Source organism: Uranotaenia lowii, chromosome 3 (assembly GCF_029784155.1).
Source record: "Uranotaenia lowii strain MFRU-FL chromosome 3, ASM2978415v1, whole genome shotgun sequence".
In the NCBI taxonomy this organism is placed as follows: Eukaryota; Metazoa; Arthropoda; class Insecta; order Diptera; family Culicidae; genus Uranotaenia; species Uranotaenia lowii.
This window is the reverse complement of record NC_073693.1, coordinates 193,694,838-193,819,284: the sequence shown is the minus strand read 5'-3', so window position 1 is coordinate 193,819,284 and position 124,447 is coordinate 193,694,838. Positions and strand designations below refer to the sequence as shown.

At 36.7% G+C, this 124,447-nt stretch overlaps 8 protein-coding genes and 1 pseudogene across 11 annotated transcripts; 7 read left to right on the top strand and 2 right to left on the bottom strand.

Annotated features, from left to right (window-relative positions):
- Nucleotides 1–11,480: 11,480 nt before the first annotated feature.
- LOC129754716 (venom serine protease-like) lies at nucleotides 11,481–21,257 on the bottom strand. Its single transcript, XM_055750929.1, has 3 exons — nucleotides 20,764–21,257; nucleotides 14,601–14,709; nucleotides 11,481–12,158 (listed from the first exon to the last, which is right to left on the bottom strand). Exons 1-3 carry the CDS (start codon nucleotides 21,229–21,231, stop codon nucleotides 11,521–11,523), a joined length of 1,215 nt encoding a protein of 404 aa, XP_055606904.1. The 5' UTR covers nucleotides 21,232–21,257; the 3' UTR covers nucleotides 11,481–11,520.
- Nucleotides 21,258–29,564: 8,307 nt separating this feature from the next.
- LOC129754717 (venom serine protease-like) lies at nucleotides 29,565–31,095 on the top strand. Of its 3 annotated transcripts, none has more exons than XM_055750932.1 (4): nucleotides 29,565–29,946; nucleotides 30,010–30,331; nucleotides 30,388–30,515; nucleotides 30,594–31,095. In XM_055750932.1, exons 1-4 carry the CDS (start codon nucleotides 29,698–29,700, stop codon nucleotides 31,026–31,028), a joined length of 1,134 nt encoding a protein of 377 aa, XP_055606907.1. In that variant the 5' UTR covers nucleotides 29,565–29,697; the 3' UTR covers nucleotides 31,029–31,095. The 3 variants fall into 3 exon arrangements, with proteins under 3 accessions (XP_055606907.1, XP_055606906.1, XP_055606905.1); XM_055750931.1 differs by having other exon boundaries at nucleotides 30,591–31,094; XM_055750930.1 differs by having other exon boundaries at nucleotides 30,388–31,091.
- A 4,077-nt stretch (nucleotides 31,096–35,172) lies between these two features.
- Nucleotides 35,173–36,725, top strand: LOC129754719 (venom serine protease-like). Its single transcript, XM_055750933.1, has 3 exons — nucleotides 35,173–35,806; nucleotides 35,870–35,978; nucleotides 36,035–36,725. Exons 1-3 carry the CDS (start codon nucleotides 35,351–35,353, stop codon nucleotides 36,667–36,669), a joined length of 1,200 nt encoding a protein of 399 aa, XP_055606908.1. The 5' UTR covers nucleotides 35,173–35,350; the 3' UTR covers nucleotides 36,670–36,725.
- A 7,554-nt stretch (nucleotides 36,726–44,279) lies between these two features.
- Nucleotides 44,280–45,697, top strand: LOC129754718 (venom serine protease-like; annotated as a pseudogene).
- Nucleotides 45,698–57,673: 11,976 nt separating this feature from the next.
- On the top strand, nucleotides 57,674–67,056 carry LOC129754714 (venom serine protease-like). Of its 2 annotated transcripts, XM_055750926.1 has the most exons (6): nucleotides 57,674–57,918; nucleotides 58,049–58,102; nucleotides 64,786–65,007; nucleotides 65,064–65,166; nucleotides 65,236–65,687; nucleotides 66,655–67,056. In XM_055750926.1, the coding sequence occupies exons 1-6, from the start codon at nucleotides 57,685–57,687 to the stop codon at nucleotides 66,832–66,834; spliced, it is 1,245 nt and encodes a 414-aa protein (XP_055606901.1). In that variant the 5' UTR covers nucleotides 57,674–57,684; the 3' UTR covers nucleotides 66,835–67,056. The 2 variants fall into 2 exon arrangements, with proteins under 2 accessions (XP_055606901.1, XP_055606902.1); XM_055750927.1 differs by lacking the exon at nucleotides 58,049–58,102.
- An 8,441-nt stretch (nucleotides 67,057–75,497) lies between these two features.
- Nucleotides 75,498–93,180, top strand: LOC129754715 (venom serine protease-like). Its single transcript, XM_055750928.1, has 5 exons — nucleotides 75,498–76,077; nucleotides 85,661–85,932; nucleotides 87,141–87,353; nucleotides 87,475–87,580; nucleotides 92,515–93,180. The coding sequence occupies exons 2-5, from the start codon at nucleotides 85,669–85,671 to the stop codon at nucleotides 93,147–93,149; spliced, it is 1,218 nt and encodes a 405-aa protein (XP_055606903.1). The 5' UTR covers nucleotides 75,498–76,077; nucleotides 85,661–85,668; the 3' UTR covers nucleotides 93,150–93,180.
- Nucleotides 93,181–94,798: 1,618 nt separating this feature from the next.
- Nucleotides 94,799–96,243, top strand: LOC129752964 (venom serine protease-like). Its single transcript, XM_055748754.1, has 2 exons — nucleotides 94,799–95,354; nucleotides 95,415–96,243. Exons 1-2 carry the CDS (start codon nucleotides 94,799–94,801, stop codon nucleotides 96,032–96,034), a joined length of 1,176 nt encoding a protein of 391 aa, XP_055604729.1. The 3' UTR covers nucleotides 96,035–96,243.
- Nucleotides 96,244–116,893: 20,650 nt separating this feature from the next.
- On the top strand, nucleotides 116,894–117,304 carry LOC129755341 (splicing factor 3B subunit 5). Its single transcript, XM_055751777.1, has one exon. The coding sequence runs from the start codon at nucleotides 116,992–116,994 to the stop codon at nucleotides 117,247–117,249; it is 258 nt and encodes an 85-aa protein (XP_055607752.1). The 5' UTR covers nucleotides 116,894–116,991; the 3' UTR covers nucleotides 117,250–117,304.
- On the bottom strand, nucleotides 116,905–118,364 carry LOC129755340 (exosome complex component MTR3-like). Its single transcript, XM_055751776.1, has 2 exons — nucleotides 118,127–118,364; nucleotides 116,905–118,062 (listed from the first exon to the last, which is right to left on the bottom strand). The coding sequence occupies exons 1-2, from the start codon at nucleotides 118,287–118,289 to the stop codon at nucleotides 117,302–117,304; spliced, it is 924 nt and encodes a 307-aa protein (XP_055607751.1). The 5' UTR covers nucleotides 118,290–118,364; the 3' UTR covers nucleotides 116,905–117,301.
- Nucleotides 118,365–124,447: the final 6,083 nt, after the last annotated feature.

The following is a 124,447-nucleotide window of genomic DNA, read 5'->3' as shown; positions in this document are numbered from 1 at the left end:
GGAGTTCTGAAGATGAACCATCTACGATCTCGACCTCATTTATCACCACAGAAGATCCGTTAGTCGGGCTTAGCAATGGAGGAAAATCCTCGTCCATTTCTGTAGATGAAATGGACAATCGTCTATTGGTATTCAAATGTAGTTTATTTTGATTCTGTAGGTTCTCGGTCTCCATGCTAGTGGTTGGTGATGTCTTAAAAAGATCTGACATTAATCTTTTTTGAACATCGTTTTCAGCTTGCAAAGATTTAGCATATTCCGAACATTTTTGCGTGTAGTGAACATTGCGGTTGCAATGTTTGCAGGTAGCAGTTTGGCCTTTGTAGGTAACTAATGTCATGGATGACTCAACAGTGATGTAAGACGGAATAGGTTTTGCGAGTTTCATCCGAACTATTCTGATACCGTTTGGTACTCCAGGGAAGAAATCCTTCCAGATTTCAAGCTGAATTGACTGTATTTGGCCATATTCGCACAAACGGAAAGCTAGTTGTTGGTTAGTGATCTGTGGTCAGAGATCGTGAATCCTAATCTCAATTGAGCCATCCTCCATAGACAACACGATATCGTAACTCTTCCCTTCGTACTGTAGTTGATGCTGCATGTTGTGTTCTTGGACAATTCCACGGGCTGTTTGGGCAGAGTCGGTTCCTACAAAGACCTGCCCCTTGCTGATTTGTAGGTGCTTCACCTGGGTGACCTCCTTACCGAGTTTTTCAATAATGAAGTTGGCGATTTCGGGGTACTTGACCTTCACGGGAATATTCCGGAGATTGATGACAAAAGTTCGTTCGACCGTTAAGGTCATTTTGGCGAGTGTTGGATCCTTTAACAGGATTCCGATTTAGAGATAATACGGACAAAGTCCGTTAGACTTTTTAGAAAATCAAAAACTTGTTTTGATGACATCAAAGAAAAATGCGTCCGACTCTAAAGTGAGCAAGATGGCAACTGATATTTAAAGTCTTAGTAAACTAAATAATTTAAATAATATTTCAACATGGATGCCCGGAATGGCTGCAAATTCGCCGTAGTGAATTATATCTATAGTGAAATAGTTCTCCAATGTAGACAGAGATACCTTTTACTATATCCCGGGCACACAAATAATTATTGTTTATGTTCTGGAATGATCTACAGCCTATCTCAACACTAAATTTGCGCCATTTAAGCCACCTAAAAAGTTCGGAAGATGATCCAATATTGTTGAATAAAAGCATATATGCAGTTTTTAGAAGAAAAAAAATACATGCGAAAATATTTCACAAGAATTTTTTAAATCCACTTATCTCTATAACTTGCTTCACAAGCAGGGCCGGATTAAGCCATCGGGGCAATTTTTCACGGGCGGGGGAGGGGAGGTCTATGATTTTTTTTTCATGTGCTGTCTCAGAAAAAACATAATATTTTAAACATACAAAGAAACTGTAAAAACTTCGTTATATTGCTTTCATATAATCATTATTATTATTATTTTTTTTGTAGGGAAATGAATCCAACTTAGATGAAATTTCAGGGACTAGATAAGAGAAAATCGATGTTGATCGAGAAAATCGATGTCTCTTATCTAGTCCCTGAAATTTCATCTAAGTTGGATTCATTTCCCTACAAAAAAAAAAAAAAAAAAAAAAAAAAGAAAAGTTTCGCTGACTGAATGTTTGAGGCAAGATCCATATCTGGGTCGCAATTTAAAAATATAAATAAGGCGGTGCCAAACACCGAAATTGGTTGGATATCCAAATACGGCAAACGCATCATTTTCTCATCATAACTGACAACCCGTGCAGGATATGAGAAGGCAATGCAAATCTTGCCGTGCTTAAAAATGTCCAAACTTGATTCCAACTACCGTAAGATGAAATGATGGGAATACAAATAGACCAAGAAAAATGATTATGATCACATGGGAGAACTATTCCCTTCATTCCGATAGACATCGACACTCAACCAGTATAATATTCATACGCCAGGTTGGTCTCCTGAAGTAGAATGTTAATACATGGGCCCCGGAGAGGCGCAAGATGTGGGTTCAAGTCCTACCGGGAGACAAGGCGATTTTTTTTCGCATGTTTTTCAACATCGATTTTCTCTTATCTAGTCCCTGAAATTTCATCTAAGTTGGATTCATTTCCCTACAAAAAAAAAAAAGTTTCGCTGACTGAATGTTTGAGTCAAGACCCATCTCTGGGTCGCAATTTAAAAATATAATCATTATGTCTGATATCTTCAAACAATAGATATGGGAGAGGCGGGCAATATGCGCATATTAAGGAAAGCACTAATTTTCTACCATATTCCAATAGATAGGAGTCTGAAAACTATAAACACATGAGCGGACATCTGTTTTATATACGTTAAAGCAATTTTTCTGTTTAAATCTCTTACAGTTTTTGTGAAAATAATTTTATAATCAAAGAAGTCAAAATAGCCGATTTCCGAAACTGGCGGGCTAAATGCGCATATTTATGTTTTTAGCTATATTTCATTAACACTTGCAATATTTTGATATTATTTCATTGAAAATGGTAGAAACTAATGTTAAGCATACGTCAAAGCTGAAATTTTGGTGAAATTTTTTACATCACTAGTTCTTTTGCATGAAACATAGTTAGGTATGCCATATGGCCATATTTCATGGTAATATTTTGTTCATATCGTATTTTTATGGGATCAGTATGAAGGTCTTCTTCTTTCGCTGTAAGATCGTGATTTGAGCGTAGATTTAATGTTTAAATGATAAAAAGTAAAAAATTTATAAGACAAATCTAAAATGCCTATATCAAGCATTTAAGCTGCTTTGATGTGACCATTCAGAACCTGTCTCTTATTCCAATATCTTATCATTTACAACTTTGCCACAAGCTTCAATTTGTTGAATTTCCGATTTCCAGATGAATATGAAAGAAAAACCATTACAATTTTTGTTCACAAAATCTGTACGCACGAGTATTAAGTTCAATAAACTTTCACAAAACTGACAAAAATCTTGTTTGAATTTTTAAATTTTTTCGACTTTACATATATAACAATTTATTTTTTTCATGCTATGTGTTAAGAGCGTGTTACCCGCAAACTGCACTGATTATATATGATGAATCTCCAGCCATATCGTCAATCGGCTGTATGCGCATTTAGAAACACTTTCCCCTACAGTTAGCCGTCTGATTCATTCATCTTCATCGGAAAATACAACATTTTTCTGATTATCGGCCCAAGAAGTTATTTTTTTTATTTAGTGATCTTACAAGTACTTATTTCTTGACCAAAATCATCCAGAATTAATCCCGGAGATTCGAAAATGGGCATAAATTTGGTTTAATTGCAAGAATGTACTGCCATCTATATTTTAAAACTAGAGAAATTATGTTTTATTATTTTAAAAAAATAGAAGGTATTTTCGAATTTGAAGCCTGGTTTTGGGATTCAAATTCAGTCTCAAGTCTATGTTTCATCATTTTGCATCATACCAATCAATGTTAATGAAGAAATCAAGCAGTTTTATCAAGTTTTGCTCAAATATCAAATTCCTTAGCCCTAGAAAAGCATCTCTTAAAACCCCCTTTTAAAATCTTTGAAAACCTTTGGAATTCTGGAAAACTCCTTGAAATGCAGTTATATATTCAAATAATTCGTAGAAGCATTGTTATTCACTTTTACACAGTAAATTTCTAAAAATAATCTTGTTTTAGTTGAAAAACACAAGTGGTACTATTCTTATTTCGCTCACTGTAGCAGTTTATTGTTGTTTTTTCCATATTATGTAAAATTGATGAGTTTTGACGAAAATTAGATAATTTTTAAACAAAATTGAATTTTAAATATTTTAAAAGCAAAAGTCTAAATGACTTTGCAGTCTTCAAGAATTTTTTTTTGTCTTTATTATAGAGATTTTCAACTTTTGTTGGTTCGTCTCTTTCAACAAATTTGTTGAATGGAATAAAATCTGTTATGTTTTATTCTCGACGACTTTTTTTTAGTAATATCAAACATACTTGTAATGATATCTTTTCAATTTTTTAGAATTTAATTTAACGCTTTAGATCGTTGAATCTCTGAAATAAGAATATGTAGGCAAAAAACGGTTAATCATTATTTGAATGGCGGATAGTAAAAAGATTCAAAATAAGTTTTTGTTTTTCATATAGTTTTGTTGGTTCATCAGTTATCAATGATTGATTTTACTCTAGTCTAATTCATTTTAAAAATTCTGAACGCCATATCACCAAAGCTAGAGGTGACAGACAAAATTCGACAAAAGATTTCAGTTTGGGACGCCAACATCTTCCAAACCAATCATTTAAACATAGGCTTCAAAAATGATGGTCCTTCGAGTTATCAATAAAAGTTTATGTATAAATAAGTTTTTAAAATTTAATGACCTTTTTATTGGAAAAAAATCGTTCAAAAATGTTTTAAAATTAATTATTTCTTCTTCCAATTTTTTAAGAATTTTCAACTGGCTGAATTTCACAGTCCTACTTTTAATTTTTTTTTGATTTTTTTTAATAAGTTTATCTCTGGTTTTCAATTCTGAATTTTTATATTCTGAGAACATAATCTTCTTGTAAGCCTAGAAATCTAAATCAAACGTTATCAATGCGACCATTGTGACACGGATGAGAACTATTTTTTCCCATCCAGTGAAAAACATGAACAGCAATCAATGGACACTTAGCCGTTGAACAAAAACGAAATAAATAAAATCAACAGACAGCATATTGGGGAAAGGTTTCCTAAATGGGCCTATCGGGTTAAATGACCCTCCGGCTGTTTGGCGAAATGGCTGACCAGACAGCTTATCTGACCAATGCATTTTGAGGGTGATACGCTTAGAACATAAGGCAAGAAAGAATTTTATGAATCTATACACTCAAAAAAAATTAAAAAATCATACAAGGTTTTGATACATTTTCATGTAATATTTCGACTTTTAACAATTATGCGTAAAGAAGTTTATAACAAATACTAGGAAGGTTTTTGTTTCTTACTCAAATGAACTCAAGAAATTTAACATATTTCAGCTTTTGTGGACGTTTAATAATGATTATATAGTTGAATAATAGAGTGTTTTTGTATGCCCCCATCATGTTTGTAAAATGCCTACATTCTAAAATAATAGGTATAATAGAATAAATAAATGATTTTTATCACTGAACCTTCAAATCTAAGCTCTGAATAACATCTTAAGAGAGAATTGAAGATCTAAAGACAGATTTGATAAAGTTTTGCTCATGGATGAACTACCTCCATAGTATGGCAACCCTAACTTTTGTTTTATTCCACAAAATTATAATATAAATAGATTTTTATAAAACTTCAGCTTTGTCGTACGGAATTATTACTTTCTAGCAGTTTCAATGATATTGTACGGAAATATTGCCAAAAAAACAGAAATATTGTTCAAAACATAAATAGGCGCATTTAGCCCGCACGATTTGAGATTCGGCATTTTAGACAACACTTACAATAAAATCGTTTTCTTGGAAACAGAAGAAAATTTTAACATAAAAATTACTCCATTGTATAGAAAACAGATGCTTGCACACGTGTATATAGTTTATGTACACATATTCGATGTGATATTTGATTAAATCAGTGTTCTGCTTAATAGGCGCATATAGCCCGCTCCTCCCCTTCTCTTGGAAAAGACCATAAAAAATGATCGAAACCGCGGATATATGATCGACGGTCAAAGATTGTTGATTTCTCTACATCCAAGATCGAAAAAGTCAAATTTTAATTGATAAACCTAAATTTTTAATTAGAAAAACACTGTTTGTATCTTTTGTCCTTTCCACGACCCAATGTTTTAATTGAAAATTTGGAATTTTAAACTATAAAACCTGCTCTGGAAAATTTATAAGCGTTCCACTTATTTTTTTATATTTTAAACCTTTTTTTTCTCGATCGACCCTGGTTTTAAAAAAATTCAATGAAAAGTTCGAAAAATGATTTATGCTTTCAATATATTCAACAGAACTTGGCATTTCTATCAGTTTCTTATTACTCATTCAAGGAATAAAATTTCCAATTTTATATTTTGTCATTATAAGCTTTCAATGCACAATGGTGCAGAACATCAATCTAGCTGTACGAAATTAATAGCGCCCAGGGATGAAGAGATAGACATTTGATGTCTTCTGAAACATTGCTCAATTTTACATGGAGCATATTCTTGTATAAAATTTTTTGCCAGGTACCGATAGCGAGATAAAAATGCTAACTATTTGTTTTTCAAATTAGGGTGTTGATGTTTTGAAAAGTTGTTTATCTGATCAAAATATTTTTTTTTGTTTCGATTATAGTCGTTTTACCATCTTTATGGCATTCGCGACTTTATCAACGTTACAGTTGGCGGATCGTTATTGTAAAACTTATCCGGTGCAACTGTGTTCGATGTTTACTCTTGGGCTCGAACTCGCGGACATCGGCTCAGGAGACAACAGACTTGCCAACTGAGCTATATCACAAGCCCATCTGATCAAAATACATAAGTTTGTTGAATATGACAAAGTCCTATCACATCACCCTCAGGAGTTACAGTCAAAGTAAAAAAATCTCTTGAAAAACAGTTTTTTTACCCTGACAGTTGTAGATTGGAGTAAATGGTTCGCTGTTTTTGAAACAAAGTTGTAACAAACTACGATCTATAATTGTCTCATACATTATGTTGAGTTTAGAAGTTTCTGAAGCCCTATAAAAAGCATTGAGTGTATTTTATTGGCAATTTTGGAAGGCTCGTCTATCGAAAAGTGCACATTTTCGCAACACCTCCTTTTTTGTGATTATTTTTAATGATAAGCAGAAACATTTCCATTTGAAATTAGCGGAGAAATCAGTGGAACTAGTAGAGATTTGGATGATTCAATTGTGAATGCCAAAAAAAAACTTTTTTGGCTTTTTAATTTGATAACTGGAATAATTTGAATATAAAACATGATTTTATTTCAGGCTTCGATCACCAGCACTCTTGAATTATAAATAAACAAATTCTTCATTTTATCAAATTAAATTCAATAATCAACTATGTGTTTAGACCAAATTCTCTTTAGTTCTAACTGATACAAATTTATGTTTGTAATTTTTATGTTCAAAGCTTTAAAATCTTGTTTTACTTGAAATTTGAATTCGTATTCATTTTTTGCAGAATATCGATTTCAGATATGTACTACACTGCTTCAAATTTCGTATTCAAAATATTCAAAGAACATCTTTTTTTCGAGTTTGTGTGATGGTCATTAGTTGTAAAATGGGTTAAGAAAAAAATTTCCTTTTTTATTAAAAGTTTGGAAGATGGCCAAATATAGTTGAATGTTTTCTTGATTGGAATTAAAGCATAAAGCTTAGTTCATTAAGAAAGTGGACAGTTACAAACGTGTGTTTCTATAAATCTAAAAGGTAATCTCATGATTATAATTGAAAAAACAACCACACTTTCAGCTTATCGGAGAAAAATTTGCGGGACATTTCAGCGATCTACTCCTAGTTTTTCGTTTATTAAAAATTAAAAATTTTGGTATGAGCCTTAACTTCCCTGATGATCCTTAACCGTAGTTGCCGATCTTGTGCTTCACTCCAACGCATGATTGGAACTTTGTGGACCTTTTTGACAGAGGTCCTCTCACGCACAGTAATTCTTTGAATAATGAACGGTTTTATCAGTGATCAATTTGATAATGATTTGGATTTTGAAGGAAACTGTGTAAAACCATTTTTTTATCTTGCATCGTAAATATCTCAAAAACGTGTCAATTTAAAATTTTGAAAAAATAGGTCGGTTAGTAATTTTTATAGGCAACAAAATGCTGTCTAAATGTGAATGTCCGATTTCTAGTAAATGAGCTATCAGCAAAAGAATGTGTCCCATTTTCAAAAGAACTAAGCTTTAGCTGAAATTTCAATCGCGTTTTTCTCGATTGCATGTTTTTGACATGGGACCATTTTGCTTGGAACGGCAGCATAGCTCCATCAGAAGTTTAGCAGAAGGATAAGGAATCAAACAATAGAAATATTTGGATTCTCGCTAGGAGAAATTTTTGATCTTGCTGTCCACCCAAGTTCTGTGCAAGTTATATGAGTCATCTCCATACGTACTTTGTGCAATTGGAGTAAACTTTGGTTAAATAATTCGTTGTGTCCGGCCATAGACAACATTTTTGGAATTCAGTGAAAACAAACACAAAGTGTTTTCTTTTCCCACATGAACAAGTTGCACACTAATTTTTTCCGATATGGTTTTGTAATCATAATATTGATATTCTTCAATTCAGTAGAGGAACCAATATTTAAAAAAGTATATTTTTGTTTAGAAGTTTTTGCTGACAAACCTTAAGTGTCCTGTAGTCGGCAAGCTTTCCCCGTAAGTGGGAATTTCAGAAACCTTTTTTTGTTTTTATTGTAAACTAGCTGACCCGGCAAACTTCGTTAAGCCTTTGAATTTCGCAAAAATAATGAACACGTAAATAAGCAGAAAATAGGAAAATAATTGTTTACGCTCATGAAACTGGATTGTTACCTTCAAAAGGAGTGAATCGACACAGTTTTTTGACTATTTTCGTAATACTTCTGTCATAATATGATAGTGCCTACCTCCAGGGGCAAACATTTTCGAAGAAGATTGACTTCCAACAAAACTGGAAAGCGAATATCTTCTGGGATAAAGTTAAAAATCTATTTTCTTCTGTTTTTCATTTTTCTTCATTTACAGAGGATCCTTGAAACCGATATGTTCAATTTCTATTAACCCTAAGAAGTGGGTGTTTTGTTGAAATGTGTCGTCATTTTAAGCAGTTTTGAACAGTTTTGTCTTTCCTTTTTCGCCAAAACCATGTTTGAAATTTTCTTTATCGTATAGGTACCAAATTTGTAGGAATGGCATAACACATTCCACGGTATGAAATTTCGCGATTTTTTTTATGCTGCAAATATACATAAAAATCAACAAATTTTCATGTACCATTCTGTTTTTCGTTATCTATCATGCATTTGATATGTTCTCTGTATCAGATAATCTCCTCTTAATTTTTAAAATCATCTTTTTTTATATCGACTTTAACTTTATCATATTTATCGTGAAATGGATGCTTAAGAACTGAACAAAGAAAATTAGAACATTCAATATATGTGTATGCACATGAAATTTTTATTCACAGCAATTTCAAATCAAACGGTTATGAAACCTTTTTTTTTACTTTGAGATCTTGAATTCAAAATCAGAAATGAAATTCAAAAAAGTCTTTGCAAATCTAATTCAGTTTTCATTATCTCTGTTTTGGATCATGAATCATATTTTCGTCGAGACTAAAATTTTTATTTTCCAAGCTTCTTGTATTTGAAGATGTTATTGAACGAATGATCTGTTCTTGATTTCTGATACTGAGTGTTGGATCAAATTATGATTTTTTTTTTTAAATTTATATCCTTAATTTTGTTTAGTTTTTTAGCACCTTAGTATGAAAGGAAGAAGTGGATAGTATCTAACATTTCCTTGGTTTTCTGATGAAATTCACATAGAATTACAAAGATAATATCATTCTATTCTCGAACTAACTCATTACATTCTTAACGTTTACAAAAACCAAGTAAATCAATTTATGGTCGTCTTATTCTATTAATTAAAAATAAGACGTTCTCTTGGTGTTATACCATAAATATGAACAGAAGATTCTGTAATGGAATATTTCATTGTTATCTGTTCAGTTTTTTTGGATATGTCAAAACTTCCACAGTCGTACAAAGAATATTATTTTTCTTGAATAATATGACATTTAACCGGAAAATAAACAAAACAAAATAACGGAGTAAATAAAAGAGATAAGAATTTTTCCCGCACGTATCCTAGTCAGGCACATTTATTCTATCTGAAAACCTAACAATATCCGGGCATTTGATTTCAAAATTGTCAATCCAAAATCCGGGCAATACCAAGCAAATTTTGGCTAAATTCAGAAACTACTCAAAAAAAAAATTAAAACGAAAAGCACTTAAATAATTTTTTTTCTTCGAAACACATCAGAAATTTTGAATCTTTAAGCATCCAGAAACCGTGCATGATTATTATGTTAAAAGTTGCTCAAAAAATTTCGTTTCAGTACGCAAAATTTAAAAAAAACCTCATAAGAGATTTTTTTTTATTTTGCAAATGAAATGACTAAATCCGGAAAATTCGGGTTTTTTTCATCAAAATCCGGACAACCGGGCTGGACGACTTGACCGGGTCCTTTTAATTTTGTTTTAACAATTACCTGGTCAACTCCGGGTAAAACCGGGCAATTCGGCTAGCTTTGGGTAAATTAGCTTAAAAAATCTTAAAGTTGCCTGGATGCTGAAGCAAAAATGACAATTTTCGAAAATAGGTATACTCTATGCCGGCTTATTGCGTTCTTTTTTTCACCCCATACGGAAGGTGAACAATTACATCCAAGTATCCATTTTACTGGTGCCACGTGAAAAGTACACTTGCAACGAAAATGGGCGCCAAAACTTCCTATAGAGAGATGGATGAACATCAGTAAGCCTTGATTGCTTTTGGCGCCTTCCTACTCTGGGTAATTCGAATGAAAAAAAAATGGAAATTTGGGGCCATGACTTTTATTTGATACGAATAAAAACTAAAAATTAGTTTTCAAATTCCACAAAAACATTTTCGAAATTATCTCTCCGTTGTGTTATTCTTCGCGTGAAGACGAACACAACAAAAAAAAATCGCATGCAAATCGGATGATCCAGTGAAGAGTTTTGCGTATTCGCACATTTCTGTATGGGCTGTCTCTCTCCCTGTTTTATATATATAGATAAGATTGTTGGACAAAAAAAATTGAATATTCTAAGAGCAAGTTCACTGGCGTTGGGAAAAAATGATAGATATTTTGTCACTTTTACCACATTTTGAAAATTTTGCCATGCAAAAATATTTTCAAGATCTGTGGCCTTCAAGTTTCTTAACAACACGTGTTGTAGTTTCGCATGCTGTGATGCAAAAATAGCAATATTTCTATCACATACGGCAGAAATAGAAACAGTGTTGTAAAAAAAACGCCCAAAGATCTTAAAAACATTTTTGCATGGTAAAATTATTAAAATGTCAAAACTCCTACCACTTTTTCCCAACACCAGTGAACTTGCTCTAAACGGTGATTCTATAACCATTTCCAGCCTACGCGATGTTAGACAATCTGCTGTTGATTTGGTACTATATTTTGGGACTCAAAATATTTTGAAGTTGCATAGGTATATCATCAGGTATCAGAATAGGGATAGGTATGTCATCATTTCCTTATCCTAGTTTTTGCTGATCATTCCTTCCCCTCATACCAAATAGTTTAGAAGTTGGATAAAGCCAATTTTTTAATCTGCAACGATGAAGTTCGTGACTGCTATTAGAATTCGTCGTTGAAAACTCAAGATTTGTGCGTAAAACTTATTCTTCTTATCCATGACTGTTTACTAAGTACTAAACAAAAAGAAAAGTTCACAGAAGAGGCTGTATTCAAATCATTCACTACTTAAATTCGACTCCTTTCAAGGTTTCTCGCAGTAATTGAATCCAACAGTATTCGCCTCAATCCAACCGATGAAAGACGTAACTCTGGAGCTAACACTCGGAAAGTCAGTTGCACAAGCAGTTCCATAATTAATAACTCCTATACTGTACACCTTTCCCGTAGTAGAGCTAGTATACAACATTGGTCCACCGGAATCGTACTGACAGCTGTCTTTCTTGGGTGTGTAAGTACAAATTTGACTCCCCAGTATAGTATTCTTTGTCAATTTTGACCTACAGGTGTACGGGTTCATCACTTGTAGGGATACTTTCTGCAGAACCGTAGCCATTGGACCCCCGTAATCCAGCGTTCCCCAACCCAAGGTTTCCAGATTTAGTCCATCGAAGGTCCGCCCGGTGTACGGGTATGGCAAACAAGCACGACCCACCGCCGAATTGAAGACTATTGCGTTTGTAGTTCGTACCAGCGCTATGTCATTGATCTGTCGCGTGGCATCGTAATCTGGATACCGAGTGAAGGTAGAGACATTCATCAGAACGGAAGTTGCCGTCAGTGAAAGATTAGCGATGTTGTGACCGCCAACAAGCAGGGCAGTCGAGCTAACCTGTCTTCCCGCTAAACAATGTGCGGCAGTCAGAGCGTGACGATCGGTTACTAGAAGGGAAAATATTAAAAATTACTTTCAATATTAGAATGGCTCCCAATGTCGAATTTCAGAAAACGAACATAAACATATATTTTAAAGATTGACACAAAGAACTGACCCAATCAAAACTCCAGCTCAATTAGACTTGTTTCAAGCGCTAAAAGCGTTGAAAGTTTCAGTTTTTTACATTATAAAAAATAAGGACAAAAATGAAAAAATGATAAAAATGACCAAAAAGATAAAAATTGCAAAAATGCCAAAATTATAAAAATAACAAAAATTATAAAAATTACAAAAATGACGACAGTGATAAAAAGTTACAAAAATGAAAAAATTACAAAATTTACAAAATAAACAAAAGTGATAAAAATGACAAAAATGACAAAAATGACAGAAATGACAAAAATGACAAAAATGACAAAAATGACAAAAATGACAAAAATGACAAAAATGACAAAAATGACAAAAATGACAAAAATGACAAAAATGACAAAAATGACAAAAATGACAAAAATGACAAAAATGACAAAAATGACAAAAATGACAAAAATGACAAAAATGACAAAAATGACAAAAATGACAAAAATGACAAAAATGACAAAAATGACAAAAATGACAAAAATGACAAAAATGACAAAAATGACAAAAATGACAAAAATGACAAAAATGACAAAAATGACAAAAATGACAAAAATGACAAAAATGACAAAAATGACAAAAATGACAAAAATGACAAAAATGACAAAAATGACAAAAATGACAAAAATGACAAAAATGACAAAAATGACAAAAATGACAAAAATGACAAAAATGACAAAAATGACAAAAATGACAAAAATGACAAAAATGACAAAAATGACAAAAATGACAAAAATGACAAAAATGACAAAAATGACAAAAATGACAAAAATGGCAAAAATGACAAAAATGACAAAAATGACAAAAATGACAAAAATGACAAAAATGACAAAAAGACAAAAATGACAAAAATGACAAAAATGACAAAAATGACAAAAATGACAAAAATGACAAAAATGACAAAAATGACAAAAATGACAAAAATGACAAAAATGACAAAAATGACAAAAATGACAAAAATGACAAAAATGACAAAAATGACAAAAATGACAAAAATGACAAAAATGACAAAAATGACAAAAATGACAAAAATGACAAAAATGACAAAAATGACAAAAATGACAAAAATGACAAAAATGACAAAAATGACAAAAATGACAAAAATGACAAAAATGACAAAAATGACAAAAATGACAAAAATGACAAAAATGACAAAAATGACAAAAATGACAAAAATGACAAAAATGACAAAAATGACAAAAATGACAAAAATGACAAAAATGACAAAAATGACAAAAATGACAAAAATGACAAAAATGACAAAAATGACAAAAATGACAAAAATGACAAAAATGACAAAAATGACAAAAATGACAAAAATGACAAAAATGACAAAAATGACAAAAATGACAAAAATGACAAAAATGACAAAAATGACAAAAATGACAAAAATGACAAAAATGACAAAAATGACAAAAATGACAAAAATGACAAAAATGACAAAAATGACAAAAATGACAAAAATGACAAAAATGACAAAAATGACAAAAATGACAAAAATGACAAAAATGACAAAAATGACTAAAATGACAAAAATGACAAAAATGACAAAAATGACAAAAATGACAAAAATGACAAAAATGACAAAAATGACAAAAATGACAAAAATTAAAAAAATAAAAAAACTTTTTTTCAAAAACGACAAAAAATACAGAATAATCAAAAATGACAAAAAATTACAAAAACTTACAAAAATTACAGTAACAGGGAGATGAGAATACTGGTATAAATGATTGAAATTACATTATAAAAAATGGGCTTGTGATATAGCTCAGTTGGCAAGTCTGTTGTCTCCTGAGCCGATGTCCGCGAGTTCGAGCCCAAGAGTAAACATCGAACACAGTTGTACCGGATAGTTTTTCAATAACGATCCGCCAACTGCAACGTTGATAAAGTCGCGAATGCCATAAAGATGGTAAAACGACTATAATCGAAACAAAAAAAAAAAAAAAAAAAAACATTATAAAAAATGAGAAAAAGATCTTAAAAATGACAAAAGTAAAATAAATTACATGTCAATTTCAACATAAACATTAACGAAAGAATAACGTCCGTGACAAAAATAACATTTCTAATGCCAGATTTCAACGTTGAATGCATTTTGGAATTATCTGGCTCAAAAAAAAAGGTCAGTTGGTAATTTTTCAAGACTAAAAATATAAACTATTTCGCATAGGGATATCCCCAAATCAAGTCTGACTAAGCTGATATTTGCACATCAACTTTTTGTACCAATCCACAAACTAAACACATATGGTCGCTTTTTAAAGTTTGATGATGAAATTAAGGGATTTATGCATTGGTAAACTTACTAATAGTGGCTCCACAAACAAGGTTTGGTTTTGAAGTCGCTACATTCATTATTGCTGCTGCCATTGGGAACTCATTTTGCTGTGTAGATACTCCTCCAACGATCAGAGGCTAGAAATAAAAAATAAGATTGAAGAAAATATTACCTTTGTTTGAGCGATCACAGTTTTGCAATCTATAAATCCATTATATGTGTATATTGATAATCAAAATTATAATTTTTCACTGTGCAAAATAAAAACTTGAATTTGAGTACTGAACTCGAAAAAATGCAACATTTTCTTTACACATGTTTGCGCAAAATTTTAGACGATCTTTCTAGTGGTTTTTGAGCTTTCAATGAAGAATACCATGTTGCATTGAAATTTACAGTTAAGTTATTAGTCCAAAAATAGTTTGATACGAGCGATTGGCAAAATGAACACATTAAAACCCATCCCCATACTGAGTAAAATTAGCGTGTTTTTAATATTAAACCAAAATCGATTAAAATGTGCCAAGCGTGAATTTTTATGTTAAGAGCACCCAAGAATGAGGAAAGCAAATAAAGCGTGCAGCCGAACATGTCAAAATTCGACGTGAAAAAAGAAACGCCATTTCGGACATTCGGAGAGCCGTTGGAGCATCCAGCAACACGAAAACCGCGTGCTCCAGGATTTGCCGTGGAAAAGCAGGTAAAAACTTTCCGGTAGTGCTCCGAGCCCCAAGGATGGTGATTGGCGAATAAATCGACGAACATAAAATGATTCTCTCACTCTTTGAGGTAACCCATTCCCCGAACGCATTCGAAAAAATTACACACGATGGCACTCAGTGAGCGAACCAATCGGACTTTCCAGCCAACCTCTTTAGTTCATTCAGGAGGCGATTGGGTTGCCTGTCTGCGATGCTATAATCCAATCACCAAGCGATTGCTTTGGAAGATGATTCTGCACAGAAGAATCGCAGACGAATATCACCAGCGAGCGATTGATGATTGCAATTCTTTCGACCCCATCCGATCATTCGTTCTGCTCGCAAATTTGGTTTTGCTACAGTTTGGTTGCCTGCGTTCGGGCGCTTCTGAAAGTAGCTCGAGCGTCAGCATTAGGTGGATCCTTTTTTATGATGAGGAGTCTCATTAATACATTTGATTTGTTGTTTGAATTATGAAATTGATAATTCAGAAACTACTTTTATCAAAAACCGTTTTTAAAGCAAAATATTACCCATTTTCGATTTTAAGAAATGTGTATACATCAACTTAAGGGGGGGGTAGGGTCTAACGGGTATAAAAAAACACCATTTTCACGATTTTTTTGTAGAGCTATTGAACAAATGTATTCAAATTTTTTGCAACATACAAAGCATTGTTAAAAGAACATTTAGTAATTTTTTCGTAGAAAAATATTGAAAAATGAATCGGTGACGGAGCACTTTCGAGGATGCCTTTTAGAAAACAGGATTTGCGGTGGACATTGTATCTCCGCACAGAATCATATGAAGTAAAAAAATCAGAGCAAAATATTTTTAATAGATGTTTTTCTGAACCCCAACGTTTTTATTTAACTTAAAAAAAATTTTATGAAATTTTTGTGGCTGTTTGAAGTAAAAACTACGATTTTTCACGAAAAAATCTGCCATTTTTCACCTGTAAAATCTCCCCAAAGTAAAAAAAAACAAAAAAGAAAAACGTTGGGGTCTGGTATTTTATATGTAGAAAATATGTTCCAAATTTGAAAAGAATCGGATAAGTAGTTTTCAAATGACGATGTCCACGGACTTTAAAAATGTGCTTTCGAGAAAAACGCGTTTGAAGTTTCTGCTCTTGCTTTCTTGCAGTATTAGATAGGAGGAGATAAAGGCCTATAATTTCTACAGTTTTGCTTCAATTGACTTGAAAATTTGACACAGCATTCTTGAAATGTTTTACAATAAGAAAATACAAAAATAAAAAAATCGATTTTTTTAAAGAGTAAGACCCTACCCCCTCCTTAAGAGATGATGGGTATAAATGTAATGAAAAAAGAAATGTATCCATTTTCATTATCGGTGAAAAGAGATTATAAAACTTGTTCATCTTATTATTAAAATAATATCTTCAATTATTAACTTTAAATACTTCATAACTTTTTTGTGTATTCTTCCGTTTTTCGACTGTTTTTGTTAACATGTATTGAAAAATCCATGAAAAATTATAAAAAATGTTTCAATTCTTCAAGCAAGTTCAAAGCTTCATCTAGAATGATTTAAGACAAGAAACTATTGATTATTCAAGCCCAAGGTTTCCAAAAAATAACTATGTTTTTGATAAAAAAATTTCTCGAATTCTGTGATTTGAACCAAAACTTCTGTGATGGTTTTCTGTGGCGCAGTTTTAATAGAATTTTCAATATTTTTGTTTTTTTTTGTAAATTTTTTGTCTAAACTTTGCGATGGTTTAATCATAAGTTTATAATGTTTTCATCATACATTTATTATTCATATATTTACCACATTTGTCAATTTTTGTTCATAGTGTTGTTATTTTTTCATAAAAATTTAGCCTTTTGTGATGAAATAAAACTCATGATTAGTTTCAAATTTGAACAAATTTTAATCCAAACTAATCTTCATTTTTATATTAATAAATAACACAGGGAAACAGCATTTTTGGTACCTTTGTTTCAAAAACGGATTTTGGAAAAATTTGCGTCTTAAAATTCAAAACATTTGTCAAATTTAGTCTCTCACCTCTAGTTTTGGTGAAATGGCGTGTGTAAATTTTAAAATTGGTCAGTTTTGGGTAAAATTGATTTTTGATAACTGATAAACAAACAAGCGTACATGGAAACACATGGATTTTTTTGAATCAATTAATAATATCTCATTGAATGTTCTTGTTTCAGAGATACATCACTTGAAATAAAAATTGAATTATGCAAAAGACCCAAAAGATTTGATTACAACTATTCCTCACATCACTCATGGAAGTCATTAAATATTTGACGATGAATATTTGAGCTCATCCAACAACTTTCAATACCCGTTTTTGCAAATTTGGACAAAATTTTCTAAAAGAAAAGTTCAATAACTTTTCTCTCAAAAGTCAAAATTTCTAGCGGTCTTTGGGAAAGTTGATTATTGACTTAAAACCTTAATTTTCAAAAAAAAATTTTGATAGTGTTCTCTATTACTGCCAAAAAAGTTCCCAAATTTGATTAATGTATTTTAACATGCTTTCAAATTTTATCTCGATACAAATATACTCAAAAGATGGACAATGTTGCTGCATACATTTAGGTGCAAAAATATAAACAATTCTCAATATTTTTTTATCTTAAAAACAAACGAAATTTTATCTTCATGCAATTCCCTAAATCCTCGCTCTGTTCCCATGTTCATTTTTTTCTTCAAACTTAACCATTTGATAGGATTTAAGCCATTTTTTTCTTCTCCGGCTTTTTCATGGAAAATGACCGATTTTTTTAATATTCAAAAACTATCATCAAATGACCATAAAAATAACACTTATACTAAACTTACAACAAGAAAAAAGTCGAACTTTTGCATTAACCAACCCATCTGCTCCTAAATGCTAAAATTTGATCAGAAGAGATGTTTGTTTGTGAGCCTTCAAATAACGAGATATTTTGAGATTTTGAAATTATAGTTTATGTAATATAAAAAATCTTCTAATAAAAACCAAATTTAGCTTATTTGTAGCTCAATTCATAGGCTTTCAAACGTAGTAAACAGTTTGCAGATATTTTATCTTTTTACTAAGTTAATGATGATTATCTGCAAAAATTTCATGTTAATCTAAGTTACCCCGCTGATCAAAGTTCCCCCAGTTTACGGTACATCAAAGTTTTAACTTATTTTTCATATCCCTTGGCAATAAAATCAGTTTTTTTCTTTGAAAATAAGAAAGATCATAAAAAAATATGAACATGTTGCGAAGAATTCAAATGTCTACCGTGTACCGTTTGGCCGCAATGATTTTTTTTGTTAAATACTGTGTGCGGCGATTGAAAGATATCTGAACGAACGGAGGGCCAATCATTTGCCGATTCGATTCCTTCTTTCAGTTGAACCAGTTGAATCGGATCAGCGAACGAATATCTGGAGCCAGGAAAGTCGATGATTGCATCATTGCATGATTCAAACCTGCCCGTATGCAAGCGCCCAACGTTCAAAACCAGCAGCACTCACAATCAGACTCGATCAACGTTATTCTTTTTCCCCCAGCGTTCGGTTCAGACAAAGATTCGCGAGATCCGAAAGAGCGCTTGAGTGAATCGTTGAAGAGTGCATCGCGATTGAGTGAACGAGTGGATTCAGACCATCCTTGCCGAGCCCCTTGCACTAAAGTTTCTTTTCCCCATCGGTCAGGAAACCGTTCCAAAACGTGGTCCGGCGAAGGCCAAAGGAAGGAGGCTCGCAACCGGTATCTCGGCTGGTAAAGACGGCCAGAAAGGTGAAGGCTCGAGGAGCCAATAACATTAATATTTCACGCCACAAAATCCTTCTACAAAACAAGCTGGTAAAAAGACGGTGCGAACCCGGACACTTGCAAGGTAAGCGACCAAGTTCTAAAGCGAACGTTCCGAAAAAAAAATAGCAGCGCTCTTCTCTACGAATACAATTCGACGGTAGGCAAAGGCATCACTCGGAAAACGAGACAGAGCCACACATCCACGTGTGTAAGTATCACGTGAAAGAATCCGCTGACAAACTATTGACACGTTTTGCTTCCTCAAGGCTCTTTATCCTCTCCTCATCTCCAATCATCAACCGGCGCGGCATTTTCGGGCAGTGGCACACGAGCCGAACAGCCGAAGAAAATTAGCAGCTCCCTGGTAGTACCCAGGAGGCGCCACAGGCGTAGGCATTGGCATGCGAGCCGAACAGCCGAAGAAAGATCAGCAGCCACCTGGTAGTCCCCTGGAGGCGCCACAGGCTTAAGGCGGAGGCACCAATACAACAGCCAATCAGCGCCTCTAGCGAGGGAACGGCTGAAGGCCGAAGAGCGGCGGTGGCAGCAGTGGTGCCTTCCTTCGGCCCGAGCAAAGAGCAGGCAATAGCTCACGCAGTGCTGCCAAATAGTAACTGGGAACCACCGGGACTCGAGAATTGCCGTGAAGAAAAGTGGAGGTCTTCCGGCATAGATTGTCCATAAGCAGAAGTGGAGCTCGCAGTAGTGCCATCCGATCGGCACAAACAAAAGCGGGCAACATCACACGCAGTGCGGCCAATCGGCTCTCCAGTTTGCCGAGCGGCCGAAATAGCAGCAGAGGTTCCGAGGTACCACCTTATCGGACCCAGGCGTAGGGCGGCCGACTAACAGAAACGGTGCCAATGTGCCACCCAATCGGCCCCAGGCATAGGACGGCCGAAAGAGTAGCAGCGGCGCCAAGTGCCATCCAATCGGCCCCGGTCGTAGGGCGGCCGAACAGCAAAAGAGGCATGAGGTGCCATCCAATCGGCCCCAGTCGTAGCGCGGCCAAAGGCCGAAGAGCAGCAGAGGCGCCAGTAGTGCCATCCAATCGGCGCCCCTGTCGAAGGGCAGCTGACGCATGCAGGGCAGGCGAAGTGCCGCACTAAGAGGATCCGTTCAACGAGAATGCGGTGAGTACACGCTAATAGAAGAAAAGTGGGAGTGTTTTTGCCAAAAAATTTTGAGAACATAAACAAAAATCAAATGAAATTTCTCTTGTCACTATTTGTGGCACCGACCACGATCAGCCTGCATTACAACCATCAACAACAAATTTCTGAGAAGGATCGTGAAAAATCCAAGAAAGTACCAGTGGAAAACTATTGGACCAATGTTTATATGGAAAATTTGTTCGAGGAGACCAGAAAGGTCTAACGCTTAGATAAAATTTGAATTTAATTTTTGATGATTGATGAATGTTAGGCATGTGAGGAGTTCAATCAAGCGCAATCCAAGTAATTCGACTGAAAACATGATAAAGAAGATCATTTTTTTAATCTGATTCGTTCTGATGACAAAGAAACATTCTGCTGATGATATCTTTCACACAAACTCAATTAAAAATTAACAATTTGTTTTAGATTTACAAAATCACTTAATGGGATTTCAAACTTGTTCGATAATTAATTGATTTTTCATCAAAGTGCAACCCGTTTTGGTTTAAAAATAACCCTACGACACAGAAACTTTCCAACGACGACACCTACCTTTTTCCTGGTTCCACAGTTGCACGGCAAGGGAAGCACCGAAATCTGACAGCGGAAGCGCCCTCCCCCGGTTAGGGTGAATGGCCACGAGTGCAGCGCCACAACCATCTTGTTCCCCGTGGAGGCAACGTTGAACGGAGTATTTCTACATTGCCACAATGCACCGGACAGGCTCGGATCGCCATTCAGCGACAGTATCAACTTGTCATAGATGCATCCGGTGCGATTGAGCAGCTCCACATTGTAACACTGGGCATACAGATAGTAGTTGACCGGAGCCTGCAGCGTGTACCGACAGTTGATTCCCGGTTTGAAATAGTTGGGCCAATTCGGGGAAGCTATGTAGTTTACACTTCCGGGAAAGTAAATCATCGAAAAGTCACAGCCGGTATACGATTGGCCATTACTAATTTCGGTTAGCCAAAACAAAGCTAGCCAAAACGATGCCTGAGCCAATACTTTGAACATCGCGAATCTTTCGAACGTGTTCGATCGAAATTCGAACACTAATGATTGGTATTTTTTGACTCGGTTACAAAACAGTTCAATTTAAAGGCTGACAAAATCAAACCCAAACAGCTGCTCAAATATTATCACACATGAAAAAAATTATTTTCCCCATAAGTTTATTTTTTGTTATGTGTTTCAATACACTCTAACCACTTTCTATAGCCGCACTTCCTTGAGGGAATAATTTTTCAGAAGGAGGCATACTGACGAGTATATCTTACAAAATTCACAAACCAATTCGAAGTTGAGGTATGGGAGAGTGGGGAATCATGGGCCACTTTTTTTCGTTGTTCCATAACTTCTTTATCATAAAAGATAAAATGAAAATAAAAAATGGTATGGTTTTCTACATTTTCAAGGTAGCATGAGGTATTTTTTTAAATTTTTTAATAAGTTATTTTCTCCAAATTCTGACTGTTTGAAAAAAAAGCAATATTTTTTAGATTTTGAAAAATGTTGGGGAATCGTGGGCCACCAAATCCAAATTGACCAAATAACATGCAAAGTTTATGAGTTGACCAAAAACTGTAATTTCCTAATTCATTTCGTTATTTTAAAGCAATTTCAGATGATAAAATAGAAAAGAGAGCTGTATATGATCGCATAGATTCCAAAACCTGACTCGCGAACGTTTTAGAAAAATTTCTTATATTGGATGCATAAAATATTTTTCATAACTCTTCATTTGGCATAAGAAAACTTTACAGATAGGTAAAACGTATTTTAAGTTCTGAATGTGTTTTAAAACATAAAAATATAAGTGATTCAAGATGTGTGGCCCACGATTCCCCACAAGCTATGATTTGCCAATTGGTTGCGTTTGTGTGACTTATTGATGTTTCATCAAAAATTCCTTTTCCACGTGAAAGATCATGACAAAACTAAGATCATAAGCGTATGAGCATATTTTTGTTATGCACTTTTGGTCCCCATCGATGCAAATAGCGGGTGTTTTTTTTAATTATGTAAGTAAATTTTTCTAACTTTTTTAGCTTGATAAATAAAAGAAGCATATGGTGCGTATTTCAGTCAAAAACATATAGGAATATATGCTCACGCGAAGCGACGACGATAACAGTTGGTTTGAGATTTTTATCTCAACACACCTCTGAGATATTAAAAGTGGCCCACGTTTCCCCATGGCCCACGATACCCCACTCTCCCCTACTTAAATTGAAATCATTTTTATATCAACTTTCCAAGGAATTCTAATCTTTTCATTGTTTTGGTGTCTGTACCCAAAAAAGAGAATCTCGAATCCATTTGGTGCTAATTTAGTTTTATATCATTATATCAACACTTCCCCGGTACAACTGTGTTCAATGTTTACTTTTGGGTTCGAACTCATGGAAATCGTCTCAGGAGGCAACAGACTTGCCAACTGAGCTATATCACAAGCCCCTCTCGGGAAGGATACCACTGCATACAAATACCACTGCATACAAATACTGATGAGAAACGTGAAAAAACACATAAGGATAACAAAATCAAACCTAAACAGCTGCTCAAATATTGTCACATTTGTCACACTTGAATTTTGGAACGTATTCTGTTGGGGAGAGTGGGGTATCGTGGGCCATTTTTAATATCTCAGATGTGTGTTGAGATAAAAATTTCAAACCAACTGTCATCGTCGTCGCTTAGCGTGAGCATGTATTCCTATATATTGTAGACTGAAATACGCATCATATGCTTCTTTTATTTATCAAGCTAAAAAAAAGTTAGAAAAATTTACTTACATAATTAAAAAACACCCGCTAGTTTCATCGATGGGGGACCTAAAGTGCATAATAAAAATCTGCTCATACGCTTATGATCTTAGTTTTGTCATGATCTTTCACGTGTATAAGGAATTTTTTATGAAACATCAATAAGTCACACAAACGCAACCAATTTGCAAATCTTAGCTTGTGGGGAATCGTGGGCCACACATCTTGAATCACTTATATTTTTATGTTTTTATACACATTCAGAACTTAAAATACGTTTTTCCTATCTGTAAAGTTTTCTTATGCCAAATTAAGAGTTAGGTATGAAAAATATTTTGTCCATCCTATATAAGAAATTTTGCCAAAACGTTCGCGAGCCAGGTTTTGGAATCTATGCGATCATTTTTATTTCATCTTCTGAAATTGCTTTTAAATAACGAAGTGAATTAGGAAATCTCAGTTTTGGGTCAACTTATAAACTTTGCATGTTATTTGGTCAATTTGGATTTAGTGGCCCACGATTCCCCACCATTTTTCAAAATCCAAAAAATATTGCTTCTTTTCAAACAGTCAGAATTTGAGGAAATAAACTTATTAAAAATTTAAAAAAATAACTTATGATACCTTGAAAATGTAGAAAACCATACCATTTTTTATTTTCAATTTATCTTTTATAATAAAGAAGTTATGGAACAACGAAAAAAAGTGGCCCATGATTCCCCACTCTCCCATACATCAGAAACAAAAATAACAATCTTTCCTTTGAGTTTATGTCTTGCGTTAATTTAATACACTCTAAACACTTTCTTTAGCCGCACTTCCATATGGAAGTAATTTTTCAGGATGATGTCAACTGACGAGTTTATTTTACGAAATAAAGGGACTCGAAGTGTAAGTATTCTTATGTAAAATTTTTTTTTTTTGAGATAACACCAAATCTTGACGTTTCATGCATCTCTAAGCAATCTGGCATCAATTTCTGGATTTCCTTTAGCCCCCCTTCTTTACGTGATTTTTGAAATTCTTAAATCGATTTATGACAAAAACAATGTTCCGAGATAACACCAGATTTCGACGATTTAAGTCATTTGTCATCAAAATTCAAATTTCGATTTTCCAAACCAAAAAATCCGAAATAGTTAGAAATTTTAAAACATTTTCGTTAACATAATAATTATGATTTTGGAAATATGTTTAAAGTTTTAAAAAAATCTATGAAATCTGTGAAGATTTTTAAAATTCTATGTTCTGCAACACAGATTCTGTGATAAAGTATTGCTCAAAATTCTCTGAAATTATAGATTTTTCGGTGATTTCGGCAACCTTGCCAAAATCACCGTAGAAAGAACCGCTTCATAAAGGAGGTTTTGGTGACTGATTTTCCGCATGATGTTTTGCTCAAACATTATGATAATTCATTTGAAAGTTGTTTTACATTAAAAGTTTTTCGTTTTAAATAGTAACTTTTGAATATACTTCCTTAAATTTCTAAAGCGGTTAGCATGATTTCTATAATAAGTCAAGAGCCAAGTCAGTTCATGAGCCGAATTTCAAGCTAAAATCTTACATTTGAATTAACTTTATTTGGTTGGAAGTTGGAGCAAAGAAAAAACTAAAAAAACAGCCGTCCATATCTTAAAAAAACTTATTATACGTTCAAAACAAATAAGATTAAAACTTTGCGGTTCGAATATGATTCTTGGAAAATCGTGCAAAATTTGAAATTTTAGTGTGAATTTTGGCCCTAAAAATATTGCATTATTAATAATATTAAACAAAACACCAAGAAAATATGGAATTCCAAGTAGATTTTTTTTAGTAAAAATTTACAAGTTTCACCATCAGCAAACAATTGTTTTAATAAATTTTATTATGAAAACCCAATGAATATCTAATTATTTTTATCACAATCGGGATTTTTTCATTAAACAAAACTTGAAGAGAAAACTCAAATTCTACTTAACATTTGTGACTTTTCAAGTTGAATTCCGAACCTGAGTTTAAAATATATTTTCGGAATGGTTGTTGGTGTGGTAGATAATTTTCACAGAGGTTTGTGACTTAAATGTCAAATTTTTTGCTTATCGAAAAGCAAAATATGATTTCATTGAATCAGCGAATGAAACAACATTTTTTTTAACTATCATGAAGAATTGAGGCACCATCCAGTTGCAAACATTAGAAGATAACGAAATGCGGGATTAACTGACACGTTTCGAACGTATGGTAGAGTGTAAAAAAAGTCAAGCCGATAAAAATTCATAGCGGCATTTCTTATTTAAAAGAAATATTATTGACAAGCGCAAAAGGAGATGGAAATTGTACTCAAAAAAATGGTTTGATGAAGTTCGAATCAAACATGCCTATGTTTGCATATTCTTTCTAAAATATTTCTTCAAAACATGTTGTGTCTGTTTTTACATTGTTGGGGGAGATGTGTAGCCAATTATTGCGAGGGCGATACTTTCTCACCTGATTGGCCTTTTTGAGTCGATGGGAGTTATTAAGCAAACACTAGCGACACCATGTCCTCCTTTTGGGGAGCTTTTGAAAACGGCCATACCTTTGTCCTAACTACAAAACGTCAAACATTTACCTGGCATTACGAATAATCTCTCTCGGCTGAGCGGTGAGCGGTCGTCAGTCAGTCAACGATATTCGGTGAGATAGGTTGTGCGTGTCTCCCGTTCAGCCAACGGACCGTAGCAAACTTACACAGAAAGAATATCGAGATTTTATATTGATTCAAAAACAACCTGCAGGCAGAAACCAAAAATACCAAAATTTAAAAAAAAATAACGTAAACAATGTTGAACACGTCTACTGAACTGAATAAAAAACCTGCGCAGGCAGGAATCTCTCTAGTAAAAAGGTTCGCCAGCAGACGGTGTATTGTCAATGCATTTGAAATCTAAAGTTTTCACGCTGGCTAGAGGCAACCTTGCACCCAAGAAATATTCAAAGAAGGTAGTACCAAGGCAGCCCTGCTCTAGTATTGGTACAGACTGTGACGTCACAATCACGAGAAATCTGTTAATTTACTAGAAAACTTACCTTTTCCGTTCATAATTCATAATATGTTATTCTAGAAGAATTCTTGCACTTCTAGATCGGTACAAAAAAGAAATATTTAAAGAAAGTAGTAGCAAGGCAGCTCTGCTCCAGTATTGGTACAGACTGTGACGTCACAATAACGAGAAATATGGTAATTTACTAGGAAATTTACAATACTGATGTTATGAAATCTCTTGGTACATCTTTGTATCTGAAAATAATCACATTTTCGTAGGTGATGGAAAGAATTAGAGAAACATGAATTATCACAGAACGAAAGAACATAAGCCGTAAATATCATGAAATTTTCGAAAAAGATACAACGGCTCACCGGCAGGACTTGAAGCGGAGATTGCAGGTTCAAGTCCTGCCGGTGAGCCGTTGTATCTAATGGTCAAGTCAGTGCAGTTTAAGCTACTCATTACAATAAAGTAATCAAACACAATTTTTCGTTCAAAACCGCAATATTTTATTGAAATTTTAGTAAAATGAGTCCACAATCATTAATTGATGTTTATTGTTCTACATAAGAATTGTATTTGGTAAACTGGTTCAAAAAAATCATGACAATGAGTTGAACACTTAATAACTACCAGCTAGACCATTTCAAAGCTTAATTTTCCTTCATTTTTGCACGTTTTGGCTTCATGATGACATTGCATTCATAAATTCATCGTTATAGAACGTGTTTTTCTTTAAAATTAGCCACTGCCTTATTGAAATAGTTTTTGTCCAACACCTCGGCAATCGGCAACCCTTTCTTCTGTTTGGTTCCGACTCATGGAAGACGTTTAATAGATGTCTGGTCAACATGAATGTCGTCTGTAACAAGGTGGGTATATATTCAGGAGGTGTTCCCGAATAACGAATTCCCGATTCAGCCATTTTGGCTATGTAGGCTATGCAACTATATGGAACTCATGAAGTTTGTTTACCAACAAACCACAGAAAAGTTGAGCAAAAAATAAACAAACTCATTGAGAGACCCGCTCACTCCTCGTCTACTTACTGTGAAAGTCGGAGAACCTAGTGTATCTAAGAACCTTGGTCTGTAATGTCACCGTCGCTGATGTAGACGAAATCTCCGGTTTGGGGATTCAGCTAGATATATCAAATATTTCCTTAAGCCTAGTCCACACTTGAACTGCGATTTTGGTTGCTGAGACTTGTTTATGTTTACATTTACAACAAGACGGTGCGATGCATACCTCAAGTCTCCTGAGAAGTATGAGAGACTTTCAGCAACCAAAATGTAAACATAAACAAGTTTCATCAACCGAAATCGCAGCTCAAGTTGCCAAGTGTGAACGAGGCTTTAAGCCTCTTGTCGGGAGACTTGTTTACAAACTAACAGTGTACTAAAATGAAAAGGCAAGCTTAGGTCTCAACTGTTCTATAGACTAAAAGTAAACAAACGCAACGAAGCAATCAACATGGCTGATCCTAAAATTTGAGAGATCGTATCACCTTCTAATTACCCCCCTTGCTTTTCGTCTAGTTCAAAATGTAAACATAAACAAGTCTCAGCAACCGAAATCACAATCCAAGATGCCTAGTGTGGACTAGGCTTTAGACAGACGTTAGTCCGCTTTGTTGATGTTTTTTGTTTTGAAAAATCATACAATGAACTGTGAAGATTATATTTGTTCACTAATTTTTTGAATTTTTTTTTACATTTTTATCTGTTTCAAACGCGATGAATCTAAAAAAAATCATATCTACCTGAACAAATGTTGTTGTGGCACATATTGTTTAATATGAATTTTATAGTGGCTTCAAAAACATTTATTTACTGTGCGGTCATTAACATGCTTAATGTTATTGTTATTCAGCAGACCAGAGGTTGCCAAAAAACTTGTAAACAATGAGAAATCAGCTGTTCGTTTGACAAGCTGGGAAATAGCTGATTCCCGATAATGACATTTGTCTGGGGGTGCGTGGTGTACACTAGACCGCTGCAAACTTTGTGTGGAAATTTCAAATTCTTAAACTTTTACCCTCCCGTAACTTTTCTTGGTTGTTTTTTGGTGAAATAGCAATAAAAGTTTTGGAAGCAATAAATCCAGTCCTGAATTAGCACAACAAGTTTTAATTTTATATGGAAATTAGTATGGAAAAAACATAATTTTTCATTAAAAAATCGCCGGGGATGTACTGAAAGTTCCAGAAAATATAACTTTGGATGAAAAATATTCCATGATTGTTGCAGTACAATTAATGTGAATAAAGCATAAACCTAACTTGTGTCCCAAAAAAGATATTAGATGCTATTTTCCAATTTTGTTTTTTATTTTAGCGTTTTTGACAGCTTATTTGAAAGCTGTGTAACCGTAGGATGAGAATAAAAAAATCTCAAAAAACAACTTTGCATTGGAATGAATTTTTTTTTTTTGAAAACCAAAGAATCAAAACCAAAAATCAAAGACCAACTTCATTTCAAGCTTATTTGAATTTTCTGTTGTGTTGTATGATTATTTTTGATTATTTTGAAAAATTTTAACAAGAGATGACTATCATATTATAACATAAATAAAAAATTTATCGAATCACCAAAAAATCCATTAAATAAAACTTTTGATTTATTCAAAGAGCCAAATATTGTTTAAGATTTAAAAAGGCCTAATATTGTTGCATAATTTAATTGCCTACCAATTCTTTGAAGAAAAAAAAATGTTTTGATCAATTCCACATATTTGCTTTGCATATTGCACTTTTTTTATGCTTTCACCAACACAGATGAAAAGGGCGGACAAGCCTACTTTGCCTATTGAAATATACTACGGTGGTAATGTTATCCGGCCCACTACTATTTTTATTTTTTAACGACTGGATAGTAAGTGAAACTTCGTTTGACGATGTCGGGCGTAAGAACAATGGATTAGGAGTTCGATTCATGTTTGTTAATAGATTGTAGGTTGGATCGACAGTTATCTTCCCAGCCAATGATTTACCAATGTCTGTGAAAAAATCATTAAAGGACTGGCAAACTTGATGCTTGTTTTCTATAAGTTGAAAAATTCAATTGAGTCCAAACAAAAAATTACTCTTATTGCTATGTTTTAAGCCTTTTGCACACAATGGCATCAAAACAATAATTTTGAAGATGTTGAGATACGTAAAAGCCATAGTGATCAAAGTTACCCCGAAACATGGAATCTGGTATTGTAACAAACATTTTGTTATAGCCACTAATGTCGTTTGTATATTTTGCTATCAATGATCATGCTTTATACTCCTTACCTCAGTAAGTAATTTAAATTTTTTAAATGTTACAAAATAGAAATCATTTCCAAAATATCCGAAAATGAATTAAAAAAGTGATCCTGTTAACCCAGTTTACGGTACCTATGATAACTGAATATAATTTAAATTCACTGGATGATCTCATTAAAAGCGCCACTTTTTTATCTATGATAACTTTAAAATTCTAGACAGCGTTTCTATATTCGTTTGATCATCATTATTATTCGTCACCAACGAAACGCCAAAATGCAGTAACCTTATCTTATAGCGCGTATTCCCTTGGCCTTTCAAGTTCAGTATCTCGAAACACACCGAGCAGAAGCACATGAACTACCGTGTGCGATACAGTATGCTGTTGACTTATCATTCCTCTAGTTGACACAGCCCCGGAGCTGTTATCAAATGTTGTTGTTGAGAGATGACTTTAAGATATCTTCCATATCTGGCATTGCTGGTGACTTTTTTCGTTGGTCTATGGGTGGAAGAAGTTAACGGTCAATTTACAGGCTGCGATTTCAGTAGATCGGTGACAGCTGGCGAAGTTTTATATGTCGAAACTCCAAGATTTCCGTACTACTATAATGCTAACACCAACTGTCGATGGCGGTTTTCGACAGTTTTGGGACGTAAACTAAATGTGAACTGTTACGATGTGGTGCTGCCCTATGTAAGTTTTTTGTCTTCTTAATATGTTTTTTAGTTTTATGAAACGAATAAAATATCACTTTAGAGTTCGCAATGTTCGGCAGATCGAATCGAAGTTTCTCCGAGCGGCAATAGTGCTCTGGTCGGAGCCCGTCGTTTCTGTGGACAGTCAACATTTGTGGTACAATCGACGGCAAATAGTTTAGTTCTTGCTTTACGATCCCAGCGAACATCTTCCGGGGGTAGATTTCGATGTCAGATATCGTCAGTACTGCCACCTTGCGACTGTGGTCGTCGGAAAACGGTTAAGATTGTGAATGGAGTCCCCACCCTTGTGAATGAATTTCCGATGATGGCCGGATTAGTCGGGTTGACAGCGAAAATGGTTTTCTGTGGAGCTACCATTAGTGAGATGATAATTCTTCAGAAACTCGTAAAAGTTTATCATTTTTTTTCATTCCAGTTTCCAATCGCCACGCAGTTACGGCTGCCCATTGCCTTCAAGGAAAGCGAATTTCAGATACTGGGTTACTAGTTGGCGACCATGACCTTCGTTCTGGAACGGAAACAAGATTCAGCACCCTGATGACCGTAAGCACTTTTACCGTACATTCTGGGTATAGAGCATCCAATAAAATTAATGACATCGCACTGGTCCGAACTCAGCAGGAGATAGTTTTCAATGCAGGAGTTGGCCCAGCTTGTCTTCCTTGGAAGTGGCCATCGGCTACTTTTAACAATTATCTTGTGGAAGCCGCCGGTTGGGGAACTGTCGATTTCGGAGCACCCGTTTCTTCCGTCCTGATGAAAGTAACGCTCGGAGTTATAAGCTACGAACAGTGTCGAACGATGATGGCCACAGGGAATGCCGTCCTTAGCCAAAGTCAGATCTGTACCTTTGCAGCTTCTCGAGATACTTGCCAGTTTGATTCCGGTGGCCCTATACTTTATACGAATCCCACCAACGGTGTGGTTTATCATGTTGGAATCATAAGTTATGGGGTGGCTTGTGCCAGTGGGAGCCCCAGTGTCAACACCAGAACGACCGCATATTTGAACTGGATCAAACAAAATACGGCCGGGATAAGTTACTGTGAAAAATAATAAATACCCACCTGAATAGCAATTACAGATGATTTTTGATTGCGATTTGTTTCTAAATATTTTGTTTGTCCTCTCGAGAGCCCGTTTCAAAATATACCTAAACTACAAATCAAATAACAAAATTTATTGGAATCTTTTTTCGTTCTTTACAACATCAATTTAAAGTTACCGTTTGGCAGTCATAGACAGAGAAAAAAGTAAAGTATTTCCAAAAATATTCCACCTCTATTCAACTATATTTCTGATTGCTTATCGACCAACTATAAATCTGAACATTTCAACTAAATATATAGGTGAAATTTTCAGGTTATCTGATTGATATTTTGCGTTATACACATATAATAGATTCAACTCTAGTTGTATGATTGAATATCAACAATAGATATTGTAGATTGCCACCATGTATTTAGTTCTACTTTGCAGTTTTTCTCGGATTAAGCATATCATTTTATTACATTTTAACAATTTAAGCATTTATTATGTCACATTTTTGGCCGGCGACTCCATCGAGCAATCCGATTATCTCCGAAAGCTTAAAGAAGGCCATCGGTTTTGGTTCTGCTTGAGTGAAATTTTGTAGTAGCCTTTTTTCCCGAAACCCGGAAGTAGCAAATATTATCCACACCAATAATGTCGCCACATTTTGCTTACCTTTATTCCTCAGTGCAAGCTGTTCCTTAGGCCTACGGCAGACTGCTACCGTGCCGGGATGTTGAAAATATTTTGAATTTCTGCACCCGGCGATGTTCTACCAAATCCATTGTGGTGAATGACTCAACTCTCCTCGACGAGCAGCAATCCGGAGGTTGATTTGGTGGTTTCAGAAGGATCGCTTACTCGAATCTAAAAGATGGATATTGATGAATAAATTTCCGGTTCTCATGTTTACGTTTCCATCCGTTATTAAGATTAAATTCCTGATGGTACCTGAAACAAAGAAATAAAAAGGAAGCAAAATTGATACAGCATTTATAAAAATAATACCACAATTACATTTTCCGCTAAGGATGGCTTTTCCGAATGGTTCCGCAAATGAATAGAATCGGTCCTTCACCGAAACCCATTTCGATTCAACAACAAAACCAAATTCCAAAAAAAATTTTTTGTTTTTTTTTGCGCTGCAAATTAGAAGAATACCCAAATCTTAGTTAAAATCCCAACCAGGAATGTATAGTTCAATGTATTATATTTATAGATGAGTACCAAAAATCAATCGTGCAATTGCATTTGAGTCATATTAACAGTTGAATTAATCATACCATTACAATTGAATCTATTGAATTATAATCAGCAGTTTGTAGTTGAATCTATTATATTTTTAGTTGAATGCCAAAAATTAATCATACAATTGTAGTTGAATCTGTCATATTTACAGTTGAATCAATCATACCATTACAGTTGAATTCATTATATTCATAGTAGTTTGGGTAAGGTCAATTAGCAGTTTGAAGTATAGTTTAATAGTCTATAATATTTATAGTTGAATGCGAAAAAATCAACTACACATTGATAATTAGTAGAAGAATCTGAAATGATTGAAACAACAGTCGTCTTTTTTCTCCGTGTATTGCTTATCATATAATTCCACTATTTTATTTTGGAAAATGAGTTCAGTTGACACACCTAAAATTTCTACGTCTCTTTTACTTTTTCGTAAGCCCAAGATCTGTTATAGTCAAGGCCGTATTTAGTAAGGGAGAGGGGGGCAATGGGGGGCATTTGGGGACAAAAACCAAAAACAATGACAGTAAGTAAAAGTAACGACAACAATGAAAATGGACAAAAAACTATAAAGAGGACAAAAATAAATGACAAAAAAAACCTCAATAATGTAAAAAGTAACGAAACTGACATAAATGACAACACTAACAAGAAAAATTACGAAATATACAAGAATAAATGATAAAAAAACAACACATATTAACATGAATGAAATAACAAAATTACAAAATTGACAAAACTGAAAAAATTGTCATTACATTTGTCAACGGGCAAAACTACCAAAATGACAAAACTGGCAAATGAAAATGATTTAAAATCATCGCTTTGATAAATTGACATAAAAATATAAAAAAAAATGTTGAAAAATTACAGAAATTCTTAAATGACAAATAAGACAGAAATAAAAAAAAACAAAAATAAATTTAAAAAAATACAAAAATTTCCAAAGAAATAAAAAACGAAAAAAATAAGAGAAATTGAAAATCAAAAAAATAACGACAAAAAAGACATGAAAAGACAATATGATAAAAACGACAACATTCAAAAATAATACAAGAAACGGTAAAAATGGGAAAAATTACAAATTTGACCAAAATGACTCATTCCAGAGTGACTTGAAATCGTTTTCCGGACTTTTATCATTCTAGAATTAACTTGAAAATTTAAAAAATAGTAGCAAACGGTCGAAAATTTAATTTCCTGCAAAAAAAATTACAATTTGGTCATTAGAATTTAAGTTTATTTGTGATGTAATCGATTAACCATTTTTTACTTAAGCACAAACCACTTTAATTATCTGTTCTCTCTGTGGAAACAGGATATCGGTGTTTTCGACTAAGTTGTAGAGAAAACAATTACCCACAATTTGATGTGCATTGCTTTTCGAATGAACAACAACGAACAAATTTATGCCTCTTTAAAGTTGTGACGTGATTTCACTAAGTTTAAACAAAACAGGGTAGTAGACTGAATTCACATCACAAAATTTACAGTTATTTTTATCCATGCTTAAGGGCCATCCAATTTTCTGTACACTTTTTAAAATGATATTTTGTTATTCCTAATTGTACAATCATAAATTTTCAGTATCTAGTCCTATCTTTTCCCTTATTTTGACTGGCATTTGAATAGTAACATATTGAAAAATCATACGTTAAAATGATAACTGTATCTCATAGTCTTTATTCAAAGATTGATCAAAATAGATTTTTTTAATTTTCATTTAATGTTTTTGTTTTTTTTTTCGAAAATAACGAACTAATTGAAAAATCAACTAAACCATTTGTAAAAACCCGACCCTCTGGAGGGACAAAATAGCTTTGAGAGCATATTTCCCTTATCAAATTTTACAAACAAACCGATTCCAATCGATTTCTATAAATTTAGTGTTTGAATCGTCTCAACATTTTCTAAGAAGAATCCTTTTTTTGCTGTAAAATGTCAAGTTTTCTTTTGTTGTGAAATGTCAAGTTTTCTCGTAAAATTAAAATGTTTCCTTTCTTCGTGACGTGAATTCACTCATTTAAGACTGTTTTTGTTCGCTTTTTCAAACAACCCTACTGGAAACAAACTCTTATTCTGCAAAAAAAAAATAGTATTCGATGGCTTCAAAGTGTATTCAAAACTTTTCCAAAACAAATCAATTTAAGTATTTTAATGATTTATTTTGTTAAAGTTGTCAACATTTACACTATTTCCAACAAAAATTAGATTTTAAAAATTATATAAAACATGCTCAATTTGTTTTTCACTTTTTTCGTCGGTTTTATGCGATTTTAATTATCAAAATTATAGACAAGTTTGAGATATTCCAGAAATTTAAAAGAAATGACAAAAATGTCAAAGTGATAATACTTGAGAAAATGACAAAAGTAACAAAAATGACAAGAATTACAAAAATACAGTAATATCTTACACGATTCTGACAAAATTTACAAACAAATGACAAAAATAACAGAAAACTATATTTCAAAAGTTTAATCATTATGTTGATCAACTAAAAATAAGGTTAAAACGTCTCTAATAAAATAAAAAAATAAAACTACAAATAAAGGTTTTGCTCGAATATAATACTGCTAGCTTATTTTCAACTAGGCGCTTTTTCTAACAACAATGAAATTTGGTTGCAGAATGACTTAAAAAACACGCTTTTTTTGCTATTAAAAAGCAATTTTCGCTGAACTACATGGAGAGGGAAATGAGATTATCGTAGTTTTAAAAAATAAATCGCTTGTCATTCAACCCAACATGCCAACAACGTAATCTCGTAACATCAGATAACATCCCACCGTTGAAATAAGCACAACATCTTAACGCGGATTTCCTTGAAAAGATCTCATAAAAGTACGTAAACAGCAATGACCAAACGAAATAAACGACGACGGGTGAACTCAATTCCAAAATTTTTCCTCGCGTGGATACATCGCAAACCACACTTAAAGAGCACAAGTGTTTTAGAAAAATCGAACGATTGTTTTTTTTTTTGTTTTCCAAATAATATTTGACCAGCTGCTGTTTACGAGTTTGAGTCTAAGCTTTGAACATTTTTGAATTATTTATTTGGGTTTGGACAATTTATTCGTCCAGAACTATTATTGAACATGGGGTGGAGACGAATTTGTTTCTTTCTAATCGCTCTGGTCCCATTAGTGGCCGGTCAAAGCTATGTCGGTTGTGATTACGTCTACAATTACGTTGAGAATGGGTTAGGTTACATCCAATCACCTAATTATCCCAACTATTACAGCCCGGGCGTTAACTGTCGGTTCACGATCAATGCTCCGAACAATTACTTCCTGTACGCCCAGTTCTACGATGTGGTGCTGCCTTCCAGTAGCAACTGCGCCTACGATAAGCTGATAATTGCCCAAAATGGGGTCCCGAGCCTAACAGGGGCCCTCTGGAAATGTGGAGCTGCCACATTCGACGTGGCATCAACGGGCAACAAACTGGTGGTAACATTGCACACGTGGCCATTTGCCAACAACCCTGGTGGTCGCTTCCGGGCTCAGATATCGGCCGTACCATTCCCATGCAACTGTGGATTGAAGAAAAAGGTAGATTTGAATGCTGTTTTCATGTTATTAAATTCAAATACGATTATTTGCATCTGTTTTCAGCCGCTAATTGTTGGTGGAGTAACGACTCAGGTCAACGAATTTCCAATGGCTGCAGCCATCATGAGTGTGTCGTCTTCAACGACAAGTCTTGTCTGTGGCGCTACTATTAGTGAGTTTCCAAATAATATTATGTGATCTATCAACTTTCAATTGTCGTTTTTTAAGTTACGGATCAACACGCGATAACCGCAGCTCATTGCCTGAAAGGGAGATCGATCGCTGCAACATCCCTGCTGGTAGGAGGCCACGACATAAAAAAATACAACTCAACACCTTCGGCGGTTCTCATGCCCATCTCAACCTTCACTCTTCATCCCAGCTTTAACCCGACCCTGCAAACCAACGACATTGCCCTGGTTCGAACGATGAATAAGATAGTGTTCAACGCTGCCGTTGGTCGCGCCTGTCTGCCGTTTATGTATGCCTCGGATACACTCGTTGGCAAAGAGCTGGACACCCTAGGTTGGGGAACGCTGGACTATGGCGGCCCAATGCCCACATACCTCCAGAAAGTCAAGCTCCCGGTTATCAGTCAGGCTACGTGCAAGGCAAAGATGACCAACCTAATCGACGCACAATTCTGCACCTACATACCGGCAAAGGATAGCTGTCAGTACGATTCCGGTGGTCCGATGCTGTATTCGAACCCAACAACTTCCAAGGCTTATGCCGTTGGTGTCATCAATTATGGAGCTGCCTGTGCTGCTGGATATCCAAGTGTTAGCTCTCGTATCAGCTCGTTCCTGCCTTGGATCGAAGCTAACACCAATTTCAACTTTTGCGAGAAAAACGTCAACTGAATTGAGTACTTAAAAAGTATGAAATAAAATATGCTTGCATAGTTTCGTACTAATTTTGTATCAAGGTTTTATTGAAATCAAAATGTCGTGAAATATGCTATCCCAGGTTTTTCTGGGACAAGTAATACTTTCAAGAACCTCAAATTTCATGAAAGGTGACTTCCATAGAAATTCAACTTAAAATTAACTCGAACGATATTCAAGTGATTTTCATAAAAACGGGTTCAGAAGCATATTTAGACAAAAACTAAAGTTTACTAATTTTGTAGAATGACCTCCATCGCTTTTGAAACGGATTGCTCTTATACGAATTTCTATGAAAAAAAAGAAAAAATCAAACCATTTTCATGTGATTTTATTGAAGTTTGGTAGGGAGATACTTCATTTTGCTAAAGAACATATTTTACTTTAAAAATTGGGGGTTCCCATACAAAATCAGTTTGCAATACGACAAACATATAACGTAAGCTTGCCAGATTGCCCGGATAAAGTCTGCTTCATTTAATATTGGAACAAATTGTTTTGCTCATTGTGGCGCTCCTAGTGGACGGATTTGGAAAATTTTTTCACCCACGTGTCGGGAAATTCATTAACTTTCACCATGTATTTATGTCATAACACCAAACGATAGCATTTTGTAAACAACCGCCATGGAAGCCGAACGGAGAGATCAAATAGTGCACAGTTTTCTTGAAAATCCATTGTTGTCGGCATCGAAGCTAGCTAAACAGCTTAAAATGCCCAGAAATACCGTATGGCGTGTTATCAAGCAGTACAAGGAAACATTGACGACGGCTCGGAAGCCGCATTCGAAGCGTCGGAGTGGAACTGTCGACCGGAAACTGCGTGGGAAAGTCATCAAGGCCGTCAAGAGGAATCCCAATCTTTCAGACCGCGATTTGGCCAATAAGTTCCAGGCCGCTCACAGTACGGTGCGACGAATTCGTCTCCGGGAAGGAATAAGGTCATTCCGAGCCAGCAAACAGCCAAATCGGACGCTGAAGCAGAATAATGTGGCCAGAATCCGTGCTCGAAAGCTGTACGACCAAGTGCTGACCAAGTTCGACGGATGTATTCTGATGGACGATGAGACCTACGTGAAGGCGGACTTTGGGCAAATCCCAGGTCAAAAATTTTATTTGGCGACGGCTCAGGGGGATGTACCTGCAAAATTTAAGTTCGTGTTTGCGGATAAATTCGCCCGCAAGTACATGATTTGGCAGGGGATATGCAGTTGTGGACAGAAAACCAAAATCTTTCTCACTGACAAGACAATGACATCAGAAGTCTACAAAAAAGAGTGCCTACAGAAACGGATTCTGCCGTTTATTCGTGCCCACGACCGTCCAGTAATGTTTTGGCCGGACCTCGCAAGCTGCCATTACAGCAAAACGGTTATGGAATGGTACGCAACGAACGGGGTCAGCGTAATACCAAAGGACCTCAACCCCCCAAACTGCCCCCAGTTCCGGCCGATAGAGAAATACTGGGCAATCACGAAGCGGAGGCTTAAGGCAAAGGGAAAACTTGTTAGGAACATGACTCAAATGAAGAACTGGTGGAATCAAATCGCCAAAACGGTGGACGAAAAGGGTGTGCGCCGCCTAATGTGCCGTATTACGGAAAAAGTACGAGAATTTCTTCGAAACAGCAATGAATAATTTTTTTAATTTTTTTTTTATGAAAGAGTAAAGAAAATGCTACATTTGTATGAAAAACAAATTATGAATTCGTTAATAAATGACTGAACTACACGCAATTGTTTGTGTTCCAATATTAAATGAAGCAGACTTTATTTAAAACAAAATTAGGGAAAGTCCGGTCTGGCCCGATTGCCGGATTTCATAGCAAAATGCTCGGATTTGCCCGGATTTATTAACTGTATTTGCCAAATCAAACAAAATAAACAATGTGTTGTAATTTTTTTTATTTTTGCGTTTAAAACGCAGTTTTTTAACGAATTTTATAAAAATTATCATGCTGGTTGTTTGGAAGCAAAAAATACTATTTAAATATGCTGATAAGTTTTGATAAAATAAAAGTTTCAAGTTTTTTTATTTGATTTTTGTTGAGTAATTCCGGGGTTTTAAACAAATTTGCCCGGATATTGGTCAGGTTTTTGGTCAAAAAACGTTATCACGTAAATTGTTGTGAACTGCTGGTGTCTTTACTTACCCCGCTTTATGGGGAAGTGAGGACGGCAGATTTTCCCTATGATTTCTCAGGAAATTTTCAACAAATTTGTGTTTTTTTGGTTGAATACGTTACTTTATTGCTCGAACCGTCCAAAATTTTGAAAAAAGTTCATGATACTATTAGTAAGGCATCTTTCAATTATTATTGTATGTAATATATGTTGCAACTCACGAGATCCAATTTTATCAAAAGCACAGAACAAACAAGTACTTTACCCAACTTTTCATGATCCGAATGCTAAATAGAGCTAAATTGTATTGGATGAAGGACAGAAAATTGAAAAAAAAGTTTAAACATCAAGTCTTTATAAAGCCGTCCCCACTTACCCCAGGTAGGGTTTGAAGACAAAATTTTAGATTTTTGCAAATGAACTCTTTTATCTTAATTTTTAACCGTCGTTTCTTCTCGTATTGTTCTAAGTATTGTTTCAATGTAGAATTTTTCGTCAAGAGCCAGCTAGTTTACGAGAAATTTGCGATTGAAAAAGATGCACATCCACTCCACATCGTAGTTAAAAATAGAAAATTAACAAAAAGTCACCGTAAACATCCACTTTTGTCGGAACCTTAGCTCATTTACAGTTATTGGATCGATTACAAGTAAATTTAATATTCTGCATAAAAAATTTGAAAAAATAGATCACAGTATTTTTTTTAATAGCCGTCGAATGAATGTTTTTAATAAGCCAGTCGAATATAACAAATCTCCACTTACACCGGTGTACCTTACACAATTAATATAAAATTTTGTATATGCACACAGGTTTTGGTTATGGGAGAGTGGGGAATCATGGGCCACTTTTTTTCGTTGTTTCATAATTTCATTATTATAAAAGATAAAATGAAAATAAAATATGGTATGGTTTTCTACATTTTCAAGGTATCATGAGGTATTTTTTTAAATTTTATATTAGTTATTTTCCCCAAATTCTGACTGTTTGAAAAAAGCTATATTTTTTTGATTTTTAAAAATGGTGGGGAATCGTGGGCCACCAAATCCAAATTGACCAAATAACATGCAAAGTTTATGAGTTGACCAAAAACTGTAATTTCCTAATTCATTTCGTTATTTTAAAGCAATTTCAGATGATAAAATAGAAAAGAGAGCTGTATATGATCGCATAGATTCCAAAACCTGACTCGCGAACGTTTTAGAAAAATTTCTTATATTGGATGCATAAAATATTTTTCATAACTCTTCATTTGGCATAAGAAAACTTTACAGATAGGTAAAACGTATTTTAAGTTCTGAATGTGTACAAAAACATAAAAAATACAGGTGATTTAAGATGTGTGGCCCACGATTCCCCACAAGCTATGATTTGCAAATTGGTTGCGTTTGTGTGACTTATTGATGTTTCATCAAAAATTCCTTTTGCACGTGAAAGATCATGACGGAACTAAGATCATAAGCGTATGAGCATATTTTTGAATGCTCATCGATGAAATTAGCGGGTGTTTTTTTAATTATGTAAGTAATTTTTTCTAACTTTAAATAAAAGAAGCATATGATGCGATTTCAGTCAACAACATATAGGAATATATGCTCACGCAAAGCGACGACGATGACAGTTGGTTTGAGATTTTTATCTCAACACACATCTGAGATATTAAAAGTGGTCCACGTTTCCCCATGGCCCACGATACCCCACTCTCCCCTACATATATGTACAACACAAAATAAAAAAATATATAGATATATCAGTTAAATTACGCGACTACTAGAACATAAATATGATTGTTTTGTTTTGACCCGAAAATTCGATCAAGCCAATCATTAGATGATGCGTTGTAACGAAAAGACAAATGACTGATTTAGCGATCGCATCGATGCTAAGAATCCAACAGGAATTATTGGTGATCCATTAGTATGGCTGTTTTTACTGTAAATGCTTCTTCCCGTGAACTTGGAACATCGTTGGGTCAAAATATTTATGAAATTAATTTGAACAGTTGCATTGTTGTTTTTTAATTTTGTATTTAATGGAACATATTTCTATTTTTTATATTTAAATTACGTATAAGATCAGTGGCATTATTATTCATTTCAACCACTGCACTGTTTTTTTTTATGTTGCTGGGGATTTTTTTTCTGATAAAAGTAGAACAGCCGGCGCCCTGAATTAAAGTTTAAGCTCTTGTTAAAATATGATTGCGATAAAAATTTCAATAATTTAAGAATACTTGTAACGTGATATGAACTTGTCAATAATCTGTTTTTTATTCCACCTTTCGGTTGGCCCTGGGGGATCAAAGAACGCCTTCTCTCTACGTATATGAAAACATTAAATATTGTTTTGAAATTATTTTTTTCTGCCTTATCGGTGAATGTTATGTTCTCATAGTGAGAACATTTCAAGCATTGAAAATTATAGATGGATAGAAGAAGATTAGAAGAAAATTACCGGTGCTCATCGACTTCTTCCATGAGAAATAACTAGGGAAGAATGAGGATACTTGATCTCTGGGGATACTTGATTCCTTCGCTATATCTCGAAACCAAAAAGTCTTACCAATATCAAATGTTGAAGAAAAATGTGCTGAATATAACAAAAAAAGCAATGCTGCTATCTCAACCAATTTTTAAAAAAACATTTTTGAGTTATAGATCTTTGAACAATTTAGCAAAAAGTCACTTGAAGATCGTTTTTTATCACTTTGAAATGTTTCTCACATGAAAAAATTATAATTTAAATATTTATTCGAATATTTCAATAGTTAGAGTATAATATGAACTTCTTAATGCCATATTTTCAAAGCAATAGTAAACTCTCAATTTTTTTTAAGAAAGAGTTTTTCAAAATGTATTATATGGGTTTAATAGATCCCTACAGTCCAAAAAGATACATTTTTCTTCTAAATTTTTCTTCTGAATGGATCGTGATCATTGGTTATCACGAAATAACTAGTAGATATTTGTCCAATAGCTAATGTTTATCCAGTAAGAAAGGAATCAAAATACTATATTTATATACAAACTAGAAAATTGCGCCTTAAAGTTTGCAATGGCTCTAGGGTAGTACACAAACTTTTAGCTCTGTCTGATACTTACAAACTGTAAAATGATTACGATTATGGCAAAAAATAGTCAATGGACCTTTCAACTTTGAATTTGCTACATTTTTGCCTAGGATCAGGACCAGGCTTCCGAAAAGTACTGGCGAACGACAGTATTCTTGCGAATGTCGCACATGCACCTCGATGAAAGCTTCCCGAATATTTCTTCCCCGACAGTTTTAAAAGGAGCGGTCGGGCGATGTACAGCGATGGTTTGTTTTACCTCAAGCGAGAGTTTGTTCGTGGGCATGAAAGTTTTTTAAGCTTCGTGACAGTTTTGGGAAAATCTTCGTGACAGTTTTCAATGCGTTGAATTTCGCATGACAGTACTACTCACTCCGTCCGACTGTAGCCGAGATTCGCTCGGGCTGAGTTGATTTCGAACGAACGTATTTTCCTTTTGCTTGAAGCTACTGCGGGTGGTGATCATCCCAATCACCCTCCTCACCCCTTTCCGCCTAACCTGCACCGGTACCACACATCGCGTTACGCCTCGGTCGTATGCTGCTGCTCGGTGTGAATATATGGCTCGTTCGATCTATTCGATCCGAGCAGCAGCGCATACGATCGGGCATGGGTACGGTATGGGCACTTCAGTCACCAGTGACAATCCTGCAAAAACTGTCACGCCTTGCAGCCGACAGTTAGGATGAAATTATTTTCGAAACAGGAGGATGGGGGGATGAAAACCGAACTGTCGGTTGGGTTCGCTACAGCTTAAAGAACAACACTTTCGGCAACGCATGCTTTGAGCAGATTGTTCAGATACAGCCTGGGTTCTCGCACGTGTGCGATGTAGCCGAAGCATTACGATTCGTTATCGACGGTACAGCAGCGAACCGAGTGGTAAGGAAAACCGAGACAGTTTGTTTGGCAAGAAAAAAGCTGTCATAGCAAAGCTGTACTTTTCGGAAGCCTGATCAGGACCCCCCGAATAAAGGATGAAATCTCCTTTAACTTAAAAAATATTTTTTTTCGTATAAATTTGAAATTACACGCTGTCAGAAACTGCAAAAGACCACAAGTTGCTAAATTTTCCCAAAAAGATATGATGAAAAGAAGAAAAGGGGATCAAGTATCCCCATTCTCCCTGATTTTTTCAGTCAAGCATCAGTGATATGATGAGAACTAACTATCAGGCTATTTTGTACGTAGTTATCGATGTTGATTATGCGAAATTTGGATTCAACCAAAAATCTGTGATATGGGAAAGCCCACCATACGAATTTTGTTAACAACTTGTTCAGTTTTTTATACGTGAATGCACATAGATATTTTCGTATATAACAAAATGATTTTTTAAATAAGAAGTTTCCCATAGAAATTCATATTTCTTTCATTTCAAATAGAAAAAAAAATTTAGTTTTGTAGCATTGCTTATAATTTCTTCTTCAATTTTTGTAAAGGGGGTCCAAATCAATCTAACGGAAGAATCTCAAAAATTTGAGAAGACATTAATAGAAATTAAGCACATTGTACAAGTTTTAAGCGGTTTCTTCGAATAGATTAAAGATACCTCCTGCTTTCATAAATGCTGGAGTAAAAGTTCATACTAAAGTATACATGGACATTTTGAATAATCAGATGCTTCCGTGGATTCCGGCAAACTTCGTGAACTCGAGAATGTGGTTTTCTAACGACATGGAGCCCATGCCACACCTGAAAATGAATCCAGACATGGCTGGAGAAGAATATGAAATTTTGGCCTAGGGATCTTTGGGCTCCAAGCGGTCCGGGTTTGAATCCTTTCGACTATTTTATATGGACGTATATTCAGAGGAGCTTATAACGCGAAGGCATGCTTCCGATTATGAGTTTGCCTGGAGGGAGCAGTTGAGAACGAAAATGGTGACATCGAGTGATTATTCCTCAATATGTTTTTCTACATGGCTGGATGCATAAAATGGTTTCTGAATCATGTTGTCATCGAGAAAAGTGTTTTTGAACCTCGATGACAGCTGATATAGTTTCAGAAATATAGCTTTGTATAAAAAATTTTTACAAAGTCGAATAGACGCCTCATAATAGCACATCTAGAGAAAATTTTCAATGTTCAATAACTTAACGTATTCAGCTGCTTTGTTGAACACTCGACTTACTTTGAGCATCGGACGTCAAACAAGCTGATTAATATCACCTTATTGTTTTGAGCTAGAAATAGCTTATCTCTCAGGTAAAAAATAAACTGGTAAACGTTCTATGTAGTTAATTGGAGACAGACAGTTTTCGAGCCTATTCCTTAGTGTCTTTTGCTAATGAATAGCAGGCTTTCAATATTCTTAAACATCGAAAAAATATTTGATCATTTGAACAATATTTAATCAGCTGTAAGCTTTAAAAATGCATAGGTAATCATGTTTGACCGATTGAGCCAAGTCGTCAATTATCTGGCAAACCTTCGCTATGGCAGTGAAGATGTGGAGTCATATTTGGATAACTTTGGTTATCTTTTGCAAGCTTGTTCTCAGTCAAAACTACAACGGATGTGATTACGTGTATCAGTACGGGGAAATCGTCACATCTTACATCCAATCGCCCAATTATCCTTATTACTATGGAGCCGGAACCAACTGCCGGTACACAATCCAGGCCCCTTCCGGTTACTATCTGTTTGCACAGTGCTACGATGTCATCATGGCCGATAGTGCTGGCTGTAGCTACGATCGACTGGTGATTTCACAAACGGGAGATTCCAACCTTTCAGATGGAATTGCAACGTGTGGAACCAGAACTTTCAACGTGTCTTCGGTGGGATACCGGATGGTGTTTGCTCTTCAGGTTTCCTCTTATTCGAACGGCGGACGTTTCCGGTGCCAGATAACTTCCCTTCCGAAACCGTGCGATTGTGGCCGAAGAAAGTTGGTACGCTGATTTGGTCTTCAAATTTATGTAAATGATTGAATTTGTAATCTGTGTTGTTACTTTAGCCATTGATCGTTGGTGGTAACACAACTCAAGTCAACGAATTCCCCATGGTTGCAGGGATCATGAGTGTTTCTTCGACAACTACGAATCTCGTATGCGGTGCCACCATCAGTGAGTAGTAAACTGATGAAAGATTTTGTAAGGAATTCTAAAGTTATGTTGTATATTTTTCAGTTACCAACCAATACGCTCTGACAGCAGCACATTGCCTAGCAGGGCGATCAATTTCGGCAACCGCGCTTCTGGTGGGAGCCCACAACATCAAAAACTATCAAGAAACTAGTTCAGCGGTTTTAATGGCGTTATCAAACTTTACACCCCATCCCTCCTTCAACGCAAATCTTCAAACCAACGACATTGCACTGGTTCGAACGAGGGATCAGATTGTCTTCAACGCAGCCGTAGGACGTGCTTGTTTACCTTACCTCCACAGAATCGTTCACCGGAAAAACGCTGGACACAATCGGATGGGGAACGCTAGACTTCGGGGGACTTATGCCAACCTATCTACAGAAGGTCGGTCTTCAAGCGATCGATCAAGGCACCTGTAGAAGCCAACTTTCAACGAACATGATTGTCGATACACAATTTTGTACTAGTTCGGATAATAACAAGGATAGCTGCCAGTTCGATTCCGGTGGTCCTTTGCTGTACTCGAATCCCTTGACAGCTAAGGCTTACGTTGCCGGTGTCATCAACTATGGTACTGCCTGCGCTTCAGGGTATCCCAGTGTTAATTCTCGGGTTTCGGCGTTCCTCCCATGGATCGAATCCATCACCAATTACGCCTTTTGTGAGAAAACCAATAACTAAACTCTTCGTAAACCAATAAACGAATGATACAAACACGATTTTTCGGTTTGCCGATTTTCCATTCACCGATTTACATCTATCCTTATTTTCCAAGTGTTCGTTTGTTTTTTTAATTGTCATTTTCTATTAGATATCGTGTTCCCTTTTATCTAGTTTTTTTCCATTACTGATCGTCATTCTATAGGTTTTTATTATTCTCGCTAGAAGTTTTATGTTTTTAAGTAATATTTACCTATATTTTTCTTAATTGACATTTTCTTTCGAATGAAAGTCAAGACAGAGAATTTGGTATGGGAGAGTGGAGAATCATGTGCCACTTTTTTCCTTTGTTGCATAACTCTTTCATTATAAAAAATAAAATGAAAATAAAAAATGGTATAGTTTTCAACATTCGTAAGGTATTATTAGGCCTTTTTTCAATTTTTGATAAATTATTTTCCAAAAAGCAATATTTTTTTGGATTTTGAAAAATGGTGGGGAATCGTCGGCCTCTAAATCCAAATTGATCAAATATCATGCAAAGATTATGAGTTGATCCAAAACTATAATTTCATATCTCATTTCGTTATTTTATAGCAATTTCAGATGATGAGTTAAAAATGAAAGTTGTGTATGATCGAATAGATTCAAAAACCTGGCTCGCGAACGTTTTGGCGAAATTCCTTATAATGGATGGACAAAATATTTTTCATAGCTCATTATTTGTCATAAGAGAACTTGAAAGAAAGGGAAAACGTTTTTTAAGTTCTGAATGTGTTTAAAAACATAAAAATATAGGTGGTCCAAGATACCATACAAAGACCAAGACAAAACTAAGATCATTGGCGTATGAACAAATTTCTGTTATGAACTTTAGGTTCCCCATCGGTGAAATTATCCGATGCTTATTTAACCTAGATAGATTTTGTTTTGTATTTGTTTCCTTCTGACCTAAATACGAATTAAAACACAAAGAGTTAGACGTTTTTTTTTTAATTTTTGATTTCATGTATCAAAATTTGAATTTCGGCAAAAATAATATATTCCAAGATACCTAGCTCTTAAAATATTTCATATAAACGCCAACGGACAATCTTTTAACAAACCTTATCACCATCTACTGACAGAAAAGGTCAACATTTCTCGATAAATGAATTTTTCACTTGTAACCCTCGTTCCGGGGGGTTCAAATGCACTCTAATATGCTTTTGTTCAAATTTGGAACACATTTGCAAAATGTACTCTGACATACTTTCGCCAATTTTTGGAGAAATGCTATAGAGTTGTTTTTGACATTTCTTACGCACACTTGCTGAGCATGTACAGATGAGACGGGACAATTAACCTCAAAAACTCTCGGTACAAAAAACGTGCAGCCGGTCGACACACATGGTCGTTTTTGAGGTTAATTGTCCCAAAGTTGAAAAGTGTTGGTGAAACAACGTGCATAATATCACGAACACTATCAGCGGCAAATAGGACTATGCCACTGACTCAATTTAATTGAGAACCTGACTCGTTTTTGCGCATTCAACAATTTAGTTTTCAAATTTTTAAACACATAACCAAACAAACTTATTTTTATACAAGGTTTTTAATTCGATATCGCCGTTTACATGTACGACTTGAAACATTTTCTCTCTAAAATAACGTGTTAATTTGCGACGACGACTAATATCACGTGTAAGAAAAACTGAGCAAAATCAAGCCGCGTTAAGAAAAAACTTTGTGTACTCTCTATGAACAACTTTGGTTTGGGGTAAACGTTTTAAAAGTTTGGTTGCACAATTAAGCTTTTTTAACACGTTCGTCGCCATGCTCATTTTGGTAGTTTTACTATCCGCGCCCAAAGAAATTTTCAGAGAGAGAAAGCAAAGATGGAGAACTCCCATATTTGAATCGTGTGGCGAAGCTGAGCGGTACAATCAAGTAAGAGAGCATCACACGCTTTTTGATGTGACGGACCCCCCCCGCCCCGCATTTTTCTATCCACGAAGTATCTGAACGGCCCCCACGGTGCTAATTTTGGAGAGCCAAGACCACGTAGAGAAAGATCTCAGTGTGTTTGTTGTGCAAATGAACCTTCAAAATGCTAGTTATTTCCGACCGTGTAATATAAATTGTTTTTTTTTTTCTTAGCGTGTTTTACTGAATAGTTGCATTTCTGCCGCAGCATTTGATGGAGGCGCTTTTGGATTTTGTCCGTCGATTTCTGCAAGAGTTCCGAATCTTGTAATGGATAATTTTTTATTTCGTATTTCGAGTAATCCAATTTTGCAGTAACAGTCTCAAGTTTCTTGTATTTTACCTTCTTTTGTTGATTTTCCAATCCCCCATCTTTCAGATTATTCATGATTACTTTAACTTGTTTCATTTCCAATCATTTAACATTATCTGTTTGATTATATATTTTTCTTTTCTTTTCTAATTGTTTCATTTCTTTGTATTTGAACAGTTCAATTTTTCTTTTCAATCATTGATTTTCTTCTAACCATTTAACAATTTTTTATTTGTTAAATATTTTCCTATTTTGTATTATGAATATTTTTTTGCATTTTTGGCAACCTAAATTTTCAAATTTCCCCTTTATTCACTTATTTTTCAATTGTTGAAATACTTCATTCTGATTTTTATTCAGTTTGTCAATTTACAAATATCCAATTTTTCATTTTTCTATTTTTCATTGTCTTTTTCTAATCTAGTAATTCAATATTATATGTTTGTGTGTATGTTATTTCTATTACCGTATTTGTTTATGTCGAGTGTTGCACTGGTGCACCACTAGGTGCTGTCAAATTGTTTGTTCATTCGGACAGTGTTGCACTGGTTTTGACCTGGTGTTGTACTGCCATCGGGCGGTGTTGCCCCGAATATTTTATCAGTGTTGCGAGAGAGCGTGTGCGTGAGTGAGGTAGCACTACACTGGCGACGATTTGTGTTTGTTTTTATCGGGTACGGTGGAACACTGAACGAAGGGAGAAAGCAAATACGGTATATATTTCTTCACCATTTTGGGCTTGTTATATATGTAGCTCAGTTGGCAAGTCAGTTGTCTCCTGAGTCGATGTCCGTGAGTTCTTGCCCAAGAGTGAAAATCGAACACAGTTGCACCGAATAAGTTTTTCAATAACGGTTCGCCAACTGCAACGTTGATAAAGTCGCGAATGCCATAAGAATAGTAAAACGACTAAAATCGAAACACAAAAAAATAACCATTATTTTTCTATAGTTTTCAGTTGTTTTCAGATCCCCTTTTTTCCATTTCAAAAGTTTTCTCGCTTTTCAATTTTTGATTTTTATTTCCAACTTTTTTTTTCATTTTTAATTTTGTATATAGAGTAAACAAAATACAATAAGCTTGAAATGAAAAGTTTAGTTATTATGGGCAAGTAAATAAGATTACATATACTCATTCATGTACTAATTCTTTAATTCCAAATCAATGAGTTAATAAGATAAACACTAAAGACTGTTTTTACTCTACATCACCTCACAATAAAACGGCATAGGAGAACTAAGGGCATAATGGCCAGCTTGAGGAAAACGCTTATTTAACCATAGAGAAAAGCTATAATATGTGAATTACATAATTGTTTCGGGTTCAGACACTCAAATAGTCTATTGCCTAATTGGATGAAACTTGAAAAAGTAGATAAAAACGTTTGAAAATGCATTTTAAAATTTTTGCCGAAGGCTGAAAACCAGTCACTGTAGGGGCATAATGAGAACCCCCCTGGGGCTGTATAAGCACCATTAATCAAGGCAAGATGAGCGTTTTCTGCCGGGGAATCTAGCAGCGAATTCGACTCGATAAAGTCAACTGAATAATAGAGCTGCAGCTTGACTTGTTTCATTTGACGATTTGGCCTATTGGTAAGGTGTTGGAGAGGTAATCAGTAGACTGGAGTTCAATTCCTGATCTAGGTGATTTTTTTTTTCATTTATCATTCATGATCGATGCATTTTGCACTTAACCGTGAGGCGTAGATTCACCAAACAAAGCAATAACAAAATAATCTTGGTCTGTTTGTAGAATTCAAACAATTAACACATGCTCATACATTATGTTTCTGGTTTTTTTGTTTGACGGATGATGCTACTAGCCGTATAATTTAACAATCAAAAAAATCCATCAAGGAATGGTATGTGAAAAAAAATCAGATGAAACAAATCAAGCTGTAGCTCTATTATTCAGTTTGTAACGTGGTTACAATTCTGTATATATAAATTACTATTAGAATCGAAAATAAGACAATTCTGTACATATTATTAGATAAGTTCACGTTAATTATTTATTGTTATTGTTTATCAATATTGTGCCGTTCTAATGAAACGATCAGTCGACATGCTTTCCGTCATTTTGCTAATGCCATACCACCTGTTATACAAGATTCCATACAAGCTTTTATTCTACTTTCGCATACAACATCCGCTTTCATGACTCAAGTGATCGAGTGTCACCTCTCGAGATTCTTCTCAGAGATCCGAATAGGTTCGGTAATGAAAGGGGGAGATGGCTTGTTGTGGAAGACACAAGGAGATAGCTGGAGTACACGAACTCAGGTTCGAAAGTTCGTTGACCGGATTCGTAGGTCATCAGGTTTCCTCTCCAAAGGTCAAAGGATTTTCCTACTTGCGACCTAACTGAGGATTCACGGAACGAAGCTCGATCACTTTGATCCAGACCGTGGTTTAGGCAGTAGCGAGGATTAATTCCATATTTGTTTTGTTTCGCGAATTGTCTAGTTAAAGTAAAAGTCCACGTGAAGTATCTTGAGAGTTAGGTGTTAATTGTTCTGTTCCTTTTTCCATTGTAGCTAGGCCAAAAAGCTAGGAAATAGTGTGCGTGTTAATTCCGTTGTGCGTAAACAACTGTTAAAAAGGTAAAAATTCTAATGAATTCTGTGTGTGAACTGTGTGTGTTAATTATTGTCGAAGACCATCCGACATTTCATTATGTAGGGAGCCTGCACCACAACCGTTCTAGCGATTGTTAACCCCACCGGAACTTCGCTACACCAGCCACGGGAGGCTTCAAAGTTTGCTCGACGAGGCCACGTCGGAAGCGAAACCGTCCGTCACCACACGGTTTTCGTCCGCCGGTACGCCAAACACCCGGCCAATTGATATTCGCCCCCTGATTCGTCGAAGAATCATCTCCTGATCACCATCACCATGTAAGGTCCTGCAGCTTACAACAACAACAACAACAACAACAACAACAACAACAACAACCGTAAGCTACTTCGACAACGAGCCAGACCGCTCTGCTTCATCGGCATTGAGCCAAAACGGTACCGTAAGTAGAGCAAATCCGAAATTAAATGCGCATTTAAATAAATATTCTGGCCCCTTGAATCATTAAATAATAGTACACACAGTTTTGGAAACTTAGCCAATAAAAGTTTCCCGTTCACCAATCAAAAGCTAATTCTCAACCTCAAAACCGCACAACAGATAGGGAAAGCAAATAGAAAAGAACAAATAGAAACAAACATGTAAACAGTAACCAACAACAAGATCTAAAAATACATTTATAAAAACAGAAACACAAATGTAGTCAATTAATGAAATTTTCCAACATGTACATAGTTCTTCAAAATGAATGTATTTAATTATTCTGTCTCTCAAATTTATGTTGTTGTAATTAGACTCCGCTTTCCCCTGAACAATTGCGTCTGGTTCGAAAAGGTATTTCACGTGTTTTGTCCGCTTAGTTTATAGTTTTCTTTCTTGATGTTTTGTTATTTATTTTACTCCGGGTTGAACTGCTCGGGAAAACAGTTCCCTCGCTTACGCCTCTATTATGGAAAGGAAAAAGGTAGGAAAGTAAGTTCCACCCATGACGAGATGCGCAAGCGAGTGCTTTTCGAGCGGACAGGACAACGGTTTGCGTCCCAGCTATCCTTTTAGCACGACGGTGCAACTGCTGGTCTATTTTCCTGGCATCCCCATTCCCCTGATCATTCCGTGTCCTTTTTCGGATCCATTTGGACAACCCGCCCTGAGGTCGGGAGTCTAGCCGGGCAATCAACCTCGACGAGTGGTCCTCATATGAGGTGGCGCGTAAATCACTCGTTTGATGAAAGCGTTGTTGTATGGGAGTTGTATGGGAGAGGCTGAATCCTCACGCGCGAAATCGCACGTGTTACAAGTTGACTTCATCGAATCGAATTCGCTGCTATATTATACGGCAGAAAACGCTAATCTTGCCCTGATTGATAGTGCTCTGTTCGCCCCAAGTCAACAAATTCAAGAAAAAACGCGTTTTAAAATTGATTAAAGTGAAAAATTAAAAATTTTATGATGGTGAAAACTGAGAAACGATGTGTAAATCATGTTGCAGTGCGTACATTTCTGATCAAGATGATTTAAAGGTCATAATACTTATTTCGCGGTGTTCAAAAATTATAATATTTTTGTCACTTGAGAACCTTGCTGGTTATTAATTAATATTTCTGTAAAGATGAAAGGGATATTTCTTTTTTGGTGAAAAATTAATACTATAGGTAGTCCTCATGAAAATTTGTTTAAGAAAATACGTACTTTTGTAAAAAAAAAAAGAGTGCTTATTATGCCCTGAGTGCTCATTATGCCCTTAGCACGTCTATCATAAGTTTTTCAAGTAAGGAGGAACAAAAGAAGTACCCCTATGTTTTTGCAAAACCGATGAGAAACGACCGATCAGTTGAGGGAAACTTCCAGATATAACTGGAATAGAAAACAAGATAGGGCAAAACTTGCAAATATCAAATAGTTACTAAAAAATGCACTGTTTTTGATAATAAAAGAACAATAATTAAATATTGAGCATTAGTTTTAAAAAAATGATGTTTGATTTTTTAATATTTAGGTTTTGCTAAATAGTTCCCAAATCTCAAACACGTTTTTCTCTATTGGAGCCAACTGCTGGTTTCGCCCTTATGAAATGTCACGCAAGTCGTTTTCTTTGACATGAGGTTTGACAGCTCTGTGTGCTAGTGGCGACTCCTCTCAGAAAATTGGCTCCTTCCAGTGATCCATTTCCGATATTATATTTCTTTGTTTTCGTATGTACCATTTTTTTTATTTTATCATATTTCTGTGTTTTTCCTATTTGCTGATTCCAACGATGGCGATTATGCTTTTTTTAAAATATTTTCCATACTTAAGTTTCTTGAAATTTCATTTTCCAAATTGCAATTTTTATCCATCTATTCTAGGAATAGTTTTCCCGTTCATAAAAAATCTTTAACTTAATCCCTTTTCTTAATTTTCTTTTTCGCTTTTTTCACGAGTTCCCATTCTTCATTTGTTTTTTTTTTTTTTTTTGTTTTTTTTTCAATCAAAGCTCTTCTCTTCTAGCATTGCAGGTGTGTTTTTTTTTAAATTGACTTGGAGATTTTTCTCTACATCCATTTATCTTTTAAATTCCATTTTTTTCTTTATTGTTTCCATCTTTGTTATTTTCCTCTAACCAAGTTTTTTTTTTCGTTCTACCTTTTTAACTTTTTTTGTTCATTTTTAATTCATGTTTCTTATTGATCCTTAACTGTTTTTTCTTAATTTTTATTCTCTTTTCATTCAAAAACGCAATCTAACTTTTTCTTGTTTCCTCATTTTTTCTGAAATCTTCCTTTTAACTTTTTTTCTGTTGTTCTCTTTTGCACGTTGTTAATTTATTTTCTTTCAATAAATATACAATTTTATCATTGTTTCTTAACTTCATACCGATTTTGTTCTATGTATTCCTTTTTACCGTTTTCATTCTATTAATTTTACGTTTGTTTCCCTTTTTGTTCATTTTTCCTTTGCTTTATCTTTTTACTATTTCTTTCTTTTTTAATTTATTGTTTTCTGTTTCTATTTTCGTTATCGTTTAGTTTTCATTGTTGTTGTGTTTTTTTTAATTTCCCTTTTGTCATATCCATTTCATCCTTTTGTCATTATCCTTTTTACCTGTTTTCCTTTTACCTAATCCTTCCTCATCTTTGGTATCTGATAAAAGTTTTCAATTTTAATTTTTATTTTTTACCTTCTTATACTTTCTTCTTGTTGTTCTCAACCTTATATTTTTCTAAATTAAATCTTATCGCCAGTTTTCCCCTATTTTCTTCTTTTTTCTGTTTAAACTTTTTCTGTGTTTTACTTTTTTCAATTTTCACTGAGCCATTGTTGGTCGGCTCCTTCCAAATAACTAAGAGCCAGAAGAAAACAACACTGTTTTCAGTTCGGCTTCCGAGTGTAATCCTCTTTCGCTGATCGTGCTTCACTCGTTATTCGAGCAGCGTTGCCAACATTTTTTTTTATTTCGAAAATCAGGTAACTGGTGAAATGAAAATCAGGCAAAATCAGGCTACGTTAAAGTAACTGAATCAAAGCAATCCCTAGAGGAAGAATGACCATGTCGGTTAAAATCCTCTCTAAATAAACAAATTAGAATTAGAATTAGAAAGGGAATCTTTCGATTGCTTTGATTCAGCCACATTTTCACATCAGCAATGGTACCTAATCCAGTTCCTTACTACCCATTTTTCATACATTCGCAAAAACTCTGGCAAAATACCTAATCCAGTTCCTTACTACCCATTTTTGATCACATTCGCGAAAAATTAGACAAAATCAGGCATATTTTAAAAAATCAGGAAAAACTATGGCTTATCAGGTTGTCAGGCTGAGCCGAGAAAAATCAGGCAAATCCTGAAAAATCAGGCACATTGACATTTCTTTATCCGAGTTTATACGAGCTGTAAGCGACTCTCGGACGGCAAGTGTGAGAGCTTTCGCATCTGAGAGGGAGAAAAAGAGTTCTAGCCAAGAGCGCCCTAGTGTTTCAGTCATACACTTCTGAGTAAATGAAGAAACAATTTATTCAGACTCCTACCACTCAACGTACCAAAAATAACAACAATGTCTCCCCCGCCGTCAGCGTTGCCACATTTAAATCGTTAAACTTATTGAAAAAATTAGACCAACAAAAAATGTGCACCGAAAGGTTCACCAACAACCAGTAGTTTTTTTTAATTTTTTTACTGTTGATGCCATTTCTGTTCTCTCAATTTTTCAATTATCAAAATTAATTATTTACCTAAAAGGTGTGTTAAAATTCGGAAGCTACTTTAAACTGTGTTATAATTTCTCATAATTGACGAATTTCACATGAAATGTTCAATGGATATTGTTTCGTTTCTATATTTCAAAATGCTTTTTATGGTTTATTATTTTGAAAGATTCTAATTTAATGATTAATGGCATTTCGGTGAAGCATGCCGTACATTTCCTTTTGTCCGATCGGGGTACGAAAAACACGTGCTTCGACCCATCCATCATTGTATAGATCAATGCAAAGTCAGCCTATCGACTTTGCTTCTTGTAGACAATAATACGGTGTGGGACAAATGGTCTTGTGCGGCAAGAAGTTTTCTCAAATCACGCTCTTGGCTCATTTTCAACACCTTTCATGCTTCCCAATCTAATCAATCCGTCTATAATTTTCATTACTTTCATTTGAAATTCTTCCTGTTAGAATGTATACTTCACCGAAATGCCATTAATCATTAAATAAGAATCATAAACCAGCGGTGATAATCTGTTAACACATTAATCTGTGCTTGTGGCCTGGGTTTCCAGCTGCCCTGATTTGTCTGTAGAACACAGACCTTTGACCATTCGTCCAGACATTGCGCCCAAGCAACCAAAAGTTACATATTTACTTGAATGAAGGCATTGAAAGTTACATATTGGCTGACAAAGAGAATCAACTGTCCAATTCCCTTTTGTGAACTTTCTGTACTCATTAATGAACTTGAAAGTTGCAAAAGTGATTAATATGTACGTTGTATGTGACTTGTTTTGTCCAATTCCCATTAGTGAACTATATGTACTCATTAACGAAATTGAAAGTTGCAAATGTGATCTATACGTACGTTATACGGGACTTAAGTCACAGAAAGGGCACAAAAGTGCTCAATAAGAACTTAAATTTTGAGCTGCATAGAACGTATTTCATATCAATGATGGGGCTGAGTAAGTGTTTTTGTACCTGTTTTATGGGACTTTTGGTGGCTTGGGCGGAGACACGGATTCTGCCCTGATGTTTGCTCAGGGAACACAGATTTTACAGATTTTCAAAAAAATACTGTAGAATACAATTTTAAAATATCAAATTAGAGCCATTAGAGCCAGATTATACTAAAAATCTCGATTATATGCATCACCAGCTCCCAATGTTGCATATAGCCACTAATCGTTTGTTTCTGACACTATCAGTTACGTGTTCTGTTTGACCCTCAATTTAACATACATCTTCGAAGCATTTGCTATTATTGGTAGCTTTCAACTACTTCTGCATTCATAATTCATAAATTCTAATCATTTTCTACCTGACCATTTTGAATTTTCATAGTTTCTTAGAACAATTTATGTCCTAAAAAGCCAAAAGTCTGGAATTGTGTGGAAGAAATGTCAAAATTCTGGAAGTCTGGAAACCTGAAAAAACGCCAGGCAAAAGTCCAAAATGTCTGGAAGATCCAGACAAAATCTGAAAGTTTGACATCACCGTTACCAATAAAAAACTGTGTTGCTCTCAAATTTCTCCTCAAAATAATGCGCAATAGATTTTTCCACAGAAGGGAATACACTTCATCAGCAGATGTGAATTTTCTCGCTCACTCTTATGTATTGACAATATCACTCTTGATTGCTCTCTCCCCGCACAGCTTGGGGGGAGCAGAATAAATCTTAGGAGTTTTGCCATCCATGCACTTTGCTCATTTTCCCTCCCTGGTTTTCCTTTTTTCCTCATTGAAACAAGAAACTTTCTGTTTTCTTCACCGGCACTTTTCATATTCATGACATATCACATTATCTAAGATGGACATTCTCCATAACCTGGGGGAGGTAGACTGATATTCGCTGTATCGTTTTCTGTATCGTTTTTTTACTGTTCGGCAAAAAGCCGACAATTGTTGAAAAGATTTGTTATCGTAAACTTTAAACTATATAAAAATTTTGTTCGATCAATGGGAACTACCCTAAATCTAAATCTGTTATTTAAGCTATTTATAGAACAACCATTAATCAAACAATTTTTATCTATCAGCTTCAAAATCTTCAACCAAATTTGAGCAACTCAATACGCCTGATCTGCTGAATTCGCCAGAGCAAAACAAAACCTAATTAAATTATTGTTTCATGCAAAACAAGTGCTTTTCAGCATCAAAAAAGTTTTATTGAAATTCACTAAATATGAAAGTGAGATTTTGAACCTTCGCACTGGTCTGTTGATTGATGAGAGAAATTTGACGTTTGAAAGATTTTTTTTTAATTCAGTCTTTCCTTCAATTGGTTTAACTCAACTTCAACGTATGACTCTTCTAGACAACAAAAATGTTAAGTTTAAATTTTCCCCGGCACACACTGCCGTTCCTAGAGCTCATTTTTGCACTTTCAAACGCAATTCTAATCAAAACTTTGAAGCCAAACTCATTCCCAGTTCAACAATTTTCAATTTGCATTTGGGCCTAGGTGCGTAGAGTCGTGTCGACGATGTTTTGGTGGGTGCTTGTCAAATTTTCCAAAAGCCTGTTTCCGATACCCCGTGCGAGGCGGTTGTAATTTGAATTCCAATCTACACCCCCATCGGTGATGGATGGACATGGCTTTCATTTGTGCTGAATTGTGGGGACAAGAACGGTTGGGATTCGGGGTTAGATTTTCGGAAGTTTTGACCAAACGTGCAGTTTACGTTCAAATATCGGCTTGGGTGTGGTGTAGGGACTCGTGTGATGTTTTCACCATTAGATACTGAACCAATGACGATAGTAGAAACCTAGGCTAGTTGGCAGAAGGGCTTATTCGAACAGTCGTTTGTAATTTTGGCCCATTATATGGCGCTCTGGAAATCCGAAACATTCTACTGCTGTGGATTTATGTGCTGCTTCCTTGACGTGTTTATCGAGTGTGACGAGACGGGTCTGGCAGCTTAGACTCAAACACGCTACGGAATATTTAAACTAGCCGGCTGCCGGTGGGACGTCTCAGTAGCTAGTTAAAATTGTTAGTCAAAATGTGGATTAATATCGTTCGGTTGACTTTGGCCCTGTTGAGCTGTTTCGATTGCTTTCGAATCGTGCTGGGCCAATGCTACTACTCGTTGGATATGAAGTTCGGATCGTCGTACTATCTGCCATCGCCGGGCTATCCATTGAAGTATCCTCCCAATACTAAATGCTCGTACCGTATCACTGCACCCTACGGTTACCGGATAGATTTCAATTGTAATGAGTTTCAGATTCCCAGTGTAAGTGAGAAAAGTAGTTACTTGGTAGCAAGGAGCGAAGTGCAAGGTGTTATAAGAAGAAAAATCATTTTCAAATTTGCTGATATTTTATGTTTATTTTCATAATTCATTATTCAAAACTATATATTAGAAACATCCTTTTGCGCCTCCAAAACCACTTTTACCAAACAAACCAGCAGTAAATGTAAGTAAACACAAACTGATTTTTGTCTATGGTACTGAATTATGCTGCTCAACTTTACAACTTTATTGCACTTCTTTTCACTTATCGTGCTACAAAAATGATGAAACTTGTATTCCCACTTTTTATATATTCTTATCATAATTCTATCATAAACCTTCTTTCATTTTTTTTGTTTACTTTCAAAAATGGGCTTACTGCTACAGCTTTACTATGGAAATAATGTTAAACCACACCACATAAACCACAATCTGACGTAATTTCCGAGAATGTAAATAAAGAATTGATAAAATATTTCAACACAACATTGATTTCAATGTACATTTAAGCTACAAAAAATACTAATAAGAGTAATTTTTATACAGAATTTCAAATAACCGTTTACAAAAGAAAATTCCAAGTTTTGTATGGAAAAATGTATCATTTTGTTCTAATAGCCGAACTTGATGTTTCTTTTAACTATGGAATTGAGCAATCTTATCACTATTGTTCCAACTAAAGCATTTTTTTAAGAAAATTTCCTGCTGAACAGTTTTGCCCAAGATCGTAACTTAGTATCTCTTCATATAATCGAGTTATAACCTGTTAAATGGGGATTTGTCTTTGGGTATTGAATGCAGTTCAATTAATCCAGCAAATTTCCTTTAAAGAGCTTATAAATTGACATAAAAAATAGATCTGCCGGTTCCAGAATTAAAACAACAATGATGTTTGTATTTCAGAACAGTAAATTTTTCCTAAACAAATCCTCAAACCAAAATTTACTCAGGCGACGTTACTTTAAAATTCTGCAAAAATCATGGCAAGTTTTGAACCAAAACGAAGTATTTGAGACTTCCGGGTTTGATAAATTCAAAAATAACCCCAAATCGTTTAGTTTTTTTCTTTAGTCACACACAAAAATATGGCGTAAATGCAAGAAAGCCTATGGCTCTAGAGAAGAGTCTCTGGAGCCACTTCTACCTGAAAATTCTAAGACGCTCAAAAAAATTAGATGGAGTACCACTTCCAATCAAAAAAGCACCTAAAACTCTAGAAATCACGTTCAATAGGACTGTGAAGCAGTGCTGCAAATAATCAGAGTCAGTTTTAAATTATCAGTTGAGTTTATTGTAGTATATTGGTCAGTTCAATTCCAACAAGATTTATTCGAGAATGAACAGAAATCTCAATCCCGAAAGCACTCTGCACACTTATTCGAAAATCGGCAACTTCCGTGGTCAGTATACATTCAGGCACTATGCAGGTTCATGAGATTATCCAATCTTCATTTTCAGTATCAAGCAAACAATGCTGAAAGTGAAAAAAAACTCCATTCTATTATAATTAAGTTTAGTTGAATGGTGACAAAGCTTGTTCAACGCGCTAGACTTGCGATAATTGAATAATTAGTATAGAAGTATACTGCCGTTCTAAGCAAGATTGTCCCATGTGAAAAAACGTGCAAACGAGAAAAACGCGATTGAAACATCAGCTATATTTCCAATTTTTCTCTCAAACTAAAAATTCACCGACAGTTTTTTCGTAGTGAACAGTTCAAGTTAATCATTTTACAATGTTTTCTGCCAAAAAAATTACATTTGCTACAAAAACAGCAAATTAGAGCCAAAAATGCTCCGTGTGACACTTTTGCGTAGAATCAGAACGCATGCCGATACTTATAGTTCTACGAAAAACTGTCACACGGCTACAATTTTTCTATCATTTTAAAAGCTTGCGTAGTTTATTTTTTTCCCAAAAACTCATGCTAAACCGTAATTTGAGAAATACGTTCCTTTTTGTTTATAAAAATGTATAGTTGAGTATGGATCCTGTAAGTAGTGCCTACCGAAAAGTGTTTAGTGAAAATTTCTCTGAATAAAACACTCAAGGCTTCTCGCTCCTCCTCTGCCCTCTATTTTACTGTTCTTTTCAGTGAATAACATTAAATTCAACAATTTGAACTCATCTTAAGACAATTTTCTGATAAAATTTGCATTTTTCATAGAATTTTCTCTAGTGTGACATTCTTGCGTAGAACTATCAACATAGAGACAACCACCTTGATGAAAATTTCGTATAAGTTCAGAACAAAGTGTACTTGTTTGTGTTTTTATTCGAAAGTTAACACTAAAAGAGACCGTTTCCAGCAAAAATGTGAAAATGACCCAAAAGTCACATGGGACATTCTTGCTTAGAACGGCAGTATAATGATAAAAAAAACGTCATTTTCAAATAGTGTGCAGGGGTGCGAAGGTTATGAAATGAGTGTTCGGGTTGGTTAAGAGAACGCTGGCGAGGGAGGTTTTGGAACGAATGTGGGGGACAAAACTATGACAAAAATTAAGAAAAAAAAATATGACAAAATTATGACACAAATATGACAAAAAAGTTGTTAATAAAATGAAGAAACATGACAAATGTGGAAAGGGGTCTAACAAAATTATGACAAAAAAAAATCAAAAATCTGACAAATATGATTAAAATTATATGTCAGACAATATGACAAAATTTTGACCAAATTATGACAAAAATGATCAAATTTTGGCAAAAATGTAACGAATGCGGCAAACAATTGACAAAAAAAATATGACAAATATATAAACAATATGACAAATATAATAACAATATATTGGCAAAAAAACATGACAACTATAAATGACAATAAAGTGACGATATCATGATATAAAGTTGTGATAAAAATCAGACATAATATGACAAAATTATGATAAAAATATGACAAAATTTTAAATTAAAGCGGAAAATGTCGTCAAACTATGTAAAATTATAACAAAGTGATAAAAATATGACAAATTTCATAACTTTCAGATTGTTGTCATTTTTTGTCATTGTCATAAGTTTGCCATGTTTTGTCATTCTATTGTAATTTTTTTGTAAAACTTTGTCATATTTATCAGATTTATGACATAATTTTGTTTCATTTTTATCACATTTGTCATATTTTTGACTAAGGTTCGTCGATTTTTTGTCATTTTATTTGTTGAATTAATGTCATATTTTTGTCCTAATTTTGACACATTTTTGTCATATTTGTCAGATTTTGGTCATAATTTACTAATTTTTTTTGTCATGTTTTGTCTTTATATTGCCAAGTTTTGCTTTATTTTTGTGATATTTTACATATTTTTGTCATATTTTGTCAAATTTATGTCTCATCTGTAAGATTTTTGTTATGTTTTGTCATTTTAAAGTCAACTAACTGTCATATTTACGCATAATTATGTCATATTTGTTAGATTGCTGTAAATTTATTGTCAAATTTTTGTCATACTTGTCAGATTTTGAACATACTATTGTCATATTTTTGTCATGTTTTCACCATATTTATCACATTTTGTCATAGTTTTGTTATTTTTTGACCACATTTGTCATTATATTCATCCCTCTTCCCGTCTCCCCTCTGAATAATCGTATAGTCTCAGCGGTTTTCAAGTCATGTTTTCTTTTCGAATCTCAATTCACAATTTTCGAAGATGGCTACAACAAATGCCGAAAGAAATTTTCAGTAGCTTTAGCTGACACTGATCGAATGCTAAAGCTGCATTCATGATCGAATGCAGTGACTGATAGAAACGCCTAAGCGAAAGACGCACGAGGATGACCGAGCCGATCAAAAGCTTTTATACCTATTCAAATTTCTATTCCATTCATTTCAAATCAAGGTTTTAACACTGATAGAAAATCACAGCCATTACAATATAATACGTGCTTTCAGAAAATTTTCAGCACTGCTGTGAAAAACTGTAGGAAAATATAAAATATGTTGCACATGTTTTATTGGAATAATGAGCTTAAAAAATACTCTAACTCTTATCTATATACTCTATTTACTCTTACCTATGTGCGTAAGTCCGGATGCTCGATTCCACATTTGCCAAATCTGGCCAAAACTTGATGAAGATCGCTGAAATGTCCAGCAAATTCATCTCCGAGAAGCTAGACTTGTTGCTTATCTATGAGTCATTTGAACCAACCAAACAACAAATTTCTGCTAGTTCCAGAGCTCGTCAGCTGTATGGTCGATAGGCGCATTCACAACTGTCCCATTTCCAAATGAACTAAGCTTTAACGGCAAACTCAAAATCATCAAACAGTAACGTTGCTGCACGTAACAATCTCTAGTTATACTTTCCCTGGTTGTCAAAAAGGGGACTTAACTACATTAAACCAAAAAAAAGAACGGTCGATCACAACATTCCACAACATTCTCTTTAAAGCTGTGCATTCATAAACATTTAAAAAAAATCATTAAAAGGAAACTAAGGTATTGATGATCAAAATTTAATAAAATAATGTCCTGCGTAAAGGAGTGTATTCGTAAAAAAATGCAACACTTTGTTTTGTGAATAACTGTTGAATGCATGGATGAAAACTGATAAAATTTTCAAAGAAGCCAGTCCTGTAATGTAGTGTTTAGGTGTACACAATTTGGTGACAATCTGTAAAGTGATTTTTGAGATAGCGTCCAATACAAAAGCTTATAGAAAAAATTTTTTGGGCATGATCGAGAAAAATCCAGGAAAGTCCCAGTGAGAGACTGAAAACAACTGTAAATTAACTCTTTGATTAAAGGTCATATGGTGCATTGTTTATGGAGTCCTAGAGTGAACTAAAATTATAATAAAAGTGAGACTTATAAACATGCCTGACTTTTCTTCTTCAAGGAAAAATAGCTGCCCACCAGGTCAATAAACAAAATACGGTGGTCAAATCGTGCGCAAAATATTAGGACAGCTAGCGGAAAGCCTTTTCGAAAAATTTCGTCATGAACAGCAAAGTGAACTCTCTGGTGAGCACCTGGCAGGATTCCAGCCAAAAACTATTTGTTGACAAGTCTTGCATGGATGGAGATAAAAAAAAAAAGGAGAAAAAGTTGAAAAAATTTATAACTAATAGTTGACGAGGCTGATTTGGTGCACAGTTTAATATATAAAGAAGACTGCATACAAATCCTACCGTTTTCTCCGCATATCACTTGAATAGATCCTCACAAAATTTGTACTCTGTTTTGGCTGAATCTGAAATCGTGCCATTACGCAAAAACTATGGTGGATTGAGAAAAAGTCAAATATGTTGTTTATGTGTCGAAGCAGGACAAATGGCTAAATTTGTCAGAACTTCTTTTAGTATTTGTGAGAAGCTAAATAGCTACAATTTCCTCGAAAGATGTGCGCTAAGAGTTCAGAAAAAGGGATTTCTTCGAGGAAACATCAAGTGGCATTGAGATCCTGTATGTGTTTGTGTTCGTTTTAGCTTCCATCCATGGATTCAAAATTTATTCACAAAATAAGGTGCTTTTTTTTTAATACACTCCTTATTCCATCGATCCAAAACCGATGGATTTGTGACTCATGATAGCAAAAATTTTCAACATGTATGTGTGGTCGGTAAAAATAACTGGTTTCTCGGTAACTATTATCAGTTGCTCGGCTTTTGTAACCGGTTGATCGGTGAAAATTACCGAAGATTCGGTAAAAAATTACCGAACGCTCGGTAATATAAATAACGAATTGGTAGTCATTTTACGGTTGTTTGTGTAAATGTTGCGGTAATAACTATTGAACACCAGTTATTTTTGTAGATTGTCCAGTAAATCTTTTTCTTTGCATATGCAATTGCCACTTTGCATAATTACATTCATTCGGTCGTAAATGAAATAACCGAACTGATTAACCTACTCCGCGAAAATCGGTAGAAAACTACCGGTTTCAGCGATTCCCGTTTACTTTATAGTAAGATTGCCAAAACTTTTTCTGCACGTATCCCAGCCGGACAAATCCGGGCAATTTTATAAAAACCTGGCAAAATCCGGGCATTTGGTATCAAAATTGATGACGGACAAATTTAAAAAAAAAACCCGAAAATTAGAAAAAATTACATGAAAACTTATCAACAGATTTTAAATCGTATTTTAGGCTTCCAAAAATGCTTTCATGATTATTTTTATAAAACTTGCTCAAAAAGTTGTTTTGGAGGAAAAAATAAAAAAAAAATCCAACACAATTTGTTTTTTTTTTAATTTGCCAAATTAAGTGAAAAATCCGGGCATAATCGGGCATTTTTCAATGAAATACGGGCAATCGGGCCTGGCCTAACTGTTCCCAAAGCTGTAGTTTTAAAAAGCTAAGTTTTCAGGTCGCTAAAGTCAGTATGTATTACCTTTTAAAAATCTTCTAAGTACAAAAACTGTTGTAGTTCAGCAGGACTTCACATTTTCAATTTTTAAACTACAACTTTATGACATAATGAAATAGTCTGCACAAATTTTCTCTCGGATTATTTATTCCTAATGTCGTGGTTTTACAATTTTTACTAGTCTCAATTCAGAAATTCACTCAGACACGTCTGTCGCTCACCAGAATAGATCGATTGCTAACTATGTTTTAATAAAATATAAAACGTTGCCTAGGAAGTTCATTTTATTTTATTTTTATTCACTGTTGCCGAGTACAACTACCATTTATTTTATTTTGTTTTAATAATATTTTATCTATTTTCTGAATATCCTTCATCTTATCTCTACACCTAAGTTGCTGCTAATAAAGATTCTTGTTGAGAACTGTAGGATTCCTTTCAATTTTCCTCAACTTCATTTCATTATTTTCAAATGTAAAATATATGTTATGACTCAAAACCCCAAACCTATCATATGTAAAATTATTCAAACTAGATATCTTCCATTTCAGACCACAACCGGCTGTCGGCTGGACACCTTCCGGGTATCGCTGACCGGCCGGGAAGACCTCTCGGATGCGTACACATTCTGCGGAGCCGGCGTTATCCGGGAGAAATCCGTTGCCAACAGTATGTTCCTGCAGCTGCAAGCCGCTCCTAAGAGCCAAGGGGGGAAATTCCTTTGCACCATGTCCATCATACCGCAGAGCTGTTCCTGCGGCAAGAAAAAATTGGTGAGTTTTATGGTGTTTTTTTTAACAGAATTTGAATTTTTTTTTTTTTGGTTAAGACGAAAATCGTAAACGGAATCGAAACAAAGGTCAACGAATTTCCAATGATGGCGGCAATGATTGATGTGAAAACCCGGATTGTAGTTTGTGGAGCATCTATCAGTAAGCGGCTTAACAGTGTCCAAGAGTACGATATTCAAACTAATTGGAATTTTTTATTTTGATTTCTAGTTTCGGATTTTTACGCCTTGACGGCGGCACATTGTTTGCTCCAAAGGACTGTTGATGATACGGCTTTGCTAGTGGGGGATCATAATCTGACTACAGGGCTGGATACCGGCTTTGCTCAGGCTTACATTATAGCTCAGTTTTTGTCCCACACGGCATTCCTAGTTAATCCAGTATCGAATGATATTGCCCTGCTGAGAACCTTGCAGCAAATTCAATTCAATAACGGCGTGAGTCCGGTCTGTCTTCCGTGGAAATTCCGGGGTGACAGCTTTGAAGGAGCCGTCGTCGAGGCCGTCGGATGGGGTGATCTGGATTTCGGTGGGCCCAAATCTAAGGTTCTGATGAAGGTGGCACTCAACGTAATCAACAACCAGCAATGCTCGACCCAACTCAACACCACCATAACCTATCAAAAACTGTGCACTTATACGCCAACGAAGGACACGTGTCAGGTATGATTCCGGTAAAGGATACAAAACTGGTCTTTATGTGGGATTTTTTTACTATCTGACGGTTTGCGCCGGAGGTCTTCTGATTTTACCCCAAATTCCAGATAAGCTTCATTATTGTAACTTAAGAACACATACATTGACATGACATGAGAAGAAACATAAGATGAGATTTTTATGGTTAAAAAATTTATCTTAATTTCAAATGAACATAATTTTCTCATTTCACAACGGAAATTATAAATTAGACCATTGAAATTTAAAATTTTATATACATAAATATGAAGTTGTCTTCTGTAAAATTCGGTACTCGAAATTTTTTTTGGGCCAAGGATGGATTGTATAATAGTTTCAAGACCATCCTTCTTTGGGAAAGGGTGGCTTCCATGCAAAATCAACTTAAAATATAGCACAGCTCGACTCGACAATATTGGTTCAGAAGCAGGATTTGACATAAAAAGTTGATTTATTATGCACCTAGAACAACAATTTAAGGAAGTTTTTTTCATTATTTGAATAGAATTAACCTTTCATCTTGGTTTAAATACTGATTTTTGGTGATTGAACTCTTTGTCTTACTCGGTTCCAACTTCCATCGTACAAGGTCGATTCGATGTAATTCGATTTTTTAATTTTTTTTTCTGAGGAACCAATTCTTAAAAAACCAGAATTGATTTTGCATTGTAAAGTGAAATGACAGTGTAAAATACGATACAACTTGAACATTTTACAACTGTGATTTATAAAATTTAATAAAAAAGAAGCAAGTTTAACATACATTTGTAGAAATTAACAAAATTTTAAATTTTGGGGAAAATCTCAAGACCTCCGTCGTAAATTGTCAGAATGTAAAGAAATTCGCATATGCTACAGTATTATAATCTTTTCATTTCCGTTTTTTTTTCTGGCTATTACGGTTTGAAACCCAAACACAAAATAAACAAACGAAAAACCCCACTTGCCAACACAGTCGGATTCTGGGGGCCCGCTGTTCTATACTGCCCCCTCGAACGGACTGCTCTACGAGGTCGGAATTGTGAGCTACGGAATAGCCTGTGCCACTTCAAATCCCAGCGTTAATACCAGGGTCACCGAGTTTCTGGACTGGATTATGGCCAACACCCCGAATGCTTTCTACTGCTTCCAGTGAGCGCTTCCATAGATCCTATAGGCAAGCAAGAACTCAGTCTGGATGGCGGCGGAAAAATAGAAAGATTTTACTCTTTTCCTATACAATAAAATAGACCATGGACCATATACCTACCTCCATAAGTGTGCAGGAGAAGGAGTAAAAAATCTGCTTTCCCGGAAATGTTCTGCTTTCTTCTGTTTGTTCCGGAAAAAGTTTGCTCATCCCGGGTATTATCGGGCTTTTGCATGGAAGTGGTAATCGATAGTTAAATGATAATAAAGATTGTTTGTTAACTATGTTTTTCGTTCTGAGTGTGTTTTCCCCCTTAAGCCGTAATGCACTCCTGGCCCTGATGAGGGCTAGGATTTTTGTGATATGACATGAAGCCAAAGAGGTATCAGTGCAAAAATGGTCGGTTTTAAGTTAATAATGCCAACATAACAACTTAAAAGAATGCCTTCTCTGAATAAGCTTTCATGCATTTATATCCCTTTGGCCCCAAGCTTATCCAAGCTCATCTATAAGTTTCATTTATCTTACCGATAATATTTTTCCTTAACCCTTCATTTCATGATTTTTTATTTTTTCTCAAAAATCATTTTAAACAGTTGATGAGTACCTCAAGAAAAAAATTAAAATAAAATACGTTTTTCACTTTTTCCAAACATTAATTGTTGCAAATTTGTTACTTTCTGAAACGAAGGGTTAGGAATCATTGCTCTGCGTTACGGTAGCTGAAAAAACGATACGTTTTAGAATCAAAACCTTTGAGTCAAGAATCCCAGCTAACATGAAATCGCATTAAAATGATAACTCGAGTCATTAAAAACGTTACTGCGAATCGTAATTCCATCTAACGCAAGTAAATGGTCGTAAAAATCGTTACTCGAAGTCGATTTAAATGGTTTAAATCGGATATGATAAAAAGTCCGCCATGTTTGCAGATTTTGAAGACGATTTCGTTCCTTTGCTTTCTCCCGCGTGGGTCAAGTGAGAGAACAGCTTTGTTGTTCTCTCTGCGACCAGCAGTGCAACCAGATTGTTAAAAATCAGATGGTGTCAGAGAAAACTGGTGCTCTCTTGTATTCTTTCAGTATGTATAAATATGGTGTTCTATATCGTCCAAATCGTATAATCTTTTCGCTTTAGCCAGAAGTTGAAAATATGTATGTATATTGCCTCCACTTTGGTAGGTAAATGCCGTTTTTTCGAGTTTCATACGATCATTCCATAATGTATATGAGACGTATAACAAAGTTGTTGAGAAATATACCTACAAAAATGTTTACTGGGATTGCCCTTGTTCTGCCAGCAGGGACTATGCCATATATCATCTCTTAAGGCTTGTACCACTTAGTATCCGGTCGTTTTATTTTATTTGCTGCAGCGCCTCTAGTTGTCGTACCTAGAAACTGATGACAGCGATTTGATCCGGAAGTTTTGTTTACCTAGTGGTAAAACAACTCTGCAAAACCACGTTGAAAACCAAACATGGTCAGGGGGAATGATCGCCAAGGCTCTCAAACTCTCGAAATCGACTGTGAATAAGATGCTCAAACGTAATCAGGTTACATCGATGGTAAATGAATTTGCCCGCAAGTTGATGTTTTGGCAAGCTAACTGTAGTTGTTGGAATGAAACAAAAACTTTCATCACTGGAGCAAAAAGTAATGTAAAAGTTTACAAGAAGAAGTGTATTCAGGACACAGTTTTGATTGATGTTTTACTCCTTATCCATGAAGGCCACTTGAAGTTCTGGCCCGATCTAGCTAGCTGCTACTACATCTGAGATGAACTGGAACGCTTCCAGCAGAATAATATTGATGTTTTTGACAAAAATTTATTCCACCTAACTGCCCACAGTATCTCCCCATCGAAAGATATCGGGCAATAGCCAAGAGTAAATTGAAAAATGGGGGCAAATCATTCAAAATATCACCAGATATAATGCTATTTGCCGCCGAAAGTGTTCGTGATATAATGCTCGTTGTTTCACCAACACTTTTCAATTTTGAGAAAACCAACTCAAAAACAACTATGTTCGTCAACCGGCTGCCCTTTTTTGTACCCGGAGTTTTCGAGGTTAATTGTCCCGTCTCATCTGTAGACGCTCAGCAAGTGTGAGTAAGAAATGTTAAAAACAACTCTATACTGAAGTGGTGTAAAAAAATTTCCGTTATGGTTGATTTTGAAACTGTGCAGATATTGATGAAAGGTTTTCGACGAGAACTTTAAAAATTCATCAAAAAATTAGAAAAAAAAATTTTATTTTCCCTAACATCTTTATAAAAAATCTACTCAAAATTTTTTTTACCAATATATTACGTTATTACCTCATGGAGAAATTGGAAATTGTATACGACCCGATACTAAATGGAACAAGCTTTACACGGATAAAAAACTCTACAGGTTGTTATCAAAATTCGTATGGTTGGCTCTTCCATATCACTGATTTTTGGTTGAACCCATAATATTGCTACATCTACATCGATGACTACGAATAAACTAGCGTTGCTGTAAAGTTGTTTTGGCTATCGAGGATTTCTCATCTGCTCTTCGCTAATATAAACTAACATATGGCGGATTTGGCTATTTTATTCAGTACAACTTAAAGATTCTAAATGTTAGTTTTTGAATGTCTCAAAAACAGAAGATGATGGAAGTTATTTTTTGGAGGACACACATCAGAAAGCGAAAATGTAAGTTCAATTTGTTGTGTAAGTTGATTTGTTCTACTAACAGTTGTTTTCAGTTTCAGACTCATCCGCTGGGATATGTTGAAGCGCGCATACTTTGATCCCGGTAGGTCGAAGCAATGGAAAAAATAAAATCCCTCAAAATGTTTCCATATCAATTTTACCACGTAAGTAATTAGATTTTTTTTAATATTTATAATGACCTCTCGGTTGAAAAAAAGACGGTTTAGATTTTGACGATTTTTTTTTTAATTTTGTTTCAGAGCCAGCGTTTCGCGCAAGTCTCAAAAAGTATCCTTCTGGAAACGGCGGAGTAGCAGCATAAATTACATTTAAAAATTTGCCACTAATGTGATATATGATTAAATTTAAAAAAAACATTTATGTCTTATTAAAAATAAAAAGGAAAAACAATGCATTTTACTGCTCAAATTAATTTTTATTTATATTTGAATCTACAATTTCTGACGTTCATGGGGATCAGCATTACTGTAAAAACAGCCATACGGATGATTGACTAAACATTCCTATTGGATTCTTGAAGCTGATGCGATCGCTAAATCAGCCATTTATCCATTTGTGGTTACGTATAATCAGATTGTTGGCTTGATTGTTTTTTCGGGTCAGAACCAATCAATCATATTTATGGTCCTGTAGACGCGTAATATAACTGATAAATCTATATACAGCGAGCGAAATAAGAATAGCACCACTATGTGTTTTGCTTGTTAAAATATGAATGATTGAAAATCACCAAAACTTTGTTCTATGAATTGTTTGGAATTGTTTAACGGATAAATCAAGCATAAGTTTACTTTTTTTGGACGTTGCAATTGGCGTTGAGGACCAAAACTATGGAAAAAGGGTGCGAAATAAGAATAGGACCACTTGTGCTTTTTCAACAAAAACAAGATTATTTCTAAAAATTTACTGTGTAAAAGTGAATAATAATGCATCTACGAATTATCTGAATAGATAACTGTATTTCAAGGAATTTTATAGAATTTCAAAGATTTTCAAAAGTTTTAAAAAGGGGTTTTAAGAGATGCTCCTCTAGCATTTAGGAATTTGATACTTGAGCTATAATACTTTATCAAACTGCTTTATTTCTTCATTATCATTCATAAGTATGATGCAAATTGACGAAACATAGATTTGATGCTGAATTTGAATAAAAAAACAGACTTCAAATTCAAAAATACTAATGTTTTTAAATAGTCAAACGCTATTTCTCTAATTTCAAGTCATAGATGGCAGCACTTTATTGCAATTTAACCGAATTGATGCCCATTTTCGAATATCTGGGATTAATTCAGGTGTGCTGGATGATTTTGGTAAAGAAATAAGTACTTAGTACCGTGTGACCGCCTTGGAAATTCTAAGATCACAATATCAAAAAATAAAAATTTCATCAAGGACCCATAAAAGTGAATTTCTTGGACCGATAAACAGAATAATTTTTTACTTTCCGATGGAGCTTGATGAACCAGATATGTAGCAGTATTATTGGTATGATTTGAAATTGAATCGGAAATTTAGATGCGCAGGAATTTTGGCGGTGTTATATTCTTGTGCTGGTGTTTTTTTTTTTGCAAATCCGGAAAAGATTTCTGCAGCGTGAACTCCAACAAAACTGTGTTGGAAAACTACCTCAAAATGATGAATATGGTCCTAAATAAACCTGAAAAATCAATATTGAAACTTAATTTGGTTTTAACGGCAAGATAGTGCTGCCATCTATGACTTGAAACTGGAAAAAGTGATGTTTATTGAAAAAAATCTAAGTTTAGGAATTCCAACCTGTTTTTTTTCTGATTTAAAATAAACCGAAAATATTTGATTCATCATTTCACGTCATTTTAATGAAGAAAGTAAGAAGTTTGGTAAAGAATAACAGCTCAAATATCAAATTCCTTAGTTCTAGAAGAGCATCTATTAAAACACCATTTTAAAACCTTTGAAAATCATTGGAATTCTAGAAAACTCCTTAAAATGCAGTAAACTATTCAAATAATTCGTAGAAGCATTATTATTCACTTTAACACAGTAAATTTTTAGAAATAATCTTGTTTTTGTTGATAAACACAAGTGGTGCTATTCTTATTTCGCACCCTTTTTTCATAGTTTTGGTCCTCAACGCCAATTGCAACGTCCAAAAAAAGTAAACTTATGCTTGATTTATCCGTTAAACAATTCAAAACAATTTGTAGAAGAAAATTTTGGTGATTTTCAAACATTCATATTTTAACAAGCAAAACAAAACACATTCTTATTTCGCTCACTGTATTTTTCTCCGTGTATAATCAACTCAAATAGGTTGCTAAAAATGATTATTTTCTGTAACTAGAAGTTTTTTCAAACAAGCTCTTCCAGAACGTATGATTATACGCCTTATTACAGAAAAATATAAAAATAATTATGAATGTATTTATCCTCCATCTTAAAGATAAGTAATTGTTTGTGTCACAATTCAGGGCGTTCCACTAACACTTTTTCATATTGGGAACATTAACCTCAAAAACGACCGTGTTCGTCGGCCGGCTGCTTGATTTTTGCACTGCAATTTTTAGAGGTTAATTGTCCCGTTCTTGTCCGTACACGCCAGTTAATGTGCGTGAGAAATGTCAAAAACAGCCCTCTGTGGAAGAGAATTAAAAACACCCACTTTATAAAAAAAAACCTATCGAATATTCCACATTACAGTTTTTCTATTTACTATTTTTAAGGGATCACAGGCATTTCTAAGTCCGTTAGTGAGATCATACTGTTTTTGGTTTTAAGCTAAGATAAAGTTTTATGATGAATATGCTCCGGAGTAAAATTGAATTATTTCAATTTATTCGGAAAAAATGGCTTCTCCTGTTAGCACTCCAATACCAGCAAAATAAAAATAAAACCATGTAAGGGGTGTATTCGGAAAAAAGCAACACTTTGTTTTGTCAATAACTTCTGCATGCATGAATGAAAATTGATGAAATTTTCAGTGAAGCTACCCACCAGTGAAATGTTTACATGTGCAAATTTTTGTGACGTTTTGTCAAGTGGTTTTTGAGATATCGTTTAATTCAGAGGGTCATTGAAAAATTTTTTTTTGGGTAGGATCACTAAAAATTCAGAAAAGTCCCAATGGAAGACTCAAAAACAGATGGAAGTCACATATTTGACCAAAGTTTATATCGTAAATCGTTGAAGGAGTCCAAGAGCATCTGAAAGTGTGCTAATCCATTCTGATTTTCACTATCATAAAGTGAAGATAATTGATTCCATGAAGGTAGGGAAAATTAGAGGTTTTATCAAGCGTAAATTAAAAACTTCGATTGGGAAAGTGACAAAAAAATATTTTTTTACTTGTTCATCTAGCTGACTAATAAACACGCCTGGTTCATTTCTGCAAGGAAAAAAGCTGCCCACCGTTAAAAAAAATTAAATACGGTGGCCAAATCGTGCGCAAAATATTGGAACCGCTAGCGGGGAGATATTTTTTTTAAATTACGTGAAAGACAGCAAATCGAACTCTTTCGCGGGCATCTGGCAGGTTCCCAGCCAGAAACTTTTCGGTGACAAGTCTTGTCTGAATGTTCCGGATATAATCAATGAGAAAAAAAATCAAATTTTTTTATCTGATGAGAATCATATTCATAAACATCTTATGAAAACGTGTTTTTTGTGTTTCAAAGATATAAAGTTGAAATACACATTTGGTGCAATTTCGGCTTTGGCTCTTATTGTAACTTTGAATCTCTTTTTTTTTAATTCATATTTTGTTTCTCAAAACTTAATTTGAAATTATGATTTAGATTTGAGACACTGAATTATGGTTCTGAATATAACCTGATTTTATGATTTAAATTCTTAAATGTTAAACACTTTTATCTGTTTCTCAATGGAATTTGAATTTTATTATTTTGATGTTTTTTATTTTGTATTCTATGTTTCAAGTCTTCATGATACTTTCCAGTTGTCATAAGGTAAATATTTCTCGATGAAACACAAACCAGACGATCAATGATGAAATGAAAAATAATTATGATATCTATGCGGTCATTTTACTAGTTCAGAGAATTTTAGTTGGTAATAAGGGTATTGAAAAAAATTGAGAATTAGATTTTGCATTTTGCAGCTCAAATCAGAGCTTTCATTTTAGATATATTTCTAAACTCTTTCGCAATGTTTGCACGTGATTCATTAAATAAATTTATTTGAATATACTAGAAACCATCTTCTACGCAGACAACATGGCTATTTGAAGACAATATACTGAACTCATCTCAATGATTGTATTCCATTTTCCCAAAAACGTATGCCCAGAATAATTTTTCCCAGGGAATTAATCCGAACAAACTGTAGAATCTGTACCATGCAATACAATTCAGTTTTTATTTTGGGACACGAGAATACAAGGAATGGGAGTTAGTCAAACACTTAGTTTGTTACTAATCAGACAAGATTCAATCCAGCGACGGCGGTATTTGTTTAGCCTAGAAAAGATTTCGTTAAAAGCCCTAATGAAGATAACACTAACAGATCATAAAAAGAACATTATCTTTGTTAATGATGAAGCTTGCCAAAATTGTCTCAGCACGTGTCCGGGCTGGACAAATCCGGGTTAGTATTTTGATGATTTATAATTTTCGCAGGTAGCCTAATCATTTGTAGTCTTTCAAAGACAAATTTGTAATTCGAATGATTTCCTCAAAGGGAAAGAGAAATTTGAATAATTTTTATGAAACCAGAAATCGAATTATCGGTTTATATTTCATTTTTTTTCCCTTTTCACTCTCTAGATTGCATTCGGTGGACAATGTGCAATGTGTTTTTCAAAATTCACTAAAATCAGTAGAATGAAGGGGGAATTTTCGAAAAACATTATCCAATGTTCGATCGAAAAGTCTTAGTACAAGTTATTAAGCAAGTTTTAAAAACAAATAAATTTTAGATTAAGAACGAATTTTTCGATGAAAAAAAATCTGTATACCTCCCCAGCGCGAAATTTAAAAAAAAACAGGAAGACAAAATTACTCGGATATTTCAACTTGACTAGACACTAGACAGTTTATAAAGCGAATCTTTTCTAGGAATGTGGTCAATATTTCAAGAAAACCATAGCTAACGTTTTTCTTCCACTTTACATAAGAAAAATTGAAAGTTCATTTACAGTTTCAGAAAAGATGACAGGAAATTTATTAAGTAAGAATTTCTTTATGATTTGTTTTTTTTTCCTGAATAGGTGAGTTGCAACGCACACAGGGGTTAAGCTAAAAAAACCTGCATCTGATATCAACATTTTCGACCCAAACTGCGGGCAATATCAGGGAAAATTTGGTAAAAAAAACCAGGAATTACTCAACAAAAATCCAGAAAAAAAAACTTGAGAATTTGTTTCATCAAACTCATTTAAAAAGAAAAAAAAATTTAATCGTATTTTCGGCTTCCAAAAAAGCTTTCATAATTATTGTTATAACACTTGTCCGAAAAGTTTCGTTTTGGACGCATACATAAGAAAAAATTATAAAAAATTTTATGTATTGTTGTTGTTTGATTTGGCAAATAAAGTGGATAAATCCGAGCAAAACCCGGGATTTTTTCAATAAAATCCGAGCAAACGGGTCGGAATGGACTTTTCCCAAATTTTGTATTAAACAGAAAAAATAACTCAAAATTTCAGATCAGATCAATACACACATATCGATCTGATCTAATATGATCATATCGATCCCAGTAATGATGTTCTAATTTCCTGGAATCCATTAAAGGTTTTCGTCATAACTCCGACTTAGTTTTAATTTCACAAATAAATTCAATTTCCAAATGATCTCCCCCAGTCTCGCTAAGAAACCGTAGCGTGTTATCTTTTTCCAGAAAAACAAATAAACTGTGATTTCGAGTCATCCTCGCGCCAGCAAAAAACATCTCTTATCTTTCAAACCGCTATCAACCGACCTTTTTGGACAATAATAAACAAACCCGGAGCCATCCGATTCTTCCTCGCAGCTAAATAGAATAAAAATATCCAACCCAACATTCCCGGACAGCCATCATCCTGAAGGGGACGAAAAAACAATTAACGCCGGCCGATCTTTTTTTTGCTTTTTCCCGTTTAAGATGCGAAAATATTTTACTTCTCACAGCTTATTCAGGTCGCGGTAGCTAAACATCAAATCCTGTCCCAGGGAACAGGGAACTAAGTAGATAGGAGGTGGCAACACGAGAAGCGTCAAATCCCAGAAAATTAAATCCGGAAGCTGACATAAAGTTGACACACTGAAATCGCGAGTGGGTGCGTGCGAAAAATTACCAACAAACGCGAATAATTTTCCGCCGCTAACGGAAGTTGTGCTGCTGCGGCCGCCATCATTGAAGAATCCTCATCGTTTGAACCTTTTTGTTCGGTTCGTCCTATTTATGTTTGGTCCGGAAAATATTATTTAGTGAACAGTTCGGGAAATTACCCCAGAAAACAAAAAGAAAAACGAAACCAAGTTTCCCGGAACGGTTTTTTTTTTTCTCGGTTGTGTCTTTACTTTGTCGTGAATCGTAGCACGGAAGTTGCCAGTTAGTAGAAAAGGTAAGAGGAAGAATCTACAGGAAGCACCGGATAACGGAAGGAGGCGGAAATGAAAATAAAATTAAGATTTTATTTCGGTAATGATGGTGAACAGCGGGGAGATAATTGATTTCGGTGTTAATTAGAATGAACTGTTTGCACAAAATTTCTGGCGACACGCACTTCAAACGGCAGACTGACTTCAAATTTATTAAATTTTCGAAAGATTATAACCTTGAAAACTAAATTTGAAACCTATTCAACCTCATACATTTTTTTAAAATAAAATATCTACATTTTCAACATTTTCATTTTTTTTTTCTTAAGGGGTTTTTGTTTACAATGTGAAAATTTACGCCGGGCGTCTTTAGATTTCAAAGTTGATTCAGGTTTGCTAATTAAAAATACGTGATGTTTTACAGATTTTAAAAAAAATTTTTTAGAGATACTTGGGGTCAGATTTGAGAAAAATAAAACATATTTCAAATGCACATTACTGTCATTTTCAACGGAATCATAAAATAGCATTTAGATGCGTTTAGATAACGCATTGAAATTTTCTCAGCTTTTTAAATAAAATTGTCAAAAAAAAATCATAAGTAGTAAAATTTTACATTACGAGCAAATCAGTCGACCTTTGAAAATCATAAAGTTTAGATGATTTTTCTTCTTCGGGGCAAAAAGAGTATCTTTGGATTTTTATCACCGTATCACAGTTTTCGTAGAAAAGCACAATGCCAAAGCTAACATAGGTAATCAGAAAATCGATTTCGTAGAACCTGTGAAAGGTAAACGAGTATTTTCCAGGACAATTTTCATCTTCCATGAATGAATAAAATAAAATAAAATATTTTTTTCTTGGTTAATTTTTCTGTCAACTGGGGAATTGTTACTTACAAAAATTACCTCACTCATAGATCGTCAGCCTTACTCAGTTATACACAGAGAACAGACGTACAAGCTAGCTCACGAAACTTATTTAAAATTTCCAACGATCGTTTTGTATTAATTTTGGTTTTTTTTTGCTGAGCCACCAGATGTTTTCAAACACATCAAAGAGAACTGTTGAAACCAAACTGAGAAAAAACCAAATTTCGTTCAGTTTTGAACAGGTCGTATGCTCTGTTTAGCATGTATCAAGAAAATTGCTGTTAAAGTTTCGTAACCCTTTCGTCCGGTTGAATAATGGAAAAATATCTTTAAAGTTAATCGCTATTTCCTTCAGGTGCTAAATTTTGGGATGCAAAAGTGATACTTGAAAGTACCCGCTTTGAGATGTCTCGAATCAGTTCTGATGAGTAAGACTGATCGTTAAGAATGTTCTTAATTGACTGGATATAGCCCTCCGTTCTCTGACGATAACAGTTCAAGCAGTGCAAAAAATTTATTTTAAAACTGTGAGTTATTTCGACTGTCTCAGTCTCACTCACTAGTGGAAAAATAAAGGAATAAATAAAAGTTTATCACCGATACTTTTTATACGGTTTTTAATTGTCGACTTTTTTGGGTAAGTGAAACATTTTTTTTCTTTTTTTTTACGTTACGTAAACGTTACTTTGGGGGACATCTGATGATGATGGGTGAAAAAAAGTAAACCGAAACGCTACGAAAACAGAAAAAAGTTGTTTCACTCACCTAAAAAGTCAATAAGTATAAACCGCATCCTGTCCAGTCAAAAGTAACTCTTATTGAATTTATCTAGCACTAAATTGAACCCGTCTATTTGAGAGCGGTATTAGTTTAACTATTAATGAGTTCATGTACGATTACGCCTTTTAAAACATAAGGCACTTGAAAATTTTATTTGTAACTTTTTGGATAACAGCATTTGAAATTATACACACTTTTTTGAAAATTTTTTATTCGATTTTCTGGGAAGTTCATAAAGAAAACATGTGAAAATTATAAGTATCAAATTTTCACATGTTTTCTTAATGAACTTCCCAGAAAGGATCTGCTAAGCGCCGCGATCTAGTTGTCCATTACGGAGCATTGAATCAAAAACACACATATAGGATCTCATTGAAACTTTATGTTACTTTGAAGAGATCTAATTGACTTAACTCTAAGACGTATGTGTATTCTTCAAGAATATGATGGCTAGCTTCTTATAAATGCTTAAATGCACCAGCACACACACAGAAAAAATACTACAGAACTACAGTAGACTGAGTCGATTTGGTATCATTTTTTATTTTTTCAACCCCTGGGATCTTAAAAGCTTCGTTTTGGTTCAAAACTCATCCATGATTATTTGCAGAACTTTTAAGTAACGTTTACATGAGTAAATTTTTAAAAAAATTGTTTTTTATGGGAAAACTAGCTGACCCGGTGTGCTTTGCTACACCTTTCAAAACAAAAAACAAATGTTAAATTGAGGACTTTTGCTAACAAAATTGAATTGGGCTCACCTCCCTCCTCCTATGTACCTACTCACTGAAAGGAGGATGGTGTGTCAGATAATCATAGAATCATACCAAAATGAATTTTTATGTTAAGTTTTGTCCATTTCTCGGATGTTGTAAAAACAAACGTTAAATGCATTCCTCTTCCCTTCCTATATTCCCAATTCTATCCTCCTACTGCAAGAAAGGAATCGTTTCACATAGGAATATTTCTAGTATTAAAATACCATCCCATGCCAAATTTGGTTTTATTTGCGTTGTAATTTATTGGGTTATGCATAAACTTGAAAGGAAGTACCATCCCCCCTTCCGTTCTCCTCATTGAATGGAGGGGTGAAAACTTAATATTCGTAAAAATATTTTTCGTATTCAAATACTTTATGATGCCAAATTTGGTATCATTTGCACGATTTATTCTCAAGTTATGCAAAAAATTTGTATGGAAGCCCCTTTTTCCCCCTTTATATCTGTCCGCTGAGAAAAGGTGGGCCTTCAATTTATTATAAAAACATTTCTCGTCTCCAAATACCCTCACATGCCAAATATGGTTCAATTTTCTCGATCAGCTCTCCAATTATACTGAAAATTGAAAGGAAGACCTCTCCCCTCCTTTTCATCCACTTCTTTGAAGGAGTGAGGGATACCAAATATTCATAGAAGCATTTCTCGAACCCAAATATCGTTCCAAGCCAAATTTGGTTCCATTTGCGGTTGTAGTTCTCGAGTTATGCAGTAAAAGTTGTATGAAACTCCCCTTCCTCTTTCCTTACTCCCCGCTGGAAGAAGGAAGGGGTATCAAACAATCATTAGAACATGTCACGTTCCCAAATATCCGCCCATGCCAAATTTGGTTCCATTAGCCTAATTAGTTTTTGAGTTATGTAAAAAATTATAAAAGAGGCCCCCCCCCCTTAATATCTCCCTACTGGAAAGAGGGAGGGGTCTCAAATAATCATAGAAATATTTTTCGTATCCAAATACCTTTCCATGCTAAATTTGGTTCCATTTGCTTTATTAGTTTTTGAGTTATGTAAAAAATTATGAAAGAGCCCCCCCATCCCTTTCTACTGGAAAGAGGGAGGGGTCTCGAATAACCATTGAATTATTTTTCCTATCCAAATACCTTCCCATGCCAAATTTGGTTCCAATATCTTGATTAGTTTTCGAGTTGTATGATAAATTATAAAGTAGACCCCCTCCCCCCTTCCTATCACCCCATTGAGAGGAGGGAGGGGTATCTAATATTCATACAAATTTTTTTCGTTCCCAAATACCATCCCATGCCAAATATAATACCATTTGCTTGATTGGTTCTCGAGTTATGCAAAAAATTGTCTTTTGTTTGGGAGGCCCCTCCCCCCCTTTATGAGAGAGGGAGGGGTCTCAAACCACAATGGGAACCTTCCCCTGCCTCCAATACCCCCACATGCCAAGTTTCACGCAAATCGGTTCAGTAGTTTCCGAGTCTATAGGGAACAGACAGACAGACAGACAGACAGACAGACAGACAGACAGACAGACAGAAATTCATTTATATATATATAGATTAAATATTTTGTACTGAAAAATCAACATCGTTTATGTTTCTTCTGTGGAACCGAGACTGTAAATGGTTTTTGAACAGCTTTGACGAAGACCGTAACTTAGCATGACAAAAGACATGCCCCTGTTAAACAGCTAATAACTTTTTTTGCCTAATTATATACGAAGTTACGATCTTCAGCAAAGTTGTTCAGCGGAAATTTTCCTTTAGATAATTTAAAAATTGGCACAAAAACTATTAACAGTTTCGGTTCCACAGAAGAAACAAAATTGATGTTGATTTTTGAGTACAAACTAATCAATTTTCTACAAACAATATGTTTCTAGAAAATTGAGTTCAAATAAAGTTCAAATTTACTCATGTAAACGTTACTTAAAAATTCTGCAACAAATCATGGATGAGTTTTGAATCAAAACGGAGCTTTTAAGAAGCCAGAGTTTGAGAAATTCCAAAATGATTCCAAATCGACTCAGTCTAGGATGATAATCTGTGGAAATTATTTTTAAAGAAACCATTGAAGTTGAAAATTATTGCATGTGACCCGTTGACGGTAATTTAGTAATTGTAGGATTTGAAAATATCACAAACTACATCAAAAAGTCCATGCAAGAATAAATTAATTTTATTGACTTTTAATAGCATTATAAGAAGATTATAACGCGATCAGATAGGATGTTGATCATCAAGGAATGCAAAAATATAAGTCTAGCATACAAAATTCATGTAATGTTTGATTTGTAATGATTTGCTTGTATGCAATGTTGAACTGACTCCTGCCCTGTCCTCAAACTCTTATGCATTGTTTTAAACTTGTTCAATTTTTTAAAAGCTTGGGCACAGCCAAGAGATTCGAACCTTCAGGTTGAGAGGCAGAACCATGCCTGATACAGAGGAATGAGAGCTTATAGACTCTAATACAAGCGTTTAAAGCATGCAAATTGAGGCAGAAAAAACAACTCGGTAGCGAATTTTGATTGTACAAAGGTATCTGAAGGATATCTGGTTTTCGAACGGGAAAAAATTATATTTTTGCTTGAAGATTATGGAACTGTCAAACTTTGAACGCGTTTTTCTCGAAACAGTGATGGTGGCGCATTCGGCGTATTCAAAATTTTATTCCGAAATATTTGTATTAATGGAGATATAATCTTTTTTTTTTGCGAAACGACAATAACGAAGGTTTGGATAGAGCTTAAAGAATGAAAAAACTTAACTCTATAATCCGCTCTTGAGTGTCAGTATGACACTATTGGAAGTTTGTCAGCTTGTAATTTTATTCGGGTACATCCAAATGAAAAAAAATCTCGGAGAACCCTCAATAAATTCTTGAAATCTTTAATTTTGCAACATTGTTTTTTTATGGACACACCCTAAAAGCCCAGGAGAAAAAAAAACTCCCTAATCAAACCTTGAGTGTCAATTTGAAACTCCTCGCTTAAAACCGCTATTACTCTCTACTCTCTGGTTCCTAAACCGAATTTTACTAAATTTATAGTTTTGGAAACTTCGCAATGTAGCTCAAATATGTTACTCAGTCAATATTCAGCACTATAATTTTCCGTTATTCAAAGTCTAAGAAAAAAAAACTCTGAAATGCTGCGGAGTGTAGACTGTAGAGCAGATACGGAATGCTCAAAAAAAGTTGAACTAAGTTTCCAAAAAAACTGAAGTTTAAAAATATACGTACACATAAGGATATATTTTTTTGAAATTTATTAAGATAATGACCACAAAAATGCAAAAAAGTGGTGTAAAACCCGTACTTTTCAATCAATGAACCGTCAAAACTGTTTAAGTCACACCAGATAAATTTATAAAAAATTTGGAAAGTTGACGTAATTTTTTTTAATTCATTTTTTCAATGCTCAACTACAATGTTCTCTAAAACAATTTTTTCATTACTCTTAAACTATGTGGGTAATTAAAATATGTTTTCTGCTACTTTTATAAATTATCATACTGAAGGTTTATTAACTATGTTTGGCATTAAAAAAAAATATCATGGCAAATACTTCGATGAACAACTGAATTCCTGAACTTTCAAATGTAGTACATGCTATACCATTTGCAAATTAGGTACATTTTTGCAATTTTAGATTGTCAAATACGAAATACAGAATTTTTGACGAACTGCACTAGACTTTAAATATATTTACTCAAGATTTCTGTGATAAATTATAACCTTTATACACCAGAGAGCCAATTTCATACCGATTCTAGTGGCGTTATTACGTAAGCGCTGCAATACTTCACAAAAATATGATAAATATAAACTTAGAACTTAATCCACAAAATTTACGCGGACGCTTGCGTTTTTGTCTGTTTTTGCCCAACCGTCGGTATCTTAATTAAATTGCCAGAAAATCTGAAAAATTGCAGATTGTGTTACATAACATTAACTTTTCAATCCTTTTCTTCAAAATTTATCTGAGAAATATGGTTTTTACACCACTTGGTAACATGTTTTGTGGTCATGATCTTAAAAAAACTATAAACACGTAGAACGTATAGCTTGTAACTTTGGATTTTTTTTAGCATTCAGTAGCTGATCTACAATCTTTTTTCCAAAGCATGCTTTTTCGGAATTTTGTTCTTAGACTTTAAATTACGGAAAACTGAAGTCTTGTAGCTGAATATTGTTTTAAAAACGTATAACGAGGTTTTCAAAGATTGTATCCCATTTACCCGAAAACCATTGCCCAGAATGATTTTTTCCCAGAATGACAAATACCCGAAATCAAACCCCAGAATGAACCATTTCCCAGAAAAAAAATCTCCAGAATGAACCATTTACCAGAAATGTTTTTCCCAGAATGGAACATTTCCCAGAATTTTTTTCCCCAGAATGGAACATTTTCCAGAATGGCACAAATCCCAGTTTTTTTCCTCTAGTATTTTTATTTGTTTTTTATTTCTAATGAATTCTTGTAAATTTCATATGGTATCCGACTCCTCACGCTGCGCGTTCGAACTTGAAAGACGATTTGTCCTTCACGCTGTCGCGTGGCGGACGGGGCTAAGGGATCACCCCTAGCTTTCGCGCAGACCTAGGAAGCCCCGGCAGACCTAGAACAATGTCTTAGGGCCGCCGCTTCCGACGGCGGGTCGGCGGCCACCTCGGATTTGGGAGCTTCGGCGGTTTTGTGCCGCCTCGGCCCCTTCATCCTCGTTGGTTGCGGCTTTGCCGCAAAAGAATAGTGCTATGAGAATCCAATTATTGTGGAAAAAATCTATATTAATTTTTTGAATTTCAGGTTGTATAAATATATTAAATTATCTGGGAAATGGCAATTCTGGCGAAAATTTTTCTGGGAAATGGTTTTTCTGGTAAATTTTTTTCTGGGAAATGGTTCATTCTGGGAAAAAAATTCTGGTAAATGATGCATTCTGGGAAAAAAAAATCTGGGGAAGTGGATTCTGGTGATTTTTCATTCTGGGCAATGGTTTTCGGGGAAATGGAGTACAACCGTTTCCAAAACTATAATTTTTGTTAAAGTCGGTTAGAAGCGAGAGAGTTATATTGGTTTCAGTCAGTAAAGACTGTAACGGGTAAAAATTTAAAGGACGGATGAGGGTCAGAGCTAAAGGAAGTAAAAAATGTCTTAATTTACATGTCGCGTAAACGTCTTAAATGATGATTTGCTCATCGTTGCGTAGCTAAGCACATGATCTTAGTTTGAACGATGTTTTTAAGTTTTTTCAGCCGAATTCATTGGAATTTTTTTTTCAATTCTACTCATGTAGATTTGTTAACACATTAAGGACCCCGAAGAAGTCTACGCCGGAAAACACCGTAGTTGGGCACATCATATTTCAGAAACCACGAGACAAAATTGTACAGACTGAGTATCATTAAGTTACCAAACGTTTTGTGTTTAGTTGTGTCTATTCTATAATAGTTTCTTCATTTTTTCAATCATCACATTTGAGTTATGCGTTGAAGTTTAGCATACTCACGGAGAGCGAAGAAACGAGATATCTCGTATCTGGTTCGCGATGTGTTAAGAAAAATCCAAAAGTACATGAAAATTCAAGCAGGAAGAAGGACCTTAATGGGTTCAATTCCTATAAAAAAAATTGAAACTTGAAAAGCCGTTGAAGATAAATTGACTGTGTCCAATGGTTGTGCACGGAAATTTGAAGTCGTTCCTTAAGTTGTTCGAATTTTTTTCAATGGTTGCACATTCCATAATTCTTCGAAAAGCTCAGCCACTATGCAGCGGAATTTAAGTCGGCAAACAAATTTGTTAATTAGGTATAACCACAGAGTTAAAACTGCATTTTTTTAGCTTTTGTCGTTTAAAGGCGATAGACCGTAATAACACATTTAAGATACTCCTTATTGCTCGACATTCTAAATATTTTTTCAATTTGAAATAATCTCAAAATTTCAATTTAAAAGTATGGAAGTAGAAAAATTAGATCAGAAAGTTTCACTTATCAAAGGTAATGAGAGGTGTTGCCAAAATAAGCTTAACATGAATAAGTTTCCATATATGGGCAGGTTTGGAGGACCTGAAATAAAAAAAATATAATCGAAGAAATAATTCTTCTATCTATAATGTAATATTAAGGAATGATTTCTCTATATTATGGATATCGACACATACACAGCAAAAAATTTCTCAAAGTATACGGAATCTAAAACACGGTTGATCTATTTTTTCTTGAGTGTAATTACAAAAAGATGTAATTTTAAACTTCTTTCGATGTAATATTAGTCTGTTTCCCAAAATTGAATAAAAATAAACTGTTGCGATTTAATTTTACATTGCGTCATGCAAAAATCATCCGGTCAATGAAATTTATATCACAAACAGTGTAAAATTATGTCTGTTGGTTTAAAATTGAATGCAAATATTTAACTTGTGCCTTTTTATATTTCAAGTTGGTTTGCGCATCGGGCACAAAGTAAACAAGTCGGAAAATTATTCGGAAACGAGTCGTTCAAAGGCGGTAGCTACAGGAGCACTTTAAGAGTCTTTTAAAGTAGTAAGTTTATGAGACATGGAATGAATAATGCGGTTGAAACTGATAAGTTTTCTCTCCGTTACAGCAAAGGTCAGATTTTTCGCAGTGGCTGATATCCGGACTGTGATTATCCAGAGAAAGTGTTGTCAGAACAATTCAGTGTACAGAAAAAATATGATGTCCCGGAACCATTCGAGGATGCTGATCCGAAAAATATCCCCGTGCTGGGAATCATCGGATCCAACAACAATTCCAGCCTGACACTTTCCGTGATGGTTTTTTTAATGTTCAGTTTTGGAAATAAATGTGATTTAAAAATGATACATGCGGCGTATTCATTCAAAGACAATACAAAAACCTGAATATTTAACAAAAATATCAATATTTACGATAATAAATTTTAAAATTTACATCCCTGTGTATTTTTACACGACGACTTTTGTGATCCGATCTCGTGCATTGATTTCGATCTAAATTTACACGCCTCAAAAATTACATCCATGAAAAAAATACACCGTGATAGAATTTTACATCAAAATCGATGTTCCGTTTTCGTGCATCGTTTTCGATCTAAATTTACACGAATTTTTCTTGCTGTGTACCTCAAACAGGAAATCTATGAGTCGAAAACTGAAACTAAAATTTCCACCTAATAAAATACTGTCAATCGTTCTCGTTCTGACAGCACCTGAAATGCAGCTCCCAGATGTGACAGTCGTGAAGCTGCTCAGCACCTGCCTTCTGTTCTGTCATTATTGTCTCTCGTTGGTGGCCGCCCAACAGCAGCAGTTTCCGGGATGTGATTACTATCAGGACATTGCCGCCGGCAAATCATATGCCATCTTTTCACCCAATTATGGTAATCTGTATCCCGCCGGAGTGAACTGTCGCTGGATGCTGGGAACCACGCCGGGATCTCGCATCGCGCTGTCCTGTCCGGATGTTTACATTCCACAGGTATGAAGAGAAAACCTTCACTACTAATGGTGATTTGAAATTTAATCCTTTTCTGAGCTCTGAAATTTCACATATTTAACTAATTACTGTCACAAAAGTTGATGACAGCAAGGGTTAAAATTTCTATCGTTAAAAACACTGTTACCACTGACCATACTGACTGGACACTCGATTTCGTTTTCTGGATAATTTTTCCAACAGTACGCAATGTCGATTCCAGAGTGCGCAACGATCGATCTGATGAAATGCTATCCCAGATGGGAAATGCCACCCAACTTTAAAAATAAAACACGCAATTTCTACGATAAAATCGGGCTAAACAGGACCATTTTTCCTACAGGGCATTTTTTGTCAAATTTTTCAGGTTCGAAAAATTAGACAGAAAATGGTTGAAGTTTTGTTCTAAGTGTCATGTCAGTGTGGTCAGTGCTGTTACCTAGGTATAACAATCATCAACTTTATATTTTTAATTTTAGTAACTATAAGTCACTTTACGAATTTCACAATCACCCTCTTAAATTTCATGGAAGATGAAAATTCCTGAAAAATGGCTTTAAATCACATGTTAATTTAAATATTTATGATACACTTAGAAACTTCGGTTTCCATAAGATAGGTAACATTATTTTTCTATAAAGTGACCCCAAAAACAGCTGGAATAAAATTTGTTTTTAATAAAAAACCGAAATCAGTTTTTGGCATTTTTGTCATCTTTGTTATCTTATATTTGTCAATTTTGTAATTTTTACCATTTTTGTAATTTTTACCATTTTTGTAATTCTTGTTCGAATTTTTTTTTTCATTTTTGGAAAAATTTGCAAAATTAAATTAAATTGCCATAACAGATAAAATTTTAAAAAAATATATAATGAAGAACGACATTTTTGTTTTTTTTTTTTTCAGTTTTTGGTCAAGTTTGTGATTTTTTTTAAAATACCTATTTTTTTTCTTTTTTGTCATTTTTTTGCAATTTTTGTAGATTTTAATTTTTTTTTTTTTTTGACATTTTTGCCAATTTTATCATTTCTGGCATTTGGCAAAAAATATCAGTTATCCCATTTGAGACGCTGAATTTTTACGGCATTCGTACTAACTAGAAAAAAACCAAATAAACTAAAATATTTCGACTCTATTTTAAGAACGTTTGCCTGCAAACTAAGTCAGCATTTATCTTTGTTGATTTTCTACAATCCATAATCCCCGAACAGAGCACCTACTGCTACTACGATAAGCTGCTCGTGTCCACCGGTGGCAAATCGGACCTGTCGGATGCCCGCGCCTACTGTGGCACCGGAACACTGACCTCGAATTCTACCGGAAGCGCCATGGTGATATCGCTACAAGCCGCGGCCAACAGCTACGGGGGGCGCTTTTATTGCACAGCTACCAAAATCGACTGCCAGTGCGGCATGAAGCGGAAGGTCAGTTTCTATACATAGGCATTCACTAGCTAGAGTTTTGCAGGAGCAATTTTTCGGCGGATGAGCTTAATCTTTTTTGTTATTGTTGTATTTTTTTGGTTGCCTATTTTTCGTTTTATAGAAAAAGATTGTCGGAGGAATGGAAACTATGGCCAACGAATATCCGATGATGGCGGCTCTCGTCGATGTTTCAAACAAACTTGGAATTTTCTGCGGAGCAACTATAAGTGAGCATATTTTTGTTATTTTTGCTTTTAATGATTGTAAAGATTAAAGTGTTTCAAGAAATTTCTTTTCAAAATAAATCAGTGATGCTAACTTTTCATGAGCTTATGGGTATAGATACTAGCTTTTTGTAGCTTACATGTTCATTTGATTACACAGTGCAACACTAAAATTGGAAACAACTTCCCTCTTCGCTGCACCCACAAATCAGACTCTAGTCCAATAAACAACTACCTTGGGGGTGGAATTATCGGTTTTAGATTCTATGCCGGACCAGCATTAACAAGCTTTCTAATAATTGCTATTGTCCTCCCAGCACAACCGCCTTGCATAAGTCTGAAAGAAACCAAATAAAACATAGATAGCTTACTGAATGATCCCGCGCTGATCCTCCGGTGCATAGGGCCGTGGTAAAAGACCTCCACTGTTGACGATCCGGAGCCAGCGTCTTCACTTGGTCCCAGTCAAGATTCTCGTCGACAGTTCGGATTTCAGCGGTTTAGGCTTGGCCGCCACGAGTTTCTGGGTCTGCCTCTTCTCCGATGTCCTTTTGGATTCCATTCAAGCGCCTCTCTGCAAATCTCGTTCTCATCTTTTCGCAACGTGTGCCCAATCCATCTCCACTTACGTTCCCGAATCTCGATTTCTATTGCCCTTTGATGACACCGGCGATGTAGTTCCTCATTCGAGATCCAGTTGCCAGGCCACCAAGCGCGGATGATATTCTGCAGGCAGCGGTTTACAAATACTTGCAGTTTTCGAGTCGTTACCGCATATGTGCACGATGTTTCGCACCCGTACAGCAATACGGATTTGACGTTTGAGTTGAAGATTCGGATTTTCGTTCGTAGAGAGATCTGACGTGACCGCCAGATGCTTCGGAAACTCGCAAAAGCAAATCGGGCCTTTCTGATCCGGGTTTCGATGTCTTTCCTGGTACCACCATCAGGCGTAATCTGGCAAACAAGATACTGGAAGCACTCCATTTTCTCAACTTTTTGCCCAGCTACCATGAAACTGGAGGGATTTCCTGTGTTGATCTCCATAGACTTGGTCTTTCCGAAATTGACTTTGAGACCTTCTGCCTCGGAACTTTTGGTGAGGTCGTCGACCTTGCTCTGCATATCCGGTTGTGTTTGGGCATGCAAAACAATATCGTCAGCCAGGTCAAGATCGTTCAGTTGCTCCATTGTTGAAGGATTCAACGGCAATCCTCGGTTCGGTGCACAGTCGAGCGATCTAGTCAGAATCTCATCCATTACGATGAGAAGAAGTAGCGGTGATAAGATACATCCTTGTCGCACTCCAGCAATAACCAGGATTGGTTCGGACAAGACACCGTCGTGCAAGATCTTGCTCGAAAATGCCTCGTATTGTGCTTCAATGAGATGGGCTAGTTTCTCTGGGACTCCTCTTTGCCTTAGAGCTGCCCAGATGTTTTCATGGTTAAGTCGGTCGAATGCTTTTTCGAAATCAACGAACACCAGCAGAAGAGAGTCCTGAAATTCGTTGATTTGTTCCAGTATGATTTGAAGCGTTGTTATGTGGTCCACACATGATCGTCCGGATCGGAATCCAGCTTGTTGCGGTCGGAGTGTAGCGTCGATTTCTCCTGGATCCTGTTCAGGATCACTTTGCAGAGTACTTTGATTGTTGTATAGATCAACGTTATACCTCGCCAGTTACCGCACTCTGTCAGGTCTCCTTTCTTCGGGACCTTCCCGAGGATACCTTGCATTCAGTCGGCCGGGAATGTCGCAGTATCCCAGATGTCAGCGAAAAGACGGTGCAACATTTGTGCTGACAGGGCAGGATCGGCTTTCAGCATTTCAGCAGGGATTCAATATATCCCAGGTGCTTTGTTAGATTTCATGTTTTTAATTGCCGCTTCTATTTCAGCCAGCGAGGGCGCTTCCAAGTTGACGCCATTTATGCGTCTTACTGTTGGCGCTTCGAGCTGCGGGATCTGTTGGCCATCGCTATTCGACTCGAAAGAGTTGTTTGAAGTGCTCAGTCCATCGTTTGAGCTGATCTGTTCGATCGGTCAATAACTGACCTGCTCGGTCTTACAGCGGCGTTCTTCAGCGAGAAATATCATATAATAATCGGATATCTCCAATGGCGGCGGCTCTTTCTCCCTGTTCGGCTAGGGAGTTTGTCCAGGCTCTCTTGTCTCGTCTACAAGCTCGTTTAACTGCCTTTTCTAGCTTCGCATATCGCAAGCGGGCTGCTGCTTTGGCTGACCCGGTACATGCCTGCTCAATTCCGACTTTCGCCTTTCTCCGATCTTCGATCATCCTCCAAGTTTCATCCGACATCCGTTCACTTCTTCTTTCACAAACTTTACCGAGAGTACCTAGGCTCGTCGTGATAAAGGCATTCTTGATTCCACACCACTGTTCTTCGACTGTTCCGTCTGTCGGCACTTCCGAGGCTCGGGATTGTAGCTGTTCAACGTATACCCTTTTCACCTCTGGATCCTCCAACCGGCGCGGCGGATGCGTATCGACACCCGACTTTCTCCTCGCGTCGTTGGACACGCGCAACTCTCAGTCGTATCTCGCCAAACACGAGGTGATGGTCAGATGCAATGTCTGCGCTTCGTTTGTTGCTGATATCAAGAAGGCTCCTTCTCCATTTTCGGCCGATGCAGATGAGGTCAATTTGATTTTCTGTTTGGCCATCTCGGAATACCCAAGTGACCTTATGTGCTAGTCGATGGGAGAAGAGCGATTCTACAAACATCTCTCCGTTTTCACTCATCCGTCCTAGGCCATGGCGCCCCATGATGCGCTCAAGCCAAGTCGGAGCCACTCTTTGCGTTGAAGTCGCCCAAACGGATTTGAATGTCACCCTTCGGAATTTTCTCTACCTCGCTGACTGTAAATTTGCTCTTTCTCCTGCAAATCGGCAATATCAGTTGGTGCATAACACTGGACCATTGTAAGGTTTCTAACCCGTGTTCTAAATCTGGCTACGATTATTCTTTCGTTTATCGGTTCCCATCTAATGAGGGCCGCGTAGGCCTGCGGGCTTAACAGGAAACTAACTCCTCGTTCCCGAGTAGCATGTTTTCCTCGTATGCCAGAGTAAAGCAGGACTTGCCCGGACTGTGTCTTGTGTTCTCCAGCGTTAGGCCAACGGACTTCGCTCGGTCCCAGAATTTCAAACTTGAGGCGGCTAGCTTCTCTAGCAATTTGAGCCAGCTTGCCTTGTTGTTAAAACGTTCCAAGTTCCAATTCGTGTCCGTGTTTTCATGCTAAAAGTCGTCGCCAAAGTTCCAGGTCGGTAATTTCTTTCGGATTCCGTAACAACTTTAAGTCTGGAGCAGTAGGTTATTAGCCTAAAGTCCCTATCCCGTAATGGAGCTGCCATCTTGGACTTAGCTGGCGGGAGCCGCATTCAGCCACTCGCTGCGAGACAGACGCTGTTTTAGCCGCCCCTGACCTGGGAAGCAGACGCTCGGTTGTTCTTGCATGCCGCCCCTGACCTGGGGAAAAGACAAGTGCGGCCACCTTCTCAGTCAGCATGCGAGATAAGAGTTGTGAATTAGAGGTGATATGACCACTATGGGGTCTCGTGTTGCACATTATCCACCATTTACCAGCCAAACATATATCAGATCCTATCATATCACATTATATCCTATTATATCCATCCTATCGGTGACAGAAGGACTATGACAATGAACTTTCGTTTGCTAACCGACTCAGATGGTGCACTTAGTAAGATATCGGATTGGAAAGCCAAGATAAGATGTTGCAGTGAGTTCGATTCTCAAATATTACTTCTTTCATACAAATTTCCATGCAGAATTGAAACTCGATGCGCTTAGTCTGGAGTCATCTAAATCATCTCATATTTATTCTGATGCTTGGTGACCTTAAAGGTATCGACAAAATATATGGGAGCCAGTTTTTGCAGCTCATTAGATAATGAATCATAGAAAAATGTCTTTTCGTTTAGAAACATCCAATATCGGAATAAATTTCCGAAGCAACAACAAGTACCTAATGATAAAAGCTGGAAAAAAAACTTCGGAAGGTATTATTAGTTTTCACGTGGATTTCGAAACTAACGAAGAGGGAATTTATTTCCAGAAAATGACTACCAAAATGTTGCACAGTGTTATTAAGCTTCAAATGTTTAACCACTGACCACACTGACATGACACTTAGAACAAAAATTCAACAATTTTCTGTCTAATTTTTTGTTGTCAGATTTTGCAGGTTCACAATACCGACGGCAGGTGGCGAACCTGAAAAGTTTGACGAAAAATGCCCTGTAAGAAAAATGGTCCTGTTTAGCCCGATTTTATCGTAGAAATTGCGTGTTTTATTTTGAAAGTTGGGTGGCATTTCCTAACTGGGATAGCATTTCTTCAAATCGATCGATGCGCACTCTGGAATCGACATTGCGTACTGTTGGAAAAATTATCCAGAAAACGAAATCGAGTGTCCAGTCAGTATGGTCAGTGGTTTAACCCTCATCTGTCACCGAGATTTTTACCCGATACAGTCCCTGGAGCTCTAGCTTCAGCTCACATGAACACCAATTGATTTTTTTAGCATTCCGTAGCTGAGCAACAGTTTTTTCCCGAAGCATGTTTTTTTCGAATTTTGATTAACGGAAAATTGAAGTTTTGTACCAGAATATTGTCTGTGGAACTTATTTGAGTTACAATACGAGAGAGACATAGTGATTTTAAGTGAAGAGTGTCAAATTGACACTCAAGGTCTCATTAGGGAGTTTTTTTCCTGGGCTTTCAGGCTTCGAACATAACAAAGTAATGGAGCTAAATTAAAGATTTTAAGAATTCATCGAGGGTCCCCGAAGATTTTTTTTATTTGGATGCATCCGAAAAAAGTTACAAATTCCATTAGTTAAAAATCAAATTCTAAGATGACTGAATTCTTCTATTGGTTCTTTTTTTCAGTTACCAATTACCATGCAATGACAGCTGCCCATTGCCTGCTCGGGCACAGGATAACTGATTTAACCCTTTTGGTCGGTGAACACGATGTGTCCTCAGGACTGGACTCGAACTACACAACCCTGCTCTGGATTTCCTCAATCAAATACCACGAGGCGTACGATCAGATTACCGGCCTCAATGACATTGCCATCGTGCGGACCCAAAATGTGATCCCTTTCTCGGCCGGAGTCGGCCCGGTTTGTCTTCCGTTCAAATATGGACCCACCCAAGGATTCACCGGCATTAACATCGAGGCCGTCGGTTGGGGTTCAACCGATTTCGCGGACCCCAAATCGAACGTTTTGCTCAAAGTTGAGCTTCCGGTCGTGGATCCCAGCTTGTGCTCGGCGACCTACAACAATTTTAACTCCACTAGTCAAATTTGTACCCTGGCTTCCGGCAAAGACACCTGCCAGTATGATTCCGGTGGACCGCTACTCTATACCGATTACTATAACGGACTGGTTTATTCGGTGGGAATCGTCAACTATGGAATGGCCTGTGCTACCGAAGATCCGAGCGTCAGTATCAAGGTTGCGAACTACATGGATTGGATTGTGAAGAACACTCCTGAGTGGACCTATTGTTATCAATGATGTACATCAATAACTGAATAAATGTTATTTCTTACCAGTAGATAAATTTTATTGTTGCAAAAAACCCCTTGTTACTAAAACTATTAAATGTCTTGAATCAATTAGTCGTGCTCTATAACCTTTTATATTCTCATAAAGTTGGATATACTTAATAGATAACTGTTAAATTGAATTAGGGCCCCTTAATAATAATCTTAGAGTCATATATCATTAGAGGCCGTTCAAATATTACGTAACGCAAGTTTCGGTCATTTTCGACCCTCCACCCCCCACCCCACACCCCTACGTAACACATTTTTGTCAGATTTTCTATCAAAAATTCACAAACCGTAACAAACTTTTAAATTTTTCTTCGAAGCTTTGATTTTTGGCCGGTAGTTTCAAGCAAAACCCTAACCTCTCCGAGATGCCGCAAATAAGCTGGGTGTATTGTCTACAACCGGGCATCGAGCCAAAAAACGAGCCGGACTATCGACTTACAAGAAGGTAGTGACTCCAAATCGCGATGATAAACAAAATACGACGGCCAAAGCGCGATCCCGGAGGCTGTACACGACGATGCTGACGATGTTTGACTGCGTGGTAATGGACGACGAAACCTACGTCAAAGCCGACTACAAGCAGCTTCCAGGACAGGAGTTTTATACGGCAAAAGGAAGGGGAAAGGTAGCAGATATTTTCAAGCACATGAAACTGTCAAAGTTCGCGAAGAAATATCTGGTTTGGCAAGCCATCTGTACCTGTGGCTTGAAAAGCAGCATTTTCATAGCTTCCGGGACTGTTTTGGCAGGATTTGGCATCTTGCCATTACGGTAAAAAGGCCATGGAGTGGTACGCCGCCAACAACGTGCAGGTGGTTCCCAAGGACACAACACGCCAGAGCTCCGCCCAATTAAGAAATACTGGGCTATTGTCAAGCGGAACCTAAAGAAAACCAAAAAAAACTGCTAAGGACGAGCATCAGTTCAAGGCAAACTGGCTTTCTGCGGCGAAGAAGGTGGACAAGGTGGCTGTACAAAATCTGATGGCAGGGGTTAAGCGTAAGGCCCGGCAATTCGGATTTGGAAAAGCAGAAGCCTAACTGAATATTTTTCCTGAATTTCATACTAATTAAACTTGAAAAAGAAATTTAATTTGATTCTTTAAATAAACGATTTCACCGATTTACACGCGTTTTCCCTTGACCAAATTTTGACCGTATCACCCTTTATATACTGAAACTGAAATTTAATGAGGAAAAACTTATTCAGTTGATTCTTTATGTAGCCTGTATCCACATCATAATATAGTTTCACTGGTTACCACATTATACTTCACCTCCATTCTTGAAAAATTTCAGAAATTATCTCAACCAAACTAGTTTTATAGGTGAATGGTTTCTTTATAATCGGCTAATTTACTCTCTAATATAAATTTTTCTGTGTAATTCTTGAGTTATACGTTCATATCATTCTCTAGACCGATTGCGAAACCTGATACTAATGACGTTCTTCAGTCCCGAGAAATTCGTAGCAACAATGTTTATCAAAATATTCTCATTGTGTTCCATTGATCAAAGGTTTGTGCATCTGTTTGTTCAGCTGCAGCTTGTTTTTCGTGATCAGTGAGTTGAATATTTCAGTATTCCACAAATATGATTAGTATCGGAAATGATTGCTGCCTATGCGTTTGTTTTCGGGTTTTTAACGAACCTTCCGGCAATTTTTTCCCTTTTTGAAGGATGTGATAACGAGTATCAGCTGGCCGCTAATGCCAGTGTGCAGCTGCAATCGCCCTACTATCCCGGACGGTATCCATCGGGAAGTTCTTGCCGTTACACATTTACAGCGCCAGTTGGCTATGCCATGGATGTTTCTTGTACGATCAACATCAACACGGCTCAGAATGGGGCATGTTCGACGGAGTTATTATACATGTCATCAGAAGGGTTGAGCTCCCTAACTGGTGCCGAGTACTTCTGTGGTTCGGGAACTTTGAAGCGGAAATCCTACTTCAACAAACTGATGATGGCATATACTTCGAGTAGTAGCACGAACAGCGGCTCGTTTTTGTGCCAAATCTTGGTGAGTCCTGCACCTTGCGATTGTGGATGGTCCGTTTGGCAGAAAATTGTCGGAGGAAGCGTCGCACAGCCGAACGAATACACTTCCTTAGTAGGTTTAATTGACTTGCAAGCTGAAACGGTTTTCTGTTCTGCAGTGATCAGTATGTTCATAGTTAAAGATTCTTTTCAGGATAATTTCGTAATTGACTTATTCTTTCTAGTTAACACCAGATATGTTTTAACGGCTGCCCATTGCGTGTATGATATTCCTAATTTCAGTCGCATCAGTTTGGTCGTTGGCACTCAGGATTATAAAGCTATCAGTGATACACGATACTCAACCAGATATTCGATCGAAAAATCCACCACTCACGAGCAATATGTACCGCAGACGCGTGAGAACGATATCGCAATCATACGCACGACGCGAAACATAGATTACAACAGAGGCGTCGGCCCCGTTTGTCTACCCTTCAACTATTGGTACTACGATTTCAGCACCCTCCAAGTGGACGTGGCAGGATGGGGAACCACCAGCTTTGGGGGGCAAGTTAGTACAACGCTGCTCAAAACGACTCTGGATGTTATTGCCAACAGAGCCTGTAACGTGCAGTATCTTACCGACAAAAAGGTCTGTACCTACACGACCGGAAAAGACACATGCCAGTTCGATTCCGGTGGACCGCTGTTTTTGAGAGGAGCCCAACGGATGTACACCATCGGAGTTGTCAGCTATGGGGGAGCATGTGCCGCGTCTACGCCTTCGGTGAACATCCGTGTCACGGCTTACTTGGACTGGATTCAGCAAAAGACTCCCGATGCTTCGTATTGTGTGAAATAAAACCCATATCGAAACTCTTGGAAATCTAACTGCGTCGCCCTTCTAGATATGTAACCACTTGACATTGTTTAGTGCATAAATTTTCCATGTGATTTTTTTTTGTCGATTCGTCTAAGAGCACAGAAAACGTATGAACTCATGAAAATGTTAGGTTAGCTATAAAAGCTTATGCTCTGAAATACGTACTCTTTTGATGGTACATGTACTCTTTTTCGATCGAAAAATGAGCGTAATCTTCTTTTTGTAAAATTTTACCAAATGTATTCTTTTTTTGAAGAAAGGAATTAATTGAAATTTTCTCATATAAATTAACTTATTTCTTCAGATACATGAAGATTGTATTCTTATAAATTCAAAAAATCCAATTTTTTATGCATTCGGTGCCAACACTTCAATTTCGCTTCTTTTGTTAAATGTTTCAAAGGATGGCTTCCTGTGGAAGGATAAACGAGTATATTCACGATTTCAATCAGGATTTTTCGTTCAAAATTAGCGCCTTTGAGTATGCAATTAACTCCTGAACAGTAGGCAATATGCATAACAACAACTTTCTTAAAAGTCAGCAATGAATCAGCAATAATGTTTTTGAAGAGTGAAAAATACGTCTCTTAAAATATCTTTTAAAAATGCAGTCACATATTTTGCAACATATTGGCGCTATTTGAATGACCTAAAACAAAAACAAATTTTGAAAATAATTCTCTATGTACACTTTTTGGCGTTGCAGGATATGGTAACCCTACTCTAAACCCTCTTTAGGCAATGCTTTTAGATCACAAAAAAATCTATGTGGCAAATTTTGAAATGTGGAAAGTTTTAAGGAAAACGGCTCCAAAATCTTCGATTGTATTTTTTCAAAATAATTTGAATACAAAAAATAAGTTTCTGTTTTACAACCACCCAAGTAAAAATTTATTGTTTAGGACAATTTACACTTCTCGTGAAAATGAACGTTAAAAATCTTATTTCATCAATAACTTAACATTCCGACAAAATATTTTTTTTTTCCTTTTTTCTCAGGGATTTTAAACCAAGTAGGTTTATTCATCCCGACGTTGGGCGTTTCAAGTATTCTTCTGGCGTTATATTTTGAAGATTGGTGTAGATATTGTATTTGTTGATTTTTCCTTTTTTAGGTTAAAGTTGGTGGAGCAGCTTCGATGTTTTGAGGAAAGATATCAGTTTTTCTTCTTCTTCAGGGCATGGTGAGAGGATTTGACGAAGGGATGTTGACAAGGAACAGGATACTCTGTGGGGGTGGTATAGGGAGCAAGAGGTGAGGATGTGTTTGATGGTGATTGGTACGTTGCAGGATGGACATATGGGTTGGTCCTCTTTGGTTATGAGGTACAGGTGAGTAAGCCGTGTATGCCCAATCCGGAGTCTAGTCAGGACTCTTCTTTCATTGGGGCAGTCTCTGTCTTTCCATTTCTCGGTAGAGTTCTTTACTTCCCGAAGTTTTGCTTCCAGGTTGTCAGCCCATTCCATACTCCAGGCATTACTTATTATGTTTTTCATGTATAGCATAGCGTCGGTTTGAGGAATAGAGTTGATCGTTGGTGGGAGGTTGGTACCGGCAGAGGCTAGGCGGTCTGCGGCCCCGTTACCTGGTATGCCTGAATGCCCAGGTATCCAGCAGAGTGTGATGTTCTTGTGAAGTACGTTTTTAGTTATGGTATAGATCCAGGGGTGTTTAGTGTTGTTGGCAGCTATAGCTGTTAGTACACTTGCTGAATCTGAGAAGATGACGGAATTTGGTTTCGAACCCTAAGTAGCTACGAGCAGGGCAAAAGCCTCGGAACTGAAGACTGTACAAGCTTCCGGAAGGCCCAGGCTCTTACTGGAGACTCCATCGAAGATTCCACAGCCAACTTTTCCGCAAATGCTTTTGGACCCATATCGGTGTATATATGTGAATTGTTTCTGTATTTTGTTTGTACGAGTTGAGTGAATTTGGGTAATATAGTGTTTCTTGGATCTCCAGCTTTGATATTCCTCTTGAGGGATAAATCGACTTTTGGTGTAGTTTCATTCCAATTTTTAATTTTGGGCCCCTGTCTTATACAGACGGTAGGTAGAGGGGTGCCAGTTGTTTGTTGTAGGAAACTATTAATTCTTTCCACCGTAGGGGAATTGTTGACCCGTCCATTTGCTAGTGAGCGAAGAGCCTTTGATGTTAAATGTTTAGCCACAAGGAATCGAAAGGGCATTTGCCCACATTCTGCCATGAGCGAAGGTATTGGACTCGTGCGGAAGGCGGAGCTGATAAGTCGCACGCAGTTATTGTACAATGGTTCACATTTCGTTAGCATTTGTTCAAATGCTTTGCTAACAAAACCGATTCCATACAGTATGGATGGCATTAGCCACCCGTGCAGGAAACGGAAAAGGGAGTCTCGGTGTGCTAGACTTGTTTTGTTGGTAAGTATTCGGAGGATGTTGATTTTGTTGTTGGTGTTCTTTCTTACGTTGTTCAGGTGACATTTAAAGTTGAGTTGGTCGTCGAGCCAAACCCCCAGTAACCGGGTAGTGTGTGTTAGCAGAGTAGGGCTTTCGGATACCGCGGAGAAATAACTTCAAGAACCGTAATTAACTTGTATAAACGTATAATTTAGAGAACGATAAAAAGTACAAGTTCACGTGGCGAGATTTCAACTTGAAGTGAAAATTAGAAAAGATACACACACAAACAGAACAGACCGTTGAACTGTGTTGCCAGTCAATACTCCTCCTCAACTCAGGTCACTGCTGTTCCGTAGTAGTTATGATTCCGCACAGTTTTCGCAAAGTTTGTAACCGAACTCTCGGAAGTGGTTTGGTCAGCAAATCCGCTTTCATTACTTCACCAGGACAATAACGATACTCCACCTGGCCAGACTGTTTCAAATCCTTTGTGAAGTAGTATTTGGTATCGATGTGTTTAGTGCGGTTACTAAACTTCTCGCAATCCAGCATTCGCAAACAACTTTGGTTGTCGTCGTTCATCTTAAAAACGTCTATCTTTTCACCCAGGTCCAACATGAGACGTTTTAACCAAAGTCCTTCTTGGGAGGCCTCCGAGAGAGCGACAAACTCGGCCTCAGCAGTAGATACCGAAACGCAAGATTGTTTTCTGCATGCCCATGATATTGTGCCGCCGCTGTATTGGAATATATATCCACTGTTTGACTTACGACCATCACGACATTCGGCCCAATCAGCATCTGCGAATCCGACCAATCCAGAATTATCCATTCTATCACTAAGACGGAGCTTGAGGTTGGCAGAACCTTTTAGATATCGTATTACTCGCTTGAGTTCATTCCAATCTCGCTGAGTAGGCTTACTGGTTTGACGACTAAGTATTGATACCGATGCCGCTACATCTGGGCGAGTATTCACAGCTATAAACAACAGTTTTCCAATCAATCGCTGATATTCGTGATTATTTGGCAGCAGGCTTGAATCATTTTCTTGCTTATAGTAGCCTACATCCAGTGGGATCGACGAGTCTTTGGCATCTTCTAGTCCAGCAGCACTCACAACATCAGCAATATAGCGTTGCTGACTTACAAAGTAGTCTCCTCCTGCGTTGCGTTCCACCTCCACTCCTAGATACTGTCTTACTTCTCCTAAACAGCTTATGTCGAAATTCCTCTTCAAAGCCTTCTCCAAAGATTCAGCGATAAATCTATCATCGCTCGAAACAATAAGGTCATCCACATACACAAGCACAAAACACCATTGTTCGCCAATCTTCTTACGGTAAAGACACGGGTCGGACTCACATCGTTGGAACTTTTCTTCGACCAGAACTTCGTGAAGACGGATGTTCCAGGATCGCGCAGCTTGTTTTAAGCCGTACAGACTTTAATTCAATCGGCACACCTTGCTTTCTGACCCTTTCACAGCAAACCCTGGTGGCTGTCGGATGAAGATCTCCTCCTCAAGGTTGCCGTATAGGAAGGCTGACTTTACATCATATTGCTGGACAACCATATCTCTTCGGGCTGCAATCGAGAGAAGGGCTCGGAAAGTAGTCAAACGTACAACGGGGGCGAATACTTCGTCATATTCTGTACCATAACGCTGATTAAAGCCCTGGGCAACGAGGCGAGCTTTGAAACGCTTGACAGTTCCATCTGCATCAAGTTTCATTTTATAAACCCATTTACTGCCGAGAGCCCGCGCCCCGACTGGTAGATCAACTATATTCCAGGTGTTATTCGCTCTTATCGCCTCCAATTCTTCCAACATAGCCTGTTGCCATTCATTTCTATGGCGACTGGCTTGGGCCTCGGAATACGTACGCGGTTCTTTCTCCTGCTCCTCAGCAGCACACACATACCTTTGGGGAAGTATGCCCTTGGTCGATCTTTCCGAGCGTCGCAAATTCAAGGCCAGTGGATCTTCGAGCTGGTCGTCAGAATCGTCATCCTGATTAGGAAAAGAGCTCTCAGTATCAACCCGTACATCATTCGAATCATCATCAATATTTTGAGAGCAATCAATCGGGGAATCTACAACAGGGAGGTGTTCATGGCATACCTCTGGGGTGGCGGGGGGAGTATGATCTACATTAATCTCAGGGGTGAATATCGGAATATCATGGGGTTCAACTTCAGCAGCAACGATAGGATTGAAAGTGCTAAGAAATTTAACGTCTCTGCTAATGGTAACTTTTCGGGTACGAACATCTAACAGACGATAACCTTTTGTGGTTTCGCTGTAACCCATGAACTTCAGCTTTACTGCCTTAACATCCAATTTACCACGCTTTTCCTTAGGTACATGGCAATAAACATCACATCCAAATGGTTTTATTTCCTTCAAACATGGTTTATAACCAAACCACAGCTCGAAAGGAGTGCCTTCAATAGAGCGAGTTGGCAAACGATTTTGCAGATAATTTGCAGTGACCACAGCTTCACCCCAATAACGATCATCTAGTCCCGCTTCAATAAGCATGCATCTTGCCATCTCAACAAGGTAACGATTTTTTCGTTCCGCCACCCCATTCTGCTGAGGCGAATAAGGTGCAGTAAATTGATTCAGAATGCCGTTAGATTTGAGATAATCACTCACCTGTTTTCCCGTATACTCTCCGCCTCGGTCCGATCGGATGGTTTTGGGTTTACGGCCGAACTGTGTTTTTGCCAACTCAACAAATTCCTTCAACTTCTGCAGCCCCTCGGATTTCCGTTTGATGATGTTCACCACAGTATACCTGCTGTGGTCATCGATGAAGGTAAGAAAATATCTGCGACCGCTCAATGTTGACGTTCTCATCGGGCCACAGATATCCTGATACATGTGTTGCTGGCCTGAAGGTCCGCCCTTGGTGTTTGACCGAGAGAATAGATATAAACTAACAAGTAGTGGTAAGGGAGCAGCCAGAGAAGACATCATCGGGAAAGGAGAGTAGGAGAGATCCCCAGGCTGAGAGATCCCCAGTCCGTAAGATTCCCTCGAAGACACACACACAGACTCAACACAACAAGCGGAGTGCGAAAACGAATATCGAACGGAAGCTCGAGGAGTCGAACTTTTACACTCGTTGAAGCCAGTCGGGATTGTCGCCAACTGTGATCCCTCGGTGACTAATAAGGCTCATTTAGTCCGGACGGCCATTTTGTGTTCGGTCGAGTGGTAAAAGTGGTTTTTTTTGGAACGGCTCGAACTACCGGTTCCCGAGGGGAACCAAGTGGATACTCTAGGGTTGAGGGCAAAGGCCGGAAGTCAGGCCAACGTGGTGGGACGGTTCGGGTCAGGAACGACTATCTTTGATCCATCAGAAGTGAACCACGTGTCATCCCCTCAGCTCCCGGAACCGTCAATTATTCCGGTCGAGCAGGAGTGTCCCCGGGTAAAATTGCCTTTAGCTCCCGGGTTCAGTATTCCGGTGGAGCTCAGTGAAATTCCTCCCTATTCCCAGTTGCCTCGTAAATCGGCACGTGGCCGAGAAAAAGGAAGAAGAAGTAGTCAGCGGAAAGAAACCGCGTGGCCGGGGTTGTTCGGGAGGAGGATAGAAGTGTAGTGCGAAGGAAGTGGCCCAGAAAGGAAGATAGAAAAAGGAAGAAAGAGGAAAGAAGAAGGAAGAAAGAGGAAGGAAGAAAGACGAAGGAAGAAGGTCGGAAGAGAAAGGCGGAAGGAAGAAGGAAGAAAGACGAAGGAAGAAGGTCGGAAGAGGAAGGTGGAAGGAAGAAGCCGGAGGGAATTAAGCGGAATGAAAAGGTACCGGAAGGGGATCTCTCCAAGTTAGGCGGTGGTAGCAGGTGGCCCCAACTTGTGACGTCGGAAGTGTGCACAGACTAAAAATGACTAAAGAAGTGAAAATATAGGTTAAGAAAATGAAGATAATAAGTGTTGAAAAAGGAAAGAAAGAAAATCCCACAATAAGGGGAAGAATCTAGGGGAAACTAAAAGGGGTTCTGTGCGTTTTACCAGGTAGGCGAGAGCGGCTGAGGTAAGTCTTCTAACCAATTTGTATTGTATTCCTGAGCTACTCAGCAATAGGTAACAACTGGCGATCCAACGTGGTTTTCATTTTCCAATTTTGATCGGTAAGTTCGAAGTTAATCCCTGCTGATATGTGATTCTGCTTCGAAAAAAAGAATTACAACGTGGCTAATAACTGGTAGGTTGTATGTATGAAAGAACGATCGAGTTGGAGACGAAGTGACTGATACCCATACCAAGCAAATTGTTAAGCTCAAACAAATACATATTAATATACTTTGGAGAACGAAGAGAGAGTCAAAAATCGAGAGCGATCGAGCAAAGTTCTTTTCCCCTAGATATACGTATACTAATTCGCGCGTTGGTGGTTGTAGTATATAATTAAATCTTTTGTTGAAGAGTCTTTATTGTGGGCAAGTAAAGCGGATATTGTCCACTTATTGTTAGTATTAGAAGTTCATTCTTGTAATTTTGTTTTGATCACTTTATTCTCATCGTATTTCCGAAATGGATATTGAACATTTCAAAACACTTTACTGGACGATGATAGTAGACTATCTCGAACCAGATGAATTGAGATATGAATTGAAGATTAGGTCAGTCAAAGATATTGATTCGATGTCTATAAGAGAACAACGATTACATCTTAGATCCGCAGTTGAATTCGAAAAACAAAACCAGGTTTTTTCGGTACGCTGTTTGAAGGGAGATATTCGGTCGGAAATCTCCAATTGTGAGTATAAACTCCAAGAACACATTAAAAACATTCGCGAAAATACGGGCGCAGCAGAATCAATTGCATACAGATTAGTACATTTAGGTTATCGGTTGATAAATTTGCGGAATACGCGATTTGTTCCTACGGAGGAGCACGATAAAATAACGGTTCTAATTCAGCACTACGGGCAGTTAATGACGGATGTTATGACAAAAGAAGCGGCTGGTGGAGATCCGGGAAATAGATCATATGAAGAGGAATCGTTTTCTCCAGCGGGAAAACGAGCGGAATCTACGTTTAAAGAAGATGCTATCGGTCAGAAACGGAAACCAATGAATTCTCCCCCCGCACCAAAACAAATCAGAAAGCTTCCACGGGTAGACGAAGTATCAAATGCTGAATTAGAAGATGCTATCGAAAAATTGCGAAATTTAAGAGATTTATTTAACCAAGATGAGGGGCAACCTCCCTTGGGTCGTCGCGCGGGTCGTGAAACTCTTCAGCGGGATGAAGTAAAACGAGGAACGGGCGCGGTACGAAAAAATTATAACGATAACGTAAATGGAAAGAATCGTGATACGGAAGTGAACTACGGAAAAAGTCACCACCCCCTACAACGCGAATACCGTCAACCGATTCCGCGGGAGCAAAACAAACCAAAGCAAGATTTAAATCCCTTTCGTAATTGTCAAACCCAGGTCGGGCAATATACAGAATTCACGAAACCAGACTTTGCCAATTGGGAATGCAAAATGCAAGCCCGAAGTGGTAGTCCGAACATTATTGAAGCTAGACATGCGCGATTACGTCCGGAGTTAACGCAGGTTTATAACAGGTCAAACAATCCGTTTCTCGATGAACCGGAAGTTGAAAATAGAAGTAACCCTAGTCCTCTAACAGATGGTAGATGGTTTTCAGACCTTAGACGATCCGAAAACCAAATGATTTATATAAAACGAGTACCAGTGTCCAACTGGAAATTAAATTATTCGGGGAATGATGGGGGCTTGCATTTAAATGATTTTTTGTGGGAAGTACATCACCATGTTATTGCTGAACAAACATCCGAAGAAGAGCTTATGAGGTCAGCATACCATCTTCTGTCAGGTTTGGCAAAAGAGTGGTACATGCGCCATTACCATACATTTTCAAGTTGGGCAGAAGTAGTTACAGGTTTGCGAAGAGAATTCGTGCATCCAGATTTAGATTTCGGAATTAAAATGCAGATTTATAACAGGAAGCAACAGCGAAATGAAAGCTTTAAGGTTTTTTATGCAGACATTCTCAGAAAATGCAGAGGTCTTGCCATTCCAATGACAGAGGAAGAGTTAATCTCCACGGTTTTTCGAAATGTACGAACAGATTACAGAGGATCGTTGATGTTAGTTCAAATAACTAACCTACGAGAACTTGAAATGTGGGGGAATAAGCTCGATGCTTTAACACCAATCGTGTGGCAAACCGGCCAAACAAACATGGTATCCGTTGAGGAAACAAATCAAAACCAAAGGGTTGGACATTTTTCACAGGGTTACGCAGGTAGCGACGAGTCACAAAAATTCAGAAATCAACAGACGCAAGGAAGAGCACCACTTTTCACCGGAAGAAATCCCGTTAGACAACCAATCTTTACTAACAATACAAGAAAAAGCCAAGAGTATGTCGATTCATACGAACGACCTGCTGGAGATGTGTGCTTCAACTGTAGGAGAACGGGACACATGGCGAAAAACTGTAGCAAACCAAAGTCGCGATATTGTTGGAAATGTGGATTAGAAGGAGAAAATACTAGAAATTGTCGATTTTGCTCAAAAAACGTGGGAAGGACAGCCTAAGAGCTGTCCTAACCCAAACAAGTCCAGCTAAGGAAATTTCTCTAGAAGAAGTTGAGGAGTGGGAAAAATCGGTAGATTTGCTGTTGGAAAAATACGGGCTTAGTGCAGCAAAAGAGGAGGACTATGAACAAGAAGTAACAGAGCAAAGCTCTAAACTGCGTACAGTAAATGTACAGGGGGATAATAGAAATTTTGTAGACGTGTTAATAATAGGGATAAAAAGAACCTGTATGTTAGATAGTGGAAGTGAGGTAACCATCCTACGATATGAAGAAGAATTTGTGAAAAAATTGGGAGTTTCATTGCATAATTCAAATATGATTCTGCAGATGGCAGACGGATCTATTTTAGAGAATGGCGGGGTTTCTAGTTTACCATTCACGTTTATGGGACGAACCGCATTTGTAGAAACCTTTTGGGTGAAGGGGTTGAAAGGAGAAGGGATATGCGGGATGACGTTTCTTAATGCTTTCGGTATATCACTACAACTTCCGAGAGTTCACCCACAGCAAGAAATTATTCACGGAAGAGGTGGGCAGGATAAACCTTACGAGGCTGAAATCAGTTCAATAGAAACAGATTTAGGGATCACTGAGGAAAAACTGGTTAGGGAAGTAGATGAAGGACTAGAGCTCACCGGCGAGCAAGCTGCTAGGCTAGAGAAAGTTAAACTGTTATTTAAAACTCAAGACGGAGAAGTTTTAGAGACCACCGATAAGATAGAACACGTAATCGAAATTAAAGAAGAATACGCGAAAGCCAAACCAGTTTATTTGAAACCATACCATGTATCACCGCATGTCCAAAAGGACTTATTTGCTGAAATAGATCGTCTGTTAATTAGTGGAGTAATTGAGCCGGCTCAATCGGACTGGTGTCTATGTGTGGTACCGGTGAAAAAACCGAATGGCAAAATGCGTCTGTGCCTAGATGCACGACGCCTTAATGAAAGGACAGTACGAGACCTGTACCCACAGGCCCATATAGGTAGAATTCTAAGTCGTCTCGAAAGTGCAAAGTATATCAGTTCAATTGATCTTAAAGAAGCCTATCTACAGATTCCATTAGATTGCCAATCTAGAAAATACACGGCGTTTGCTGTACCGGGCAAAGGATTCTATCAATATACACGACTACCTTTTGGTCTATCGAATAGTCCGGCAACACTGTCACGCTTGGTAGACAGAATACTGGGGAATGGGGCTCTAGAACCTAGAATTTTCATTTACCTAGATGATTTGATTATTTTGAGTAATTCTTTTGAACAACATGTTCAGGACTTAGAAGAAGTGGCCATCAGAATGAAGGAAGCTAATCTAACAGTGAATTTAGTAAAGTCTCAGTTTTGTCGGAAGGAACTACCGTTCTTAGGACATATCATATCCGCGGAAGGCATTAGGCCAAATCCCGAAAAAATTCTTGCTATTGTGAATTTTGAGACTCCGAGTACAGTTCGTCAAATTCGCAGATTTCTGGGCATGGCGAACTACTATCGGCGATTTATCGTCGATTTTAGTGGCGCCACTGCCCCGATCTCCGATTTGCTCAAAGGCAAACCTCGGAAGATAAAGTGGACATCAGAAGCAGATGAGGCGTTCAAGCAAATTAAAGGGCTGCTTATATCATCGCCAATTCTCGGAAGTCCTGATTTTAACAAAGAGTTCACGTTGCAGACAGATGCAAGTGACCTTGCGGTAGCCGCAGTGCTCACACAGCAACAAGAGAACGGTGAACGGGTGATAGGGTATTTTTCCCAAAAACTTAGTCCCACACAACAAAGATATCATGCAACCGAGAAAGAGGCTCTGGCTGCTCTTTTAGCGATAGAAAACTTTAGGGGTTACTTAGACGGGGTGCATTTTAAGCTGGTAACAGATTCCGCAGCCTTAACCTATATTATGACAACGAAATGGAAAACTTCATCTAAATTAAGCAGATGGAGCTTAGCACTTCAAGGCTATGACTTGACAATAACACACCGAAAAGGGAAGGATAACATTGTCCCCGACGCGTTATCTAGAAGTGTGTCAACGGTAAGCCTAAGCACAAATTCTGAATGGTATCGTAACCTTCGAGATAAAATTGAACAGAACTCCGATAATTATCCGGACTTTAAGGTGGAAAATGGACAAATCTGGAAATTTGTGTCAACACCGGCGGTACCTGGAGACAATCGGTTTGAATGGAAGCAGATTCCTCCCCAAGAGATGAAACTGAAAATACTGGAAAAAGAACACGACGATTCGTTACACATGGGAGCAGAAAAAACCATAGCTAAAATAAAATTAAGGTATTATTGGCCACAGATGGCCCGGGAAGTCAGACAATATATCGGTAGGTGCAGCGTTTGCAAAGAATGCAAGGCATCGAACCTGGGCACGACTCCCAAAATGGGAGAGGCACGGATTGCCAATAGACCCTGGCAAATGGTGTCAATCGACTTCGTTGGTCCAATCACGATGAGTAAGAATAGGAATCAGTACCTGCTGGTTATTCTGGATGTGTTTAGCAAATGGGTTCAATTATATCCACTAAAACGAATAGATGTTTCAAAAACATGTCAAATCCTTAAAGAACAATGGTTCTGGAGAAACTCAGTTCCTCAGATGATAATCACTGATAATGGAGCGAGTTTTACTTCACGTCAGTTCAAAACACTGATGGATAGTTTTCAAATACGACATTTCTTTACAACCAAATACCATAGTCAGGCAAACCCGGTAGAACGGGTACACAGGACAATAAATTCGTGTATTCGCACTTACGCAAGGGAAGAACAGACTCTTTGGGACTCAAGAATTCAGGAGATTCAGTTAGTCCTCAATAATACCATTCACTCGGGAACGGGTTTCTCGCCATTTTTCGTTCTGTACGGCCATGAAATTAGTCTTTCGGGGGAAGATTATAAAACTGAACCTCAAGGGGCAGAAGAGAGTTTAAAACGGTATATAGATCGCGTAAAAGAAGTCAGAAGTAAAACGGTAGACCTCGTAAAGAAAAATCTCGAGAAGGCGTATCGGAAATCGGAGCACACCTACAACTTACGAATACGAAAGTCCCCTGTAGAATTCCAGATTGGACAAAAAGTGTATCGAAAAAACGTTAAATTATCGAATGCCGGAGAGCGATATAATGCAAAATACGGGTCGTTATTTGTTCCATGTCGGGTGTTAGCGAAAAAAGGAAATTCTTCGTATGAATTACAGGATACTAACGGTAAAAATGTAGGTTGGTGGCCCGCATGCCACATTAAGCCTTGAGGCAATGCATTCTAACTTTCGATTGATTATAACTGATTATTCATTTCATTATCTCAGTTTAAAGTGATTGTTAGATTGGTTATAAAAAATTGTTTTACGGAATCTTTTGGAGAATTCGGAAAAAGCGTTTTCCTTTTGTTCAATGGTGTCATTAAATATCAACCTAAATCATAGACTCGGAAAAACTTATTTTCAATAGGGCTAGAGGGTGGCGTATGAGTCATTTCTCCTCCAAATGTACGCAGGAGTGAAAGAAACTGGATGAATGAAGTTATCAGTCACGATTGTAAAAAACAAGATCGAAGGGATGAGTGTTGACGTAGTGGGTTGATGGAAAACGATGCTTTGATCTTTGTATAATCATATTTGTTCACGTTGTATTGTGAGTTGTCTGCTCTCAAAATAGACGAGAACTCAATTACCGTAAAATTTTGATAAATATTGTTTAAATTGATTAACGTTCTAACCCCTATCAGGCAAGATAATTTTCGAATTACCTAGCCAATAGGATGTTTTTTGTTTATATTTGGGTTCTCTTAGGTATCATTTAAATTGTAAGAAGTGAGATAGGTGGATGAAGTAAAGCAAAAGTTATGCTGATCAAGTGTCGGTAAACAAACAAGTGTATAAAGATGAAACAAAATCAATATGAACTGAACTGTAGTGATATAAGTGAACGGACAAAAGTGGAAAAGAAAATAAGATTTGTAAAGTAGGTTTCTCTCTCGGTGCCTTCAACATGAGTAGACTCGGCTTCTCTCGGAGAAAATTGACTATCGAATGATAGTCAATTTTCAATGGGAGTGAGGGGGAGTTGATACATGTGTTGCTGGCCTGAAGGTCCGCCCTTGGTGTTTGACCGAGAGAATAGATATAAACTAACAAGTAGTGGTAAGGGAGCAGCCAGAGAAGACATCATCGGGAAAGGAGAGTAGGAGAGATCCCCAGGCTGAGAGATCCCCAGTCCGTAAGATTCCCTCGAAGACACACACACAGACTCAACACAACAAGCGGAGTGCGAAAACGAATATCGAACGGAAGCTCGAGGAGTCGAACTTTTACACTCGTTGAAGCCAGTCGGGATTGTCGCCAACTGTGATCCCTCGGTGACTAATAAGGCTCATTTAGTCCGGACGGCCATTTTGTGTTCGGTCGAGTGGTAAAAGTGGTTTTTTTTGGAACGGCTCGAACTACCGGTTCCCGAGGGGAACCAAGTGGATACTCTAGGGTTGAGGGCAAAGGCCGGAAGTCAGGCCAACGTGGTGGGACGGTTCGGGTCAGGAACGACTATCTTTGATCCATCAGAAGTGAACCACGTGTCATCCCCTCAGCTCCCGGAACCGTCAATTATTCCGGTCGAGCAGGAGTGTCCCCGGGTAAAATTGCCTTTAGCTCCCGGGTTCAGTATTCCGGTGGAGCTCAGTGAAATTCCTCCCTATTCCCAGTTGCCTCGTAAATCGGCACGTGGCCGAGAAAAAGGAAGAAGAAGTAGTCAGCGGAAAGAAACCGCGTGGCCGGGGTTGTTCGGGAGGAGGATAGAAGTGTAGTGCGAAGGAAGTGGCCCAGAAAGGAAGATAGAAAAAGGAAGAAAGAGGAAAGAAGAAGGAAGAAAGAGGAAGGAAGAAAGACGAAGGAAGAAGGTCGGAAGAGAAAGGCGGAAGGAAGAAGGAAGAAAGACGAAGGAAGAAGGTCGGAAGAGGAAGGTGGAAGGAAGAAGCCGGAGGGAATTAAGCGGAATGAAAAGGTACCGGAAGGGGATCTCTCCAAGTTAGGCGGTGGTAGCAGGTGGCCCCAACTTGTGACGTCGGAAGTGTGCACAGACTAAAAATGACTAAAGAAGTGAAAATATAGGTTAAGAAAATGAAGATAATAAGTGTTGAAAAAGGAAAGAAAGAAAATCCCACAATAAGGGGAAGAATCTAGGGGAAACTAAAAGGGGTTCTGTGCGTTTTACCAGGTAGGCGAGAGCGGCTGAGGTAAGTCTTCTAACCAATTTGTATTGTATTCCTGAGCTACTCAGCAATAGGTAACAATCCGTGTGCACCAAATCCATAACAGCTGACGTTTTCTTCTCCGACTCCTTTGGAAAAGGAATTCTATGCATTTTTCCTTTGACACACACCTCACAAACATCACTGCAACTGCACTCTGCTACCTTAAATTCGTGACCGTAGTCACACATTTTCATCAGCGCCTCACAGCTTCTATGGCCCAATCGACGATGCCAACCATGTATACACTCACTATCGTCAGTTACTAGAGACACAAACTCCGCACACACACGCATCACGAACAAATTATGCAGCAGATCTGCATATGCTCCCACGATCCCGTTCAGAGCAATTTTTGCACCACTTTTGTCAAATGTCACTACATAACCTTTTCGCACAAGCACTTTTACCGAGATAAGATTCGAATTCATATCCGGCACAAACAAAGCACCTTCCACTCTTATTTCCCGAAGTCTGTTTCTCTCATCAAACAGTCGCAAGGTACCACTACCTCTACCTTGGGCTTTTACTTTTGCACCGTTAGCAACATGTACGACTTCACTCACACTATCGTCAATTTTGTCGAAAAATTCTCGATTGTTCACAATATGACAAGTAGCTCCGGAGTCCAACAGCCATAGTCTTTTTTGATTTTTTACCGGTCGCACAAAGAAAAGCCCAATTATCATCATCACACTTTGTATTCACTACACTGTGAGCCTTTTCTTCTTCCCTCTTAGGCCACTTTTTCTTCTTCTTCCACAGCTTAAAATCTTCACATTCTGCCTTTTTGTGCCCTTGTTTTTTGCACCAAAAACACTTTTCAGCATATTCGCTGGATCCACTGAACAAGGCCGTTTCCGACTCTTCTTCTTCTTCAGCACGATTTTTTCGCTTTAGTCACTCATCAATCAACTTCCCTTTAGCCAGATTGAGGGTCAAATCCTCATCAGGCCGAGCTTCCAGTGCAGTTACCAGAGTTTCATATTCATCAGGTAAACTACTGAATAAAAGGGCAACTAGCCAATGATCGTCGAGAATTTTGTCTTCCTGTAGGCCGTTCAACTTTTCAAACAGCTCCGTTAGACGATCAATATGTGCTTCCATATCACCACCTTTTTCGAGCCTGAGACGGCAAATCTTCCGCATAAGCGACACTTGAGTAGAAAGAGTGCGTTTAACATGGAACTTTTCCAGATTCTGCCGCAGTTTTAGCTTTCCTGATGTGCACCAGCTGGCCATCATCCACAGCTAATCCGATCGTAGCCATCGCCTGATCATTTCTGACGATCCACTCCGGGGTCACTTGTTCCGGCTTGGTTCCAGTAACCACAGACCAATTACCCTCCTTAATTAAAAGCAGCTTCATCCGAAAGCTCCAATTATCGTAATTGGACCCGTTCAGTTTGGGGAACGCAACCAATTTATCACCCGACGCCATTGTGAAAAAATTTTACGCGATGCTACGACCGACGAAAAAACAACTAAATTTCAAACGTCTTCCGATTCACATCCGTCTACTCTGCTGGGCCCATAACCTGTTAGCAGAGTAGGGCTTTCGGATACCGCGGAGAAATAACTTCAAGAACCGTACTTAACTTGTATAAACGTATAATTTAGAGAACGATAAAAAGTACAAGTTCACGTGGCGAGATTTCAACTTGAAGTGAAAATTAGAAAAGATACACACACAAACAGAACAGACCGTTGAACTGTGTTGCCAGTCAATAGTGTGGGCGAGATGCATGGTCTGTTTTTGCATGATGAGTGGAGGTAGCTTTCTGAGACGTCTTCGGTTCGGGCCGAGATGGAGTAGGCTGGATTTGTTGGGGGAAAACTGGAAGCCTACGGTGGGCGTCCATTCTTCGACCAGGTTGACCGCAGTTTGCAGCCTTAGACGGGATATCTTGGCAAAACGGGAGGAGGAAACGAGGAGGATGTCGTCGGCATAAATGAAGGTAGAGATGTTTTTAGGGATGGACTGGAAAAGGGAGTTGATGGCTATTAGGAAGAGGGTGGGGGCGATGACCGATCCCTGGGGGACTCCGCCGTGGACTGGTTTGATATTTGAGCGAACGCCATTGACGAGAACGTGGATGAATCGATCTGATCAAAAGTTTTTAATGTATTGCAACAAACGGCCTCGAATATTCCATTTGATAAGCTGATTGATGATGGCGACCCGATCTACACGGTCGAAAGCTTTCGAAAGATCTAGTGACAGGCAATCGATGTGGTGCTTCTGGTTCAGGCATGTATCTAGTAACGATTCAAGATCTTCGAAGTAATCGTCTGTAGATTTGCCGGCTCTAAAGGCGTATTGTCGGGTGTCAAGGAGCTGTTTTTCTTCCATGTATGTGTGGAGGCGGCGGTTAACGATTCTCTCAACGATTTTCCCGGAGCAATCGAGAAGAGTAATGGGGTGGAAGTTGTCTAAAACGTTCGGGATTTTTAAGGCAGGGGTAACCAATATCATCTGGGCCTGCAGAATTTCCTTTGACTTTTCGGAGGACGAACTCTAGTTAGTCCAGAGTGAAGCAGCTGTTGTAGCCTATATTGTTGCAGTTTGGATCGGTAGGAAAGGGTAGAAGTGTATTAGTAGATGGGGCCGAGACGGATGAAAAGTGTTCACAGAAGGAGTCGGCTAGAGTTGATGGGTCGTTGATGTATTGACTATTGAGCAAAATGTGGTAATCGATGTTCCGGGATCCTCCGTTAAGTGTTCTTAATTTAGACCATAGGATTGAAGATGGGGTGCTAGGGTTGATTTCGTTAGTGAACCTTTCCCAACACAGTGATTTGGCTTTCCTGACTGTTCGTCGGGCCAGGGACCGTGCTGCTTTGAATTCGTCGAGAGCTGTTAATTTGAGTGGGCTATTGTTCGGAATCTTTTTGAGGGCACGCAACTTTTTCCGACGGTTTTTTAGTGCATCACGCACTTCGTTCCGACAAAATAAGGTTTTGTAAAATGATGTAATCGATGAGGAATGGTTGAAAGATGAAATTCCAGCCGGACTCGTTCCTTCAAACCATATATATATATGTATATCTATTTTTATTCCGACTCCCCCACCATGATGAAATTCCTGCGGTGAAAAACGAGGGAATAGAAATAAAAACAGTTGTAGAAGGTTTTAAGAAATTTCATCATTCAACCATTTCCCATCGATTCTTCTAGTGCTTCTATGTTACACATGCTAGGTAGTTGTGTCGCATTTTTGAGTTATTGACAAAATAAGATATTTTCACGTTTATTTTCACTTGAACTGTAAACCGGGCTTTACATGCCTTGAAAGCATTAGAATGGTTCACATATGTAAGGTTTAGATCTTGTTGTGATTAATTTTACAAACCAATACTTTTTTTTTTTTTTTAAACCCACCAGAAGTCTCAGGAAGTACATATTTTTGGAAATTGCATCAGAATTTAATTTTTTACATTTTTAAATTGGTTTTCCCGACTCCATATACCGCCCCTTAGGTGATTTTTGAGGGTAAAAAACTCAAAACTTTGATCGCTTTGAGATCTAAGACATGTTCGATTGAACTGAAATTTTGGACAGGTCCTTTGATCTACAATAAAATGAACATTGCCGGTTTCCGAAATTCCCGTTAAACATTGAAAATGCAAAAAATATAAAAATGCATATGGGAAAACTTATCTAATATCAGGAATCATCATTATATTTTTGATTTTTCCGTTTAATCAACTTTAAAACGCGTTTTTACTTAAATTTGTTGACTCGGGGTGAACAGAGCACTTTCAATCGGGGCACGATGAGCGTTTTCTGTCGTATAATCTAGCAGCGAATTCAACTCGATGTAGTTAACTGAATTATAGAGCTACAGCTTGACTAATTTACATCTGACGATTGGCGATGGGGACGCTCGTAATTCCGGTATACGATTTCTCATGTGTTAAACAGTGAAAGCAATAGCGTTCACTCCAATTTTACTCCGATTAGCTGTCATTCTTATGGAAATCTGTGTAAGAGAAAAGAGCGAGCTTTATTCTTTTTAGCGAGCGCGCCCATCGTCTCTAGGCCAAATCGTCAGATGAAACAAGTCAAGTTCTAGCTCTATTATTCAGTCGACTTCATCGAGTTTAATTCGCATTTAGATTCCCAGGCAGAAAACGCTCATCGTGCTCCAATTATTGGTGCTTATTCTGCCCCAGGGGGGTTCTCATTATGCCCCTGCAGTGACTGGTTTCCAGCTTTTGGCAAAAAAAAATTAAATACATTTTTTAACGTATTCATCTACTTTTTCAAGTTTCAGCCATTTAGGAAATAGACTATTTTAGTGCCTGAACACGAAACAATGTAATTCACATATTATAATCATTAGAACTGTTTTCTATGGTTAAATAAGCGTTTTCCTTAAGGTGGCCTTATCTCCTCTACGTCACATTTCTAAGCAAAAAGTTTATTCAAAGTTCAGTAAAACAAAAACGTGAATTATTTATTGATTTTCCAAGTTTAAGAGCAATTTCTAAGTATATTTAATAAAAATTGTGGAGAATTGATAACAGGAGAGTTTAAAAATCCCGGAAAAACAAAAACATTAAAATTGAATCATTCATGGTGGAAAATTTGAAGCGTTATAATGCTTTATTGTTGAACGAATGTTTATTATACACAAAAGTGCCAAAATAAATAAAATGAGTATTGTAAATAATTAACTCATTTAGATTAGGGATACCATACGTACTCTTTCAAGAGTACATGTAATATTTTTCGATCGAAAAATGGGCATACTCTTCTTTTTGTGAAATTTTATCAAATGTACAGTAGAACCCCGCTTATCCGAGCCACCAATTTTTATCCAAAATCCATGTAAAATTAACGTCTGCGGAAAGTTTGAAATCTAAACGTGCCAGAAACGTCGGTTAGTTAGAAAAATAAAATCCATGTAAGAGCCACGCTATGTGTCTGGATGATATGATGTACTAGAGCAACAGGGTTTGTCAATCTATGATGTTTAATCCGAGGTTTCACTTATCCAAGGTGGTCCTTCCCCCGACTACCTCGGGTAAGCGGGGTTCTACTGTACATCCTTTTGCATACCGTCCGGGCGCAAAGCTCTTTTATATATGGATCTTGAGTCAACCTGATGTCCGGGATAACGCGGGAGCTCAGAAAACCAGAGCTCAGATAACCGGGTTTCTACTGTTTAACGTTCCTCCTGTTTTTTTGGATAAATGTACTCTTTTTGGTGTGAAACCTAATTTAGATGCATTCTGTCGTAGTTCATGTAACCTTAAAAAGTAAATTTGTTGCTGTTTTGGAAGAAATAAAAACAATTGACAATTGACGGTTTTTATGGAATATTTTAGTTCTGTTCAATGAATAAATAAAAGTTCAAAATCATGAGTAAGTTTTATAATATATAGTTCTATTTTTTGATAACTAATTCGCAATTCTAAATTGCGAAACGTAGAAAAACAAAAGAAAAACAATAATTAAAATTATTCAAATTAAACAAACGCCAATGAAATGAACAAAAAATTTAAAACATTCTTTTTTCTTGTATATTTCAAAACCATTTCTGTACCAACACGTGAAAAGGATCTATCTCCAAAAGTAAATAAAAACCATTTTCAGTACCTCGCGATAGGCCAACAATTGCACTACTTAACGGTAAAACCCTTTTGAGAAAATAATATTCCGTTACATTAAAAACTCAATTTGAGTAAAGGATCTATAAACATTCTTAAACCAGAATTGCCATGGATATACACCCTTTACTCCGAAACCATTTTTCGCTACTACTCCGCCAACAAACTCAAAATAATCAATTTAACTCTTTATTCAACATAATTACAATAGTTACAAATGAATGCGAGCTTGTAACTTAAGCTAAAAATAAGAAAATAGCAAAGGGTGTATAAACAGGTTAGACAAAATGTTATGTGAAGTAGGTTCTATCTACGATAGCGCGTTATTTTTTCGCGAAAATTGATATTCCTCTATTCCAACATATAGAGGATGCTTCTAAACATCGTTTGTCTTTAAAAAAAAAAAAAATTCAAGTTATTTTTAATTAGCGATTTGAAATAGGTTGTATTTTTTTCAAACGCGTTTTTCTCAATACGCCATCATGGATATAGATCCTTTTTGTGTGTTGGTAAATATTTGACACTTTATTCAAAATAAAAACATAGTTGCAAATGAACGCGAGCTTAAAACTAAAGCTAGAAAAGAGAAAATAGCAAAGGGTGTATAAACAAGGGAGATAAAGTATTACGTGAGCTAGGTTCTATCTACGATAGCGCTTTGAATTTTTCATGAAAATTGATATTCCTCTATTCCAACATATAGAGGATGCTCCTAAAAATCGTTAAGCTATCATAAAAATCAAAAATTTCGAGTAATTTTTAATAAGCGATTTAAAATAGGTTAAATTTTTTTCAAACGCGTTTTTCTCGATTCGCCATATATGGAGATAGATCCTTTTCACGTGTTTGTACAGATTTTATTTAGGAACTGTCTCGATAAAAGAAAAATAATTTTCTAAAATATCTATAATAAAAAAAATTGTTTATCCACTCAGCCCATTGTACTGTTTTGGTAATCTGATCTCTGAACAGGCCCACTTTGAAACTGTCATCCGTTTGACAGTTGTTGTCATTTCTTATTGTTTACCAACAAACCAAAGTTGTTTTGCTTCCTCGGCGTCGAATTTAATTGGACCGGAGTTAAACGAAGTTTTATAAAATGGGTGACCGGTATAACATCCACAGCCAGCTCGAGCATTTGCAGAGTAAATACATCGGAACCGGACATGCTGACACCAACAAGTACGAGTGGCTCACCAATCAGCATCGGGATTCGCTGGCCAGCTACCTGGGCCATCACGATATGCTGAGTTACTTCGCCGTCGCCGAGAACGAGTCGAAGGCCCGGATCCGGTTCAACATTATGGAAAAAATGTTGCAACCCTGTGGACCACCTCCGGAGAAACCGGATGAGTGAATGTCAGATTACATTAAGAAACTTGAAAAATTATAATAAACAATATTTCAATTTATTTCTCTGCATTGATTGATATCTGGCTAACACTCGAACAGTCCAACTCGTCTTTTTCCTGGTCGGTATTATCGTCTTCCTCTTCCAGATCGATTTCGCCCATATGTTTTTGTACTTTACTGACCAACATCTGCTGGACAACAGGGGCAATCTCATTGCATGATTCATTCAGAACCTTGCAAGCTTCTTTCATTCGATTCAAGGTGATTTTTCCTGCTTGTCGAATATCTGACGTCTGATCCAACGTTTGCAATTTGGTCATGGTGATGAGGCCATGATTTCCGTTTTTACCCCCTTCAAGGCAAATTTTCTCTTCAGCTAACGTCGGATCAAGATAGATACGATCTCCAAAGACAGCCACTGTCGATGCTGTTACTACATCAAACATTGCGATTGTGGCATCACTCAAAGCCAATCCAGCTGCAGTTATGACTGCTGCCAAAACCGATCCATCGTCCTCTAGCACATTGGCAAAAATGTCGATCTGAAAGTTGGGGAACAAATGCCGGCAAACAACGGGTTGAAGAGCTTTGTTCAATGCTGCAGCAAGTGAACGCTCCTCGGCATCCGTTTGAGGATTTTTTCTGTGAGTACAGGCGAAAGGAGAAAATTTGAAATCGCAGTACAATTCGCCGAGCTCTCTGAACTTATTCTGCTTCGGAATTTCTCTCGGGTCGAAAACGGAAACTATAACCTTGGTATTCCCCAGCTCAAGATAGGCAGAACCTTTGGCCGTAGATACCACTCCCAGCTTCATAACTGAAAATGGTTCAAAATTTATAAGCTTATCTCAATTTAAAGTAACATTTATATCAATACTTACAATACTTCCGGCTTTCGTTGTCTTTTCGACCACATTTCCGTTTCCCATTTGCCTCGAACACATCTGTGTAACGTTCCTCAAAAGCACGATTTCGATTTTTGCCGAAAATCTGATACGGCAGGGAACCCTCCGGACCGTTGATTCGTTTCTGATCGATTGGCATATTGAACTGATAGAGCTAGCATCAAAATTTCACGTGTTTTGACCACTTTTTTTTCGATTCAAATAGTTTGTTTTTGTTGTGGTGGCGGCTTTTTTGTTTATGAATTGCATATATTTCAAAAGGGCGAAAACAACAAATGAAAAACGGCCGATGAGGCAATTTTTTATTCAATATTTTCAAAACGCATCAAATCCTTTAAGAAGGATGGGCAGGTTTTGTGTAGTCGGCTGTGTAATGAACGATTGGGAAGATCTTGACGAGACAAGAAAAAATTACTATAGGATCAACAATATCTATCGTGGAAGAAAAAATTTATGAAACGAGTTGATTTGTTCACGGAGAAAAAAATATAGATTTATCAGTTATTTTACGAGTCTACATGAACACAAATATGGTTGTTTGGTTCTGACCAGAAAAAACAATCAAAACAACAATCAGATGATACTTTGCCACGAAAGGGTAAATGGTTGATTTTGCGATCGCATCGATGCTAAGAATCCAACAGGAATTTTCATTCAATCATTCGTATGGCTGTTTCTACTGTACATGCTGCTCCCCGTGAACGTGAGAAATCGTTGATTAATAAAAATAATTTGAACAGATAAAATGCATTGTTTTTCTTTTTTAAAATGAAACAATTTTATTTTATTTTTTATTTTAATTATACGATCAATGGCATGAATTTTAATTTCATAGTTTTTTTTTTTTTTCTTCTGCTGGGGGAGCCGCCGCCATGGCCCTGAAACAAAATGCTGTTATTCTTTTTTTCGGTGGAAGTTGAACTGCCGGCGCCTTGAAATAAAATAAAAGCTGTTATGAAAATATGATAGTGAAAAATAACGAATAATGTGTAACTTACGTGATATGATCTTATTCATCGCTGTTTATTATTTCACCTTCCGGATAGGCCCTCGAGGGTCAAAATGCACCCACACATCTCTATCTGAAAACATTTTTAAAAAATTGAAAACAAAATCAACTGAAAAAGTAAATCATATTACCTTTCCGTTTCGTGTTGGTAGGTTTCTTCCACGAGAAATAACTACTGGCTTTTTTTTCCTCTAAGTCGTTCAATTCACTTTACAAACTCAAGCTGAGTCAAGCATCAGTGATATTTAAAAAATATCTATCAGATATTATAATGTAGACTAGGAAAATATAGCCAAATCTACTAGCTGTTGAATTATTTTAGCGATATGCGGTTGAGAAATCCTCTACAGCCAAATCAACTTTACATAAACGCTAGTTTGTTTGTAGTTATCGATGTTGATCAAGCAATATTATGGGTTCTACCAAAAATATGTGATATAGATAAGTCAACCATACGAATTTTGATAACAACCTATAGAGTTTTTTATCCGTGTTGCAGTTTTTTCAAGTTTTTTTTTTCTCTAAAAAATATCAAATTTCACTTTTACATCATGGCCAATTTTTTATTTAAAAAAAAGTTGTCATGAAAAAGATTGAAAATAGAAAATTCGCTTATGTATAATATTTATTCAATAAAAATCTACAACGCAGAATTCACGATTACGCGATCGTAGATTGATTTACCTTCAATATTCAGAATTGAAAAAAGGGTACTTATTCGTTTGGTACTGTTATATTTTAACCCAAAAACCCCAACAAATTACTTAAGCATGTAATCGATGAAGAGTAAAAGAGAAAAGAGAAAATACTAAAAAAGGGAACATGAAGCCCTGCAATGCTTTGCCCAATAAATGCTGGTTCATTACATTTTGGATCGTAAAGCTGAACACTACCCGTCGTATTTTATTTATATCCGTCCACCGCGATTTTGGCTTTTTTCTCCACCTTTAAGTTATATCAACTGGCGACGAGGTCAAAAAGTGAGTTTTTTTTATCGAAATAGTAAGCGCGTGGTTTTCGGGAAAAGTGCTCTGTATTTTAACCGATATTTTATTATCGAGAAGTTTTTTTTTTCGCGACGGTAGTGGACAATTTGGTTGGTTTTTGAAAAACCACGTTTTGAAGAACAAAGAGTCTTTTGTTCTACGAGGTATATTGTTCTACGAGGCTCTTCATTGTTACGATCAATTGTTCTGCGGATTTTTTTTTGTAAATTCCTTCAAAGGATTTATTTTTTTTTTAACCAGAACAAGTGCATGCTATGCTACAGCAAGTTTTGTGAGCGAAATCTAACGAAAAGCGATTTTGCAAAGAATTTACAATTTGCATCAACATCCATTGAAAGTACGCCACCATTTTGTTAACCACGAGGTTAAATTTTCGGTCTGTATCATTTTGTGATCGGATAAGATTTTCATTATCCCTTTTTCTTGGTGTTCATCTCACGTCTCACCATTATCTGACCACTGTCTCACCCACAAGACAGTTAATAAAAATCAACTGTGGTGAATTTCAGTTGTCAAAGTGGAAGTCTTTTGTCTGCAATTGGGGAGCCTTAGTCGAGCTGTCATCGGATCGCGTGGTTTTTACCATTTGGCTGAGATTTTTTGTCGAGTTGCAGTTTTAAAATCAGATTAAAAACCTGGTTTTTTCCGTCGAAGAAGTGCCGTAGTAAATAGTTTATAAAGAGAAAACATTAAAGTGCGGTATTTATAGTGATCACGGGCGAAAATCGTTTTCAAAGTGCGAGAGGACGCTAAAAATAAGTGAGGTTAGGTGTTGCGATGAGTGACCTAGAGCCTGGGGAGGGCAAACTCCCCAGCCCCAAAGAAGATCAGGAAAGCAGAAATGCAGCACCGAAGAAAGCACCAGAAAATTTCCTATACACCAACATGGATTGCGGTCCATACAGAGTGTATGTGGAACTAAAAAACCCCACGGAGAGCACAGCGAAAATTAACAAATTCTCACTTGGATCCATGCTGCGGTCGAATGAGTTTTTTAAAAGGTTCATAACGGATATGAAGTATGCTGGGCGGTCGAAGATTCTGGTTTTTATAAGCACATTCAACAGGGCAAATCAGCTCGTTAAGTTTCTTAATGAACCTGAACAGCCCTACAAGGCCTACGTCCCTAAGCACCTGGTGTGCGTCACAGGTATTGTGATGGGCATTCCAGAGGCAATCACCGATGAAGAAATTATGGCTGACATCGAATGTGATGTACCGGTACTAGAGGTAAAGAGGTTAACTAGACTCCAGGACGGCAAGAAAATACCTTCAAACAGAATCAGCATCACTTTCCGCGCTAGTGCTTTGCCCGATCGCGTGAAATTGTTTTGTTGTGCGGCACGAGTGAAGCCTTTCATCCAGAAAGTAGTTATCTGTCAGAAGTGTCTCCGGATCAACCACAAAACTGACAACTGTAAGAGTGTGAGACGTTGCTCGAATTGTGGTGACAAACATGATAGCGAAAGCGAATTCCGAAACTGTCAGCGTCAAATGAGGTGTACCAACTGTAGGAGTAACAATCACAACGCACTGAGCGCTGATTGTCCTGAAATCAAACGTCAGGAGCGGATAAAAACCTTGATGTCTAAACGTAACCTGACGTTCGTTGAAGCCGGAGAACAGATCCCAAGATATGGTAACAATATGTATGAAATTCTCAACAATGTTGACGAATTTCCCAACCTGGAAGAATCCTACGGAAGTGTGGCCGGTAGTAGCTCAACACTAGTGGAACAATGGGCTCAGGCCAATAGTGAGAGAACACCTATTCGCCCCGCGGTGAAAATTGGAAATCCTGTTCAGCCAGCTCAGCAGAAAGGAATAAAACGAAGGAAGCAGGAGGACACAAAGGCATTACAGACAACAGCGCAACGTAACGCAATTATCGAAGCAACTACATCTAATCGGCGGATGGGAGCAGCTTTGGAGAATCCGTACAGAGTAGACGACAACGAACGTGTAGAAAACACTGTACAGCAGATGTATAACAAACTCAGAAACGAACAGCAAACCACCCTCATGAGATTCTATGCAGATTTCATCACTCAAGTAGGAGATGACGAAGACGCGAAAACAAAGTTCAAGAATTGCACCCGGAAGTATTTTGATTTAGCAAGCGAAGTCATCAACAGGTAATCCAACATCGTCACCAGAAAGGTAAGCACCCCCATAGTTCATACCAGTAATATTATCAATCAAAAACATGGATAAATACGCCCTAAAGATATTTCAATGCAACGTGCAAAGCTTAGCCAAAAATAAATGTGAAATTCATCGATCTATGGTGGACGGCAGTTACGACATTGGTTTACTCTCAGAAACATGGATTGACCCTCTTTTAGAAAACACAAACAAATATAAGATCACAGGTTACCACCATATTTCAAATTCTCGACTGGATGGTTACGGAGGAGCAAGCATTTTGCTCAAACAAGGTTATAGCTACACGGAAGTAAAAATACCTAATTTGTCCCAAAAAACGCAAATAGTTGCGGTTTCAATTTTAAGTTTAAAAATTCTCATCATATCTGCTTATATTAGTCCCTCAATAAACTACAATGACTTTAAAGATGATATCACAAGATTGTTCGATAAAATTCAGCCTTTTAGCCAAGTCCTTTTGGGTGGTGATTTAAACTCCCATCACCAAGATTGGGGTAATAATTTTTCTGATAGGAAAGGAATATTTCTTCAAGAAAAGATCAGTGAATCGGATTGTACCATACTCAATGATGGATCGCCAACCTTCATCCCGATAATGCTTAACAGGCAAGCATCTGCAATCGACATAAGTTTTTGTCTCTTGAATCTACCTTATCAGCCCAAATGGAAAGTTCTATCGCACGGTATAGGAGGAAGCTTTCATATGGCGATTGAAATCGTGTTACAAACTCAAGACCAACATGAAATTCGTTACGTTTATAACAAAAGCAGTATCTTGAAGCAAGTTGAAGAACTTGAGGATCATGAAGTCTCTAGTTTAGAGGATTTAAAAAATCAGGTTTCAAAAATTAAAAAGCAAAACCGTAGGAAAGATAATAAAGTTCCAAAGTATTGGTGGACGAAAGAGGTAGATGAAGCGTGGCAACAAAAAACAGCTGCTCGTAGACAGTTCAACAGACAATCAAGTTTAGCAAACCTATTAACATTCAAACAAAAGTCAGCGATATTCCAAAGAAAAAAACGAGAGCAAATGAAAATAAAATTAGAAGAGTTTATTGATGAGATTGGACCCTTTACAAGTTCTAAGGAACTCTGGTCCAAAGTAGGAAGATTAACAGGCAAACGAGCGAAACGAGTTGAGAACAATATTTTACTAGACGACGTTTCTGCGGTAAATACATTCCTAGATAAACATTTCGGCCCACATGAACATCACGATTGGATAAACCCCTATCCTGTAGCCACTAGTGCTCTTATCAGTCTTGAAAAATGGTCTAAAATACTTCATTCTAAAAAAATCCATTCAGCCCCGGGCGAAGACGGTCTTTCCTATGAAATCTTACGCAGACTTAACCCAACAGTAGTTAGAAACATTATCAGTGAGCTGAATATTATGTGGATGAGAGGATTTCCTAATGATGAATTGAAATCGATCAAAGTGGTGGCAATTCCTAAACCGGGTAAAGACCAAACAAGTCCTGAAGGAAAAAGGCCTATATCTCTCGTACCAACAATTACTAAGATTGTTAACTCTGCGGTTCTGGCCGAGCTACATTTACATTTAGAAACCAACCAAATCCTACCCCCGACCTCTTTTGGTTTTAGAAAGAATATGTCGACAAATACTGCTATCTGCTACGTCGTGAACGAACTCAAAAGAAATCGCAGAGAGAATAATCTCTCAGCTTTGATTTGTGTAGATCTCTCAAATGCGTTTAATGCTGTGCGAACGGACACACTGATTAACACACTTAGCAGGTATGGCGTACCAGCGGACATAACAACATGGATTGGGTCATTTTTAACAGATCGCAAAATAAACTTTCACACCAGGACAGCTATTCTTACAAGAAGGATAAGTAATGGTTTACCACAAGGTGACGTTCTGTCCCCCACACTATTTAACGTGTATACCGCAGAGTTGCATGGTCTCAGAGTAGAAGGTGTTAGCCTCGTACAATATGCGGATGATTTTGAAATCATAGTAACAGCTAAAAACTGGAATGTTCTGGAAGAAAGAGCTCAAGAATTCCTTAACCTGTTCATAGAGGCCTGTATGCGTCTGAATTTAAATATTAATTCCGAAAAATCCAAAGTGATGGTCATGGGTCTGAG

Excerpts from the sequence above, each read along its gene's own strand:
- LOC129752964 (XM_055748754.1), top strand. The coding sequence starts at position 94,799 with ATGATTGCTGCCTATGCGTTTGTTTTCGGGTTTTTAACGAACCTTCCG. Across the intron at positions 95,355-95,414 it reads TTTCTGTTCTGCAGTGATCA|TTAACACCAGATATGTTTTA; the intron begins GTATGTTCATAG and ends TATTCTTTCTAG.
- LOC129754715 (XM_055750928.1), top strand. The coding sequence starts at position 85,669 with ATGCAGCTCCCAGATGTGACAGTCGTGAAGCTGCTCAGCACCTGCCTT. Across the intron at positions 85,933-87,140 it reads CGGATGTTTACATTCCACAG|AGCACCTACTGCTACTACGA; the intron begins GTATGAAGAGAA and ends ATCCCCGAACAG. Across the intron at positions 87,354-87,474 it reads AGTGCGGCATGAAGCGGAAG|AAAAAGATTGTCGGAGGAAT; the intron begins GTCAGTTTCTAT and ends TTCGTTTTATAG.
- LOC129754719 (XM_055750933.1), top strand. The coding sequence starts at position 35,351 with ATGGGGTGGAGACGAATTTGTTTCTTTCTAATCGCTCTGGTCCCATTA. Across the intron at positions 35,807-35,869 it reads ACTGTGGATTGAAGAAAAAG|CCGCTAATTGTTGGTGGAGT; the intron begins GTAGATTTGAAT and ends ATCTGTTTTCAG. Across the intron at positions 35,979-36,034 it reads TGTCTGTGGCGCTACTATTA|TTACGGATCAACACGCGATA; the intron begins GTGAGTTTCCAA and ends TCGTTTTTTAAG.
- LOC129755340 (XM_055751776.1), bottom strand. The coding sequence starts at position 118,289 with ATGCCAATCGATCAGAAACGAATCAACGGTCCGGAGGGTTCCCTGCCG. Across the intron at positions 118,063-118,126 it reads CAACGAAAGCCGGAAGTATT|TTATGAAGCTGGGAGTGGTA; the intron begins GTAAGTATTGAT and ends AACCATTTTCAG.
- LOC129754714 (XM_055750926.1), top strand. The coding sequence starts at position 57,685 with ATGTGGATTAATATCGTTCGGTTGACTTTGGCCCTGTTGAGCTGTTTC. Across the intron at positions 57,919-58,048 it reads ATGAGTTTCAGATTCCCAGT|AAACATCCTTTTGCGCCTCC; the intron begins GTAAGTGAGAAA and ends ACTATATATTAG. Across the intron at positions 58,103-64,785 it reads CAAACAAACCAGCAGTAAAT|ACCACAACCGGCTGTCGGCT; the intron begins GTAAGTAAACAC and ends CTTCCATTTCAG.
- LOC129754717 (XM_055750930.1), top strand. The coding sequence starts at position 29,698 with ATGACTTTAAGATATCTTCCATATCTGGCATTGCTGGTGACTTTTTTC. Across the intron at positions 29,947-30,009 it reads ACGATGTGGTGCTGCCCTAT|AGTTCGCAATGTTCGGCAGA; the intron begins GTAAGTTTTTTG and ends ATATCACTTTAG. Across the intron at positions 30,332-30,387 it reads TTTCTGTGGAGCTACCATTA|TTTCCAATCGCCACGCAGTT; the intron begins GTGAGATGATAA and ends TTTTCATTCCAG.
- LOC129754716 (XM_055750929.1), bottom strand. The coding sequence starts at position 21,231 with ATGTTCAAAGTATTGGCTCAGGCATCGTTTTGGCTAGCTTTGTTTTGG. Across the intron at positions 14,710-20,763 it reads ACTGTGGAACCAGGAAAAAG|CCTCTGATCGTTGGAGGAGT; the intron begins GTAGGTGTCGTC and ends TTTTATTTCTAG. Across the intron at positions 12,159-14,600 it reads TGTTTGTGGAGCCACTATTA|TAACCGATCGTCACGCTCTG; the intron begins GTAAGTTTACCA and ends TTTCCCTTCTAG.
- LOC129755341 (XM_055751777.1), top strand. The coding sequence starts at position 116,992 with ATGGGTGACCGGTATAACATCCACAGCCAGCTCGAGCATTTGCAGAGT.